This window comes from Micrasema longulum, unplaced genomic scaffold (genome assembly GCF_059751315.1).
Source record: "Micrasema longulum isolate JH-2025_06_02 unplaced genomic scaffold, ASM5975131v1 h1tg002313l, whole genome shotgun sequence".
NCBI lineage: Eukaryota > Metazoa > Arthropoda > Insecta > Trichoptera > Brachycentridae > Micrasema > Micrasema longulum.
Window position 1 is genome coordinate 91 of NW_028279465.1, and position 144,179 is coordinate 144,269.

The following is a 144,179-nucleotide window of genomic DNA, read 5'->3' on the forward strand; positions in this document are numbered from 1 at the left end:
ACAAAAATGTTTTCTTTCTTTTTAAAAATTAGAGCATTACATTTTATGGCAAAGTTTCTTAAGAATGTATGAAAAAAATTAAAATATATATTTTAATAAAAATGAACTACTTTGAGCGACCTCACTATAGTCCTTAAAATTTAGCTTGATTAAAATGACAGCTGTCAAACTCATGTCAATAGTGATGGAAAATTACTGATCACTGATCATGCACCGATCAAATAGATTTTATCAGTTTTTTCATGCAAATATGAAACTCTGTTTCCGAAAATTGATATTAAAACGCAAAAACAAGCATATTATAGTGTGTTAAATACAATTATTCACCAAAAAATAAGACTTTTTTCGTGAAAATTATCAAATGAATAATTTTTTTATTCAATCAAATTACATTGATCAATTTGTCCATCTCTAACGTTTTTGCAAAATGATGTAACCTTGTAAGAACGTCATTAATAATTAGGTTTATTTTAGTTTTTTCTTAGTTTTAATGCTGATTTTATATATTTTTTTTTGTATTTATATGTCAAGCATTGTATTAAAAAAATAAATTAACATTCCAAATACGAATGATTTTTCGTGTGTCAATATTAATCACTCCTTAGACGTTACTACAAAGTTATGTCATCACTTTTTCTGACAACTGTCATTCTACTCATGCTATATTTTAGTTCATATGAATTAACCATAAGAGGGTTGTGCAAGATTTCCAATTTACGGTAATCGAACGGACCGATCGGCAGAACGAACCGAGAAGTAACAAGAGAACTTGAGATGTCGCATGTGGAGTAATTTCAGTAAAACAAATCTTTAAAAAATCATAGCGCTGATAATACCATACATAAAAAAATTAAAAAAACATTTTTGGGTTAGTTTACAACTAAAAAAAAATAAAAAAACCACTGAGCTTCTTCATTGGCTAAGAATAAATAGCTTAAATAATACAGCGAATTGGAAGCACGTTAAAAACTTACTTCAAAATGTCCAGCAAAGTTAAGTGCACACTTTAATTAAAATGAAAAGCATCTTTATTTTTTTATTTCCTGATAACGATCTGGATATTTGGCGATCCGAATGACTGGAGTTCGGATAAACGGAGTTCTGCTGTATTTATATTTTATGTACATGCATCAGCATAATGCTGCTGGTGTATTTGATAATATTAATACATACTTATATTTAAACAAATATTTTTAGGCATTCGATAAGGATGAGTGCATGTCCCTGTTGGATAGTGAGAAAGCCGATATTACATCACTAGATTCTGGGGAAGTGTTTGTAGCTGGAAGATTTCACTCTCTCGTTCCAATTGTGCAAGTATGTAAACATTAATTTCTATTAATAAAATATGTAGTTCTTTCTACAGTCAAATAAGCTATGTTAAAACATGTATATAAATAAAGTATCTCTTTGAACTAGAGTTTTTCAGGATCATTTAGCTAGTAACTCATTATTGTTGCAATAATTTGTCACTTTTCCAATATACAACATTGTACATACCATGTAATTAGCTTATTTTTTTCTTGTTTATTGTATTGTAGTTTGTTCTAATGTAGTTTTGCCAATAAGCACCGTCTTATTACAACACTATAACTGAAATTGAACTATGTTATTCTAAATTATTGTATATTAATGTTTTTGTACATATTTCTTGATAAATAATATAGTATAAGTAATAATTTTAAAAAATAAAAATATGTGACACAGTACAGGTACATAACCTTAGAGTAATATATTTATTGTGTATGCAGATAATTGGTAAAATTCCTTTGGTAAGGTATCCAAAATAAAATTATTTTATTTTGAATACCTTACCAAATTTTGGAGTAATAACCTAATACCATAGAAATAAGAAGAAGTCCAGAAAGAGTGTAGAATCATATTTGAATACATCGGACTGTGTCCAATAATTCCCCCACTATGCTCTATCCGCGCGCATTCGTGAGGTCGCAGCGTAATGTTGCTTGATGGAAAAAAAAAATCATAACATAAATAAAAGGTAAAAAAAAAGCAATCTGTTAATTTCTCTAAAATTTTATTGTGCACCCGGAAATATTGATTGAAACAACAGAGTAGATAAGTAAAGGGTCATTTAATAGGAGTAATTGAATCAATGAACTTTAAACTTAAAATATAAAACAAATTTTATTTTACATAAAACGGATATTTTTATATCATGTTAAATAATATTTGATGTTTTGAAGATAATGTCAGTCAAATGTCCACCACAGAGTTGTTTAATCCGAGATCCAATTTTCATTAATTCTTTCATTAGATGAGCAAAGTAGGGTAAAAAAATTTACTACCCTGGCAACACTAACGAAATTTCCATTTTGTTTCTTCGACAATCTGACAGATGGAAAAATAATTCTATTTTTAAGTAATGCATTTGTTATATACACATTCATTTGCTAATTACACATGAAATGTGATTGCATCCTGTTTCTTTAAGATCCTAGCAGTATTTCTACACTTTAAAAGGACACAACACGGCAAAGCTGAATTCAAATCGGGAGTTGCGTACTGAGCGACGTCCACAAAGAAACTTATGGGTCAAAACGTAAACCTACTCATTTATGAGTAGTTGAGTCGCTTTATGCTTGATGTGCGTATGCGGTTTCTGGACTATTCTTAATTCTATGCCTAATACTGTCTTGGACTGGAGTAAACAGTTTAGTTACAGTATTTCTTGAACTTTATTTTATTCTTTTAAATTCCACTCATTTTTATAAGCTATGCACACACACCTGCTGCATAGCACTGAAGGGCTCCGTAGTCCATCTCACTGTTGTAGGTTCACCGGCTGTTGGTATTACATAAACCATAGAGAAATCTTTGCAGAGGTCTTGCAATGCTTTGATGCATATTTGTATTTTATTTTTGCAGGAGACACAGCTGGGAGGTTTGCGCCATGCGTATTCTGTGGCTGTAGTAAAAAAAGGTACCGATATCGGAAGTGAAGATGGAATACGGGGACTAAGAGGGAAAAAAGCTTGCTTCCCGGCTGTAGGAACATACGCGGGGTGGGTGCTGCCTGTGCATACGGTAATTACTTTATCTTTGTAATGATTGTTTTAATCAAAACTTAATTAAAGTTTGATTCCCACCAGCTGCAAAATAAAAACCAACAAAGATTTTTTCTCAATCAATCCGGCTGTTGTGGTGTATTATTCATAACTTCTTTCCATATCCTTTCTTTTCTATTATTATTATTATTATTATTATGGATAACTTAGATAGCGCCACTTTCGTAACATAATACCTCAAGGGCGCTTTACATAGTGATTCTATAATTAAATAAATTTAATCGAAGCTTTTAAATTTGTAATTTAATTAAAAGAATTTATTTTGGTGTCACATACTACGGATTTATTCAAATGATTTAGAGAACAAGTGGGTTTTAAGTTTTTTCCGAAACATCATTTCACTTTCACAGCCTCGCACCTCTGCTGGGAGAGCATTCCATGCCATAGGGCCTGCGACCGCAAATGCGTGTTCACTAAATTTAGTGCGCTGTTTGCGTAGAGGTATAATAACTTTTCCTCTCGCCGTAGACGTAGCTGATCTAAGCGTGAGACGCCTGTCAGCTAGTTCATCTGGAATGCCTAGTTCCCTTAAATATTCCGGAGCAGAGTTGTGCAGTGACTTATACATAAGCCAACAGAGTTTGTATTCGACCCTCTGTGGAAAACGTAGCCAGTGTAGTTCCCAAAGTAGTGGAGTGATATGACTGAACTTAGAGATTCCGAAAATAAGTCTCGCTGCAGCATTCAATACAGATCGTAGGCGAGTCATTTTCTTCATTGGTAGACCTGCATAGATACCATTACAATAACCGACTCTAGACACTACAAACGCATTTATTAATTGACGGGCGGCATCAACCGGCAAATTTTTGCGTATGCATCTAATTTGTCTCAGCTGGTAGAAGCATGAACTTATCGTTCTACTAATTTGAGCGTCAAGAGAAATGTCAGAATTGAGTAAAACCTGTCTTCCTGCTGACAAGCCTCTAAAATGGACTTAGCGGGTTATTCCTTTTAAAAAAAGAAGAAAAAATTCATTACTTATCTGTTATTTTTATATCTATAGTTTGGGGCCATTTTCGAAAGGTGCCAGAAAATGGAGTTCAAGTTGTGTCACTAATATATGCTTAAATTATACTTTATTTCTCATTGATAAATTTAATTTACTAGATTCTTTTGACATCAGTTAATTTTTTTATCCTAAAAATATGCTTTTATGTAATTTGCAATTCAAACATAGCGCCCAAAATTTTTATAAATAATTTAAACAACAAGCAAGCAATCTGTGTTTTGAAAAAGTGCAAATGTTTTTAAATTTAGACAGTTTATTTATTTTATTTCTCTGAATGTTAAGCACTATATAATATGTGCTTTTAATATTTCCTAGGGTAACTTACTGTTTGTGAGATGTTGCAATTTGAATGTATTTTGTCAGATAATATTTTGACATCATAATTCACAAGTTTTTTTTTTTACTTAATAATGATAGATATATCATTACATTCATTGCAGTATTTCCACACATGGATTATGCAAAACAGGGTATGGTTTAAGCTTATCAGAGTGGCATAGTTTAAATCTGCACTGTGTAATCAAGTTTCCTGCAATGCATCGGATCTTCCATTAAGTAAATTATATTTTGTTTACAGCTGATCAATCATGGAGGAATGGAGATTATTGATTGTAATAATCACGTTAAGTCTGTGATTAATTACTTTGGTCCGTCCTGTGCACCGAATGCCCTCATTGATAAATATAATCCCATTGGGGATAATTCTGACAAGTAAGTTACTTTTGTTTTAACTCGCAAAGTTTTAATAATAATGTCGTCTGGTACTGCACCGGTCATCAACTAATTTACTTTTTATGGCATATTATGTAATAAAAGTTATGTTTTATCACAAACATGTTATAAGTTATAAGCAATTCAATTTCCTAATCATAGTAAAATAAAGAGAAAGACTGTAAATTGTAATTTTCTGTATCATTATTAAAATGGAATGTTAAAAAATCAAATTGGCAGAGTAAATATATTGTATATGTTAACTCTGCTTTTTTCTGCGGACCAAGTCCCATAAGAATAAAGTTCTATGTTCAGTTTGGAGGAATAGAGTATTTAATTTTTATTTGTTTATTTTTCCATACATATATTATTTACATAGAAATATAATTACAAAAATACACTTTAGAAAAATACATCTCAAAATTAAGCTATAACATAAATTGGAAAAAATGCCCACAAAGACTTTAGCCTATAATCTATGTATATACCCAAATATTTCTAACTTTCCCCTGAACTTATTTTTTAGCACTTATTACAAATATCTACATTACATTTTAAATCATGGATTGTAATTGACAAATTCTCTGAAGGGCCACTTTTGTTTGAGATTTGAAAAGGCAAATACATGTTTTTTTCTTGATTAAAACTAAGTAAATTTGTTTCAAGCTAGTTATTAACTATCGTAATACTTTTTGTAGCGTCATTAAAGGTTGACTCCCATGTTTTATTATAAACAATAATAGCAGTGTCATCAGCATATGACAATATTTCTCCTTCTACTTTAAGAGCACATAGTTCATTTATATATATAAGAAATAATAGTGGAACCAGAATTAGCACAACACATTAAAAAATAAATATAATTGAGTCATAATATCATACATGTAGCATATTAATATGGAAAGAACAAAGAAATCAATCGGAAGGATATAATAATATTTTTTTATATTATATTTTAATAAAATATCAACTATGTCAGTTCAATAACGGGTATGAGCCAAAAAAATCTAATTACATTTTGTCACGTTTTCAATTGAATGGGACAAACCGCATTGATTGGTATATTTGAATGTTGAAATTGACCAATATATTGCTTGCGTTCGATGAAATCTAGTACCATAAACGTATCCTCCTTAGAAAGAAGCAAAGCAATACCATGTATATCCCTAAATCCAGTACAGCGGATGAGACATTCTCGATTTGCGTAAAGGTAATAAGGACATATCGCGAATAAGCCATACATAACTGCTACAGTTAACTTCGTACAGACTCATGCGATAGTAAAAATAGGTTTTCTAGTATAAATCAACAACACAAAATATATTGAACTTTAATTTATTTTTTTATCTTTTTTTTTTACAAAATCGCAAGGGATTTTGTCCCGCCTGAACATTTTGATGGTTCAAACGGTTCATTCGCAGTATGAAACTTACATAGACGATATTCCAAAAAGTTGTGAAATCATTTACAAATAAATCAAATCTAACTTTGTTATATTAAGTTTAATAAATTCAATTTGTGTATGAATTAAAGTGGCGTAATCAGTAAACTTGTTTCTTCCGATATCATTGTATTTTGGCAAAAGGCCTCATAAAGAAATAATTTAAAAGAAATAATGCTTTACTTGTTCCTTCCACATTAGAAATTGAATTTTGCTAACACAGTGTTGCATGCCAATGACTATACTATACAAAGGAAATAAAATGTTTGATTTTAGGCTATGTGAACTGTGCACGGGACGCACTGGAGTGCGTTGTTCCTTGGGAGACCCGTACGCGGGGTACACTGGAGCCATGCGTTGTCTCTTGGAAGCTGGAGATGTGGCTTTCCTGAAGCATACCACTGTACCGCATGTTCTGGCTACTCATCAAGAATTCAGTAAGTACAATAAAACTACTATTATTCAGATTCATGAATTCCAGACATTATCATTTATCCGGATGTGCTGAAATCCGGATAATTTAATTAACTTTTAAATTAAGGCAAGTTTCAAAAAAAAAAATGCCAAATTTACTCTATGATCACTATTTTTTTATTGGTTTTGAAATAATACAGAGAATTGGTATCACATTAACTAAGTTAATTGTTTCGAAAAAGAAACTGTTTAAGAGCCGTGAGGTTTTATTTCCTGATAATGATCTGGATATTTGGCGATCCGGATGACTGGAGTTCGGATAAGCGGAGTTCTACTGTAATATTATGTGTCGGATATACACCAAACCCCCTGCAAAAGGAACAAAAGAAATTAAACACAACATTTTAATATACAATACCAGATTTATTCAGAACCCACAAAATAATTTCTCGTATATAGAGAACTGGTTTTAATGTTTAATATCTTTTTGTTAGTGTTCTATAAAAGTTAAAACATTAAATAAGAAATGAGAATTAATTATAATCCCTTCATCTTAGAATAGGCTAAGACTAAATAGAGTTTACCAGAGAGTGCAGAAAATAAATGTAAAGCATAGATTTTCTATTGATAAAAGAAATAGATTTAAGAATGTCAGCTCTAAGCAACCCCTCTCACATTTTTTCCCTTTAAAATTTCCCTAGATTTTATTGTTATGTATTTTATTATTTACTTTTATTATTTGAATATCCCCTCCCCACTCCTGTTTTCTTCTCTGCAAAAGCAGGCAACCGTTTGTTTTTTTTCAATATTTTTTTGGTTGTGAAACGATCATCATGGTTTTGGATGTGACAGGGTTTAATTTACATACTGTATGTATTCATTTTTTATTAGCTATGCATTTTTATTACTGTAAGTATTTTATAAATATGGATAACTATACTGCCTTCATTAGCAAAAGGGCAGTGTTTTGTAAAAATCACAAAATGAGTTAAATATGTGGTAATGTTCTACAAGAAATTTTAAATCATTGAATATATAGCAGTAAAAAAAATATTTCAGTACGAAAATCGATATAATGATATTTAAGTTTTTTAAGCAAGAACACATATAGAGATCCATAAGCAAAAACTTAGTGTAGAAATGACACACAGGTTTTATGTTTTATAAACATTTGACATACTGTGATTTTACTTATGATTTTTTACATAAATGTGACTTTTGCAAATAACTGCCTTTTTGCTGATGACAGCAGTATAATTGGTTTTTATATTTTTAAAAGTATTTTTCTTAATGGTTTTCTCCTGAATAAAATAAGCAAATGATAGTAACAATATTTTGAGTTTGTCCAAATTTTTGTAGACAAAGACTGGATTCAACTCCCTGGGGATCTGTTTATATTAACATATTACAACAGAGATGAAGAACATTTAAGGGAAGGTAATATAGAAGTCTAGGGCTTATGACCTGTCAATGGCTGGTTTAAGTGGCCACTTTACACACTGTGTAACATTCACCATTCTGCCCATATTTGAACATCTATATTCCTTCAATTCTTTCATCTGTTGATGTTTGTGAAGGAAAAGAGCTGAAACCTTTATTTAGGAGTTGAATCCAGTCTTTGTCTACAAAAATTTGGACAAACTCAAAATATTGTTGATAAATTACCTGGTCCATGAAGAAGTATAGAAATTGAAAAAATAATATTTTCAGGCGTTGCCTAGTATGTAGGTGAAATAATTCAATTAGTTGAATCTCACCTGCATAAATAAAGGTTTCAGCTCTTTAACTTCACAAACATCAACAGATGAAAGAATTGCAGGAATATAGATGTTCAAATATAGGCAGAATGGTGAATGTTACACAGTGTGTAAAGTGGCCACTTAAACCAGCCATTGACAGGTCATAAGCCCTAGACTTCTATATTACCTTCTCTTAAATGTTCTTCATCTCTGTTGTAATATGTTAAATGTTAGTAAAATTATTTGAAGTGTACATCGGAAGATTGTTATTGTTTGTAGGTTCCCTTTCACCGGATAAATTTGAACTACTATGTAAGGATGGGAGCCGGAGACCAATCCATGATCACTTGTCGTGCCACTGGGGAAGGGCACCATCAAATGCTATTGTAACCTCCACAGCCAAAAATGAAATGCAAAGAAAAAGGTATGCAAAATTATAATTTATATCAATTTAAAACAAAATTAACTTTTCGTCGCATCCCCGAGTCCAAGTTACCAATAATAAACCGGATTATGGTCCTGTGGTAGTGTTGCAGATTCCAGATCAAAGGTCTGCAGTTTTGCTCCCCCCTCTTTCATAATTTCATTCTCATTTTCTAACACAGTTATTTACAAACTAAAAATAGAATTGCAAATATTTATTGAAAAATAAAATATATATTATCTAAAAAAGAATTTACAAGTGTCATATGAAGAAAAAATATTAAATTGACTGCAGTTCATATATAAAAAGATTTTTTTTAATAGCATTTAAAAATATATATATTTGTTTCATTTTCTCCTTTGAGACCTTGCATAACTGAGATAACCATTGGTAAAAGAATTCGAACAAGAATTGTATTTGAATTTTATTTTAATTGTACTTTTATATAAAAAAAATAAATTATTTTATTGTAATCAAATGGACTGAATGAGTCCATGAATAAATAAATATATTAATATATCTCTACCTTTTTTTTTAATTATAGGTACCAAAACTTCCTGCAAAAACTTCTTGAATTTTATTCCGATCCTGTGGTCCGAAGTAATTCCACAGATTACAACAACCGACCCCGAAATCCCGAAGGTTCCTACTCCCGGGAGAGAGATCAGTATGGCAACCCCACTGTAGAGAGAGACCAGTATGGCAACCCCATAGAAAGAGACCTGTATGGCAACCCTGTGCAAGGAAGGGACCAGTACGGTAATCCTATTGGACAAAGAGACCAATATGGCAACCCTATTGGAGTGCAATCAGATTTTGAATACGGGAATGATGCCAGGAATGAAAGTTTTTATAGCAGAAGGTAATTAAAATTCATGCATTTCTTCATGATCGTAGAACAACAAAGGATGTGTGAAAAATGCAACGTTGGCTTTCTTTCATATTTGATCTTAAAAATGTTATATATTCTAGGTTTGAAAAAATATATATAACTAACTCAAGTATCAGCAAGTTGTGACATAAAGTTTAATTTTTAAAAAAAACATTCTCATATAAAGTTGAAGAAAATCACATGCGTCATTGTTCTACAATCATGACGATTTTATTTATTTAAGGAGAGGCAGTAGGCTAGCGAGCATGCGTGATTTATCAAAAATAGCATAGGTAGATTTATCAAAAATACCCCAAGTGACACAACGACCATCTGGCCTGATGTTCATCTCAGATTAAATGTTTAAATACTAAGTTTGCATACGCCATAAAAATTTATATGAAAATCGCACACGGCAATATAAATTAAAATAAAGAATGTTTAAGTAAATGACAGAACAAATACTGTTTTTTATATTATAAGCTTTAGTATTAAGGAAAAAAAAAATAAAGTTAACATTCTTTAAGACTTTTAATTGTGCCTATGACGGTTAAGGTATTTTTTAGCGTTTTCGCTCATATTTAGGTATGATTATTTGTGTTCTGATGTTACATATTGAAATAATAGTAAACATTACTTCTTTTTCTTACTGTATGTATTTAAAAATATTTTAATACTTTATTGTATGCCAGTAGTTACAACCACAGTATATCTTGTTTGCCTATTTTATGTCCTTAAATGGAAATAAAGTACTTTTAATAGTTGAATACCAACAAATCTTAAATCATAAATCAAGGGCGTAAAAAACGACTTGATTAAGTCAAATTATTAAAAATTTAAAATGTATTGATATGTTATACACATATGTAAAATTCAGTTACATAAATAAATGAATAATTGCATATTTTAAAATATATATTTAATTGCCGTATCTCAAAATGCTCGGTATAGGAGAATATTTTTAATAGTTGCTTTTGGAATAATTACACTGAAAAATATTTTGTTTAAGAATTTACATTTTGAAATACCTTGTCTAGCATTATTTCAATGTACAAATGTAGTATTAATTATTATATTTCAAATTATTCCAACAGATTTGGTTCAAGTTCAAGTACAACGGAGAATTACTACAGTCCTGCTGGTCCCCGTCCGATAGAGAAATTCGACCTTTTCGAGTCCGCCCGTTACGGAGTTCGCTCAGATCTCCTGCTAGAGGTATGAATAAATTATTTACATCAAAAAAAAAAAAAATGATTTAACTGTTTTTTGGGAAAAGAGAATATTAAAAAAAAAAAAAAAGTTTGCTTATTTTTGGAGATTTGTTTTGTAATATATTTATTTATTTAAACGCTTTTTAGGCTTTTACATACATATATACGAATAAAGACAGACATGTATTTTACACAGAAGTAGCAAAAAAATATATAAATGGTTTTTAGAAGAAAAAGAAAAATATCAAAAATATCATCTTTACATATTAATATAAAAGTGGAAAGAACAGAAGTGCATTTTTAAATATGAAAACAGAAATGCATTTTACACAAAAAAAGGGGCAAAAAATAAAAATGAATTACGAAGAGAAAGAAAAATAAAAATCATTACATATTAGTAGAAAATATATATGTTGAATTTGTTTCAAATTTGTCGTGGTTTGATAGGAGAATGTGCTGCTGCGGTGGTTGGCGTGTGGTTCAGTGATTGTGCTGTAGGTGATTTTGCATGAACCCTTATCATCATAGCTTCTGGTTCCTCCCAAAATTTTAAATGTTTTGTTCTCTACAATCTTTTTCACAACTACCTTAGTTTTGTGATGAAAAATAAGTTTCAAGTGGACATATTTAGTTTAGAAATGTTGAAGTTAATATCAGGACATCCATGTATTATGATGTTTGTACTATTTTAAGACCGAATAAAAAAAAAATAGTTTGAGAAGTGGACATGGAATAGTTTGGCTATTTACAGGGTTTTATGACCTATCATTGGCTGGTTGAAGTTATCACTTTGCACACTATGCAACGTTTTACTATTCTGCCCATGTATAAACCTTCACGTTTCTTCAGTGCTTAGAAGATGTTGATATTTCAGATTTATGAAATTTCAAACAAATTCCATAATGACAAATGTAACTTATCCCTACTATTTAAGTGCTTTTACTCCCATACTTTCTTCTTTGGCGGCCTCCGTAGTTTAATGGCTAAGACGTTTGACTCACGCCCAGAAGGTTCCGGGCTCGATTCTCAGTGAGAGCACAAAAATTAAATGTGTTTTTTTTCAAACACATGTTGTGTTCTGTAATACACCACTGTAATTGGGCCCATCAATATGGTAATCAGTAAACTCAAACATTCGGAAAATCATTAGGGAGTTTCCTTAATTACTTACCGACAATGGTAATACATTATTGTTATTTAAGGATTCCACGCGAGGTCTGGTCAGTTTGGCAGAGGACAAGCAGCAGCTGGCCGGCTTCCTGGGGTCGGCAGAGGCCCCCGTGTTGGCTATCCGCGCCTGCCCTGTGCAGCGCCTCACGCTCTGTGTGACTTCAGAACCCGAGCAAGACAAGTGTGTCAAGATGAGGGTGAGTTTACTGTAACAATTAAATAATTGTTTTGTTTTTTCAATAACTTTACTGCTGACTTAATCTGGCTTATTGTACTGTGTGTCGTTAACAGTTTTTGACGACATTTCAGATCAACATTCCATTTTTAAAAATGCTCATAATTGAAAAATATTATATAAATTAATTTAACCAACAATTTTTATTTAAAAAAATATATATTCTAATTTTTTTTAATTAGTCATTTTCTACATAAATTGTATTTATTTTTTAGACTGCGATGAAAGCTCAGCTTTTAAAACCAGAATTAGTGTGCTACAAGGGACACTCACATATCAACTGTATGCAGGTAAAACACATGAATTTTTTAAACAAACTAAGCAATTAAATATAACTGAACTCTTTCAACTAGAATGATTAAAATTTATCCATAAATGAGTTACTGGTGTAATTGTAGGCAAAGCACTAAAACTTGTAAAACATTGTTGTAAACATGGACATAATACGAGAATATCAGAAAAATATCATAAACCACTTTCTAAAACAAGACAAGGATAGTCGAGACTAATAAACCTGGGACTGATATTATACAATAAACTACCAGACAAAACTAAACAAAAGACCCAGACAAACTTTTCAAAAGATGTAAAAAATATTACTTTGAACAACAGAGTATTAATAAAAAATTACATATTATTAACATACGATGTTTTTTTCTTTTTTATTATTTTTGTAAAATTAATGTAATAATTCATAAGGGTTAATAAATAAATTTTGAAATAAAAAATATGAAAAGATACAGTATTTATGTAAATAATTGGCTATGAAAAGTAAAATCAAGGGATTTTTTTTTTTAATATTTCTAATCTTGAAGTAGAGCAACGTAAACTGTAATACCGCGTAATCTGTTTTTTTTTTACGAAAATGCTTTACTGCAATTCGTTATAGGGACTAAGAGCCATTGTTTTTAATTATTTGCTATTTTTACTCTAAATAAATCGGGTTGTGGTCCTGTGGCTAGTGTCTCGGACGCACGGACCAAAGGTCCGTGGTTCGAATCCCACTCTACCCCAACTCGATTCTATTTTCTAATAATGAGTTATTTACAACTCGTTGAAAATGGCCCTCAAAATTAAATATTTGGGTAAAAATCATAAGAACGCAAATATTTAATTTCTTAAAAAAAAAAATTAAAAAAATAGTTTTTCTCATACTGATACTTTTGAATTATTAAAATCCTAAGTAATATATTAGCAAAACGCTTTTTAGGTTCCTCTGCCAAAAAATCTATTGATATTTATGCTGTATTGCAGTATCACTGACAAAATTCTTATTTGCTCTAATAACATTGTAAATATGTATATTCAATTTTTTAAGTTGTTTAACACCCTATGTTTGAATTTTGTTTTTGTTCATAAATGTTTTCAGATTTTAAGATAAAAAAAATATCCGCTTATGAATGACTATATTTTGCATGTAGATTACTTTCTATCTAATTAGTGTTAGAAAGAGGAAGGAATTTCAGCTTTGGGCATATATAGGAACTTCTCTGCAGAAGAGAAAACACTACATAAAAATCTTTCAAGAGATTATCTTTCTGATAATGATTTATTCCCCTCTCTAGGCTATACGTTCCGGTACAGCTGATGCAACAATGTTGGATGCAGCTGATGTTTGGGAAGGTGCGCGGCATTACTCTCTAGAGCCGTTCCTCTCCGAAGTGTACGGACTCGGGAATACACACTATTACGCTGTAGCAGTAGCCAAGGAGCAAGACGCCGACACTGAGCTCACATTCCTTAGGGGTAAGAACATCTGTATATAACATGAAACCTTCATCCCCTTGCTACGTTATTATTAAGAGACATTTCCTCCAGTCATGCTAATATTGTTTTCTTGGTTCTTACTTTGTCTTGTACATATTCATTTCAACATTGGACCAGTATTATTAACCTTGCTTATAGCGCACAAGATTTATATTTCACAACTGGATTTTGTTTCCTGGTTATGTATATCTGCATAGTATTGAAAAGGGGAAGGAAATTTGGCTTTAGACCTTAATAGGAACTTCTAACTTCTTCCGCATTTGCTTAATGAAGAGAAAAATGACTCGCCTACAATCTGTATTGAATGCTGCAGCGAGACTTATTTTCGAAATCTCTAAGTTCAGTCATATCACTCCACTACTTCGGGAACTACACTGGCTACGTTTTCCACAGAGGATCGAATACAAACTCTGTTGGCTTATGTATAAGTCACTGCACAACTCTGCTCCGGAATATCTAAGGGAACTAGGCATTCCAGATGAACTAGCTGACAGGCGTCTCACGCTTAGATCAGGTACGTCTATGGCGAGGAAAAGTTATTATACCTCTACGCAATTAGTGCACTAAATTTAGTGAATGTGCATTTGCGGTCGCAGGCCCTATGGCATGGAATGCTCTTCCAGCAAAGGTGCGAGGCGGCTGTGAAAGTGAAGTGATGTTTCGGAAAAAACTTAAAACCCACTTGTTCTCTAAATCATTTGAATAAATCCTTAGCATGTGACAACAAAATAGGTTGTTTTAATTGAATTGCAAATTTAGAAGCGTCAATTAATTTTTTTTAACAATATAATCACTATGTAAAGCGCCCTTGAGGTATTATATTACGAAAATGGCGCTATATAAGTTATCCATAATAATAATAATAAAAGAACTACAGAAAACTCATTTAAGAGAAGCTGGACTATTCAGAACTTCCTTTTCACTTCATCAAATCACGGCATTTTATTCTTGTTATTATTGATTATCCTCATTACCTGTACTATTCTAACCATGTATGTTAGTACTACGGATCGCGCCACATATCGTGCCACATATTACGCAACCTTCATTGTAACATGTGGTACAACCACTACCTCTTGTTATAAGTCATTGTGTCTTGTATATTGCTGCCCAATCGTCTTCTAGGTCTTCTTTTTTGCCATATTCCCCCGAGGACAGTGACATAACTCAATCTGTGTTACTTTGTGGGACCATTTAGATTTGTGTCCATTATCATTCCATGTCCGCTTTCTATTTGGGCTATATGGTGTCAAAAAAGAGTCTCTAAACCTCTGTCAACAGCTTACTACTGTGCGTCCTTCTGCGTCAGGTCTGCGTCTCGGCATAAACTGCTGACAAACTGCTAGCGCTGGACGTCCGGGATTAGAGAACCTGATGCCTTGTACAGTAGGCGAGCGCGGCTCTCGGAATCCTAAACCACGACCGCTTAGTGTAATTGGTGCGTTTTTTTTAAATGGATTCCATGAAAAATATTAACCCATTTTTAACTTTTTGCGGTGCAACTAGGAAATTACCAATTTTCAGATTGACCATTATCTTATTTTATACGGGTTATTTAGAGTTTTTGGCTCATATTCCCCTTAGTAAAATGTTTGCATTTATTCTCACCTATGTATGTGCAGAATATAGTACATGTCAATAATTTATATCTTTCGTTTAAAGGAAAAAATACCTGTCATTCAGGAATCAACACTGCGGCCGGATGGGTCTACCCTCTTGCTTATCTTATATCTAATGGTTGGATAAGGTTAGTACAATTATAAACAGTTAAATCTTGTTAAAATTACTACTTTAGGTAGCTGGGGGATGTAAATAAAATGAAAGATGAAAGAATCCTCAAAATATTTTATTTTTTTAACTTTTACAATCAATTTTATATCTGTTCTGTTTTGTGCCTCATGCCAACTTAATTTTTAAGGAAGAGAAAACATTTACATAAAAATGTAATTAAATTAATAAATATAAATATGTATTTATATATTATAAATAAAAATATTTACTAGTTTTGTTGAAATCGATATGTAAGGAATATTACTAACACATGTGTAAATATGTAAAAAAATAAAAACAAAACAAAAGTACTCGACACTGGCCAGAACATCCGAGTAGAGATGTGAAAAGGCCATGAAAAAACGAAGAAGAAGAAGATATGTAAGGATTGATTAAAATTAAATGAATAGAATTCATAGCATGATATTTTACCTAATAATCCAGGTTTACTTTCGCAAATTTCACAATATATTCGTGTTTCTTTTCTTCCACCCGGATTTTTTTCCTTTTATCATAAACTACTGATTTTTATACATATTTTCAGACTAAAAAAATCTCACAAACATTATTGAAATATTGCAGTGCAGTACGCATGAAATTATGATATTTCTCAGCGCAGTTAGATAATACGGTATTAAAATATAGGAAAGTACATGTGTCACCATTAGGCCTAATTTATCTCTGAACAAAAGATTGCACTATGTGTTGATATCTCACTTCCTCAAGTGTGATTGATCTTATGTATCACTAACCTATTATATTTGTGCAGGCCGTATGGGTGTGACGCAGCCAGGGCCGCGGCTGAGTGGTTCTCACGCTCTTGCGTGCCGGGAGCCGTGTCCCCCGAGTACAATGCGGGTGTCCCGCACGCTCCACTGTGCCGCCTCTGCCACGGCGCTTCCTTCCGCCACTGCAGAAGGGACGCCTCTGAGGCCTACTACGGCAACATGGGTCAGTATCCGTATAATGGTTCCTCTTTAATTAAAATTTCAAACAACAAATTTGATATTTTGCATAGCGATTAGATAGACATAACTTTCGCAGTTCCAACTTCTAATACTGTTTATTTTGTCGACAGGGGCTCTGCGCTGCCTGATCGAAGGGGGAGGAGACGTGGCGTTTGTGAGGCACTCCACTGTGGCCGAGACAGCCGGGGGCCGCAGGAGAGAGTGGTGGGCGAGGAACACGCTGAGAGACGACTTCCAGCTCCTGTGTCCCGACGGTAATAAGAAAACTTGAGAATTTGTTTTTTTTTAAATGTTTTTTGAACATGGCAACACAAACGTGTAATGAGGAAATTTTGTGTACTATCCTATGCATTCATTTATTATTTCTTTTCGGCCTAATACCAAGGTATGAGGTATGATCAAGATCATTTTTGTTAAACGAAGGTAAGATGATCAGTCTTATGCTGTCATCTGGTGAGTTTCCATCCTTATGGAAGATAAGTTATATAAGGCCTATTTTTAAATCAGGCGATAAATCTAATGTTAGCAATTATAGGCCTATTTCAACATTATCTTGTATCCCTAAAATGTTTGAAGCTATAATTGCTAGCAAAATCACGCCCATGTTTAAGAATATACTGATCGATGAACAGCATGGATTTAGATCTGCCAGATCAACCACCTCTAACCTGGTAGATTATACCCAGGTTATTGTCAAAGCACTCGAAAATGGTCAGCAGATTGATGTTCTTTATACAGATTTTTCTAAGGCATTTGACAAAGTAGATCATAAAATTCTCATGTATAAATTACATGCCTTGGGAATAAGAGATCCATTACTATCATTTATTAAATCGTATTTAACTAGTAGGACACAAAATGTTCGGATAAATAACTATTTATCAACCAGTATTGATGTTACATCGGGTGTACCTCAGGGTGCTCATTTGGCACCCCTGCTTTTCAATTTGTTTATTAATGATGTTGCTAAATCATTCTCTTACTCTCGTTTTTGGCTCTTCGCGGACGACAACAAAATTCTCAAAATAATTCAAACTTTACAAGACTGCTTTCTTCTTCAATCAGACATTAACTCTTTTAACCGATGGTGTAAAGTCAATAAATTAGAACTAAATATTAAAAAATGCAAAATAATGTCATTTCATAGAACAAAACAACCAATTTCCTTCGAGTACCTATTAGAAAACTCCAAAATTGATGTAGTCAAGTCCATCAGAGATTTAGGAGTTGTTTTGGACTATAAACTGACATACAACGAGCATATAGATAATACAGTAAATAAATCACTGAAATTACTTGGCTTCATTAACAGAATATCCTCTGATTTTACTAATGTCCGTACAATCAAAACTCTTTATTGCTCAACTGTTCGCCCTCTTCTTGAATATGCCTCAGTGGTCTGGTCTCCATTCTATGTCAATCGCATAAATCACATTGAATCAGTCCAACATCGCTTGCTTCGAAAAATAGCGTGGATGCTTGGACTAGAGAGAGATAATTATTCTTATGCTGAAATAGAGTCAATGTTAAATATTTCTAGTCTACAAAAACGTAGAACTAATATTGACTCCATATATATGTTCGGCATACTAAATGGTATAATCGATGTTCCATCATTACTGGGACAAGTAAAATTCAATATTCCGACTCGTAGATTGAGAAACAATGAAGTACTGTTCATCGATCAGCATAGAACAAACTATGGCCTAAATTCTCCAATGACCCGCCTTTGTCGTATTGTTAACTCAAGACAGGATCTGGACTTTTTTGGTTTAAGTTTACAACGATTTAAACGAGCACTAAATAAATAGTCCAGATCTTGTCTCGATGTCCCTTATGTTTGTCAATGCTTCTTTCTTTTTTCTTTAAATGTTTTAAACTACTCTTTTATTGTAATATTTAAACCTTATAAATTGTATACATGGACAATGTCCGTTAATAAATAAATGAATAAATAAATAAATAAATAAATAAATAAATAAATAAATAAATAAATAAAACTGGGAAATATTCTTGTGTAAAAATATTATTCAAATAAATATTCCATGTCGGGAATCACACCCGAGACCTCTTGCATAGTAGGCAAATGTGCTGACCATCACCACAACTCTTTTCAAATGTTTTTGGAAAGTATTATCAATGCAGAATGTCCGTGAAACAAGCATGCATTGGTTTGGACAGTTAAAGAACAACTAAAATACTGAAAATGATGTACATGCCAAAAGATTTTTTTTAAATTCTAAGATTTCCAAATTGACTAATTAAAAAAAAAAAATACTTTGAAAAAAAGAATAAAAATAACCAAATAAACAATATTACTTTTAGTCCACTCCTGTCTAGTTTCGAACGTATCCATGTCACATTGCTTATTTATTTATTAACGGACATTGTCCATTTATACAATTTATAGGCTTTAAATGTTACAATAAAAGAATAGTTAGAAAAAAATTTTAAAAAAGAAAAGAAGTATAGACAAACATAAGGGACATCAAGACAAGACCTGGACTATTTATTTAATGCTTGTTTAAATCGCTGTAAACTTAAACCAAAAGTCCAGATCTTGTCTTGAGTTAACAATACGACAAAGACGGGTCATTGGAGACTTAAGGCCATAGTTTGTTCTATGGTGATCGATAAACAGTACTTCGAAAATACGGGAACACGTTTGTATGAAAAAAAAGTCATAACGCGTTTCCTTGTATGATTAAAATTGAAATATTTGGGTAAATCATAAGCATTGTTTCTCAACCTACAAATCGGAATATTGAATTTTACTTGTCCCAGTAATGATGGAACATCGATTATACCATTTAGTATGCCGAACATACATATGGAATCAATATTATTTCTACGTTTTATTACCATGCTTTCAAGAATAAAATACTTGATTTATTAGTTTTATTGGCAGCATATATTGAGAGAATTCATTTGTTAAGTATACTTTCAGAAAAAAAGCTTGTTTAGCTTTGAAACCGGTCGGTGGAAAAAAATAGCGGTTAAAAACAAAGTTGTTTTATTTATTTAATTATAATGAATAACCACAAAGTTATAGTCCTTAAAATTTAGCTTGATTAAAATGACAGCTGCCAAACTAATGTCAATAGTGATGGGAAATTACTGATCACTGATCATGTACCGATTAAATCGATTTTATCAGTTTTTTCATGCAAACATGAAACTCTGTTTCCGAAAATTGATATTAAAACGCAAAAACAAGTCTATTATAGTGTGTTTAATACAATTATTCACCAAAAAATAAGACATTTATACTTTTTTCGCGAACATCATCAAATGAATTATTTTTTTATTCAATCAATTTACTTTGATCAATTTGTCCCATCTCTAACGTTTTTGCAAAATGATGTTACCTTGTAAGAGCTTCGTTAATAATTAGGTATATTTTAGTTTTAAAGCTGATTTTATATATTTATGTTGATTTATATGTCAAGCATTGTATTAAAAAAATAAATTAACATACCAATTACAAATGATTTTTCGTGTGTCAATATAAATCACTTCTAAGACGTTACTACAAAGTTATGTCGTCACTTTTTCTGACAACTTTCATTCTAATCAAGCTATATTTTAAGAGCTATAGTTATTGCTTCAAATATAAAATTGATATATTATGTATTTCCTTAGGTACTCGAGCATCTGTGAGTGATTTTAAGCGATGTAATTTAGGAACTATTCCCGCCAACGCCATGGTAACCCGAGGGGGCGATGGCCACAATGAAACTGAGATTAAGGCGTACACAAACCTCTTCCTTTATGCTCAACAGTTCTACGGAGCTACTGCTCCTGATGAGTTCAGGTAAGGACAATATTTTTTAGTAATTTCTTGATTTTGTAAAACATACAGAAAAACTTTTTTTAAATGTGTTATTTGTCCTCAGCTTCAGTATGTTCATCTCTCCGCCGCCGTATTCGGACCTGATTTTCTCCGATGCGGCCCGGCAGCTGCGCCCCCTGACGGGCCTGGACCGCAGCGCCTCCCACTACCTGGGCAGGGTCTTCATGAGGGCACACCGCCTCACGGACTGCTCACCCTCCACCTCACCGGCCCCCGCCCTCCGCCCGCACTCCCTCATCCTGCCTGCGCTCCTGCTGGCCGCGGCTAGTGCGCTGCTCTGAATAGGAAATATCAGAGCGAAGAAAGAATGAGGAGAAATATTATTTTTCTGATTAACCCTTTATAGGACAGTGGAAAATATTTATGTGACTATATAAGGCGCTGAGGGCCAGACGAATTCGAGCAACTTTTATTTTTTTAATATAAAATGACCAATACTATGGTTAATGTGAAGATTTTTTGTTAACATAAATGAAAAGGAAATAAATTATGTAAACTGACAGATCAGACAAATTTGGCAGTTTTTTAAATATTTATTTAGCTTCCAGATTTCATATTGGTGGTTAAGTTAGTGTGGCTTAAAACTTTTTTTAATGACTTTAAAAAAATAAACATTTAACTACATACTCAGATCAAATTGATGCCAAATGTCACTTAAGCTCCTCATATGGCTCTTAGCGCCTCTTGAGCGCGAAACTTGTCACGTGCGTTATGACAAAAACTTATAAAAACATGCATATTTGCCACTGACCAATTTACCTAAATATTAAAATTTTGATGACCATTTTCAACGAGTTGTAAATAACTCACTTTTAGAAAATGGAAATCAAGTTGGGGTAGAGTAGGGTTCGAGCCTCGGACCTCTGATCCTCGAGTCCGCAATACTACCCGATTCATATAAAATTCATTAAAGATAAATATTAACAAAGAAAATGACATTTATATGATATGGCATAAATATTTGCCACTGTCCTATAAAGATTGGGATTGGTTTGCAGCAAGCATTCGCATCTCCTTCTCCATGCATTCCGGTCCTCAGCGGCTCTTTTCAACTGGCCAAATGATGTGTAGTTCATACCACCACTCGGCGGGGTTGTCTTCTATGGTTTGTGCTCTCTACCGTTCCTTTCAAAAATAATATTAAGAGCTGTTTTTCATCAAGTCTTTATAAATTCACAATAAAATAGAGCCCGCACATTCTCATTCTCATTCACTTACGACCTTGCTTGCTACTCGCAGTTAGAACATTACTACATAAGAGTTAAAGTAGGCCAAGAGAAATATTTTTTATGTACATCATATTTCATCAGGTTATAATTTTTTATGAAATCATATCATAAAGAAATGATTGATACCTATGAGATTTATTTATTAACTTTAATTTTCTGTGTAAAATTTTAATAATTGTGTACAATTTCGAGGTATTGACAAAATTTTATACAAATATGTGAAAATTCAGATTGTCTGTATTGATAAATAATTTCATATTGTTTCTTTAAGACCAAGGTCATGATAATGTTTAAATTTAGGACTTTTCAATCCTAAATCCAAAAGAGATGCCAGTTTTTAAATAATCTAGTACAGATTTTTCAATACTAACATTCTGTCTGTCCTGCATTCTTACAAACTTGTAACTACTCTCGGAAATCTTTTTAAAAAAAAAAATACATTAATTATTTATTTTTCATGATAATTATGTACCTAATGCCTGTTTAAGGTTTCGTTCCGAAAAACACTTGCATGATTAGTAATATAATATTGTTATTCCTCCATTAATAAATTACTGAATTTAGGTAAACATTTTCTTCGGAATAAGTTTTTCAAACTTTACAAAATTTTATTTGTACCTAGAAATATTATTGACAAAGTGCCTTATACACCACTAAAACTTAATATCCGTCCTTTATGAATATTTGTTTTCAGAAAAATAAAATTTAATCTCTGAATTTTAAATCAAATTGTACATTAACTACATAGCTTATGTATAATGAGCGAGTATATAAGATTTTTTTTATATTTTAATATGTTCTGTTTTTATATTTTTAATCTAATTCTCTACTTCTCGATATAAGTCCGTCCATTTTGTATTATTTTTGTACTATTCTTAATATTAGGAAAATTATTTAAGTAATTTTAAGCGTACATCACCATTTTTTCATGACTAGACCAAGCATAAATGAAATAAAATACAAAAATAATCTTCTGTCATCGATCAATTATTAATGCAATTGTAGTCGAAATAAATATCTTCATGCGATTGTGCTTTTATAATGTGCCTTTTATATATTTAAATATCAAATACTTGTCCATTTTTGCACATTATAAGATACTGAAAAAAATATTCCACTTAGGGTACTGTACTATCTATTGAAGTAGTTAAAACTTAAACGAGTTGTGTTATACATATTAATGAATCTCATTTTTCATTGTCCGATTCCATTTTTTTATATTATCTTAAGTTATTTTTATATTATGAAATATAAAATGAATCTCATTTCATATTGTATGCGTGACAAATATTTCTTTGAAGAACAAAATTACATTTTGTAAAATGTAAATACATTCCACTTCTTTTTTTAAATTATTTGAAGATACAAATATTTTTTAAATATGTATATTGTTTTATATTTTTTCTATTCTTTACAATTCCAAATATACTGTAATGATGTAATTTTTAATAGATCGTATATTATGTAAAGATGAGTAAAGGAAGAAAGTAATTTAATCTAAAAGTACTTTCACATTTTATAAACTTTCACATAAAGCATGTAAAGGTAATTGAATTATACATTTGTTCAATTAAATATTGCTTTTTAAAATTTTGTTTTTACAATTAGTTCAATATTTTTGAACATTACGTAGTAAGATTGAATAATAGCACAAATATCGAATCATACTCGTAATTATTTTACCTACATATTTCTTTTATATATACATATCTACGTGTAGTTGGAATTTTATAGTCACTTTGTTAAGTCTATGTTAGAAAAGAACTGACACCATAAAACAAGTTCTTTTTAAATATTGTTTTGATTGGAAATAAATTTTATAAAATAAGATTTTTTGTTTGTTTTCTTGACACATAATTTCTCGCAATATTTTTCTCCCAATGTCCGTACCTTCATATGTGCATATACAATAATTTACTGCAAGTTAAAAATAATCTAAACTAATTGAAAATAGAAGCCCGGGCATCTACAGGGCTACCTGTCAATGGCTGGTTTAAGTGGCCACTTTACACACTGTGTAACATTCACCATTCTGCCCATATTGGAACATCTATATTCCTTCAATTCTTTCATCTGTTGATGTTTGTGAAGTTAAAGAGCTGAAACCTTTATTTATGCGGGTGAGATTTGTCTAAATTTCACCTACATACTAGGCAACGTCTGAAAATGATATTTTTACAATTTCTATACTTCTTCATGGACCAGGTGGATTTACCAACAATATTTTGAGTTTGTCCAAATTTTATTATATATATTACCTTCTCTTAAATGTTCTTCATCTCTGTTGTAATATGTTAATATAAACAGCTCCCCAGGAAGTTGAATCCAGTCCCTGTCTACAAAATTTTTGGACAAACTCAAAATATTGTTAATTGAAAATAATTTGATAATGATGGATGGGAAAAATCAATGCTTTTCCTTTCCTCCTGAAATAAATAATCTGAACTAATTAAAAGTAAAATGAATATTTGAAGCATTAATTTAGTGATTTTCCTTGTTAAATAATGTAACTAAGTATTTACTTTGTGTAAAATCGCTACATAAATTTAATCTGCCGACCGGTTTTAGAACAAGACCGTTCCTTTGTTAAGGCTTAAAAATAAATGAATGCTAAATATTTTCATTCTTACCCAAAACAAGTAGATGCCTAAAAATACATCATTTGTTAACATGTGTTCTGCGTTCACATTAGGCAAATAAAATTACATACATTATTAAAATTGGGTTATTACGGGTACCCGAAATGAATGTTGTTTATGTCATCCGTTTTAATGGTCAGTTGTGCTCCGACCGCGCTAGTGGTTAGTCAATTCGAACTGAGTGAAGAATTCATACGAAATTTGATGCTATGTAATTTTTTGAAGAAAGAGAAAGCAAAGGTTGCCATTAAAGACATTTGTTCATGTATTAGGGGATATTTTGGACGATCGCAAGTATCGGAGATGGTTTTTGAAATTTCGATTTGAAGAATATCTTTAGAAGTGGAAGACTAAAGTGGTTGAAGTTATACTGGCTACTGAAATTGAAAACAATCTAACTCATTATATTGAAAAAACTGCGAGAACCCTCGGATATTCACGGTCAAGTGTTCAACAGGTGTTGAAAAAATCAGCAAAGTTTGGAGGCACGGTAAATGGATACCACGAGCTAAGCGACGAGCACCTCGCCTGCTCACTCGCCCGCATAAGGCAAAAATCACAAAAGTCTCTGATTAAAAATTGTTAGACATCCACCATACTCTCAGACATTGCTCCTTTGGACAACCGCCTGTTTTGTTCGATGCAACATTTCTTGGAAGGAAAAAATTACACTAATATGTGAAAAAGAGCATAACTGAATATTTCGAGTCAAGCCCATGAATTTTTTTGAAAAATGCATTAAAATGTTACCAGAAAGATGAAAGGTCATAGAAAATATATATTGTAATTAAACTTGTAAAATAAGAATATTTGATTTTTTTATTTTAAAAACTACATTAATTTCGAGTAATATTTCAATAATTTGCAATTGAATATTTCATTTTTTTATGAACGTATTAGTAAAAGCTATTTAATAGTAAGGCTGAGATAAGCATTATTGACAAAATCGAGAACGGATTTCTGCAGGATAATTCTGTCACAATTTTGTTTCGCAAGTTCGTTCGTCATATATACATCTTACTCTAAAGCGATCAAAACCGTATTTAACTCTCGTTCCCTCTCATACAATACAAATTAGTTACGAAATAAAGCCACTGAATTGGTTTTGACATGTAGAGCGAAAGAACGGCTAAAAACATGTACAATGCAAACGTTGATGGATGCAGAAAACAAGTAAGACCGAGAAAGACATGGCATGACTATCCTCTGCCAACCTCAAGGGAGGAACTGCGAGATGGTTTGTTTGTTATTGTTTATTTGAAGTATTTCATAAATTCCTAGAGTACAAAACAAGAAATTATAACCTTAGTCACGTTGAAATAAATAAATATCATTATTCAGTCTTAATAGTACAACTTAAACAATGTTTTTCTTTCTATTTTATGTTTATTTTAACGATTTTTATCTTAGTCAGTCTTAAATAATGCTAAATTAACTATTAAACTCATGGTGAGTTTATGTGATATTATTCCAATCATCTTGTGGTAATCGGAAGGTATTGTTGTCACTGCGGATAACCTGAACTCCAGCTCCAAAGTACGGAATGATGTACGCAGAGCCATCTGCTGGTCCCACTACCTGAAATTTTATTGTTATATTAGTTAAAGGTAAGTTTTTATTCAACGAGACTAGGAAATAACTGAGGGAGAGGTGTGAACAGTTTTAAAATGGCAGTACTACGAATATACTTATTCTCAAAGCACCCTCTTGATTCCCATCCACAATTCCTTCTTCTGTAACTCATATAGTGTCTATGCGGCTCGACTGTAGAATCATTTCAAATCACACCCAAAGAAATATCTTTCTCCTTACTGTTCCTTAATCTCTCCCCGTTTCCATTCTCTTTATTCCTTTTCCCATAGAATATTAGTATAGACATTAATTAATTTATACACACATATTGCTAGTTATATTTATGGATACTTTTTTTTAAATCACGCATATGTTTTGAAACTTTAATTATACAAATAACTCCTTTTAATTTTATCTGTTTTCTGAGGTAAAAAATTGGAGTTAACTTTATTGATAGACACCTGGGCCCCGATTACAATGGGAAGTTAACAAAGTTATCTTCGACTGTTTATAAAGAAAAATCGATATTTGTGTACTAAAATGAGTATATTTTCATGAACGTTTAAAGTATCTTCATCGGTAACCTATAATTGAAAAAAAACTTACGCATATTCTGCTTTTCATACAGAAAACATAATTTTACTTTGTAGATAAATGTTAACTTCTTATTGTAATCCGGGCCTTGGAATTTATAGTTTTGAGTGAAAACTAAAAAAAATGTTATTCCTTTTTTTCTTTTCACTATTTAACTGAAGCTAGAAACGTCTACATTTAGAAAAGATTGCATATTATATTGTATTAAAAGTACTTAATGATATGTAAAGACTAAATAGTTCGAAAATAAATTACTAAAAAGAGGTACAAATGAATAATAAAAATATTAAGTTGTTGAAATTTGTAAGCTATACTTACTTGGGAAGCTATGAGAATGATGTCTAATAGTTGTCCTACAAACATAAAACCCATAGTGCAGAGCTTAGCGAGACCGAGGGCCGGGTAACCCAAGTAGAAACGGTCCAGACCAAACATTCCCAGAAACACAGACAGGAGGAGAGCTACTTCTAAGGAATATCCGTTCCTAAGGAGAGAAAACACAACAATTCAATACACATCGTGTTAGTATTCTTTCTTTTAAGAAAACCTTATTTTCTGAAAATGGTTAACGCATAAAAGAATTTTTGTAAATATATGTGAACAATGAAAAAAAAACAACACTGTACAGTCCTCCTTCATTCCTTATTCCCTTTCCGCACCTAATGGTGCATGGGGCACTGCATTGGTGCACCAATCGCAGCGTATCTTGATCATTTTTGTTACATGAAAGTAAGATGATCAGTCTTGACAAGCTTGTTTCGCGGTTTAGTGGGTTTCAATATTTTTCCTTTTATATTTTTCTGTTCATGTCTACCTTCTTAAATAAAATAAATACAAAGGTGCCAGTTCAGGTACTATGAAATATTCTATTGTGAAAACACCCTTTTAAATAAATATTTCATACCGACCATGTTGGGAATCGAACTCGAGACCTCTTGCATGGTAGGCAAACACGCTGACCATTAGTCAGCCAGACACAGAGACTACACTGTGAGGTAGACTCCTCCACTCGATTTTCTTATTCAGGATTTTTATCTGACGAGTGCTTTCGACTCAATATTAAAATTAATTAATCAAATAATAAAACTAAGTACAAAATAGCCCTTAAACTCGGAAATAAGCGATAATTGTAATAATAATGAGGCTTTAATGTTTGAAAATAAAATAAGAATATGTTGAGTTTTCAGTTCACTTTTCAGTTTCAACAAAAAGAAAATTAGTTTAATAATTACTGGTGCCACCAATACAATGTCTAGATATACCACAGATACAGCGTAAACAAATTTGGAAACAGGAATTTGAAAATGGTTAAAGAAGAGATGCTGGTAATAATTTAATACGGGCTATTGTACTTACGTCCATTTGCAAGGCATTTCTTTCTTGAAAGTATTATTTTTTGTCTGTTCACAAATAATTCCGTCTGCTGCTAAACACCAAACTAGAAAAGAAGTCATGAAAGCAGATTAAATTTAGGCTTATCGGCATCGTGTGTTGTAATATAATAAATAGCATATCTCTACCTTCTGCCTTGTTTTGTTTTGTGCATCCTGCCAATTGCTGAGTTTTAGGATCTATAAACGTTGTATTCGGATCCGGGCAGATATATTGTCCTAGTCTTAATGTATTACAATCTACTGTGTATTCTTCAGTGCCAGTTATACAAAATGACGCAAGGACTAGGAGGAAGTAGGATGACGAATGTGGCGATAACATTATTTCTACCCTTGCGAGAAACTTAATCAATACAAAATAATCATTGTCATTGAAATATAAAAATACACCAAGGTTGCAAAATAATTTTACGACACACAAACATGAGAATTATCTTATTAAAGTACCATTACACGGAACAAAATAATTATAAATTAAACAAAGCAAAAAAATCTGACAATATTTTTTTGACTTTTGACACTCATAAACGCAGTAACAAAATGTGAATGGAGGATTTGTCACGTATTTTTCTATGAAATATTGATTCTCTATGGTCATACTAATGCAACTAAAGTGATCTATACACACTTTGTCGTCAAAATGAATAGTTAGAAAATAATCTACACAGATGGATTTTGGTCAGATTTGTCAACCCACATGGGTGCGGCTATGTATTGTGAAGACGACGACTTTCAAAGATTTAACAAATTGCAAAAAATGTGTCTATATTTACAGCAGAATGTATCTCAATCCGAGAAGCTGTCAAATTTGCTTTGAGCTCATAATACAGCAAGTTTCTTATCCTGGGATTCCATGAGTGCCCTACAAAAGATCAAACCCCCCTCTATCCTCTTATCCCTAAGAAGAGCCCTGTGCGGACATTCGATGTCTTTTTTAGTCATCAGAGGCATCAAATAAAAACAATTGTTATGTCTTGGATCCTTATAACCATTGAGGAATTTTCAGTTACGATAAGGTGGACGCGTTACCAAAGGAGGCGGTCCATTCCGGGAACTCTGCCTATAGTAATTTACCATTAACTACCACTAGCTGATCTCCTCGTAATGTCGAAGAAGAAGATACTTCACACAAAACAATAATATTTTGAGTAGGTAGCTTCCTCCCAAAAGCCAAGGGAAGACATTTTCCCCAACTGAAACCAAATGCTACAGAAAGGTGGTTTTCCAATAAAAGTTTTTTTCCTTGGTTGTACAAAATGATTCTGAACAGGTTTGAGACATCTTTCATGTGCAAAGTACGCCTTGAGCACTGTTGTAATAGTTCTCACATATTCAGTATCCATGTCCAAGACTCTGCCCTGTGCGAATGTCAGTTTGAGGATCTAAATATAAATAAATATAAAGATCTAAAATACTTTTTTTGTTATGCCCCATAAATGATTGTTATCCTTAGTTCCTAACCGACTTCTCTGATATAAACATTTCATTTCCTACTCATATTCCAACTCTTTTGTCCCCACCCAATTAACATATATTTAACATTTTCTGTATCCATCTAGTTATAAACGGTTATTATTATATTGTAAATAAGTTATACGTAAAGTGTATTAAATACTAATACACTAACTTATATATAGTACTAACACATTTGTAAATACTTAATCTAATAAATAAATTTAAAATATAAAACTCGAAACTAATTAAAACACCCCAGTTAAAAAATCAAAACGCAAAATAAAAACTTAGATGAAAAAGTTTTATACACTCCTTTCAAATATAATTCTTAAATTAGTTTTGCTTCCATTTATATTAGCGTTTTAACGAAGAAAACATTTTGAATAACGTAGTAAATCCTACAAATTTACTTTATTTATATATTCATGCATTTAGGTCAGAGGAGTAAATAAATGTTGCGTGTATGCATACTTTATACGAATTTACATTTTTTGTGATGGTATCATTATTAAGAACAAGAGAACGGATAATCGGCAGCACGTAAACGTCATTGAAAAAATCTCCGGTTTGAGCATCGTGCTTGGGTTAGCTTTGTAGATTTTTTAATGAAAAATTATCGTTTTATACTAATAATTTGTAATATAAGATAGGATAAATAAATATATATCAAACATGCCAAAGGGTGAGTTGCTTTGCATTGAAAAACTATTTGTATGTGCAGATTTGTGCAATTTCTATTGTGCATTAAGCTGCGCACATTTTCATACAACCTGTGTGTTTTTTTAATTAATAATATTACATCTTCTTGACTATGATCGGGGTAGAGAAGTTAATTAGATTAATTTAAATTGCGTCGTAGTTTTTGTGTTTTGTTTGGCGTCCATTTATTTTGGCTTCGTCACGCCTATAATTGCGATTGTTTACAGGAAAGTTCCTGAACCACAAAGGACGTAATCGACGATTCACAAATCCCGAGGAATTAGAAGAACAACGAAAGGAAGAAGAGAAGAAACGCAGGTTCGTAAATTCATTAATTTGTATATTGTTCTTAGAGCCATTGTGCAATGCTTGAATGTCACATTCAAAAATAGATGTTTGAATACAATAATTTACTTCAAACCCTGTCGTAATTTCCATTAAGATTTGGAAATCTGTTACAAAGCGTTATTTAAATTAATATATCGCCTAATTTTAAAGTTAACATTGTTATTTTGAAAAACTCAACTTAAAGGGCCGAAATTGGCAAACAAGGTATGCTGTAGGCAATAAAATATTTAAAAAATATGTATCATAAGAAAATGAAGTAAAGTTTATTTAACAAACTACTACTTCTCTATGTAATATGTAAACACAGATAATCATACTTAAATTGAGCAGGAACACTAAAAATGCCTTTAGGCACAGTTATTATTATTATTATGGATAACTTATATAGCGCCATTTTCGTAATAAAATACCTCAAGGGCGCTTTACATAGTGATTATTTTAAATTTGTAATTTAATTAAAATAATTTATTTTGTTATCACATGCTATGGATTTATTAAAATGAGTTAAAAGTCTTTCAAGGATGTTAACTTCAAAATGTTTCTGAAAATAATTAATTCTGCTCGATATAATTAAGCCTATGAGAAACTATTTTTTCTAATATTTTTGATACGATGGGAAGATTTGAAATAGGGCGAAAATTGGAAAGATCTTCCACATCTAATTGGGAATTTTAAAGAGAGAAGTTACATTCGCTTTCTTTATGGCTTTTGGAACAATGCTGTGCTCCATGGAAGTATTGAATAAGTCTGTTAAAAATGGAGTTAATGCATTTTTTCAATAGCCATGTTGGAATCGGATCTAGTATACATTGTTTGTTGGGTAATGCTGCAACAATCCTTTTTACCTCATTTATAGATGTTGGTTCAAATTTACTTCATTTTTGGGAGGCGTTAGCTGAAAAAACCAGAAAGTCTAGGCATTTACAAGGCATTTATGACCTGTTATTGGCTGTGCGTAACATTCACCATTCTGCCTGTGTTTAAACATCTTATTGATTTTCAAACTATTTTTTTTTAATTTGAAAAATAAATATTTGCATTCTTATGATTTACCCAAATATTTAATTTTGAGGGCTATTTTCAACGAGTTGTAAATAACTCACTATTGGAAAATGGAATCAAGTTGGGGTCAAGGGGGATTCGAACCTTTGGTCCGTGAGTCCGAGACACTAGCCACAGGACCACAACCTGATTTAAGTTACATGGTAGTTTTTTTTTCCTTTTTTTTGATAGCATAAGCTGTGTATCGATATTATTTCTTACTGACTTGTGATTGTGGACAACATTTTTAAATATTTTATTTATTTAGGAGTTGCAGTATTATTATATTATTATAGTTGGATAATTTATAAAGCTCCATTTTTTTAAAAATCACCTCAAGGGCACTGTACAATAAATAAATAAATATTTCAGCACGTCTTGCAGCTACGGAGTTCTTGGAAGATTGGGATTCTAGTTCCCCGTTTCCATCTATTTCAATTAAAACAGATAGGATCTAGATTGCCATGCGTCTTGCAGCTACAGAGCGCATGGACGATAAAAAATCTAGCCCCCGTTTACATTATGTTTTAATTTGAGAGTGAAGTTCATGATGCTTAAATAAATAAAAAAATAAGCCACTTAAAACAGCCAATGATAGGTCATAAGCCCCTAAAATGCCTTGAATTCCATATTCCCCTTTCAAAAATGTTTTCCCTCTCTGCTGCAATAAATTTAGAATTTCCTTCTTCCTACCCAAACCATTCAATTTGAGAAAATCAGTGGTATTTGAAATATGAACATATAGTTGGCATATTATTATATTTTCATTATAAAACAAAACATTGATATATATATTGATACGCATATATGTACAAGTTCTATTTCCTATAGGTTTTGTTTTCTGTCTATCTTTATCCGAGTATTGTTGGGAAAAGGAGGGAATTTCGGCTATGAACCTCTGCGCATTTCAAAAATATTTTGAGTTTGTCTAAATGTTTGTAGACTAGGTTTTACCCCCTTGGGATTTATTACAACAGAGATGTAGAACATTTTAGGTAAGGAAATATGAAAGTCTAGGGCTTATGACCTGTTGTTTCCTTCTCTGAAATGTTTTCCATATCTCTGTTGTAATAGGTTACTCTTCATATTTGTTTAGTGCAGAAAAAAACACAGATTCATTCAAGAGAAGCCGGACTACATTAGTCAGTAGGCCTTCCATTTATTATCTTTACAACCTGTGCTATTCTAATTATGTAAAATACTACCTCTGATACGTCATTGTGACTTATTAAGGAATGGCCGTGTCTCAAATCTTCACAAACGCTTCTGCTTGTTATGTCTTTCGATGCTGAAAAGAGCATCATTGCAGCCGGGAGTCCGTAACTTATAGTTTTTTTAATGACTAAAGAATTTATTTATGATTGTTTTAGATGGCGGGCCGAGCACGGAGGAGAGAGTACCAGTGAAGAAGAGGATGCTGCGGCCAAGGGGAGCGGAGGGTCTGGCTCTGAAGAAGAATCTTCTGATGATGAAGACGTAAGTATATTTCTTACATTTATTGCCAAATAGCAGACTATATCGAATGCCTTATGAAAAACGGTGGTAAGTCATTCTTGGTAATTTTGTAGAGCTTATAGTAGAGTAGAGTTTACAGTATAGCAAAAACATCGAAGAATTGTTAAATATGTGTCTATTGAAATTGAAATACAATAGACACATGTTTGTTTCTTTCTTTCTTCTATTTCTACAGTATCTGATAGCTTCTTAAAAAAATATCAATCTTTGTTTTTGCTCTCCTGTAAACCTCGTAAAATGCAGATTCTATATTATATGTTGGGACCGTCGATATCCCTGTCGTTTGACTTATCTGTGGGTGTTTTGACCCATTAAATTTCCACCCAATTAACATAGAATGTGCGAAACATCCTAAACAATGTTCCGACCAAGAAAAACTGTGTCCTTTTTATGTTTTAACAAAGTTCATATCTATCGTGGTGAGTAGTTTATTTTCGTGATTGATTTTAAAGTTTATCGATTCAGACTGTGCTTGAACATTATTATATCTGTGTGTAACATTAAAATAAGCATTTGTAATATGTAATAAATCATTCTAATGCCTATCACGCCAAATGTGTAATTTCTATGTTTTATTTTATAACATATCTGAATACTTTCAACTGTAAAATATTTTATTAAAAAGCATAAACAAAACATAAAAGAGATTTTGCAGGAAAAATAAAATCGGCATTCCCAGCTCTACACTCTTGGCAGAGCGGCAGTCAATCTATTGTGTTAAACCAAAATGAAATTTCTCAGTTTTTAAGGTTTTTTTTTAATGTAGAGTATTTTAAAATATCAATATAATTTTAATGTATTATTGTAAATTTGCAGACTGGAAAGGCGAAAGGTGTATCTGGATTAATTGAAGTTGAAAATCCAAACAGGGTTGTGAAAAAAACTAAAAAATTAAGCACTCTTAATGAAGCAGTCGGTGATGCCCCTAAACCCGAGTTATCAAGGTATTTATCTGCATATCGAGGGCTTAATGTCAAACAACGTTATCTACAAAAAAGGTTTTTTTTTCTTTCCGGATAACGTTTTTTTACATTTTCGACTACATTATTGTCAAACAACGTTATCTCCATCTTTTCTAGATTCTTCTTAAAGCGTAATTAAAGTTTCACGTTAACTACATAATGTCCCCTTCAAATATCAAAAGATTGTATAAGCTGTTAGCGTTCTTGTCAGATGAAAAATCAATGTATCAAATAACGTCAGCGGCTCATAAAGTTCTTTGACACAAACAAAGTACGTATTTAATTGCAACGGTTTATTCTTATGAGCTTTTAGCGTTTTTTGATGCCAACATTGGTAAGATGAACTGTGCGTTGTTCATAGTGAAGCGGCCCTATCTACTATCTACATTCGTACTTCGTACATTCATCTGTCAGTTTTGGGTAATCAGGTGAAGTGGATGAGTAGTGATTTCGCTACCTCCAAAATGATGACCAACATATCTATTTTAAATATGACTATGATGATAATTTCAAAAAATTTAAAGTACAACGCCGAACCCCTTGCTCGGGAAGAGCTCATGATTTTATGCTCCAACCAAAGTACACTGGGGCATCAAAAATATTGCCGGAGAAATATGCAGATTTAAAAGAATTATGCCAAAAAAGCATTATTCCGGAGTACTACCACGCATTTTATAATTCTCTGGAAGAAGGCGCACCAACAATGATGGATGAGAAATATTAAGAAACGCTCGGAAGCCTTCTAAGCTCTAAAATATAAAATATTGTGTATTTTTGAGAGTATATTTAAATATCATTTAATAAAAAATATTGGGTTTTGCTTATTTTTAATGAAATTTTATACATCTGTTGATCGATTTATTACTTAAATTTATTGTTCAGCCGACACTAACTACTTTTATCTCCAGAGAGAATTCATAAACTTGTTAGTGTCAAAAGACTTTAACACCTGTTAGAGTTACTGTTTTCTAAGAATAGTCAAACTCAGTGTCAAAGAACACTAAGAGTAACCTTTCACATAAAACAATTTTTCATATTTTTTAAAAACCATACCTATAAATTTAAACATCACCACTAGAAAAATAAATGTGCAATGAGCAATAAATTATAAAATATAAACATAAGGTTTTAAAAGATCAGCTTTGTGGAGTTACAAGAAAATAAAAATAGTTTTTTTGCTCTCTTGTAAAGTTGCAGTTATGTCGATAGTGTTGTTTGATATTAAGCCCTTGATATATTGAATATTATTTTCAAAAACACACTGCTGTGTTGTCGTCTCGTCGTAGTGTCGCGGAATCTAACCATATATGAGGTGATCGGTGAATTTCTATAGTTGTAGTTACATCATAGTAATTAATCAGTTCTATTATTGAAATATAAAATAATTATTTTTAGTATTGCATAGTGTATGTTCTGAATCTATTTACCGTTTAATTGAATAGATGCGCTATTGTGGCCTTTTTTAATGCAGCTATGTTTCCAATGCTACTTATGTACGTAGATAGAGAATTGTACATTCTGGGGATAATAGCTCGTGTTGATCATTCCCCATAGTAATTGTTAAATTAGTTATTTTGGATTTCCAACTTGTGTCGAGTTACAAATGTTTTTTAACTCTTAAAAGACTCAGCTGAAAAAATCCTCTGTAAACTGTGCTGTAACATTATATAACATTAAGCAAAAGATAAAATATTTTGAAATACAGATATTTAAATACAAATATTTAGCACATTTGTAGATTTATGTGACATCATAGGCACACAAGAGTTTAAAATATACTCTAGAATAAAAATAACTGACCCTACCTTCTTGCAAATTTACATTTATTAAGTACAGAAACAGATCTTATAGTGATACTGGTAATTTTGAACTGTATTTTCTCAACATCTTTATTAAGGTTTGATAAAGGTTTCTCGGTTAACAAAATACCTGAACCTAACAACAAATTTGTAGGTAGTTCCTACACTATTTTAAGCTTCTAATGCACATGTTTTTTCAGGCGAGAGCGCGAAGAGATCGCGAGGCAGCGCGGCGCAGCTGCATACCAGAAGCTGCATGCGGCCGGGGCCACAGAGGAGGCGCGTGCGGACCTGGCGCGGCTCGCGCTCGTGCGGCAGCAGCGCGAGGAGGCTGCGCGGCGTCGCGAGCAAGACAAGCAGTCCAAGGAGAGCAAGGCCAAGCCCGCCGCTCGGTAGGCGACACCGCGCCGCACATACACACACATACACACACATCCGCCGCTCCCGACACCGTTTCCACAATGCAGATTTACGATTGAAAAGTGATTTTTCAAACAGTCCTAAGTCAAAATTTATGAATTTCTATGAATGTCATTGCAATCACGACTGTGACATTTAGATAAAGAGGTACATGTCACTAAAATAGAGAAAATGAGTAAAGTATGCAGTTTCACTCTGCAGAAGGTTGAGTGAAGAGATAATAATTAAGACAATTCAATATTTCAATGATAAAATTGGTCAATTTTGCATATTTCGCAAGTACTATTAGGTAAACAACTATATGTAACTTGCATTAATATTGCCTTTAACATGAAAAAAGCAAATATGAGAAGAAACAACATAAGTTGTGCCAATTTACCAATAACATCACCCAAAATTGTATGTCAAACTCAGAGCAATAATTCGCTCCCGCTTAAAGAGAAGTCCTTTAGCTCTATTGCATAGAACAAAAGCGTTCCAAATTTTTGGTTTGGTTTTTAGTTTAACAACAAACGCGTAACGGATGCTTTCGGTTTGCACTTGCAATTCTCGACCTGAGTACCTACAGCTCGCTCGGTGGATAGTCGTTGAATGGTTTTTGTCTGTATGGGCGACTCTATTTGCCGATGGCGTATTATTACTCGGCCCCAAAATGGAAATATTTGGGTAAATCGTAAGGACACAAATATTTCTTTTTGTAAAAAACAGACTTCTACCTCTTTACCTAAATGCCAGAGTTATAAGCTGCACAACCAGCAAAAAAAATTGTTTACTGTCACTAATTCTGATACTATAAAGCATTAAAAGTTCACATTTTTCCTCAAAATGCCTTCAAAAATCCTTATTTCAATAAGCGTTTTGATGGAAAATTACAAGATGTATTCGATTGATCTGATTGCATGACTCGAATCTAAAATCACTTTGACATGTCATAGTGAAAAAATCACTTCATTGTTTTTTAACTTAGGCTACTTTAAAAAATCACTTCAATTGATACCTATACAAGTCAAGTGAGGAGTTTCAGTGTTGATTGTTCCCCCTTCATTACTCTGCCGTCATAAGAAGGAGGTTGTTACTACATCAAAGTAAATTCTGGAGAAATTAGCGTTCTGTCAAAAGTCAAGATTTGAGCTAGACATAGCCTTATTTTGTAACACTAAAGAAAAATATAAATGGTTATCTTTTTATAGTTTATTGTAAACTTCAGTGAATTATATCAAAGTTTTTTTTGTACAAATATACAAGTTTTACATGCATATAGATTATTTGAAATCCTAACAGAAAATGCCAAAATATCATTTTTGACCATTAGTGGACATGCGAGTTTTTTAAGTCGAGGTGACGAAACATACAAATGTTTATCTTTTCTTTCTGATTCCAGATCCGTACTTAACAAATTCTTGACAAAAATCATAGTTATGGCCTTTCTCCATGTGACGGCAGTACTGCCTTTCACCGATAAAAATAGTACAAATAATTATTGAAATAAATTTTTAAAAATATTAAAAATCTACCCACTTTTCTCTGAATTCCATCCGCTAAAACTCCACAGGCGGATGAAGATTTTTAAAATCGCATGCAGACATCTGCAATATCCCTGCTTCAGACTGTGCTCTTTCTTGGTTTGCGAACCAGCTAACAGATTATTTAAAAAATATATATTTTACAACAAGCATAAAAAGATGCCCGTTCCAGGGAGCCTGCCTTGCAATTCTATAGAGCACGGCAAATTCTTTGATAGTGAATTATTTAGCAAATAGTTTGCTTGAACAAATGCAGACTAAGTTAGTTAACCAGACTTGAATTAGAAAATTTCTTATCATTAATTAGCAACTTTACCGGTTAATTTTAAAATTTTACTGAAAGTCCTCATTCAACAGTAAATAATAAAAACTCTATAATTGACACACATCTATCAAATCAAAAATTTTTTTTTCTTATCCGTGTACAAAATACATAAAATCAATTATGGTGAGTTTTAATTTACGTGGGTTCACTCATGTTTATTTTGACAAATCATAAAGATGTATTTCATTTTTCTACTATATTGAGAGAAATCCCATGTTATGGCATCACTGCGCCGAGACCAGATAGAAATATTAATTTATTGACATCCAAATGGAACTATAAAATTCACCCATAGTAATAATCAGTTTGATCATGTTTATAATCTTCATTGTCTTGCAACAATTTATTTAAAATTAAATTTTCAAGCTTATGTATAATTTTCTCTCCAAAAGAAGTGTTACTTAAATGTAGTATCATACCGATGCATATCATTCTTAAATTAATATGAAATAGCTTTGTGTGAATTTTGATGAAGAATGCTCAATCAAATGTTGCATTTCTAAAAATGTTCAGATAGCGAGTTTTTTTCTCTTGATATTAATATCCTGCTTTAAGATGATTTAGTCAATTTTATTTTGTAGTCATAATCAACAATTTATTAAGCATACAAAAATATGTTCAAAACAAAATACATAAGAAAAATCACTACATCAATGCAACAGTAGTAGTCCTATATCTTCAAAATTGCATTTCTGAAATACTAGCCGTTATGTTTTGGGTAGATAAAAAATATTTTTGAATACAGAAAGAAAATGATAACCTTGCAGTAGCGTGCACTTATCTTTGGTTATAATGAGTTATTTAATCATCTGGTTTTGGTACAGTGATCTAATAACTAATAAAAATTGATTGCATGACATTTTAGCATGTAAAATGCTAGAAAATCAAAATATTGCCACAAAAAGCCTATGATTTTTGTTTGTATGAAAAATGTATGAATATAATATGTACATCTACACAAATAAAACCTTTCATGCTGTTAATATTCTAAACAGCAGCGTATTTCATGTGTTCATATTTATAATGATTGTTTGATATATTTTTCTTAATAAGTTCACCCAAATCCCCCTTTAATTAATTAAGAATTATAATTTGATCACTAGTTTTTTAAAAATTAATTTTATTGTATTTGTTTCTTTCCAAAATTTGTCTGTTTTAATAGATTCTTGCAATAGTGATTCAAGAGTATCATTTTAATCCAATTTAATCACATTTTGATAAAATTTCACATTGATGGCAAAGGAAATCATAGATTATCAATAAGTTTAAAAAGACAAACCAATTTAAGCTCATTCTGTATTTTCTAACTTAACCTCGATCTATTTTAATTCCACACCAATATATATATATATTGTTTTAATCTTTCAGAAATAAATACATTTATTGTATTAACTATGTAATACATTTTTATTTGATTTGTTTATTTTATATCCTACATAAATAAGTAGTAAAAAGAAGGGTAAGTCTTGTTTTCAAGTTATTATTTAAATGAAAAATTGTGTTTTATATTTCTCATACATCTCCGGTTTTATTATCCAAAATTTTTTCATTGAAAGCATGACCAGCCATTTTAATCACTTTCTGATTTACGCAATAAATTCATTGCTAAGTATAACAAAATTAAAACACTCGCTGCCCTTTACTTACTCGGGTATCCATTTAAGGGGTTTGTGTCACCACAATATTGTAGAATTATTCAAACATAGCGCTTTTCATCCCAACATACATAGTTCAACATATTGCATAGTAACAGTTTTAAAAATATCATAGATAATTTATTGCATAACTTTGATCTAAATACATAGTTTTAAATTCTTCTTTTTAGTTAATTTAGAGTTAACTGCTTTACGAAACTAGTGACTTGAAAATAACACCATATAAAAATCTTAGGTTTTTGAAAGCGGTTCTATTTTTTTATTTCCCCGCAAAATGTATATTTATAAGTCTGCCGTAGGTTTAGAAAAAATAATCAATGTTCTAGTGGACTCAGTAAGTAGATCAATTTGTCAATTTTGTGTTCTGACTTCTGATTTAAATTGCCTAAGGTGATTGTATAAGCACTTGTCCATACAACATAAGCAGGGAACAGCTGTATAGTGATGTGACAACACTCTTGAAATAAAATATGATATTTAAAATAACTTTGTATTGAATTACACAATATTGTTGTAAAAATGAATATTAAAAATTGTTTTTAAATTAAATTAATTTTATTTATTACATGACTATTTTGGCTGCCTGGGGCTTTGGACATTTGGTTTTAGGCAGAGGACCAGAATGTGGTTATCTTCTCCAATTCTCCAATGATTGGTCTTCTTTGAATTTACAATTAATTCATCAGGTCAATTTGATTTATTTTAAATTGGTAAGTTGAAATAATGGGTAAGTTCAATGTTTTTTTTTTTTAAATGGACTATTAAACTAAGCCAAAAATTTTAAAAAAAATTATATGTATTGTATTATCAGCGCTATGATTTTTTGAGTTTTGTATTTCTGAAATTACTCCGCGTGTGACGTCTCAAGTTCTCTTCCGCTTCTTCTCGGAAAGTTCTGCCGCTTGGTCCGTTAACTTACCGTAAACCGGAAACCTTTCACAGCTCTCTTATCATTGATGAACTAGTGACTGCGTACAAAGTAGTTTGTTTTTATCATCTATTATTTTTTTTATGCATTTTCAAGAATCTTTGCTGTACAATTTAGTGCTCTAATTTTTACCGCGCGTAAGAAAATATTTTATGTATCCAATTTTCCATAGGGCTGAAGTTCCTCATTCCTCCATTTTTATTTTAATGATTAAAACACACTACTGAAAGAATTAATTCCTTTTTACTACTAGTTTTTATTCCGGTACAATTTCTAATTCATTCTAATGAAATTCTGCATTTTCCGTCTTATCCAAATGAATAGAAGGATTGGGGATGAATATTATTATTTCCACTTGAATGATTCATGTATACATAATTTGGAGCAAGATAAGGTGGAAAAAAGGTAGTGAATAAAAATTAAAACATTCTTAAATTTTTATAAATATATTTTGGTTCTATGAATTTCTTCAATAAAGACTATTCAGTAGATTTGTAACATTATTTACACAATATAAATTGGGGACATGAGTTTAAGCATGGCAGGGTAAGGTAAATAAAAATTATAGAAACTATTGTAAAGTACTTTTATGTTTTTTATAGTTTAAAGAAAACAAATTATATTATCAATCCTTACGAGACTGCCAATTATTTTTTTCATATAAAAAGTTCTTTGCACAAATACTGGTATTGTTTGGCCGTCACAGAAAAACTCTCGGATGGCATTTCATTGCGATTTGTTTCTAATTTATCATTATTAACAATATACTTGAATACCCGTAAATCAATTTTCAACAATAAATAATTAACTTCTCAAGATTCACAAATTTCAATGAAAAATATTCAACTGTGTTTTCGATTGAATTTCATCAGTTTATTTATTATATACATGTATGTAAAATATTGAAAGGGTTAACAATTTGGCGAGTAATCAATTTATAAATAATCAAATGAAATCTGGTTCTTTTCTTACCACACTTATTTATCAAACCCCAATTTGAACATTTCTTTCTACAGTGCCGTTTTATGTACTATCAAATTATTTTACACTATCATATACCTTAAAAGTAGGAGAAATAATTACTTACAAAAGAAAAACATTCAATGGTTTACACATTTAGAAACAAGATATGATGATATTTGCCAATCGAATATAAAAATATAATATGGCCAACAAACGCAGACTGCATTAGCACAGTATCAAACTTGAAGATAGAGTAATATAATGAACATACAATATTATAATCGTCCAACGTCCAGTAACTTGTATGATGTGGGACATGTGAAAAAATCTAATCTGTGACAATACATGATTATATTATTTTCATATCATCCCTGTTTAGACAAATTTTACTAATTCTTTAAGGTTGATTTCAAATTAAAACAATTTTAAAAATATACCACAACATCTAGTTGACAATGTTTAAATAAATGTATCCTTAAACAAATAAATAGACTGAATGCGAATAGATTTTAGTTTTAAATTACAAAGCTATGTTGTGTAGGTAAGGACTTAACGAATTATTTATTTCCACGGAAGAGAAATACTAATTTTGCCGGTACATTTTAGTGGAGAGATAAGTTATCAGATGCTTAAATAGACTGCAAAGAGGAAAGATTCTTCAAGCAAAGCAACTTTTAAAAAAGGGATAAAACAAAAACTACTTTGTTAAGCAGACACTGTTTTTCAATACATAGCTAAGTTGTTATTGTTTTTTTTTTTTAATGTTATGAAGTATTTAAAACTATTTTACTAGGAAATGGGAGGTGATTTTTAGATTCTCAACATAATTATTGTAAGTTGAAGAATTTCATAATTTATGTATTTCTTTAAGTGTATTCGCAAATATAACAATTATGTTTGGACTTTGGGCAAAAGATAAATTTATCTAGAAAAAAATAAATAATTGATACTTATTTGTATTGAATAAGTAAAGAATAAAATCTCCTATTTATAAGTCCGGTGGATGGATAGATTTGTAAACTCCACAAGCCTCGCAAATTGGGATTCAAAACTTTCGACTCTATTTGTTTTTTCAATAATAGTACACCCCCCTGTACAGCTAGCATTGGCGCAATAATGTATTTTTATGTTATGGAAAATACTTATCCAAGTATGCATTACTCTGAAATGTATTTTAAGTTCAAGAAAAGTTTATTTTTATACAATTTGTAAGTACATATAACAGAAAAAAGTTATATTGTTGAAGATGCAGAATTAATCTTGTTCCAAATGTCCAATAATCATAGATTTTTATTTTGCGCCGTATCTTAATGTGTCGTTTTAAACTTGTTTATGCTACATATTATTATTTTATCAAATGAATTCGCATTCACATTTTACGATAATTGAAATTTTCAATATGTACATTGATTAAGATCACAAATAAAGGCAGAGAAAATTATTTTAAGAAGAAAATATGAAAGTTTGTAGAAGGATTAGTGCTAGAAAGTGAGATAAATATTCATTATTACACTAACAGAAGAACTTTACAATATTGGGTTGAATAATAACAAAGATTCATATGGAGTTTCGGTAAAGCCTCGTACACAAGTCAGGTAAAGTTTAAGAATAATTATACATCTTTTGGCTTCCTTAATTCTACGTTAATATATTATAAAGCAAATATTACACATACAACTATACACGTCATAATTATAATCCATTCTTAATATTATTATAGCAGGCACATGTCCAGTTTGAATTAAAATTTTATGTAAGTAAAGCTTATCACACAAAACAATACACACTTAAATTTTATATGATACATTTTATATAAAGTTATGCACAAATCCGCACTGAACTACAGTCCAATAACCTAAATAATTTTCCTAATAATATGAAAATGAGAAGTTAAATTAGGTGTATCAACTTTTCTTTAAACATATGAGGATGACATTAAATCAGTTGGTGTAATATGACTACTAAATTTATTATTTGCATCAGTAATCAAATTTGATACAGCTAAGTTTTTGTTAAGTAAATAATTAAAGTTTACCAATAAAATATGACTTTCTAATCAATTACAAAAACTAAACAAAATGTACGATTCTAATAGAGTTTTAAAAAAGATTTTGAACTTTTGATAATGTTTAAATACTGCGGTATAAACTTGATCTCAATTTTTATCTAGTATTCATTTGCAAAACAAGAGATATTTACAAACAAAAATTAGAACCTGAGCATTATTATTTTACCAAAAAATGAATATTGAGTTAGATAATCACCTTACTAGGTGAAATATTATGTCATAAGTAGAATCATGAATTATGTAGTATTTCTGTATTAATAAGACGATACAAAATTTAAAGCAAATGTAACTTCGATCAGATAACCCAGTTTATGAAATCATCATGTTTGATGAAATTAGTTACATAATTATGTTCCACAAATAAGAAATGATTTACTAGCATTTATGTATCAAACTTGATAGCATGGTGATTGATTATTTCTTCAACTGAGATGTCCAACAGATGTCGATCAATGTATTTAAAAATAAATTTGATTATGGGAGTAATTTCCAATCATCGGCTCATATTAAACAAAACATCCAAACCACAATTGAAAATAAAACATTAATATAACAATATCTACAGTTCGTTGTTTCACAGATGCGCTAGGATATCTATTTCAGACAAATGCGTCTGATTGGTCCTTTCTTCCGGCATGGATCCGGACACTGTGACGATGACGGGGCTGGAGTCTTGAGTTTGTACAATGGTGACGAGGTTTCCTTCTCCCTGAAGTTCCTCCCCTTTGGAGTCCCCTAGCGGGGGCTCGGTTTCTGGCCCGTCGTCGTACTTTACATCGTCGTAGGGCTCCAGAGCGATGTTTTGGATGACTACGGCAGAGAGTGAAGGTGCCGGGGTGCGAGGCTCCGGCCTCCGCCGCCCTCTGGCGCCGCGACCTGTGTATGGAGGGCCCCCGCCTGCGATACCCCTAGAAAAAGAACAACATAATATATTTTGTATCTAAACTAAACACAATTTGTCTAATGGTAAAGTTTCTACGGGAAATTGGATATAGATTATGTTTTTTTACATGTAAAAATTGGAGCATTTAACTGTATGGCAAAGTTTCTCAAAAATGTATGAAAAAATTTACAAAAATGAACTACTTTGCAATGTCAATTTTTGATTTCAGTCATGTTTTTAGACATTAAGCGTGTTTCGACGTTGAGCGGGTACAAATAATTTGTTTTTATGATTGCCAGAAACTCTCACCACCCTGAACTTTTGACTTTGTGGGTGGTATGATTTCAAAGTTACAGTGAGGAATTTTAAAATTACAAAACTTCATAAATCAAAAATCATAGCACTGATAATGCGATACTTAAAAATATTATTTATATTTGGCTTAGCTTGATGGTCTATTAACAAATAAATAAAAACACCAAACTTCCTCATTGTTGTGGTGTCCTAAATGCCAAGCTGCAAACCCAAACACGTTAAATATTTGAACTTGCGAAAAACAATGTTTTGAAAAATATAGTAGTATAGTAGTCAGATTTTATTGTTTTTGAATTAATATAGATATTAAATGTTAGGTTAGTACCTAGGGCGAGGCCTGTAGGCTGGAGGGGGGCAGGCAACTGGGGGAGGGGAAGCAGCACGATCCAACAGAAGTAATCTGTAAATTTAAAGTAAGAAAAATGATAACACTCATCCGCACATATTGGCTACATTTGGTGTATTTTCATAATAGAAAATCTTGTGGTGCTGGATTTAAGCGTAGTGGAGAGAGATTTTGTAATGTTTTATACTCAACAGTCAAGATGTCAGATTAAGTGGTGAATAGGGTCTTATCACATTTTTTATTATTATTTTAATTTTTAAATAAGCAAATGAGCATCTTTTTTTCATACGAAGTCAGATAAATTTTCTACAAAGGTTATTTTAAGTATGCATATTTTGAATTACTTGAAAACGAGACGTTCTCAGTCGTGTGGGATAAACAACATGTATGACGTTTTGGCGCCAAACTTGTACACAATATTTATTAGAAGAGCAGTCGGCGATATTACGCGAGACGTCAAAATGACGTCATGTAAATTGCAAGGCGTTTTATATGTCCTCATTTTTGAACTCGAAAATTATAAATGAAAACTTGTTCTGAATACATTGATAGTTATATAATTAGAATCGTAAAAATCTGCTCTAAATAAATATTATATTTTTAACGTTATTCCCGATTTGTGAAAATATCCTATTACAGAACACCCAGGATTGAGAAAAACAGCAATAAATCATTGCAATTTCACCAAGAATAAACCCAGTATTCTTATGTGTAAAAGACAATATATAAAAAATAATGATTTTATTATTATAATTTACAGAAATTATCATAATTATTCCCTATACATACCTAGTGGTGCATAGAACACTGTATTGCTACTGCAATTGCAGCGAATATTAATTAATATGTGAAGGTAAGGTCTGTTTTACTCTTAAGATCCAGTCCAGAAACGAGAAACCATAAAATATTACAGTGAAATTACCTTCAAAATTAACATTTCATATCAGCCCTCCCGATGATATTGAGGCGTAGGTATCTCTACTCAATCGAGTGATCAAGAAATCTTCTTTATTTCCTAAGAGTACTCCGGTTTTCGGAGGATTTCAGTTCTATTTTCTCTGGAAGAACTGTATATTCTTGTTCTGGAAATTGGGAGTCAGAGCTATATAAATTTCTCATGTCACTGTGACCTGGGGGGCCGATATTTTTTTTCCTAATTTTGAAATGAAAAGGGTCTAAAAAGTTGCCTTTTGAATTACTCGGAATACAAAAATAATCAAAACAAATATTCGATACTACTTTTGGCCCCCAACCAGAGCTTGAAGTTTTCTAAAAAGTATTTTTTTTGTGCTAAACCGACTGTCATTTCGTATTAAAGTAAGAAAATCAGTCCAATTAAATTTTATAATGTGCATTAAACCTTATTTAATAAGTATCTACGGACGTGAGTTGCACTTTGTTTTGTAATAAATGGGTGGCATTGTTTTACTGAGCCATTGTTTTCATCAATATTAGCCAGGCGCTCAACGGAATCAGTTCCGCGGAGTGTAAACTTTTTGCATTTTGGTAGTTATAAAACGAATTTGTAATATGATTAAATTATATATTTATTAACAAAAAAATATTTTATTATTATAGATAATTAACAAAATGTTCAGACAGTGATAAACTTCAAACCTCGGTTGAGGGCCAAAAGTAGTATGGAATATTTTTTTAGATAATTTTTACGTTCAATGTGATTCAAAATGAAACTTTTTAGACCCCTTTCACTTTGATGTCTTAAAAAAAAAAAAAAACTTCATACATCATCGGCCCACTCTAGTGTACATCTATTGTGATGAGTTCCCACCCCATAAATAATAAGTTCTCGCCCTCCAAGCCCAGATCTTTAAAGAGCCCAGGCTCTTTACTAGCCAGCTACTGAGTAGAGGACGAGAGTTCTATCATTGCAAAATCTCCCTTCCAAGTCCAGATCCTTAAATAATTGGGTTTCAGGTAGGGGACGAGCGTTATAACATCCTCAGGTGAAACCAGTGGCCCCTCGAGGATGCGGATTAAAAAAAACATATAAAGCATCCCGTTCACATATAATACGTATGTTCTTTCATCATATGCACTGTAGAACCTACTTCTAGAAGTCTCAGAAATGTTTATTCTAGCAAGATGTTTATTCAACCTGCAGCGTCCTGTAACGACTTTAGCGATAAGTCTCACTTTGTTTAGCTCAAATGAAAACCTTTGAGAGTTTCCCTTTAGAGTTCCTTCGCATGGTGCTGACCAGATGCTTTTTGTTAGAACGTTATGCTCTCAAAAGAGCCCACAACCTAGGTTTATTACGAGGAGCACATTTGGGCAACCCACTGTACAGCTCTAGGCCTATTGGAGCGGTCTCAGCTCCCAGCGTCGCCAATTTATCAGCGACCTCGTTAATGTCGATATTTCAGTACCGTTTACCTCTCAGATTGCAAATTGGACCCAAGTTGTGGTAGAGTTCGAATCTTGTACTTCTAATCCGGAGTTTGCGAAGAATCATTATGGGGCCACCTAGTAAAAAAAAACAGTTTTACCTTAATCTGTATTCGTGCATGGACGCCTGGTAGGAGGGCGGCGGGGGGCGGCAGTGGAACTCTGGGTACAGCATGGCCGCGTAGGGGTGGTGCGCCCGCGCGCACGCCGCGCCCCCGCGTCGTCCCGGGCCGCCGGGGCCCAACGCAGCGGCGCGCGCGGCGCCCGCGCGTGCACGGCGCCGCCCCACGGCGCGCCACGCCACGCCACTAACTGTCACCAGCACTAAACCTACACCTGGAAACGAGAAATATAAGGTTTATTGGAATGTTTGGAGTAAAATACTTATTTATTTATTGTAAAACATATACTTAAGAATGTGATTTCATTTTAATGTTTTACAGAAAGAGTATAAAATAATTTTACATTTAAAATATAATAAAAAACATGAGCATTTGTGACAGAAAACCAATGTTCAAATACTTATTCATCAAAATTAACTGCCACTGCATATACTTTTAAGACTCGTAGTATTGTTATGAATAAAAACGGGTTTTTTTTATTGTGGGGTACCTAAGAAAAAACAAACGGGGTTGTGGTCCCGTGGCTAGTGCCGCTAGTGTTGCGGACTTATGGATCAGAGGTCCGAGGTTCAAAGCCCACTCCACCCAAACTTGATTCCCAATTTTTTAATATTATTTTATTGTTGTAAATACAACTCGTTGAAAATGGAGCCAAAATTAAAACATTAGGGTGAATCATAAGAATGCATATATATTTTTTTCCTTTACATGGGTCTTTTACTAAAACATGACAACATCGAAAAGTTATATTTAAGCAACAAAAACAGAACGGACAATGAATAACAAAATGCACACAAACATGAAAATAATGTGAATATACAAGAATAACAAAAAAATAATTATATTTGTAACTAGCGGACCCGACAGACGTTGTCCTGAGAGAACGTTGGCTTGCCTGCTTTTAGCTTGAAAAAATACTTTTCATTGATAAGTAGGTACCTAGGTACTTGTTGAATTCCAAAACATTAAATAAATATTTTTTCTCCGGTCTTTTCACCAACAGAGGGGTGTACTTATGTAGGAAAACGATTTATAAAAATATATTGAATTTAATATTTTTTTAGTATTACCAAAAATCAAGTAAAAAGAAATAAATGGGTAGAAATTATAAGGAATTTAAGGAAAGGGTCTGATTAATATCCACAAAAAACAAATGCTGTTTGTAAACATTCAAAAACGACATTTTTTATACACAAAAAACAACATCTTTCTATTTTTTTTACAAATGCATTCTCCTCGAAAGCAACCTTGGTAGATCGATAAATAAAAAATATATGCTCCTTACTTTTTTTTACATATTAGATTGAAGATTTTAATATCTACGAACACGCACAGCGCAAAGATCTTCATTTCTCTGAAAACCACACGTTAATCGGTTTAGCCGTTTAGGAGGAGTTCAGTGACATCACACGTACAGAGGAATTATATATATAAAGATAATATGATAGACGCCGTGCAACCTCCCCAGCCTACTATATACGATAGGTTGCCAGTGACTGTAAAACGATGTCATGAATGGTATTACTATGTCAATGATTTAAAAATAGAATCTGAGTAACAAAAAATGTTGCAAACATAAATATTTGTTTTACGGTAGGTACCGGTGTAGTTATCTATGTTTCGAATTAGTTTAGAAATCCCTCTCGGTAGCGATGGTATCAGCGTGGAATGTATGGCGCGCCACACGCCCCGCATTATTTATCAGGATTTCGCACTAAGCCCCCGAATCGGTGAACTGACAAAAAAGGCAAGGGTTCGGGGTTTGGAGCCGGAATCTGGGCTCTAGATTGTAACCAGATGTTTCTTGTTTTGCGGTGCGATTACAGCGGATTGAAAGCCGCAGGAACTCTTTTGACACGTTGGCGTACGTAATTTGAATAAGATGTTTAATGAACATAAAAGAATTTCTCAAAAATAATCACGTAAATAGTTAACTGGAAGGACTCACTGAACTTAATGAGGAATTTCAGTGGAGCGGAATTTTTTAAAAATTAAAAAAATAATATAGTTACACAAATGAAACATGTTTTTTTTCTAGTACAATTTACTTTCAGAATTTTTATAACTGTAAGTTTCCAAAAAAGAGAATAGCTCTTGTGCTTGAAGAGTGACTTACACTGTTATATTTATTTAGTAATTTGAAGTTATATAATTTCGAATATACACTAGAAAACAATTAAAATTATACGGAATAAAAAGAGAAACAGAGGAGCCTTCCGTGCGTGAGTCTAGGGTCTTAGCCATTACACCATGGAGGCCTCCACCGGGAGGAAAGAATAATTAAAAGGTGAGCCATTGTGTGAGTGGAAATATAGGACAGTGAAGTGAAGAGAGACTTGTCATGATCAGATATATTATATTAAAACCTTAAATTTGGTCTGATTTTATCTGGTTTATTTTAAAAGCCATGTCTCGGAAGTGCTTTCACGACGAGATAAAAATGTAAGATGCTAGGATTGTACGCCGGGATATAAGTGTGTGGTATTCCATCCTCTCTGATTACCCCCAGGAAAATGGCGTGATGTGAGCAGAAGTTTTAATAGCTGGTATTAATAAATGGCAATGGCAGACGTTAGCCGGAGCAAGTTTATGCTAAATTGAATTATTGAAATTCCGCTGGTATCCGAGTTTTGGTATTGCGAAACGGGGCAAGTTGTACATGGGCCATAATTTGACATCGAATAGGTACAATCGTTTAGATAAAACTATTGCAAGGCAACCTACATTGAGAATTTATGGTGTGGGTTTAGGGTCGTCCAATTCTGTAGTAAAAGCCTTACACTGCAGGAAAATTATCAGGATAGTAAAGCTTGGCAAATACAAGTTCAACTATTTCACCTTAATAACATAACGCCATATTTACTCATAGCAAAACCCCGAATTCCCCACATTGGTACCAAAAGTTATGTTATACTTTAGCGCGAATTTCGGATCTTCGAATCACATACAAAATGTATTTTGATAGCCGATAAAATCCGTTTTATTTTATTGTTTTCACATAAAATAAAGCCTTTAATAAAAGGTATAATATGCCAAATCATTTTTTATGGAATTTGCTGTCATAACTATAGAAATAGGCACGTGGCAATTATTTTTTATCTATGACAATCGACTATAACTTTTTACCGTCTGTCAAATCGTAAAACAAAATGAAATAATGCTAACCCGTAAAATAAAAATTCTGATAGTCTTTTGTAGAAAAACGCGTTTCACAATGTTGTAAAATGTTACGTAAAATCTCATTAATTAAAGACGAAATAAATATTTTAAGTATTTTCTTTAATATTTGGGATACATTAAAAATAATAGAAATTATTAAGCAGTGAATGTTAAATGCTTAAATTCAAACTGTAAAAGAAGACATTTTCAATAATGGCACACATGTCTCTTACAGCCTTACAAAAATGAGAAAAATCATTTAGCTTCTACATTAAGTAAATTAGTCAGAAAATACAATCCACTATTCACCATTAATTTTGTCAAATAAACATAATTAAATAACATCAATATGCGGTTTTGTAGGTATTTCTGCATAGTTATTACTGATTAATACTGATATGAAGTATTTTATTTTATTTGGTAAACCAACAGTTCTACATACATATTTATAGTAAACAAACAGATATAGTGTATAAACTCAGAACTAATAACAGATTTCCACAAAGTATACAAAGCTAGTAAAGAAAATATATTCCATATTAAATAAATACATATAAGTTTATACATACAAAAATGTTATTTTCATGTACTCTTAAATATTTTTAAATAATCAAATATTTTTATATTTTTTTTAAGAACAGTAAGTAAATTGGGCGGGATTAGGACAAGGATGCTTGAAGAGAGGATAAGGAGGGGAAGGGAGATGTACATATTTATTATTATAATGTCTACAAAGTTACATAATGCATTTTTAGTGTACATTTTAAATCTGACAGAGTGTGATGAGAGACAGATGTTTGTGTAATCTATGTCTTTAAATTTTGTATTGTACACTGAAAAAGTCCAACGAAAAAAAGCATTTTTAACATACGATGTTTTACTTATTGGTACATGAAACAGGTGGTATCGTCTACAAATCCTGGCTGGCACATGAATTGTTATTAAACTAAGTAGTTCCGTACCGTCAACTATTCCTGTCATAATTTTGTGAAGCAGTAGTTGGTCCGCACACACTCTGCGGTATTGTAGAGAAGTGATTCCATGGTAAGTGGAGGCAGTAAGAGTTGATACATAAGAAATACCGGTTTTGTATTTAATATTAATCAAATTATATGATTTGAGTTTAAAAAAATCAACAAGAGCATCAATTTTTTTTTCTTCATTAGGGCCTTCTACCAAAACATAATAACATCGGCCAAAAAACAGGTTACATGGATTTACAAATTATAATAAACATAATGACAGAAAGGAATAACAATATGAATACGAGCAACAGACAAAAAACAAATATGTACAAGAATAACATAAAATGATAATTGTCATAATAAAAATATGACGAAACTTACAGAATTCCAACATGAATTAAAATAGGCACTAATAGAAAAAAACCCACCAAAAACCTGATAGCGCCTATTTAACAGAAAAGAGATACAGTAAAATATATATATGCATATATGGGTAGATAAATCTTAATGACTAGTAAAATTACAATACACTTCATTGTAAAAAATAAATAAATAATTTAAACATATCCTTTCAATGGAACAAATATTACATATCATAACAAGGAACAGTTTGAACACAAAAAATATGAACAGAATTGATCAATAAGAACGAATTTGAGATACATGAATCGGAAAGGTTATTTATTTATTTTATTTATTCATTCATATAAAGATTCATGTAACAAAAAAAATAATAACGCATCCCTAACTCCACGAGGCTAAGAGCTTTGTGTTTAAAAAACATAAGTAAAATATCAAATAATTTTTGCCTCCCAGTTAATAAAGACTATAAAATAATGTTTAAAAAACGATTTTGAACATTTTAAACTTGATGGTTTATGCTCCCCTATGGCAACGGAGGTAGGTACCTAAAATAATGGTGGCTAAATAGAAAAATATCACATACAATGAATACCGATATTGTGGTAAAATGTGTTTATTCATAATTTAAAAAATAAAATGGTTAAAAAATACGCCTTAACGAAAACGAGCCATGATTGATCGTTCATTTCATTTCATTTTTTTGCACCACAACAGGCCAGGAGGCCCAATTACAGTGGTGAATTACATTACAGAACAACCAGGCTTGAGAAAAATCACATTTTTAAATTTTTGTGTTCTCACCGGGAATCGAACCCGGAACCTTCCGTGCGTGAGTCAAGCGTCTTGACCACTACGCCACGGAGGCCGCCAATCGTGATATTCATGACGTCAATATTCATGTTTGTCTACCATGTTTGGCGTTTTTTCTTACTATTTGTTCGGGCCATTATTGTCGCGTGTTTTTTTTTACGAAGGATCCGGGTACTATGCATTATTTATTACATTTTCTTCCAGACATAATACACAAAAAAATAGTTGTAAAATCACTAATATATGTAAATAAACGTGGATGAAATAATATACGACGGCCTCAACATTCAATGCGAATCGTGACGTATAAGGGAAGTGGCCAATGCAATGAAGCGTTTTCACGAGAATTCAAAATTATAAATTAAAAAAATATATTTACTTGAAAATATTTCATAGACCCTTATTAATCCAAAATGGCAAAAATAGTGATATTTACCAATAAGTACCAACATAATAATGCAGCACCGTTTTACATGATACATATATCATACAATAGCTTTAATTTTAAATAAAAAGTATATATTTATTATGCTAAAATAAAAATCAAATAATGTTACCATGTTTGTTTATAGCATAATAATGTTCATCCGTATTAAATTTTAATTACGCTAAACAGAACGTTTTGCCTATGGGATATATTTTATTGGAATGAAAAGGGTTTAATGGGGTTTTAAAACGGTAGGTAAGCAAGTTTTAATTGAATCGTTTAATGGGAAAGGTTCAAGGTAAAATAATTTCTTGGATGTCCTTTCTTTAATTAATTACAGTAGGATATAGTGTGCTTAAAGCGATTAGGTATACAAAGTTTCAAAATTGATGTATTTTGTTGATACCTAAGTGCAAAGGAACACTGTCTTGTGCTCCCGGCATTGCATATAAGATAATGGGTTAATTTAGAGATTTAAAACTAAACTTAATTTTAAAAAAAACTTTCTATATAATATAAAGCCTGTAACTGGGAGGGTGGATCATCGGTGGCAGAGCGATGGAGAACCTCAATGCCTATCGATTTAACTCCAATGTATGTTCAGCGATTTTCAATCGTTTAAAAGTCATGCAGATTTTTAAGAATTTTTAGTAAAAATCCGATTTTAGGCTGGATGTCCCAAGCGTAGCCAAACTATAAGGTCTACGATAGTATTATTTTTTTACAAGTAGCTTAATAGTAGGTCTTTAATCCTACTTTATTATGGATAACTTATACAGCGCCATTTTCGTAATAAAATACCTCAAGGGCGCTTTACATAGTGATTCTATTGTTAATACAGTTTTGAGTCGTTATTTGAATTAATTCCAAATAAAAAATAATCTTTTCCAAAAAATATGCAAACTTAATTTTTCAACTAACTTTTAAGGGCTATAAAAAATTTTCTTTTACATAAAAAGTTTTTCTACATCCTATTTTAAAAACTACTCTTGTTTATGGAAAAGTAACTCTGAAAATTTCACTTGGCTAGTGTTAAGGCATCATGTTAAAAAGTGAACTTGAATTGTACAAGTGCTAAAATAAATATATTAGCCAAATTCAATAAGCCGTGCGCGATTTTCGAATTCATAAGGAGTAAACCGAGCGAAAAATCAATTGTTCGAGGTAAGGTTTTCGAAATAGTTCGAGATGAGACCTGCAATTCTTGGTAACAAAGGTCTACGACGATTTCAAACAATAATGAAAGAAGGTTATTTATGTATGCATTTGCAGTAGAAATGTGATCTCTCAGGTGAACGTGTGGTAAAACGGTGCATGATAGGTGCACAAATGTCGAAATTCGTGCACTATGTCGAGATACTGCGACAAGAATTATCGTCAAAAAAGAAAGGGATGCTGCGTTAGTTAGGACATGTAGAGCGAATGGACAGCGAAAGAAATGCTAAAAAGATCTACGATGCGAATGTAGACGTATGCAGAAAACGAGGAAGACCAAGAAAGACATGGCACGGTCAGAATAATTGGCGTGCGTGCATGACAAGATGTATGAATGTAGAGGAGGCGAGTTCTGTATGCAAAGACAGAGTGATATAACGTTTTATTATCTCTGCCTACGGCGTGAGGGTTTGTTTGTTTGTTTGTTTGTTTGTTCGAGGTAAACATTGGACCCGAATGGACGTCGCGTCGCTTAAGGTATTGTTGAGACTTCAATCTAAGAAAAACGTGTTTTTGTGCATCGTATAAAATACCTAACTCACCCGTGCTCACTAGCCTACTTCCTCTCCTTAAATACAGATTATATAAACATCCTCAAAATATTAAAAAGATTACAACAATATTTACTCAATCCAGTTTATTCACCAATAGAACCAAAACCTGTAATTTACCCAACTGTAAAGATATTTATCTATGATACAGAAAATCGCAATCTCTTACAACATTTTAGGTAAAATGTGTAGCATATGAAATCGTTAACATCGGTAGGATAAATTTTAACCGCAATAAAAACCCCGAAAGGGTCTAGCAATAAGCTATATTCTTATTTATGGTCATGACTAGATATTATTATGTATTACACAGGTAGGCACTACATATCGATAAACTCTGCCTGGCTAGGAAAAGCCGAGATTAATCCAACAGCCTTTTTTCCGAAAAATAGTAGTTACCTACATAATCTACGCATTAAGAAAACGGGCAAAAGGAAATGGCGTACATTTTGTTCCGCGTAATTTATTTGTTTATTGTGGAATCATACAGCTTAAAACAGAAAATTTATAAGAAGGAATAAACATATTTCATTAAATAATAGAAAAGCTTGAAAGATTCCATATGAGATGATTTAATAAAAATTTGGTTATTAGATTTTATATTCCATAATATGATGATGTAAATACTATTAAAATGGTATATTATGCACTTGTACAGACATCGCTTTCCTATGGGATAATTGGATGGGGAGGAACTTACAACAACCATATTAAACCATTAGAAACTGTTCAAAAATGTATATTAAAAATAATGCGTCACAAAAGTCGCACCTTTCCCTCTTTCCAATTGTTCCAAGAAGATAAACTTTTAGACAATAAGACAAATATATTGTTTTCAATGTTTGAAATATGTATTTAAGAACCAAAATTTATTTACAGGTAATTCAAATAGATCAAGTCAAAGAAGGAATCGTGTGTTAGAAATACCACATTTTAAAACGAAGCTCGCACAGAGACATGCATAATTTTGAATTATTTTTTTACTGATAATATTTCATTGATTCCAAACTTTAAAAATTTTCCTTCTTTTAAAAAACACGCACTATCCTGGATTCAAACTAAAGATATGAACTCTTTTTTTCTATGATATATTTAGTTGCCCTTTAATAATAAGGAATATTAATATGAAGTTTTTTTAAAATATTTTTTATTTCCTTTTTTAATTACTATAAAAAAAAAACCAAATAATCTTTTACATAATATTTTATTTTCTCTTTCTTATGTTACACAAAAATATTATGACTACCTATTTATTATAAGGGCAAAAATTCATTACCATTTTCTTGTATACCCACGAACAGGCCATGCCTTAGTGGGATTTTTTGTTTACTATTTTTACTATTAATATGTATTTCATTGCTATGTAATTATCCTTTATTTTTTTAATACTCTGTTTTACCAAAAGGTACATAAGAATGTATATTGTAAAAAACAAAAAAAAATAATAAAAAATAAAAAAATGAAAATATTTTTTATGCTACTAATAATTAGATTTATTTTTTTTACTGGAGAGTGTTTCATAGACCTTTATCACATCAAAAATGTAAAAAAAGTGATATTTTCCTATTACCAACGCGATAAAAAAATATTATGGATATGTGTTGGGTAAGAACTTTTAATCGAAGTGCTGAACATATGTGATTGAGCACCAGAACCTCAAATGGCGGTCGGACGGAGTATCAATAATTCAATCAGAAATTAATTAAGTTATCAATAGTTAAGGAAATTAATTAAATCGTAAAGGAATCAATTAAAGCAAGATTATGAGGGCAGTTATAACTTTGGTGCTTCGTTACATTAGGGTTTGCAAATTTAATACACTTGAAAACTGTGTGGAGCCCGTCATGTGAGGATCTAAAATTTTAATGAATAATAAATTTTGATTGGCAGACGAAGAGGGGTCGAATAATTGAGGAATATTTTGATAGGGGTAACAGAAATCGGAACAAAGTTTGAAAGTTCGCATGTGATTTTTTAATTGAGTGCTTTAAGGGTATACATCTAAATGTATCAGGTACAAGACGAAACCTGAAACATTGGACGCAGTGAAGATTTAAATTTGTCTAAAATCCCCGTAACCAACAGATATTCCTGCTTATCGATGTTTTTATATTTATTTATATACACGGCACACACTGCGAAAATACTACTACTAAAATCACGCCATTTCCCCGTAGGGGTAGGCAGAGAGAGTGGACCGCCACACACGTCTATCCTGGTATACATTCCTAGCTTCTTCCACATTCGTAGATCTTGTCATAAATGCCCTTCGGTTCTGTCTGCTTTTGACGTGACCAGACTTAAGATTTTGATATATCTAATCATGCCACGTCTTCCTTGGTCGTTCTCGTCTCACGTTACCGTTCATTTTCACCATATATACTTGTTTTACCACTATTTCGTCGTCCATTCGTTCTACATGACGAAACCAGTTCAGAGACCCTTTCTTAATTTTATCAATTATACTCGACTCACATTTACACTCTCCATATTTTTGTAGACAAGGACTGGATTCAGCTCCCTGGGGAGCTGTTTATATTAACATATTACAACAGAGATGAAGAACATTTAAGAGAGGGTAATATAGAAGTCTAAGGCTTATGACCTGTCAATGGCTGGTTTAAGTGGCCACTTTACACACTGTGTAACATACACCATTCTGCCTATATTTGAACATCTATATTCCTTCAATTCTTTCATCTGTTGATGTTTGTGAAGTTAAAGAGCTGAAACCTTTATTTATGCGGGTGACATTCATCTAATTGAATTATTTCACCTACATACTAGGCAACGCCTGAAAATATCTATATTACCTTCTCTAAAATGTTCTTCATCTCTGTTGTAATATGTTAATATAAACAGCTCCCCAGGGAGTTGAATCCAGTCCTTGTCTACAAAAATTTGGACAAACTCAAAATATTGTTGTAAAAATATTTTGTTAAATGTGTGTAGCCCGTAAGGGTTTATTAATGAAATTTAAAATAAAAATAAAAATAAATACCTTTATAAAACATCGCATAATTTGTAAAGAATGTGAGCTTACCTATCATAAGTAAGAGCACCGTGAGATGCGCACGTCCAGACGCGCGCACGGCACCCAGCACGGTGCCCACGAGCACGCAGCATATTCCGGCGAGCGCGACCAGCACGATGAACCACTTGAGCCCGAGCACGCGCGCGCCCGCCGCCCCGCAGCACGTCTTGGGCGGCTCTGAATCTTCCCCGTACTGACATCTGTGGACAAAGACGAAACAGTTTATAAGTGAACAATATTATACTGAAAGATGAATCTTTGATGGACTGATTTAACAGTATAACTGTATTTTGATCATTTTACGATTAATGTGAGAAAATATTCCTTGTGTATATCTGCATAATTGGTATTGACAGAACACTTATACGACTTCTTAACCAAAACTACTACTACTACTACCATCACGCCATTTATCCGTAGGGGTAGGCAGAGAGGATGGACCGCCACACACGTTTTTCCTGGCATACATTCCTTGTTTCTTACACATTCCTTGTTATGCATCTCCTCCGGTTCTGCCTGCTATAGACATGACCAGACAAAAGATTTTGGTTTAGCCAATCATGCCACGTCTTCCTTGGCCGTCCTCGTCCCACGTTACCACTCAAAACATAAATAAACACCTTTGTGTCTATCAAACTTTGGTTTAAATAAAATAATGACGAGCATTTGTGTCATATTTTCAGTGACGAAAATAGAACATGATGGTCTCAGTAATATAAGTATGCTCATTTATATGAGCGGTACAAATAGTATAAGTTAGTTCTAGCAGTATAAGTAGACTCATCTCTGTCCCTCATTTTGATTCACGAAGTCTGGAATATTTCTGTTATTTATACAAATTACTAGAGTATGGTTGCACAGATGAAATGATTAGTAAATAATAACCCATTGCGTAAAATATGAGTAGGGTAGCTAAATAATTGAATTCATAATAACGTTTTTTTGCTCTCTTTAAAAGTTATACTCTCCTGTTTGCCCATCAAATTTTAATTGATTTTGTTGAATATATTAAAAATTCGATGATCAAACTATTAATTATATAAAAACTGTACTTTCGGCGATAAAATATTCTGATATCAATACAATGGAACCTCTTTTTACACGGGAGATACGATCCGCACACAACGGTGTAAAATAACTTTATTAAAAAAGGAGAAAAAAACGATGCAGAATAGATCAATTTATTGTAACTTATTTTTTTCCTTAAAATTAATTTTCATCAAAATACTTAATATATCGCAAAGTTTTTATCTTTTTTGTTAATCAAAATTGGTTTACGAAATAAGAATAAAATTACATATGGTATGTAGATACATAAATTATAATAATGTTTTTACCTCTCCAATAGAGTAAAAAGTCATGTTCAGAGAGGGAGTTCCTTTTAAGTTCATTTGTATTATCTAATCAAGTTGATGTTTTATTCTGAAGGAAACATAATTTTCTACTGTGTGGAGTTCAGAACAGGGCGAGTCTCGTGTGTTTTTTCAATTTTGAATGAAATGTTTTAGTATTTGGTATTGTACAAAAAAAAAAAAAATTTTTTCATTTCGGCAGGTACGGCAGTAAATAAATTTAAAATTTCGTGTATATTTGTAGAAGTAGTAGTAGTAGTAGAAGATTTTATTACTATTAAACGTGTTAGTATGTAAGAGATAGGCCCATTTTATGTATAGTCCTAATCCACAGGGCACGGTAAAATTAGGGCGAGTGAATACTTATTTATTATTATTATTTTTTTATTTTTATTTATTAATAAAACATATAAGACATGAATATTATGATATTATATTCCCAGGAGTTGTACGAGAAAACTCATTTGGGACGGTACATAAAAAAAATAGTACATTTCTTGTAACAATACATAGTATACATTTAAACAATAAAAATTTAAACAAATTTTAACAATCTATGAACTTAATATTAAAAAAGGAAAGAAAAATTTAAACAATCTGTGAACTTAATATTAAAGAAGAAAATAAAAACATTCAAACAATCTGTGAACTTAATATTAAAAAAGAAAAGAAAAACATTTAAACATTCCGTGAAATTAATATTAAAAAAGAAAATAAAAACATTTAAACATTCTGTGAACTTAATATTAAAAAAAGAAAAGAAAAACATTTAAACCTAAAACACAATATATAGACTATTCACAGAAACTGAGCTAAAAACTATCACTTTCAAAAAGATTCAAGAAATAGGTCTTCATTTCTGGTCTTTGAGATTTACCACTCGACATTTTATTTTCGTTTTGTTTATTTAGTTTCTACTCGCAGGTAAAAAAAAAACTGCAAAAGGAAATCGTGTGGAGATTAGTCAGCTTCATGGTGTACTGTGTGAGTATTTATTTGCCATTAAATAAATAAAGATTAAAAAACATATATATATATATATATATAATATGATATAAATCAATCCACCCTGTGTTATTTTATCGTGCTGGGTGGATTTTTACAAGATTTAAATATGTGGTGGTAGATTTTACACCCTCATCATGGGCACACTTAGAGTGGAAGTATATATTTTTGTATTAAAACTTTCAACAATAATTTAGCAAATACTATCAGATATCGGTATTCCTTTCGATAGAGTTTTTTTTATTTCAATGACTTCATTCAAAAAATGATAGGCAGTTATGTTTTTAAAATAAACAAAATATATTATACATTATTTATGATTGACGGCTGGTTGGTATGGATTTAAATGTGAAGGATTTCCTGATATAAATAACTAATACTTAAGCTTTGATTGAATTCAAATAGTTCGATTATCTAATTGTCTAATTTCAATAGAAATCTGAATTCTTAGATACGTTTTTATTGACAGGTAAAATAGGACCAAAGCGATGAACCTTCGAGGTACTGAAAGTCTTAAATAATCGGGTTGGCACGGAGGCCATTTGTAATTCCGAATAAGATTATTTTGTTGATGGCGAATGGTCCTATTATACTGGGGATCGTGATTAATTACAACAATTAATACTAAAGGTTTGGTATAAATTAACTTCCATTGTTAATCAATAAACTTACACTGAACTTAAATTCACAATACGTATTACGTTTTGAGGGGTCTGTCTTCAAACTATGTAAAAAATATTTTTTTACCTATTATTAGTTGAAATAGCAGATATAATAATTAGAAAATTAATTTACAAGAAAGGCGTTATTGTTTATGCACTAAAAGAAATATATAATAAGTAGGTGGCTATTACAGTCAACGTTCCTACAACGCGATTAATTCGTATCGTGTTATATCTATCCGCGTTATAAGAAATTCGAAATTAATACAAATCAGATAATTCGAACTAGTTATATACGAACCACGTTAAGCGAATTTTGGAAATCATAAAATTTTACATAAATCGGACTGATTTATTTTGCATGGCATACGTATATAAAAATTTCATTTTTAAAGTCCATGTTTTGAAGGATATGTTTGAAGGATACCATAAGTGATGTAATAACTTATATTTACATGTAAGTTATTAATTTTAAAAATACTTGGTACACTTCAACTTATTTATTTTGACTAATTAGCGCTTTCACCCTCTAATGGGCATCTTCAGACTGGTGAATATTATACAGTGTAAGGATAATTTATATAAAAGTAAATATTATCTTAAGTGTAGGTGAATTTAAAAAAAATAAGTTGAAAAAGATACAATACGCAATATTTCAATGGAACAGAGTGAGACAAATTATTGAAGCATGTGTTGGCGGTGTACTTCAAGAGAAGATTTTATTGTATGAAAAATATTTATTGTTTTATTACAATGTGCAGGGTCCAACTAAGGGGGCTAATAAGGGTGAATTTTTTAATTCTATCTGCTGATTTATTAAAATTCTATCGCAATTATTTTTTATCCTATTTATTTCTAAAATTTCCAATCTATCTAACTTTTGATCTTATGTCCTTTATGTAAAATTTGTATATTTTTTGATTTGTCAAAATTATGTTTTAATTTATTTAAATGTGATGCATAGTTTGATATATCGTTATTTAATCTATGTGAAGCTAAATGTTCTTTCAGTCTGTATTTAGTATTTGTAATTTTAAATATTTGATTGCAGGTTTATCAAATATCATACATAGTTCATATTATAAACACTAGCCATATGAAAAATTCATAATTTGTATTAGATTAATAAAAATTCAAAGTCTAAGATACTAGTTACATTACTTATGTCGGCATTCCAAAATGTTAAGAAAACCCATTATTCATAATAGTAATGGTTTTTACTTTTGAAAACATGAATTTGTCACCAGAATCTGTGAATGGGAAAAGACGGTTTTGAATGCGCCGCCATTTTGTCAAATCTGTCGCGCGCGGGAAATTGACCCTATATTTCGTTGCCGAATAACGGTGGTTTTGTAATTTGTCACGAGGTTCGCACCTGCAGCCGGCCATTTCAGTGAAAAATGGCGCCAGCTAATCCACGGAAATCGTCCGCTCACCCCGCTACCTGCGCGGGGACATTCGTACAGTTTGACAAACTTATCTGTGGAATTAACAAAAATTAAGCTAACAACGCCGATGTCAAAATGTATAAACATTGGGAGTGTTAACATAAGTTATGTCCGTTTTTCCAATTTTAAAAATGAGCACCAAAATTAAACAATTTTTTTTTTTTTAATTGAATCTGCATTCACTTCGTAACACTTCGTTATAAATTATTATGAAAATAAAACTTTGTTATTAGTGTTATACAATTTTATTCTTTTACAAGAACACAACTATATTTTTTGTAAAAGAATAAAATTGTGTAACACTAATAACAAAGTTTTATTTTCATAATAATTTAAAACAAAATCATTCGAAAGAAATTTTTCTGCTGCATTTTTGACATCGCCTTCTGTTCACGTTCAATCGTGGGAATAAATTTGCTAAAGCGGCTCGCGATATTTGCGCAGTGTAGGTATGATGAAGATGATATGAATTATTGACTAATTTGTTGATTTTTTTTTGTTGTTTCTTCTTGTTCTCTTCATTTGGAAAACATTGACACAACTCATCTCAACAATAATACTCTGTATATCTAATTCCACTTATTTATTTGTCCAATTAGGGCTATTACCCTTTAATGGGTATCTTCAGACTGGTAAATATTATGTAGTGTTAGAATTATTTATACAAAACTGAATATGAAACTGGGATTCCATCAAGAATTGTCTATAAATAACAAATCGAAGAAAGTAATTATTTGGCGTTTGAATTACAAGGTAGGTCATTGGTCATGTTCATGTATTGTCTTCTTGTATAAGAATATCAATATTAAAGCAATTAGTGTACCAATGCGGAGTGCCATGTACCATAAAGATTTTTGTTTTATTATTTTAAAATTCGGAAATCTGAGTCATTTTTAGATACGGCCTATCGACTGTGAACTCCTCAATTCTATGGATAAGGTTGTTTACCTGTAGCCAATTCTAAATTTCAAAAGAGAAAATTCTGCTACGTTCTAGAATAATTCTCGACGTTCCATTTGTCTATGACAGCTGTCACGTATTAAACGCGGGAAAACAATTTAAATTTAATTTCTCAGAAAGTTTCAAGGAATACTTTACAATAATTTTGTATTGCTTTATGATTAAGTTATTATTTATTTCGAAGTCAGCTTAATTTAATTATTAACTAACCGAATAATAAAAATAGGACACAAAATGCCAAACGCTGTCGTAATGTCTGTTGATGTCTGTCAATAGTCCGGCTTCTCCTGAATGAGTTTTTTGTGGTTTCCTCTTTATTTAACAAATGCGGATAAATAAAAGTGGAATAAAACTATAAAGTATTTTTATTATTATAATTAAAATGCGGAGAAGTTCCTTAAGAAGGCCACTATTCCGCCAGATCCTCACACAGTTATTAGAGCAGTTAAAAATAACATACATTTTGCAATAAATATAAGCAAAGCAAGAAATAAGCAACTCCCATAAAAAAAATACTGAATGTTTTTGGGCTAGTTAAATAAAATTGTATATTATGCAAGGACGTAGAATCTAAGAGAGCGTTCTCTAATGAGATGTCAATGAATTCCGGCGAGATATCTTTTCAAATGGGCGCTCTATAAAACTTGAGAAATTTTATCAATGTTAACTCTCGAGAAAAACAATAAAACGTAAAATAATATAGTTATTTCTAAAGTGGGCTTAGATAAATTATTGTCAAATGTAACCGGTTCAAATTATTCGATTATTCCAAAAACCGATTACTCGCATCACTAGTTGCCATAAACGAGCAAACGCTGAATATAAATCAGCAAGGCCCTTAATTACAAAGTAGGTGCCGATACTGTCTACGTACAAAAGAGAAATGTACCTAAAGGTTAAAATACTTGGTTGGTTTCACGGTTGGGTTTCATTAGTGTTCCACAAAGATTACTATTATTGCTTTTCCCTTGACTGAGCAGAATAATTGTATAATTATTATATTCCGTCACTTTTCAAGATGCTTTCGTCTGTGTCGCTCTCTCGTCACTGGGGATCGCTGTCAACATGGACGACTTCAACTGTCAGGTATACTCCTCGACGCAGCCAGGGGGATGGCTGCAGTCACCTAAGAGGTTGACTCTTCGTCTTCTTCCCCCAAACCATTAACCAGCAACAGCCTCACTAGGCTGTCGACCCCTCTTCTCCCAGTCCAAAACCTAAAGGTGGGCTTTAAATTAGTTTAGCTAAGATGATAATTTAAATGTAAAGCTTTAGCCTCAAGGTATATTATTCTTACTTTAGATTTGATGTTATAATTTTAACGTGATCAAAGAGAACTGGGAAATTGATGTTTGTTATTTTGTGATCATTTATTTAGTCCTAAAATAGTACAAACATAATTATTATGATTGTCCTCACATTAACTTTAATGTAACTATCATCAAAATGTATATCGACGCTCGAAAAGAAAAGTTACCAAGCGATATGTGGCAATTTTACGGAAGAGCCAAATAAATAGGTAGGAAGGTTTTCACGGTCACTGTTATCAATATGTTCCTTTTTTGGGTGATACCGTGTGTGTTGGATTTGTTTCAACGTTTCTCAGTTCACGTTTCCGATGGTATCACCCAAAAAAGAAACGTATTGAGCTAATTAAAGATTATTTTAAAAAAAGAAGAACCTCGTGTTTTTATTATTTTTATTTAAATTATGTAGGAATCACGCCGACATAATAAGTACGGACAAGATTTTTTTATAAATTGAAAAAAAAAACTTAAATTAGCTCTTCTGTAAAGTTGCTACATGCCGCTTGGTAAACAATACACTTTTTAAGATCTAACTTATCTGCTACGCGCATACTTTTTCAATATATATTTTTTTCTGCTCTTATTCTAATGGTATTTCATCATAATGTAAATGTACAGCTCAGTGTTTCAACGAGATCTGTGTTTGTATTGCATTTAAGCAAAAAAATAAACAGACGACTTCTTTTTTTTACAAAATAAAAAACGGGCCTTACTTATAAATCTGGTATAATATATCACCAAAGTACTTTTAAAACGACCCAAATCTTTACTGCACACGGAGCTATGAGAAGTTACTTATATAGGTTTAAATGAAGACTATTGTCCAAGCGCTGATATTTCTTCACAGAGTATCAAACGTCTGTTATTTCAGTACTTCATACTTATCTTATTTTTTTGTTTTGTATACTATTTTGTGAAAAGGACTTAAATTATATTGTTATGGTATTTATTACAGTCAATATGGTGTAAAGTTTCCGCAAACAAAGTTTTGTAAAATTTCCATTGAAAATAAACGTAAAAATTGAATTTTTAATAAAAAATGATATAGGCGCCATCTATGAATAATTTGTTCCATGTTTTCGTTTAGAATCAGCTGAAAATGTTTTGACAAAACTTTTAAATAAGCTTGGAAAAAGAACAGTTGCGTTGACAGGCATGTATGTGTAGAAACAATAATGTTTGAAGTGTTGTCATATGATTAATTTTTGCCAACTTGAAGGGAAAACTGTGTGTTAAACAAGTACGTATTTCTATACATTATAACATATTTATGTTACAAATTTTTAAAAACACAAATTTATAAACAGATTGTCTATTTTGCAAACTTTTGCAATAAACAGCCGTATGAATCTTACCCACATGATAAAGGTTTCAGCTCTTTTACTTCACAAAAGTAAACAGATAGTAGCGTTGAGGAAATGTGGATTTTTAAACATCGTCAGAATGGTGAATGTTAAACAGTGTGTAAAGTGGCCACTAAAACCAGCTAAGCCCTGTAAATGTCTAGACTTCCATATTCACTTCTCAAAAATGTTTACCTTAAATTAAGAGAATAAAACAAATTTAAGATCGCTCATTTGTGCATTAGAGAAAAGGCCAAGCTTTTCAAAAAAAATGTCTCATTCTATTATGTAAATTTATATTGAGGTAGAAAATAAGTACCTAATTAAAATTCATATGAAACCAATGCATGTAATTATCCGAGTTATGACGCAGAAGTAAATAATGACGTTAATACGCAAAATTGTCTGAATTATAAAGTTCATCGATCGGCATAATTTTGAAAGTAAATTAAATTGTAATTGGGTGAATTACCGCATGGTGGAGCTAGATGTCACGATGGAGTAGACATTATAATTGAATAACTAACTTGATAATATCTTGACAACGAAACCCTACAGAGAAAATTGCTTTTCTGGAATACTTGATCAAATTATTCCGTTTCAGGAAAACAGACTGAATATTTTATATTCGCCAAAGAAATATTAAGTTCATCATGACCTCCACAAAGCAAAAAGACTGTCGCGTCCCTGCCTATAGTTTGAAAAAGTGTAGTTGATTGTTGGCGAAGAGATTAGGATTTTAGTTTCATAATTTATTAAAGGAAGAGATGTTTTTAAAAAACTTTCTTTTAAATATAAGAGCAAAGATATGTATTTTTAATCTTTCTTTTCTTATAGTTTACACAAATATTTCAATTTTGGTTTCCATTAAGGACAATCATAATTTATTTTTTATCAGCATTCTCTTTACGCACCGAATGGTGCATAGGGCACTGCATTGGTACACGATCTTTGTTGCGTGAAGGTAAATGATCAGTCTTACGTTTCTGGTACCAGTCCAGAGATTTTTAAATATTCTAGTGCAGAAACACAATTTTAAATAAATATGTCATGTCAACCATGTCGGGAATCGAACCCGAGACCTCTTGCATGGAAGGCAGGCGTGCTGACCATTGCACCACGAGACGGAAAATGTTTTTTTATAAATTATGGAAAAGGAATTGTTTAACAAAATGTCTATGTTTGTTATTTCAAATGGCTGAACTTCAGAATATTCCGCCTTTTGTTCGAGAAAACACGATGTTACATCGCCGCGTGTTAAGGAATTGTTTAGCATAGCCTTATACGAGTTAAAATACCCGTGTGATACATCTTCCAGTCCTGCCTTGGCAATAAGTTTTTTGTTTTGTTTAAAATGTAATTGCGTATGCTCAAAGTAAAATGAGGGCACTTATTTAAATTTACAAATTAGAAATGAGTTTCGTTCTAAAGAACTTCGTGACCCATTGTGATGTAGGTGGGAGGGAGCACGAAGGTTCGCGCTAACTTCGTACTTTGTTATTAAGTCTTGTGTTGCAATAAACTAACTGGCACAAAAACGTTTAAAAATTAACCTTTACATAATGGTGTTATGAAAACATCTACTGGAAGGGTCAACGTGTCCATATTATTTCTAAATTAAATGAAATTTCCGAGCCCCTCAAAATTTCATTGGGAGTACCACAAGGATCGGTTCTCGGACCGGTTTTGTTTATTATATACATAAATGATATTGTCGAAACATTAAAATATTCAAAAATAAGACTCTTTGCAGACGATGCCTTAATATATATATCGGGAGAAAATTATAAAACAATTATGGACAGACTAAATCATGATCTTAATAGTGTATCACTGTGGCTAAAAATTAATAAATTAAAATTAAATGTTAACAAAACTAAATATATGAATATAGGAAACAAAAGAATAGAAATTACACCATCAATTGTAATAGAAAATGAAAAACTTAATGAAGTCACTGAAATTAAATATTTAGGTGTAATGTTGGATTCAAAACTTACATTTCACCAAAACGCTAAGATGGTAATAAATAAGATTGCAAAAAAAATATCAATTTTGGGAAGGATCAGAAGATTTATTGATAAGGACTCCTGCAAAACTATTTACAAAGCAATTATTGAACCACACGTTAACTACTGTAGTAGCATTTTATTTTTATCAAACAAAGAAAACAAACAAAATAAAGCCTTTAGAATCATTTTGAAAAAAAACAGATATACGAGGGTAAAGTCGATGGTAAATGAAATGAAATTATTAACATATAAACAAAGAATATTTTACAATACAATGATATTTGTTCATAAAATTATAAACTCTAAAAAAAAAACAGAATTTTGGAAAAAAATTGATCGGAACCAGCATGAACACGATCACAATACTAGAGAAAAGAACAAAATTAGACTTCCATTTAGGAAAAAGGCAAAGTCATAAAATTCAATTTTATTTAAAGCAATTAAAAAGTATTACGAAATGGAAAAAAATATTTATGAAGAAAAAAACATATAAAAATTTAAAATAATGGTCAAGACATATGTGATAAACAATTTATAAATTAAATATATTTGCAATGTTATTATTAGAACACACATAACAATATGTATGATATGTGTGCCCTACTTTAAGATTTAAATAAATAAATAAATAAATTATCTATCAATATGTATCTTTTTTGGATGATCCCAGTTGGTCCAACTTACACGGGATCACCTCGGTTCTGTTTGTTTTCGCCATGGCCAGACTTTTTATAATTTTATTTATTCACACAAACAAATAATAACGCATCCCTAGCTCTATGAGGCCAAGAGCCCTGTGTCGAGTGTTGTGTTTTTATAATTTTTTTTTTTAATCCAATCAACAGGCATATAAACACATTAAAATATCTTCTTACACATCTCTAGTTAGAAGCCAACTAGATTATAATTCTCCAATATGGTCGCCTTATCAAATCACTTTCTCAGATTCTATCGAGAGAATTCAGAATAAGTTTCTTAGATGTATTAATTTTAAGATGGGTTTTTCTACTAATTAATTAAATTATAACGAAATTTTAGACTCTCTTAAATTAACTAAATTGCAAGAACTAAGAACGTCGACCGATCTTACGACTTTATATAAAATAATAAAACCAATGTTTGATATCCCTGATCTACTGAAATTGATTTCATTCTATGTACCACCTAGGTTAAGCAGAACATCTACAATATTTTATTGTCAAAATTCTCGAACGGTAGCTCAATATAACTCACCTATTGTTAGATTACAGAATACCGGGAATGAATATGCATCATATTTTGATATATTTAGTTTATCTCTGCCTAACTTAAAAAATAAAGTGACCAACATATTTTTATTAAAAAGAGCAAATCATCTTCAGGAGATTGGGTTGGAATAGTTATAATTTGATTGATTAATGTATTTTGTTATTGTATAATTTCTTTAAAATATATATGTATGTCAAGTAATTCATAATGTGTACAGTACGAGTATATTAATATTGCATACTCGATTTTTTAAATATTTTTATTTTTAAGCACTCTTTATACCACATATATGTAAATGGCAGAAATGCCGTATATAAATAAATAAATATGCAAGCCTTAACAGATTGGGATTATTGACTATACATTGTACAATAACACTTAATCTAAACAACCTTAAAATCTATTTCAAAGAGTTGAGATACAAGATAATGGAAAGTGGAAGCATGGAATTAAGTTTGAAGAAGATTGCTTACTTTAAAATTATACACCAACTGTTAGAAATTTTTATTTATTTGACTTATGTACAGTACATAAAATGCATGTCGCCGCCAAATCGTTATATCAACCAATCAATTGTAGGGCTAGGCTGTTCATTAAGGCTGTAGTCTGGTAAAACGCGCGCAAAATTAGGAAATCATACGAGTTGTCATTTTAAAACGAATGTTTTTTTTAATGGCGCAATAATAAAAAATAAAAAAAAACATAAATTAGATAAAAACAATAATTTTTAAAGGTATTTCTATTAAAAAATATACTTAAATGTTTTATGTAATTAAAATATAATTACTTTTAAACCGGCAGATTACGCCATTTCAAATTTAGACTAAACTTAGGTAGGTATCTGGGATCTCAATAAAGACTAAGGATTGAACTAAAATTTGTTGTAATAATTTGAAGATAATAAATTCAACATGAAAGTGGCCGGAGCAAAATCTTAGTTTTTTGTTTTTGAAAAGAAATACAAGGATTTTAAATCACATACATTTTTGGGAAATTTTCCTTTATTTCTACGATATTTATTTTCTATTTATTGAAATAATTTAGTTGAAACCTTTTTTTATAGAATTGTATATTTTTTTAAAAGAGGATAATTCTGGCTGTAATATTCAATTTATAGCAACATCTTATAGACGTTTTTATGACCTTCATACCTGCCCTTACCGCTTCCAATAATTGACCAACAGACTACAGCAAAGAAAGAAAAAAATAAATATATTACATAAATTTAAATAAACATCTGGACAACACGCTTAATAGTATATAAATCTATGGTATGCCTCGCAGCAGTCTCCAGCGATGGTCTCTTCCCTTAGACAAAATCCGAATCACATCTAAAAATTTAATTCATTTCGGAGAACTTAATGTGTTCATCCAGAACATTGAACACTCTTGGGGCCACAGAAGAGAAATTTCTCTGAGCAAGAGCCGTACGTGTTTGTGTTATTAAATAATTCCAATCACAGGAAAACCTCGTACGACCATACTGCTGGGATCTCCTCTTGTAACCGCATGACCATAAATGTGTCAGTGAGTCTTTAAAAAAAATGTCTAATGTCCAGTACCTTCATAAATTGAAACAATGTCCAAGATGTTATTAAGTGAGGATAATACATGAGACAGCTTTCTTCTCTTCTTTCTTAATCTGGAAACCAGCGATTGTACCTGCACCTTCCATCTTAGATTTCTGTCAATAATTATTCCCAGATATTTGGTCAACTGGTTTTCAAATATGGTACGAACGATCAGATTTTATTTCCAGATTAAGATGGGATTTAGGTGATGACCTGTTACCCATACTAAACGTGATATATTTGGTTTTATCCACTTAAAATATCCCAGCACGTCTTGCAGTTACATAGCGCATGGACGGTTGAGATTCTAGTTCCTCGTTTCCAATTATGATATAATGTAATAACAGAAAGGAGCTAGATTACAGCACGTCTTGCAGCTACAGAGCGCAAGAACGGTATAAAATCTTGCCCCCATTTACATCATTTACAAATTGAATTTGGTATTAAAGTGTTGCTTAAAATTTTAATTAAAAAAAAAAAAAAAGATTTTTTATAAAAGAAAAGAGGTCACAAAACAAATTGGAAAAAATGATTCAAAAATGTATTTTCCTTATTTGTTTTCGCCTTTATTCCCTTGAACTCGGACAGGAGGCGGTGTTAAAAATACTTAGTATCGTCTACTGGACCTTCAATTTTGGATAACGTATGTATGTAGCTCAAAAGCAAACACAATATCTTGCACAGCAGAAATTTTCTTTGGAATGACCTTTGCCATTTTGTTTTAATTTTAGTGTCCACCTTAAAATTTGAACAAAAAGGACTTATGTGAACACCGATACATTGTATATGGCTTGTTGTTCTGTTTTAGTTCATTTTAATATTAAATAAATAAATATATTTTTAACAATGCGATCCACCGAGATTACTGGAGCAAACAGGAGCCAAATCATGATGATTTAAATTAAGCTGAGGTGAGTTAGTCACATCTTTGATGGTTACATAATTAACGAGTGTCAAACAGAGATTCATATGCCAGTGCTAATTGAGTCAAACTTGTTACATTATACCTCGAACAACGCAACCGTTGCTCTGTATGCGGGGGTTGTTTTAAATTTTAATTTCCCCTGACTACGATTGACCCTCTCCCGCGCCCGCTCCTGTTCCCACGCCCCCCCAGTGACGTGTGACGTGTGACCGTAAGGGGCGCGTTAGGGGTTAACGTTTGCCAAATAATCGGGAAAGTCGGGAAATAAACCCCCGGATACATACTGTGGGATTTAATTTTTCGCCATAGTATGTCATTGAGACACACAAACACACCCTTTTACATATATACATATACGCACGCAGACATTAAAAAATGTATCATAATTTAATACATACAGGGTGTTCTTTAAACCCTGTCACATCCGAAACCACGATGATCAGTATGGGCAAGAAGACATATTAGCATATTTAAAAAAATATTTATTATATATTTATTTTAAATATTTTTTTTAAAAGAAAATATTTAAAAAAACAAATGGTTGTGTCCTTCTGCAGAGGAGAAGCGAGGGGGGCGCCGCCGCGCAGTTGACGGTATATAAGACTCCCCTCTCTCCCCACCTCATTTCTACCCTGCAGAAGTAAGCAACCATTAGTTTTTGAAATATTTTATTTTTGTAAATTTTATTCGTTCTAAAAATTTATTTTAATGTGCCAATATGTCTTCTTGCTCATACTGATCATCGTGGTTTCGGATGTGACAGGGTTTAAAGAACACCCTGTATATGATTTTTCAACAATGTTTTAAGTATGTCCAAATGTTTGCTGACAGGCTGGATTTTCTTTTCACCATTCTGCCTACGTTAAAACATCCGCATTTCCTCAAACTTCCATCTGATGAGTTTTGTGAAGTTAAATAGCTGAAACCTTTATCATTATCATGTGGGTGAGACAGACAAGGGGCGATAATTCTAGGCGTCCGAGAACTAAATCAACCAAGGCCCGAAGAGTTGATGAAGCGAGGCCTGCAGGGCCGAGCCCGGAGGGCGATTACACAAGGCCCGAAGTGCCGTGTTTTCTAGCATGCAACAGTCGGCGACAGCAGACTGTTACTTACTCGCACATGCTAGTTAGTTATATTTAAAGTACATTTTTCAAAATTTAGACAGCTAACAGCTAGTGTCGTTTCAATAGTAACTATAGTAGGGCCAATTTAATAGGTCACATTTGACATTTGTCGGTTTTAGCTTCATAGTGAGGTAACCTGCTTAAAAACATAGATTAAAGTGAATGAATCGATTCGGACTTCAAACATAATATATGTCAATTGAATTCAGTTGCTATGAAAAAGTACTTATAGGTACAGTAATTTTATTTTCAAAATCATAAGTCGAATCCCTGTCCCATTATTATTTTCTATCTTAAATTTAAGGAACAAAATAAGATATGTACATAATTTAACAAAACTATCAACATTCGATTTTTCTGGGTAACATCCCTAGTGTTTAAAAAGAAAAAGGGTTCACTGATGCAACATTGGAACGACGTTTAGAACAGAATAAGTTTATTATGCTTAGAATGGTTTATTAGTGAAAGTAAATCGTAAAATTACCTTATTTTGTCATCATTACAATAAATATGTAATCGTAATTGAAAAAAGTTAAGCAATTATGCAGTTCTAAATTGGAAAAAATAAATAATATTTTACTACCGCCCTTACAAGGTTATGTTGTTGAATTTTGATGAAGTGTCAAATGTGACCTATTCAATTGGCCCTACTATAGGTGCACTGAAATAAACATAAACTAAGGAAATACATAGGTATATCTCATTCTTACATGAACGATTGCATGTGTGTGGCGATTTGCTATCTTTTTTTTCAAATTGATGAGGGTACCGCAATATTTGTCTACTTAGTTGTAGCTGGTATACGAATAACAGGTTTATTTATCATACGCCAGTGTTTGTAACTCCTTTCAATATGTTTCAATGATCTAAGAATAGAATTGTCTGTTACTAAGCTAAGCCTACCCAGTACGGGAAGTAGGTTGAATCCTGCATCTGACATTTCGTGAGTATTATCTATCTATACTAGAGACTGAATCCAAACTTTTGTGTTACCTTGCAGTTATACTGGTACACATTGTAGTAGATATTATAATTATACCAGTACAGGTACACATGGCGATTCTGCATTTGAAAGTGAATGCGGCGTAGGCGTGCATTGAAATTCGCATTATAATTTAAACGAATCACTACGTCAAAACCTTCCGCGGCTTTCATAAAACTCATTAGATCAACAATTGCTTGTGTACAATATAATAAAGATCTACCGACGGCATTTATAGCTTTGACAGAAACGCGATGTAAATGTTCCCCACTTTTTATGAATAACTTCGTATTACGAGTATATGGAAATTGTGCGAAGGACGAATACACCAAAACACAATTTCAAAATGCGAGATTTTTACCCTTGGAAAAGATACACCGTCTTTTTAAATGCTGTACTCGAGTTAAAGATTCTAAAAACCGTATTGACTTGTTTGTAATAAAAAAATCTATTTAAATAACGCAAATATATTTTTTAAAGATTACCCTTTTCACCGACGCCGATGCGACGGGTGATAATTATTTTTTTATTGGTACATAATTTTTTTTTATTGAAAGATCTCACATTCACAATTTCATACACTGTAACGATTATTTTCATCCTGCCCCATTTAAGCAGCGCACGGGTTAAAATAATATTTTTGGTACGTCAAAATTCAAGTGTCGCAATACCACGTCAGACCGTGCATTTTGAAAAGCAAAGACCGCCCGTGACAAGAGAAATTTGTGAATAAACGTGTGACTTAACAAAAGCTAAGACGTAGTCTTTTTCTATGAATCATATAATATAATTGACGTTCAATTTTTTTTTGTAAATCTTTGAAATCCGTTGATACATTGAGTATTGACATTCTCTTATTGTAACAAAATTTGTCATTTTTTACACTCCTCACAAAGGGACGTTACAACACCTACTTAAATTCAAATTAAATTCGATCGCTGTTTTTTTTGCAGAGATTTATCTCTAAATCTTTAGCAACACAAAAATAATTTTAAACAAAACGGTAAACCTTTTTTCAAATACTGGAATTAAAATTGAAGAAAAAACATATTCCAGCAGAGATGAAGAACATTTAAGAGAAGGTACTGTAGAAGTCTAGGCATCTAGGCATAAATCCACCTGGTCCATGAAGAAGTATAGAAATTGAAAAAATAACATTTTCAGGCGTTGCCTAGTATGCAGGTGAAATAATTGAATTAGATGAATCTCACCCGCATAAATAAAGGTTTCAGCTCTTTAACTTCACAAACATCAACAGATGAAAGAGTTGAAGGAAAATAGATGTTCAAATATGGACAGAATGGTGAATGTTACACAATGTGTAAAGTGGCCACTTAAACGAGCCATTGACAGGTCATAAGCCTTAGACTTCTATATTACCCTCTCTTAAATGTTCTTCATCTCTGTTGTAATATGTTAATATAAACAGCTCCCCAGGGAGCTGAATCCAGTCCTTGTCTACAAAAATTTGGACAAACTCAAAATATTGTTGAAGAAAAAAGTTTTCAAAATAGCTTTTGTTCATTTTTATTAATTTTCCTTTTATCCTTTAGCGGGCAGTCTAAACTAATGTTACACAGAGTGTAATGATGTGGCCACGTAAACCCGCCAATGACAGGGTATAAGCCCTGGAAAATTTCTGTCTATTCTCTAAAATTATCTGCATCTCTGTTGTAATATCTCAATAAAGGTTTCATCTATCTATATGCTCTAAGCATATGCATTCATCCAAATGAATAATCTAGGACTCTCCAAAGAGTCCCAGATTATTATTTAATGCATAAGCTTTTCGCGAACATCGCTCCGGCGTTATATTTATCTCGATGTGGAACTGTGACAGCAGGTGTGATAAATCTTCATTTCGGATACGTTTCAATCAAACATAAATCCGCGGAGAGCCGTTAAACAAACGAAAAACGATAAAAAAGTGAAACATGCGACAAACTGACCTTTGTCAAAACAAAACCGGGCGTAATAAACCGTAGCCGGAGGCTTAAATAGAATTTATGAAGGAAAATATATTTACAGAGAGAAGCAGGTGCTCCCAAAGGGGTAGTAGAATTATTGTGTTCTATAATAAAAAAAACATAAAAAACAAACGAGGTTTGATAATACTGTTTGAATTACCTATATTTAAACATTATGTGGTCAAATATTTCAAATAAATGTGAATAAACGTCGGCAAAAACTCCCACTACACCAATTTGCTAACAACGCTCACACGATAGCAAAATTCACTAAAAATCATACACCCACCATTATTAGAACTAAAGTGAAAACAAATAAATATAATTATAGGACTTGTTGATAGTTAGCATTGCTTTTTTGATATATTAGGTATTTAAATTATAAATTAATAACCCCGGGTGAAATATTTGTATATTTTGGATAGACATGGCTAGAGGAGTGTTGGAAGGCCTCAAACACTTGCCTAGATGGTTAGATGTGCTGTAGGTGCCTGTCATTGTGGAGAAATGTTTTCATATATAATTTTAAAAAGAAAATATAAAAAAATATGTCACTTGAAAAACGCGACATGTAGTTGTGACATCAAGATTCGTGACGATGTTCTAAAAAAACTTGAATGGTTTGGAACAAAGTTGAAAATGAACATGAATCGTGACGTATAGGGACGTGGCCAGTGCAATGACCGCTTTTGCGGGAATCCAAAATCACAAATTGAAAAATATTTTTTATGCTACTAAGAAGTAGCAAAATTTATTTTTTTACTGGACAGTATTTCATGGACCCTAATTACTTTAAAAATGTTTAAAAAACCGTGATATTTCCCTATTGCTTACATAAAATGCAGAGCCTTTTTCTGGTATTAACCGTTAACGCAAAAAAAACTGAGAGAAAATGTTTGATTCATATGTTTAGTTAGCGTCACAGCTTGTCACAATTTTTTCACCGAAAATAGCTTGATGTAAACTATTATGGTACGTATAATATATCACAATATAGAAACCCCCATTTACTTTGCCGGGTAATGTTTTTTTTAACGAAATGCGTTTTTAAAAATATGAACATAACTTAGCTCTTCTGCATAAATATTCTGTGGGGAGTAAGGGTAGGTAGTGTGTATTGTACATGGTACCTCGCAAGATCATAAGCCCTGGTTTATAGTGAATTAGGGTCGTGGTACCGGCTGCAGGGGTGTCACCTGGGACTCATTCCGCGGTGAGACAAGCCTTTTCCATCCCCCAACTCCGCGGCCTTGTGGTTCGGATAATTCGACTTCGTTAAGCCGAATTTTTGTTAACAGGATGTAGAAGTGTATTGTAAAAATATTACAAGTCAATAATTTATTACGGATATTTAAAAAAAATACATATCAACGCTAGACGTCCACGCAGGTGTGGTCGCTCATTCTTCGACTAAACGCATTAATTTATATTGTAAGTTTGATATTAACAGACGTTATTAATAGTTTACTAATAAATTGTAATCAAACATGATTCTATTCGAGTTCGCTAAAATATAGTTACGGTTAAAATGTCTAATTATTTTCAGGATCCATAAATCACAACGTATCCATATAAGTATTTCACTGTCATGTTTGAGGTTAACCTTTCCGGCGAGTATAAAAAAAATCTATGTGTTTATGAATGGTTATGTTCGTTGCTTTTGTTGTGTTTTTAAAATACACTTTATTGAATGAAACTTTGTAAATAATGAAAAATAATCAGATTACCTTGAAATATTGCTCTTGCCTGTTAAATATAAAGTCTGTCTCTGTGGGAACGGTAAAATTATAAAGTTAGAAAAAATAGTATAGCAATATGGCAACACTATTAGCATGTTGATTTTTCACTTCGCGACGACGGATGATCTCTCCTGTAGCGGTAGCTTTTGACAGCAAAAAAAATGGCGCGCTCTTTGCCCCGCATAAAGAAACGCAAACATACAAAATGGCAGTGTTTCTGTTGCCCTTTTTCTTCTAGATGTTTCTGAATGAAAAGCCGTTTTTTTAATGCTTTCAGTCAATTAGGATCGTGGGGCAGGCGACAACGGGCACGTAGGTCGTCATTTGACGGCGTGACAGAATATCTTTTCACAAGTTCATTTGCATGTATGGAGTTTGTGTCACGTTCGCGGTAAACGCGAGGTTTTTCGAACAGAGATAAAGAAATAGAAGCATATGATAGTTGATTGAAACAAACCGGCATTTTGTGAAGATGCGTCGATTATTCATTATAAATCACGCGTGAAGTGTAACAATGGATGCATAAAATAAATAGTTTAAGCCTCGTAACGGTCGGTAAACAAATACTGAAGAGGCCATTAAACATTAATTGCAGATGATATTATATTATTAATCCATTCATGTTCGATCGAATTATGTTGACGAAGAGTTATAAGAAACAATGGAATAGTTTTTATACGGTTCAATGCCAATTCTCACAACTCCACAGACTTATCTATTGTGGATACGAAAATAAATGTACGCGTACATACATGAGATTATGCTTCGCTACTTCGAGCATAGATGCGTTAGGTTATAATTTTGTGCATTCCAAATAAGTTTGAAAACGTTTCATAGTTTTTTTCGGGTTGTATTTAATATGAAATATTGGCAATTTAATATAATACTTTTCATTGATGTAATTACATTTATATTGCTTCTTGATAAATGAGAGAGTTTTACTAAAATAAAGCATTTTAGTGACAGTTTCCGGGAAGCAAGTTAATTTGCATTGCAGAGTGACTCTCAATATCTTAAGTAATCAATCATTGTTCGCCTAAGTTTCTAAAACAATATTATTAATGTAATTAAGGAACAGCAAAACAATCTAACAACGCCATTTAAGAAATCAACTGAAGTCAATTTCTAGCTAGCTTTGCCTAAATTTACAAAATTACAATAATTTATTTAAATACCAGTTTCTCAAAGCACTAGAATGGTTATTGGCGTATTTTCAGCTGACTGTAAGCACTTAAAAACATATGTATGCTTGCAGTAATTAATTTCGAACTACGCGTTAAACCTTCGCACTCCTATTTCAAAATATCGACAAGCATTCACGTATAATACAAAGACATGTCCTATAGAGTAAAATATTTTAAAAAGCAGTGACACGAAAACGTTCCCATAGTTACTAAGAATTGTTTGTTTACACTACCAAAATTAACCTACCAAAAATTAAAGGATACTCATTTTTGGTACAAAAAAGTTTGTATTTTAACATTAACAATCAACATTTGTTTTTGGCGGATCCTAATCAGGTTCTTTCCTTAAAGTCCTTATACTTTCGACCCACTTGTTTCTTTCCATTGTATTTTTAGGAACGAAAAGATAATATTATAGTCCTTAAAATATAGCTTGATTAAAGTGAAAGCTATCAAATTAATTTCATTAGCGATGGGAAATTACTGATCACTGATCAAATCGATTTTATCAATTTTTTCATGCAATCATGAAACTCTGTTTCCGAAAATTGATATAAAAGCGCAAAAACAAGCCTATTATAGTATGTTTAACACAATTATTCACCAAAAAATCAAATGATCAACATCAAATGATTTTTTTTTATTCGATCAATTTACATTGATCAATTTGTCCCATCTCTAACGTTTTTGCAAAATGATGTAACCTAGTAAGAACGTCGTTTATAATTAGGTTTATTTTAGTTTTTTTTAGTTTTAAAGCTGATTTTATATATTTATGTTGATTTATGTGTCAAGCATTGTATTGAAAAAATAAATTAACACGCCAGATACGAATGATTTTTCGTGTGTCAATACAAATAACTCCTTAGACGTTACTACAAAATTATGGCGTCACTTTTTCTGACAAATGTCATTCTAATCAAGCTATATTTTAAGGACTACGTTTATTATATTTTGAAAACGTATCCCTATCAGTGCATCACTGTAATTAAAAGCTTCGCAATTGTGCCGCTAGGCGTAGTTTGACGTTTACAAAAAATAATATTTGTATTTGAATATGAATTGTTTTAAGCCTTGTTAATTACTCATGAACAAATATTTACTAGTGAAAAGTTTCAAAATCTTTTTACAATGTTTATCCGAAAGGTTTTTACACGTTTTCATGACACAAGTAGGCATTATTGTTTCAATTATAAACGTCACGTCTAGCTCGCGGTCGAAGAACGACTAAATACGCGTTGGGCATGATTGAGCGTTTGAACATGAGTTAAATGTCATAATTTTTGAGGGCTCAAGGCATGTCTTTGTATTGTAATAATAATAAAATGAATGTGATAAATAAAATATAAAACAAAGGTTAAATGGCGGACTTATTGCAACTAGCAATTTCATACAGCCTGACTAAAAACAAATAAATAATAAAAAAAAATAAAAAAAATACTAATGAACAAATAAATAAAAAAGTAAAGAAAATACAAACCGTTAAAACATTATATAAAATTAAGGTGTCTTTTTCTTACATTAATCACATTCGATGCAATTTAATTTATTCAATTGCATCACATACATCGATTTCTACGAGTAACTTCATGTTACAGCACTGCTTTGCAAAGGTTTATTTTAGCACAGGCCCTAAAAATTATGATTAATTTAATTAATTTGAATTATTACCATGATTATAGAAAATTAATATATTTAATTTCCATAGCAAGATAAAAAAGTAGGAGGATAATAAGATTATAAGGGATAATTATAGTATTGGATTTACCAGGAGTTCAGAAAACGTGAGGGAAAAGTTAATTATGTTCTCAGTAAAGTGAGCGCACAGCGGAATGGCTTTCTGGAAGTAAATTGCATCATGACAGAAAACAAGAAAATGCGATTCGGGGTCACTGAGCGAATATCTGGAATGGATATGTCAGAAAAACAGGAGAATAGGAAAAAAATATATATATACCTTTCCTATTTCCTGTTTTTCTGACATATCCATTTCAGATATTCAGTTTATATACTCGTATATATATATATGTCTATATATATATACTGAATATTTTAGTACAGATGAAAAAAGCCACTTTCATAAAATCGAAAATCATTGGCGAAACAATCATTAATACAAAGAGGGCCCATATGCATGGCAGTAAAAATTTATAACAAGCTTCCCAAAAAAAATAAGGAAACAAATTAAGTAAAGTAAATTAGTTAATTAAGATAAGAGACGGAATTTAAGACAGTGAAAGAGCATATGAAAAGGCTCGAGAAGCTACTCTCAAGAAAACAGCTCCCGATTTTGTCGAATTTCCTTTAAGTTTTTCCAAAAGGAAAATAAGAAGCAGAACTCTTAAGCTCTGGAACGACTGGTATTTAAGTGAAACTACTGGACAGGTAACTAAAATATTTTTGCCAACAATTTTTCATGCCTTTGGTTTCAGAAAAACGTAGCAAGTTGGCTACGAACTTACTCAAATTCTCACCGGCCATGGTGGTTTTATGAGCTGTCTTCTCCATTTTAAGCTCTCAGAAATCAATGGCTGTCTATGTGATAATGAGACACCCCAAGGTTTCCCTCATTTTTTTATGCTTTGTCCTATTTTCAGCTTAAAGCGAATGCAGCCAGAGGCGCTATGTAGAAGTCTGGATGTTCGCGTAATAGACTTTTTTATCTGTCAACTGTATAATTCATCCTACTGGACACAGAGAAATATAAATTTCATATTTGAAGAACTAACTTTGTGATTATACATTATAATAAACTTGGATATCTTAGAAATTAAAAAAGCGATTCATAATAATAATAAAAAAATAATAACCAAAGAAAAAATATTTCTTTTTGTTCACTCCTGTCTAGCTTCGAAAGTATTCATCTCAAATTACCACCTTTTTAGGGCAAACAATACTTGATTTAGTAGCTCCACGTGTAGTATTTAGTAAACATGGGTAAAATGAAATAGGAAATAATTTATTGGTTACGTAAACCTTGACGAAGAAGCTTGTTCGTTTTGAAACCGGTAGGTGGTAAAAAAAATGTTTATTTTTATTACAGAGAAGTATGTTTATACCCATATTTTTCAGTTAATGGGAAATTTTACTGGATTAAAAAAAAATTGTTTACAGACTACATAACTAAGCCAAAAACAATCAAAACATATTTATCGTATTATCTTTTTTAAACGTTTTGAAATTAGAAATTACTCCTCCGTGACGTCACTAGTTGCCGTCGGTAAGCTTTCGTGACTGTTGAGTTGGCTTCCCGGAAACCGGATATCTATCACAACACAACAACGCTGTAATTAATTGGTTGATTCTCAAAAATGTGTGACGCAGTTCATTTTTATTAATTTTTTCGCACATTTTCAAGAAAGTTCGAAATACAATTAAATGCCCTAATTTTAACCGCGTGTAAGAAAACGAACTTACAGATATTATCCGAACAAAGAACTTCCTCATTTGGTTATGGAACAGATTCGTTTGATTATGATTTTTATTGTACAAAAATATACGCTGTCAAAGTGGTTTATATGGGATATGAATTTCAGTTTCGCTGAATAGGAAGTTAGCAAATAAATTACTGTGTAGACAGAGAGAAACCGATTTTAGGGTATATCCTGATCCTGATTGTTACGCGAACCTTTAACAGGATAATATAACAATACAAACAGGTATAACCAACTAGGATATCCTGCGTCCCGCCAACAGACCGTGACTGTGTTCCTTCCTCACTAGATGTACTGTGAAAATAATATAGGGACGCGAGGATACAACGCGACTCTACAAAATTTATGTCTAAGTTTGAAGAAGATTGCTTACTTTAAAATTATACACCAATTGTTGAAAATCTTGATTTATTTGACTTATGTACAGTACATAAAATGCATGTCGCCGCCAAATCGTTATATCAACCAATCAATTGTAGGGCTATTATTATTATTATTATGGATAACTTATATAGCGCCATTTTCGTAATAAAATACCTCAAGGGCGGTTTACATGGTGATTCTATTGTTAAATTAATTTAATTGAAGCTTTTAAATTTGTAATTTAATTAAAACAATTTATTTTGTTGTCACGTGCTACGGATTTATTCAAATGATGTAGAGAACAAGTGGGTTTTAAGTTTTTTCCGAAACATCACTTGGCTAGGCTGTTTATTAAGGCTGTAGTCTGGTAAAACGAACGCAAAATCAGGAAATCATACGATTTTGCCATTTAAAAACGAATGTTTTTTTTTGATCGCGCAATAATAAAAAAATACAAAAACAAAAGTTAGATAGAAACAATATTTTTTAAAGGTATTTCTGTTAAAAAATATACTTAAAAGTTTTATTTAACTAAAATATCTTTACTTTTAGACCGGCAGATTACGTCATTTCAAATTAAGACTAAGCTTAGGTATCTGGGATCTCAATAAAGACTAATACCCGTATGCAGAGACAAAACTTAAGGTGAGGAAAGTACATTCTCATTTCAAATGCAGAGAATAACCCGAAGGTGAAGACAATAGAATGTACTTTCCTCACCTTAAGGTTTGTCTCTGCATACGGGTATAAGTATTAAACAAAAATTTGTCGCAATAATTTAAAGATAATAAATTGAACGGGAAAGTGTTTTAAATCACATACATTTTTGTGACATTTTTCTTTATTTCTACGTAGTATTATGCCTTCGGTAATACTTAAAAAAAATTGAAATATTTTAGTTGAAACCTCTTTTGATAGAATTACATTATTTTTTTTTATTTTTAAAAAGATAATTCTGGTTGTAACATTTAATTTAAAACAACATCTTATTTACGTTCTTATGACCTTCATACCTGCCCTTACTGAAAACGATAGCCATTGATACCGAAAACAATAACGATAAACAACGATAAACACCAGCGCCTGTTTCAAACTAATATAGCGCCTGTTTTGTGAAAATCAACTAAACAGCTACGTACAATGAGTATGCATCTACATGTCATGCATCTACACGTGACGCATCTACAAAGTTTACGACCGACTTGGATTCTAGTCCTCGTTTCCAAATTCAACATAATTTAATAACAGGTAAGAGCCACGTGTATATTAAATATTTATTTATTAATACCTCGTGTTACCTGACACTTATTTACACCTAATGATGTATAAGACGCTGCGTTGGATTATTGCGTGTATTTTACTCAAAGCATTCCAATAAAAAAATGCAAAGTTTTATGACACGTACTCTTTAAAGGTTTATATTAGGAGGAAATGGAGAAATTAATGAAAAGGGTTAAGCAAGTAAGAAAGAAGAGCAACGGGAAGGGAGTGTGTGAGAATGTTTAATGAGGCGTGGAATGACAGGGTTAGGTAATTGACCTAGGCCCCGATTACAATGGGAAGTTAACAGAGATATCTTCAATTATCTATAAAATAATATTGAATTTCCTGTACGAAAATGTGTGTATCAGACAGCTAATGCTGACAACAGCCATCTACAAGAATACGTTGATTTTAAAGACAACCTGTGTAACATATATTCTGTTCTACGGGTGCGAATGACAGCAAAATATAATATTCTATCATCACGATATTTATTTTATTTTATTTATTGGGGGGATATCAACAGTAATACATTTAACAAAAATACAACAAATAAAATATACAGAGAATAAAACCAATGACAGATATCCACAGAAATACATTAAATACACGTACAATACATACTAGTGTGTTTGTGTGAGTGTAAGTAAGTGAGAGGGTGGGTGTTATATTGGAATGAGGGTGGACATGTGTGTAAATATTGCACAAGTGTCAAGTGTCGAAAATATAAATATATTTAAAATATTACGAATTAGAGATAAAATATAATAAAATAAAATAAAATAAGATAAAATAAGACTTTATTATTGAAACTAAGTATAAGACAAAAAAGTATGTTTTAAGACGCGCATTTTAAATGTTATTTTTTTTACAATCAAATGGATCAATAAGGGGAAAGTTCAAATTATATTCACTAACAAAACGTATGAGTGGAGAGTTCTGGGCATAGTTCGTACGAACTGCTGGCAGATGAAATAGAGAGCTCGACGTGTGACGGGTGCGGTAGCTGGGGACATTTAATGATAACTCCGACAAAAGAGCCGGACTATCAAGGCGTCCACTAAGTATGTCATGAAGCACCCCCATGTCCAACAGTAGACGGCGATCTTCTAAAGTAATTCATAAGGACTTGTCAAGAGAGATAACATAAAAGGTATCAATGATAGCAGGACACCAAATGCCGAACAAGTTAATAGAAACATCTTTTGACGAGCGACAAACAGTCCGCCTTCTTCTAACGAGTTTTCTGTGGTTTTCTCGTAATTAGAGCAAATAAGAAGAAAGTCAACAGACTACAGCCGAAACGTCTCATCCGATCCTCACATCACATTAAAAACATTACAACTTTATTAAGTTTTTCTTTAAAGTAAATTTAAGTAAATTAATAAATAATTATCCCCTTGAAGTAAATACAAACCATGTACATTATAAGCAAGGTAAAAAACATATTAAAAAAACATTAATATTTTTATCATCAAACCCTTATCCGCACATTATTGATACTCTAAATGCACTGTATCTCGTTAATATGTAGTATAAAAATGTACTCAATAAAATTCTAAAATAATCAATGGTATAAATCAATATTGTATAACTGTATAATAAATTAACTAGCAGGTAGTCATTTTATTGTTTATTTAGCATAAAAATGTCTGCCTTAAAACAGGTTGTACCTAGTTAGGCAGACTAGACAAAATCCAGAGAAATCTATTACCTAAGTATGTATGTAGTAGATATAGAAATTGTATTTTTTTGTTGATAAACCATGATCATTATATTAATATTATAAAGGCAAGGTGGTCAGTTTTTCGCTTCAGGTGCTAGCCAGGAGCAGTGAAATATTGCAAAATAAAACATCCTTTCAATGAAATATTTCGTGTTGATCTTGCCGGATTCAACCGGATTCTCAGGGATGATAGGCGAACAAGCCAATCATTTCACTGTGAGGCGGATTTATCTTCACCCGATTTTCTTTATCATAATTTTCCGTTTTCTAATAGTGAGTTATTTACAACTCGAGAAAATATTTTTGATTCAACATACTGCTTTATAAATTAAAAAGTGTTTTCAGGCGTTGCCTAGTGGGTGAAATGATTCAGCCAGACAAGTCTCACTTACATCGATCTAGGTTTAAGCTCTTTTACTTCAAAAAAATTAACAAATGGGAAGGTCAAGAAAATATGTATGTTAATGATGGGTCAAAACCTCTATCAAGCAATCATTTTTCCTGGAAAATGTTATCCGTCTCTGTTGCAAACATTTAAAATTTACAATTCGTTTAAAATGGCCCTTAAAATTCAAATTATGGGTAGTACACAAGAATTCGAATAATTATTTTCCAAAAACACTCCAGAACTCGGGTTATATTTTACACAGAGAACTTTTTTTACATCCGACCCGAGACAAAGAAAAAACAGTTTTAAAAAAGTAATATTTGATGTCAGGTTTAATTTTTTTGGTATCCGCTCGTATACCCTTAAAGGCTGTCTCATATCGATATTGATTGGTTAGTATTTTCAGATACATACAGGGTGACTGGAAATGTATAAATGAGTTTTAAGATTTGTTTGGAAATTATCACTTGTTACAAAAACAAATCGCGCTCGCAATGCTAGACTTTTACAACTTCAAAAATGCAGTTTCGAGTCAATAATATAAAAAGGTTTAATAAATGAATATTTACCAGTGAATAAAAGTCTAAAAAACATTGTTTTGAATAATAATTATTTATTTATTCATACAATGATACACATTACAAAAGGATAACGTATCTCTAACTCTAAGAGTCCAAGAGCCTTGTATTGAGTTGGGATGCAACATATTGGAAAATGAATGCGTGCATGTTTTTAAGGAATACCAAAAATCAAAATTATTACATAAACGTAAATTTTAATAAACATCTGGAAAACACGATTAATAATATATAAATCTATGCAATTTCTCGCAGCAGTCTCCTGCAATGGTCTTTTCCCTTAGACAAAATTGAAACTTATACACTTCTCCTTAAAAAATGGCTTTTGTTTTGGAGAACTCAATATTTTCATCCAGGGCATTTAATACTCTTGGGGCTACAAGAGTGCAATTTCTTTGAGTGGAAGTCGTACGCGTTTTGGGTATTAAATAATTTGAATTAAAGGGAAACCTCGTACGAGCAGATAGTAAAGTCATTGAAGATAATATAAGACTATACTAAGTTGTAATAGTCTTGTATTAGGAAACGTTTCAAAGCATTTTATTACTATGCCTAAAATGAAATATATTATTACAGTCATACGTTTAGCAAAAAATACAATTATTTTGAAAGTTATTATAGTAAATTAATCAAGCGATCTTTTACAGTTAGTACCGTAATGCAAATATAAAAGAATATATTCAATGCATAATGACACAATATGCAGCATAGTTTTACCAGAGTTGGCTGTTTACTGCAAAATGCACATCTTAGGTTGTGTGGTCAGCTAGACTTTAAAAATCATTAAAACTGGTCAAATACGTAATTAAATTCATTTCTGTATTGTAAAAAAAACAATTATATAAATTATTTATCATTTATCAAAGTAAAAAACGTTCCAACTGTTGTGTAGATTTGATTACTCATTCGTTTCACAAAGGTGCTATTATCTCAGTTTCACTTTCCTAAGGCTGGCTGCTTTCTGCATAACTACGTTCAATTGTAATGTTTGCTGTTTGCACGGGAAGAAAACGTAGACAAATGTGCATTATCTTTGAAAGGATTCGGCAGAAAAACATTTTAATAATTTTAAAAACTTGAAGAAAACAAACAATATGACTTCTCGTATATTAACACCCTTTAAAAGGAATAGGTTAAATTTCCAGTCACCCTGTATAATTCACTCTCGTACTGACCGCTGGCAGCAATGGGTCAATGTTTGACTTTCATCCTCCGAGTAAGGGTTGCGTTTTCTGTTTACCTACCCCCGTCTGGTCTCGGGGGTAGGCAGAGAGCCAGCCTACCGAGCACCGACCCGACTACCCGGAGGCCGTCTGCTGACGCGTGAACGGGCGAAAGCAATCACGGACTGATTGCCAAAGTCAGGCTCAGTGGAACGGAACCGGACGATATGTGAAATAATATCGGGGCGGGATCAAACAGGGTTTGAAAACGTTATAATATTTATTTGATTCTTTACACAGCAAACAATATGTACTATGAGAGTAAAGAGGTTATGCGGTGCCAGGCAATTTTAATGAATAGGTATTTGAGAATTTTTAAATTTTATTTGAAATTGATTTATTAATCCTTACGGATTATTACATTCATTTTACAAAAATAATAAATCTTTTTTTTTCATACTGCCGTGGGCAATAATATTTTTTACACCTTTTGAAAAGTTTGTCTGAGTCTTTTGTTTAGTTTTGTCTGGTAGTTTATTTTATACTTTCAGTCCCTGATTTATTAGTCTCGATTGTCCTTGTCTCGTTTTGGAATGTTGTGTGCGGTATTGTTATGATATTACGTCCATGTTTATTACATTTATTTTCAAGTTTTAGTTCTTTATCTACAATGATATCAGTGGCCAACTTTTGAATAAATTTTAAAGATTCTAGTTGAAAAAAATCATTAATATTATTTTTAAAAGTTTTTTAAAGAGTTCTTTAGGTGGTTTTAGTAAGGGAGGTCATATACTGGCTTCAATATTTTATTTCCCCGTCGTAGTCTGTCTGTGTCATTTTGGTTTCCTGTTCCCCATAGTTGTTGAAAATAATATATTTTATATTTGACATAAGCTTCATACGTAACATTTTTTTTTCCGCTTTCGGAGCAAAGTTTTTGATTTTTGAAAAAGACTCGATAATGTTGCTATTTTGCTAGTTAAATTATTGATGAGAGTTGTTCATATTAATTGTCTGTCTATTGTTAGTCCTAAATATCAAACATGTTCAATTTCAATTAGTCGTTCTTCATTTATGTGAGCATCTACTCTTATGTCATTTTTTTCTAAATTCAAAATTAATAAAATTACATTTTTTATCATTATTTGAAAGTAAGTTTGTGTTTGTCCATTTAATCAACATATTTAGGTCATTGTTTATGTCTTTGTTAGTAAATGCGTCAGTTTAATTTTTGTGAAATAAACGTATGTCCTCCGCAAACATAATTATTTTTCATTCAAAATTATAAAATGAAAGGTCATGTATACATAATATATATAACAGTGGACCCAAGATTGATCCTTGTGGTACACTAAAACCCACTTTTTGTATTTGGCTTTCTGTCACTCTCTCCCAAATGCATTAAACGAAAATACGAATTAAACGAAAAAGACAACTGCCCATCGGACCGATTATGCCTAATAAAAATCGACAAAATTTACATTTAGTTATACCGTTTTCCGTACCTCAAAACTGAACCGATTTCGTTGTTTTTTTTTAGAAAGAGTATCAGAATGAAAAAAACGACAAGAGTGGAGGAAACTCTTGGATACAGTCAAGGTCCTCTCAGAGCTGTCGAGCTTGTGATAATGACCTGTAACTAATTGTTAATAATATTAATTGATCAATTAACTACATTCGTTTTTAGTTCTGGCATTCTGTCTGGTTTGTTTTTTGTTTTGGAAAGGATTCCTGACATTTAAGGTAAGTTTATTTAGTTTAATAATTTTGTAAATTCACTATGGTCTCAAACAAATTGTTCAATAAAAATTAACCTCTTACAATTTTTAAAGCATAAATATATTATATAAAAAAGAAACCTTCTTCGGCAACTTTTAAGAAATGCCTGAAACATTATTATTATTCATATTAAATCTTTAGAAACAAACTTCCGTTCATTTTTATGTTTGTAGTTTAAAATACAACATACGAGTATTTTAAATCCCTTTTTTTTTTTTTTTTAATTTATTTGGAAGTTCAACAAGAATACATACAATACATACATTTTTTAAGTGAGCATAACTAACGTTCTTTACATATATTCTCAATTATAGAACTTCAACATCTTTCATAAATTATATAAAATAAGAGTGTAAATTCAATTTAAGTAATGGTAAAGATTAAGTTTAGTGTTTTGTTTAGCTTTCTGTCAATAAATAATTACAATATTACTGAAAGTTTATTTCGTTTTGCGGCTATGACATTAGAATAGAGTTGATCAAATATAAGAAAGACTTTACTCTCATTTCTGTAATACAAAATATCAAAGACTCGCCATTTTGTTCATCGTAATCCGGTTTGCTATATGGAGCAAGTCAACCATCGACACACGTAGCAAATATTTTCCCAACAAACATCTATGAATTTTCCATATTTGTCAATTTATAAATTTAAAAAAATATTGTATTGCATTAATTGATTTTGAGTTGCACCAAAACAATTATTTAATTTGAAACCTGTTTTATAATATTCTTGTAATTGGGGGACAGTCTCAAACACGCTCCTGACGTCACCGCTACTTGTAGTGTAGATCTATTGTGACGTGTCCAGTACATTGATTCTTGCCCTTTAAGTTTATACCCGTATGCAGAGACAAACCTTAAGGTGAGGAAAGTACATTCTAATTTCAAATGCAGAGAATAACCCGAAAGTGAAGACAATAGAATGTACTTTCCTCACCTTAAGGTTTGTCTCTGCATACGGGTATAAGTCTTTGAAGTTCGGGCTACTGAATGGAGAGCAAGCGCTTTCATTTCTCACTGAACGATTAAATTAGCCGATCACCTCAGCTTATTGCTCCATAAAAAAAGTACACTATATTTTACATCTTTAACCCAGCTGTGGTTTGTTCGTACAAAAACAAACTTGCACATTACTAATACTATTCAAAGATTCTATGTTTGGAAACTAGTATTTTGAACATTATTTCCGAAGGATTATTTTTATTTGATGTGATACCGTTGACATAATATTATGTATCACATAGGACATGCGGCGTTCAAAGTGGGCGTTTTGGCATTATTATTTTTTAAGGAATCGGCCAGTGCTCAGTGTTGACATTAAAATCATAATTAAAATATCGGCTAAATATCATTGTGGAATTTTTAATAAACTTTTATGCAAGAACTGTATTAAAAAGTGTAGAATAAAGCTACGTATATCATCATCATCATTCTCTTTCCTCACCTAATGGTGCATAGGGCATTGTATCGGTATACCGATCGTTGCGTATCTTGATCATTTTTGTTACATGAAGGTAAGCTGCTCAGTCTTACGTTTCAGTTACCAGTCTAGGGACTGTAAAATATTTTAGTTTAAAAACAAAACACTCTTTTTAAATAATATTTCATATCAACCATGTCGGGAATCGAACCCGAGACCTCTTGCACGGTAGGCAAATGCGCTGACCATTACACCACGAGGCCGACGTATCAAGTCGGTCCCTCAATGGTGAGGATCGTGATCACCGTGAACACTTCTGATAAGTCTGTTCCACTCCAGTCTGTCCTCAGCCCGACGTACTGACTCATCAAATTTTAGCCCCGTAGCCAACTTTATTTAATCAGTCCATCTATATGGAATTCTACCCCGGCTTCTCCTACCTTCAACTCGGCCAGACATTATTGCCTTTTCTAGATTGTCTGGCTCACGTCTAGCAATATGTCCAAAGAAAGACAGCATCCTTCTTAAACACACCACTGATGGACGAGTTGTGATATGGAGCTCTTCCAGTATCGATGCATTCGTCCTTTTGGCTGGCCGACGTATATCGCGTAGTTAATAATAATTGTTGTTTAAGTTAATTTTCACAGAATCATAGAAAAAACAGCTATTTGTAATTAAATTATTTACTTATATGGTACAGATCAATGAACATTTTTTGTAGATTACCTATAAAAAAATACACCGCTCGCCACTGCCTGTAACGCAGTTGATCAAAATAAACAGCATTTTCTGCACCATCGGGTCCGGATAGCGGTGTGATAATGACGACGGCGAAAATTACTACGAGAATTGACTTGTGTTGGGAAAAGTTTAATTTGAACAAATCTGTCGTTTGATTCTTTCGTTCCGGATTCGAATGCCAATGGTTGTCGGCAGGTGCTTTATATAGTAACTTTCCCGGGCAGTTTAGTTGAGGAAGAACCGTTAGAGATCGCGGATCTGCTATATGTAGTATGGACCACTTAGCTCCGATAACACACAGTCGCAGTTGGAGAAAAACACACTGAACGGCGGACTCCAAACACCAATACCGTCATCTCAAAATCACCTTACACCAATAATAGATGTTGGAATTAGTTCATCGATAGATCAAGTGATATATGATGACATTTTTTAATGTTTTTATTCATTATTGTTGTGCAATTTATTTTTGCTTTAAATTACTGGAATTATTGTTTGTTATTATTTTATATCCTATCTTTTTATGTATCATTTGAAAATGGTTTTGCTGATTACATATATTATATGGAACTTTATTTTGTTTTAAACTAGTACTGAAAAAAATACTTCATCATTTGATTCGCATTTTTCCTTACAAATATTATTGATAATTTTGTTTCGATATAAAAACTTATGTTTACATATAAGTTATTAATTTAAAAATACTTTTTTAACTTATATGTAAGTTATTACATCATTACAATGGAATTCCATCAAGAATTGTCAATAAATAATTTTGTTTCTCTTTTCATCATAACATAGTCTATCTTGTATTAAATTACTATTAGTATTTAAAAATAAATATTAAAAATATCATTACTTTTTGTTTCTTAATTTTGCGTTATCGTTGTTATTAATATTTGTTCGTATTTTTCTTATGTTAATTGTATAATTTTTATCAACAATTTATTTAAAGAAAAAAAATGTTTTTTTTTTGTATAAAAATATGTATGTTTTATAAACTAAGCAACACTAAAATATATATTTATTGTATTGTAATCCTAAGTGTCAAATTTAGTATTGTGTCATACTTAAATTTTGTAAAACATTTCAACTCATCACAGATTTTAGCCTAAAGAGCTGAAATAATACAACCAAATGTAACTCAATTCCTGTATTTAAGAATAACTATATAAAATTAATAAATATTGTAAGAAACATATTGAAATTTCTGTAACATATAACTACATAATTTTTCATTTTTATATTTATTCGTGGACCTGGGCCCTAGGGCTCGGGAAGTAAGCAATTATCTTTAATTGTATCATCAAAGTAAAATTAAGTTTTCTGGATAAAAATAGAATATGCGTACATTTTTTTTTCAAACATGTTCAATTTCAGGTTACCGACGAAGATGTTTTAAATTTTCATACAAATATACACATTTTCACAAATTAATTTTGATTTTACTTTGTAGATAGTCGAAGATAACTTTGTAACTTTCCATTGTAATTGGGGCCCAGTTAGTTCTATTAATAATATTTGGAGTTTTTCCAAGTGTTTGCAGACCAAGACTGGATTTCGCCCCCTAGGGAGTTGTTAAGATTATACAACAATATTACAGCAAAAATGTTTTCAGGCGTTGCCTATTAGGTGAATTAATTCAGTTATCACCCAAATCAACAACGTTTCAGCTCTTTACCTCACAAAAATCAACAGATAGAAGGATTGAAGAAACATGGATATTTAAACATAGGCAAAGAGGGGCAGCATGTTACATGGTCAAGTTAGTGCAGCGCATTGGTAAAATAAACCAAAGTAGGGCATAAAATGCCGAACACTTCCTGTGGAACGGAAGGCCTGTTGATGACTGTCAACAGGCTGGCTTCTACTGAAGAGTTTCAAGTGGTTTCCTCTTCACTATAGTAAATGATAAGAAGTTCCTGATTGGCCCACTGTATAATATCCCTTCTGATCCCAACACTCGAAGTTAAATACAAGCTTATTAAAAAGCAGAAAAATCCACTTTTATTAAATATATACCATATACGTAATAAGCATAGTAAATAATAATGCTTCTCATCTATAAAAAAAAATGTTGAATGTAACACGGTGTGTGAAGTGACCACTTAAACAAGCCAATGACAGGTCATAAGCCCTGTAAATGTGTAGAGGTGTGTAGAGAGTTGAAGAACTCTGTTATGCTGGAGATGGTTCAGAAGAAATTTCTGTAGTACCCGTCAGACTTCACACTGGGTCTGCTTAGCAAAAGTAGTTAGGAAAAAAGAAGCTTATGTATTTTTTCCTATTAATCCGTGGTATTCCAATCAACTTAGGTGTAATGGAGATTCTTTTTCTTTATGTTCCTAATAACTACCTTAGATATAGGCAGATAAGCTGTTTTATCTTCCTACTTGCAGAACCAGGGCCGCGATTATGAACGGCTTCTTCATCGGTATATACTGAGACGGAAAACTACTATCGATATTTATGTACGAAAGTGTATATATTTGTATGAAAATTCAAAGTATCTTCGTCGGTAACCGGTAATTAAACATGTTTAGAAAAAAAGATGGAAACATATTCTATTTTTCATACTGAAAACTGAATTTTACTTTGTAGATAAAATTGAAGATAAATTTTAACTTCCCATCACAATACGTACCCAGCCTGTCAATGGAAATGCCAGTAGAAAGAGCAATGTCTTTACTCAGCCGTATCTCTTCGGATATCGACATCTTTCGTGTTACCGAAAGAAAGTTCAGAGAGGATAGCTTCCTTTTATTCTAAAAATTATAAAACTATTTTTTCTCTTGTTACGTTTGCCTTGAATACATTTTTGTAATGTACATAAGCATATTAAATAAATAAATTGAAATATCCTTCTCTAAAATGTTCTCCGTCTCTACGTTTAGCTGTGTAAATACCTAGATTTCTATATTGCCATGCAAAAAAGAGCAAAAAATGGCAGATTTTGCTGTGGCGTCTCGGAGACGCCAAGCCAAAGTGACAGGAGGTAATAATGATGATCTCAACGACCTTGGGACCGGTTGTGGTCCACTGGGTCACTCTCACATTCAGCCCAATCTCGGCCTGCAACCTGCGACCATATCTGGCGGTTCGTTTCCAAAAGCGGATCAACGCGCAGCGAATCTTAGGACGGACAGATTCCATACGTTTACGAGATTTAGAGTTTCTTATTTCTAAGTACTTATGGGCAGGGTCTGATCTAAGGTTTGAGCCGTCCCTAGGCTAATAATGGAAGTTTTTTGTCGTTATTGAACTTTTGATTGGTTTCATGTCAAACTAATGATAGTTTTTTTACATTTCTTCTCTGTAACAATACTTAAATCAATAATGGAACAGTTTTGGTAAGGGCAATGACGTATCATAGACACGTCATTCCTATACTAACTACATCTCCCATAAAATCTAATTTTCCTTTCACTAGTAACGTATCGACTTGAATATATAGTGCATCATTGTGTAATAATTATTTACCAATTCCTTTTCTGTTTACGGTGCTAGACTTTGGAATAAGCTACCTCTTCATATAAAAAATGCACATTCTCTGGCCACCTCCAAGAAACACCCAAACATTACTATATTTTCTAAAAACCCCAACCTCCGTTATTTTATTGTTTTTATAAAATATATTTTATTCATTTTCTTTCCTGGTTCCTATTTCTTTCTCCTTTCAAACTCACCTGATTCCACATTCCTCACCCTTTTATATACTTTACATAATGTACTTTTATTTAAGTTTATATATGCAAGCCTTATCTCCCTATTGAAAAACAGATGTTATTTTGAATTAATTAGGTTTTTTCATGTATGTATCTTTTGAAATAAATAATTTGGTTTTCGATACACATTTTTAAATAGTCTGTTTTTGGTTGGCTGGAAGATATTGCTTTTAGCATAAAGTCTGCCAAATTACTAATTATTTGTACTTGAATATTAAAAAAATCAAATAATAGTATTATTGTTATGAGTCATAAGGTAGAATTACAATATCCGACTTAAGCCTTTCATACAAATTGTTAAGGTCAAAGCGAATTTTTAAATTTATATTTATTTATTCTTTGAATTAAAAAAATCTCTGTACTCACCAGGAGTTACAATAAACTAATTTTGTGTCAAAAACTAAGTACATAAAGGTAGGTATAGTAATAACACATATAAACTGAAATAATATAATAAATTAAGTATACAATGCATTAAAATATTTGCAAATTAAATAATTAACATTTATATATCGTGGGGTTACTGCCAAAAGCTGGTAGGTCTATAAAACATGTTATGGAGTTATCGCAATTTTAAAGATAAAAGTGATAACACAATGTTTTGGCAGTAATGATACATGCCAATTTTGGGTTGTTCATTGCCTAAGTAAATATTGTTAGTGTTTTTACAAACTTCTTCCTGTTTGATAATAGAAAAAGCTGGTCTTACGATATTTTCTTTTAAAAAAAGTTATAAAACGGCTTTACTGAGCTCGAAGGAGCTAGAAACTTTTTCCAGGCATAGATATTCACGTAAAGACACACAATTCATCGCTAACTCCATATACCTAAAATGTGGACTTACCAACTTTCGGTAGTAACCCATCGATATTGAAAAATACATCAGAAGTAAGACTAACACTTACAATAAAATTTCGCCTTCCACACGCTGCAAATTGGCAATTAAAGCAGTATGGTTAGGTTGAATTAAAATCGCGGTTTATAAAACTGAAATTTTAAAAAGTTACACGATTTTGCGACAAAGGAAAATTTTTGGCGAGTGATACCGAAGCCGACAGGAAGACTTTTGGGTGCGAAGGAGTGTTTTCCCCATTGTTTGTACCAGTGGGGTTTTAACTTGTGTATGCATATGATTATTAAATGTCGCTACTCAATCGCACACAACAAGCTGGAAAGACTAGTCTCCTAAAAACGAAAGTGGACCGTTTTCATGGCGCCATTCCAGTGAAATCAGTCCGGAAGCAATCAAATCTGCGTTTACATTTTACACTCCTCTTCCGACACAAGACACCACTGGACGCTGAACAAAGGTATCGAGGGCATATCGATTATGGCTCAAGGCTATCATTTAATATGGCTGCTCTGTGTTGTATTATTTGTGTTTCACTTCAGCTAAGACTATGCGTAATTGATAAGATCTCCAGAAAATCGTTGGGCTGAAGCGATATTGTAAATAATTCGACTTTCACAAGTAAATTGATAGTTTTAAGAAGACTAGCAAGCGAAGTTGTTCCGCCGATGTATGCGAACCGGAAATCTAGTACGAACAAAGCTGCCGGGGTGCTATTCTGAACCGCTCTCGCGGCATGAGAAAACAGTTTTTCTCGTGTATTTTGTTCGGAAATACGCGAGATAATACGGCCGCGAGAGCGTCTGGAATACCACCCCAGGAAAGGTTGTCGGTTCCCAATGAGGAAGTTCAGTGTTGTTTAAATATTTTTATGTAGTATTATCGGCGCTATGATTTTTTAAAGTTTTGTATTTCTGAAATAACTCCGCGTGTGACGTCAGAGGTTCTTCTCTGTCAGTTCTCCCGATTGATTCGTTTACGGTAAGCAAACTGGGTACCTAAATTTATTTCAACAGAGAGGGAAAACATTTTTAAGAAGGGAATATGGAAGTCTAGGCATTTATAGGGATTATGACTTATCATTGGCTGGTTTAAGTGGCCATTTTGCACACCGTGTAACATTTACCATTCTGTCCATGTTTGAACTTCCACATTTCCTCAACTCTTCCATCTGTTGACTTTTGTGAAGTAAATGTGAGAAGGTGTATTAATGTAGCGCCCTATGCACTATTATGTGCGGAAAGGGAATGATGATGAAGATGGATTTGTTGTGTATGTAGATGATTGGTAAAAATCCATTTTAAAATTTGGTAAGGTTTCCAAATAAAACACTTTTATTGGATTTAGTCCTATTTTTATTTTTTTAATATATGTGATGCGTTTCGTCTTTTAGGACATTAAGTTGATAATATCCTCAAAAGACAAAAAAATTGAAGAAGAATTGTATCTAATAAATTTATTTAGGGTTTTATTTTAGATACCGTACCAAATTATAGTTACAGTCGGACATGTGGCTAACAGGCTGCTCGCTGATTCCTGGAATATGGTCTGCACATAACATGTGCAGTTATCGACGGATGGTGCGATAGATACATATGTATCTCAATGACCACAGAAAACAAACCCGCATAAATAAAGATTTCAGCTCTTTAACTTCATAAACTTTAACAGATTAAAGAATCGAAGGAATATAGATGTTCAAATATGGGCGAAATGGTGAATGTTACACAGTGTGTAAAGTGGCCACTTAAATCAGCCAACGAAAGGTCATAAGCCCTGTAGATGCCTAGACTTATATATTACCTTTTCTAAAGTGTCCTTCATCTCTGTTGTAATATGCTATTGTTAAACAGTATTGAATATCAGTTCACTCTCCGGCCTTCGGATTTATTTGTAAATTTGAATTTGACTTATAATAAAAATTTTAGAAAAAAATCAAATTAAGTATTTATTGGTTGTTGAACTATACGTTTATTATAAATACATAAATTATAAAATATCGCATCTTCCAGCTACAGAGTCCTCTCTGCCTTCCTTTTTACGTTGACATTTATTATAGTATAAGTTAATTTACAGACAGGAACTTGATTTTCACACATCTTGTAGCTACAGAGCACATAATTAAAATGAAATAAATGATAAATTTTCTCATAGTATATTGCAGAACCTAATAAAATAACAGAAAAAAAACACAATACCTTAATAAATTTAACTAAAATTTCATCGATTATATTAAATACATAATTTAATCTTTCTAGGTAAGAAAAATACTACAAAATTTGTGTGATTTTTAATACTTGTAGGTATTTAAAACTTTTCTGTTCAATATACATAATATTATTTTTAAATCATTGAAACAATTTTTACTTTAATATTTTGTTTTTATGCGTACAAATGTATAACAGTTTAGTCTCTATTTCAAAAGGCGTAATGTGTCAGTCGATAATTTATGTCAATAAAAAAATGTTAGAATAAAATCCAGAAAGTTTAAAATGGTATGTAGGACATTCTTTAAAAGTACTACGTTCCTCAATTTAGGTTTCTTTATTTTCAATGTCCCTGTAAACCGCGCTAGATTCAACATAGTCCATAAACTGGGGCGAAATATTACAAAACTGAGAGAGGAGTGTCGATTGTGCGCGGGAGTGAAAATTGTAATCTTCTTCAAAAGAATTTTATTCATAAAAGCATTTTCCCTCCGGATTCGGGTGACCTAAATACGAAAGCGAACTTAAAATAAAAACACTAGTGTTTGAGAGTGGCGCTGAAAGTAGAAGGCGTTCAGGGCGTTAGCGTTAGTCCAAACGTTATCGCCATTTTATCGCTATTTAGACATTTTCGTTTTGCACATTTCTACAACCAGTGATGTTATTTATTATTATTTTATATTTTATTTAACAAGCAGACCTGACAGATATTATCCTGCCCGAACGTTGGCTTGCCTGCTATTGGCTTGGAAAAAGACTTATAATTAATGAGTAGGTACCACGTAGGCGATCTCTTAGACGAATGTTTTGGATATCAAAGTATGACAGGGTTACCCATGATGAAATCAAGCGAAAAAGAAACTCTGAGTTAGGTATAATTGATCAGATTAAGAAAGGGTCTCTGCGATGGTTTGGTCATGAAGAACGAATGGATGACGAAATAATGGTAAAACTAGTGTATGTAGCGAAAATGAACTGTAACGTGAGACGAGGACGACCAAGGAAGACGTGGCATTATCAGATAAACCAACATCTTAAGTATGGTCATGTCAAAAGCAGGCAGAACCGAAGGGCATGTATGACAAGATGTATGCCAGGATAGACGTAAGTGGCGGTCGATTATCTGAAGTCCTACCCCTGAAGTCTAGGCATTTACAGGGCCTATGACCTGTCATTGACTGGTTAAAGTAGCCACTTTACACACTGTGTAACATGCACTATTCTGCCGATGTTTAAACATCCACATTTCGTCAACTCTTCCATCTGTTGACTTTTGTGAAGTAAAAGAGCTAAAACCTTTATCATGTAGATGAGATTAAATTTATATATTTTTTTTATAGTTTTAGTGCTACAGAACAACATTTGATATTTTAAAATACAAATTACAATTTGTTACCCATTAAATCTAAACACTTTTCGGTAGGAACTTAATTTTGTAAACGCGCATTTACAGCGTTAGACCGCATGGCATTGGATAATTTCCATCAGAAAGTTAAAAATAATTTTACAAAAATAGTTTAGAGTAATCTGTAATAATATTTTTAGCCAATCGAGTGGAAACGACGCTAAATTTGTTTTAGTTTTATATTCAATACACTTTCTTTTTCTTCAGTTGACAGAATAATTATTTAACGCATTTAGACAGAACGTCCGAGTCATTCCATTCTCATTAACTTTCTTTTGTTTAATCTACATTTTTAACTATTGAACATATAAAAAAAATGCAAAAAAAGGTAGATACTGACCATGCGTATCAACTGATTACGAATTTATTAAATAGCAGTTAGAGGTACGGTGAATTTTGAATACAGTTTCATTGTATTTGCGGTTTGATTAAAAATATTTTTATAACAGCGAATGTGAGTCTGGTCCTAGTGAATTATTATCTGTCTGAAATAGAACTAGAATCTATTTATTTATTTAACACTTTATATACATATACATTTTATATAAATATAGGGGAGTGCATATATCCTAAAGGCAATTTCTTCCTACCCAATCCGTTCAGTTTGAGAAATATTCTTGAATATTATAATTTTATACAAAATTAAAAACAAAAATAAAATAAAAATCTACACTATACTATGAAGAGAGAAGGGGCGTGGGAAGAAAAAAAGGAGGAGAAATATTTAGATGGTAACATTTTAATCTTGATTTGAATGTTAATAAAGAAGGGGTCTCTGACGTTTGTAGGTAGATTATTACACAATTAAGCAGCCTCTGGGCACTGTGAACAAGGAGTTAAAAAATAACAAAGCGGTGAATAGGTATTAAAAGAGTTCTCGGGTAAACAGAATCCTGGGGTGGTATTCCAAACGCTCTCGCGGTGATATTATCCCGTGTATTTACATACAAAATACACGAGAAAACCTGTTTTCTCGTGCCGCGAGTGTGGTTCAGAATAGCACCCTGGATGTGCTTTCGATACAGCATTTTCTGAGTCAAAATCTGATTAGTTTCTGGCCAGTTTTCTAAACCGTATGGTACAGTTTTCATAGATAATAGTACAATTAGATGGAACATGGAACGAACAAGTGCGGAACAATGGTGAATGGTGGTTCGTTAGGGCCGAAATTTAGCCACATACGCCAAAGACAAACTGCGCGCTAAATTATTACATCGGCCATTTTGAAAGCACCGCGCCAGTTTATTAATTAAAACTGTTTCAATGGAGCATGAGGATTTTGACGTCATATTTAATATCAGGCGATTGCCTACAGGACAGCGAAATTTTATAAATTGTCAGAAAATAAATGGGAAACTCATTCAACCTCAACAATAAATAATGAAAACGAGTTTGTTGGTTCTATCATAATTCAAAAACTCTTGTTTTGTTCGATTCGAAATTCGAATAATTCAAAAATAGCGTTTTATCGAATTTAGCAGCAATAAATCATATTTAGGTAATAACGTTATGTAATGTTATGTATTTTATTTAGATACTAGCGGACCCGACAGACGTTGTCCTGCCCGAACGTTGGCAAAATACTTTTCATTGATAAATAGGTACTTCCAAAACTAAAAATAGTTAATATTCAAATATTAAATTTAAGTAGGTACCTAGGTACTTGTTTATAGTTGAATTTCAAAACATAAAATAAATCTTTTTCAAATATGGCATTGTTTTTGCAAAAGTCAAACTCCGGTCTTCTAACCAACAGAGGGGTATACTTATGTAGAAATAGGATTTTAAAAGATGTATTGAATTTAATACTATTTTTGTATTACCAAAAATAATTAAATGGGTAGAAATCATAAGGAATTTAAGAAAAAAATACGATTGAAATCCACAAAAAACAAATGCCGTTTGTAAACATTCAAAAACAATCTTTTTTATACACAAAAAAACAACATCTTGCCATTTTTTTGTAAACGCATTTTCCTCAAATGCAACACGCACAGCGCAAAGATCTATATTTCTCTGAAAACCACACATAAATCGGTTAAGCTGTTTAGGAGGAGTTCAGTGACATCACACGTACAGAGGAATTATATATATATAAATATTTGTAAAATATAAATTTTAACAACAAATATACATTATTAAAAAGAATTACAATGTTAATTATTTAGACGCTCTCTGATGCTAGTCTTTCTACTTAATACTGGAGACAAATCTTTTTACTTATTGACTGATTGGCACTTTTACCCTCTTACGGGCGTCTTCAGTCTGCTAATTATTTATACGCGTATCCGTAATGTCATAACCATTTGACGAATTTTTTTCATGACTTGTTTTTTATAAATACACCAATTGTAGTTGGCTGCATACGATTATTGATGTTTATGGACAAATATAATAAATAATTGTGTAAACCAAAAAACTAATTTGTCTCTTCGTTATGACACAAATTATACTTAACATTCAAATCCCTCTTTACATAAAAAAAAACGTTAAAAAAATGGTAATTAACTGTTTATTAAAGCTCAAAATTTGTTTTTGCAATGTGAAAATCTGAAAAGTGGCCACTCAACCTGTAATACGGATCCAGTAAAGTAAAGGGGGATTTAATCGTATTTTTTTGTGAAGTTTAAGAGCTTAGCTATCAAAACACTTTCCTAAAAAATCTCCTGAAGACGAAGCTGTGACGTCATCTTATATCAAGAAAAATGTAACATGTTTTGAAACGGAGATTCAACACATACGCAATATATGAATGTACTGTTTGATAATCTAATTTATATTGTCTGTAAAAATAATCATATAATTTAGGCCTGTTACAGCAAAATACGACTTCATTATTAAAAAAAATAAGAGACATATCAAGTCTGGTATTTTATGTAGACTCAAGTGACATCAAGGGTTAAACGTTAGCCTTATTTTACTACAAAAAATCCATATATATCAATAAACTAGCTTTTACCTGTAGCTTCGCTTGCGCGGTATAAGAGATAAATTAGTTAGGCAATTAATTGGTTTTGTCGTTTATCAGCAAGAATTTTCCCGAAGGAGTAATATAATTTTTTGAGATGAAAAGTAGCTTGTATCGATCGCCGGTCACCAACTTTCACGATGACAAAAATATAACGATCCGTTGGTCTTTGGCAATGTTACATCGTTATTCTGTTAAAAAATCTAAAACAAAAAGCAAACCAAACTAACCATAGATAAATCAAATCAATTATACGAATTGAGATAATTAATTTCAAATTGATTATTTTTGACATCCCACGTTACCGCCTACTCATTTTCAAATAACGTTGCTCTTTGTTCATGTTTTTTTTTTTAATTGAACTTTTTTTTTATTCGGTTGAAACATAAGTATCCTATTTTACTTCTCACCTCTTCGGCTATTCCCATACAAAAAATTATGTCAATCGGTTGCTCCGTTAAGACGTGAAGGAAACACAAACAAGCAAGCAAACATACGTTCACATCTATACTATTATTTATATACTCGTATATATATGTTTGAATAATTTATATACCGCCATTTTCGTGAAAATCACCTCAAGGACGCTGTATAGCAAATAAATATCCCAGCACGTCTTTCAGCTACCGAGCGCATGGACGGTTAGGATTCTAGTTGCTCGTCTCCAATTATGATATATAGAAGCTAGATAACAGCACGTTTTGCAGCTACAGAGTGCATGGACAGTAAAAAATCTAGCCCCTATTTACATTTTTTTTATTTGACAGTGAAGTTTAGAGTTTAAGTGATATTTCAAAAAACAAAATAAAAAGCCAATTTATAAAAATAGAAGTCAGATAACAACAAGTCATGCAGCAGAAATTCTAGACCCCATTTACTAAATTTAGATATGTATTTGATAGTTGATAACATTTACATAATATGATAGATAACATCACAAAAAGCCCCGCTGCTTCAAAACGCATTGGCGAGTGGAATTTCAACAACATAAGAATGTTTTTAAAAAGTGAACAATAAAAAATAATAATTGGTATAGATCAAGTTAGATTAGATCCATAAAAGAAAAACACAAATATTTTATTTTTTTAAATATGGTAGCTGCTGCTACATCCTGTAGAAAAAATATCAGTAAAGGTTTACTGAATCAGCGCCCCTACAAAATAGTTTAGCGAACTGTTTCAGAACTACTCCAGCGCCAATTTGTGCCGAGCTCCAGTCTGTAGTGCTTGCAGCCGGGTTGGAATTAAATTGACGTAAGCACATTTGGCCTTTTATTGTTCTCTGAATCAATTTGCGCCCACCCGCTGCATGTAGGTAGGATGTGCACTTAAAGGATTTTGTAAAAGAGTTAAGTATGAATTTTAATGTTTTGCGCAACCTTAACTATTTTAAAAACACTTTTCGGACACAAGTCATGGTCAAAATTGTTTTGTTCTTAAAGGAATAAAAAATTACAATAATCTCCTCAATGAACTAAAAATCATTAAAACGAATACATCAGTAAATAACTTCAGAGTAAATTTTTTGAACCCGACTAAAAACAGCATTCTATTTTAATTATTATTAGTATTATTTTCTGTTTTACTTTTAATTTTTTTTTCTCATGTATGTTAGAAATTATGTAACTTCAAATTACTATAACTACGAGTATAACAGTATAAGTCACTCTCCAAGCACAATAGTTTGTCTTTTTTTTTTGAAAGTTACAGTTACAATAAACTAAATATACAAAAGTAGACTGTAAAAAAAATTATTTTAAAAACATGTATCATTTAGTTGTATTTTATACCTTTTGTCATCTTAATTCTGTCTTTTGTATTAAATATTTTACGTTACATTGCATATTTCATTTGTACAAAATATTCCCAATCAGCAAAAGTGCTGGTATGAGGGGATATAATATATCATGACACTAATAAAAGTCGATAAAATAACATCACATATCACTTGCCACATGGGCTGTTTTTTAAGTGCGTATAGATAAGTTAGTTCTTAGAAAGTGTATTGTGGTAAGATAATATAATATGATATGATATAAATATTCCGGTGTAAAAACGCCCTTTTTAAATAAACATTTCGTATCAACCATGTCGGGAATCGAACCCGAGACCTCTTGCATGGTAGTCAAACGCGATGACCATTGCACCACGAGGCCGTGTATAGTTTAGTAATATTAATATATATTTTTAAAATTTGAAGCACTTTGTGGAATATTATTATCCAATATATTACAATGAAATTAGTTTGCTTTATATAATTTAATAACCAACTAGTTTCGGCCCATTATACACTCAACTGAGTAAATTTTACATTATGTAAAGTTGTAATTACAACTAAAGAAGGTACAGTGTTTTGCCGAAACTGGTTGGTTATTTAATTATTGAAAATTAAGTGGTACATACAAAAAAACAAAGTTGTATTTCATTGTTATATATTGGAATAAATGATAATTAGATTCAAGTAAATATTAGGGCCATAGAATTAAGAATAGTCCAGAAACCGCATACGCACATCAAACAGAAGGCGACAAAACTACTCGTAAACGAGTAGGTTTATGTTTTGACCCATTAGTTTCTTTGTAGACGTCGCTCAGTACCCAACTCCTGATTTGAATTCAACTATGCCGTGTTGTGTCCTTTTAAAGTGTAGAAATATTACTAGGATCTTAAAGAAACAGGATGGAATCACATTTCATGTGTAATTAGCAAACGAATGTTTAAGTAGCAAATGCATTACTTAAAAATTAAATTATAATTCCATCTGTCAGATTGTCGAAGAAACAAAATGGAAATTTGGTTAGTATTGCCAGGGTAGTAAATTTGTTTACCCTACTTTGCTCATCTAATAAGATAAATAATGAAAATTGGACCTCGGATTAAACAACTCTGTGGTGGACATTTGAGCGACATTCTTCAAAACATCAAATATTATTTAACATGATATAAAAATACTTGTTTTACGTAAAATAAAATTTGTTTTATATTTTAAGTTTAAAGTTCATTAATTCAATTACTCTTATTAAATCACACTTTACTTATCTACTCTGTTGTGTCAATAGATATTTGCGCGTGCACAATAAAATTTTAGAGAAATTAACAGATCGCTTTTTTTTAACCTTAAATTTGTGTTATGATTTTTTTCCCCATCGTGCAACATTACGCGGCGACTTCACGAATGCGCGCGGCGAAAGTGGGGGGATTATTGGACACAATCCGATGTATTTAAATATGATTCTACGCTTCGCTCCTTCTGGACTATTCTTAATTCTATGATTAGGGCATTCATGAGTATGTTTGTACTGTTTGAAGATCGAATAAATAAATAAAATTTATTGTATGCGCACTATTCTAAATTTGATCGGATGGGCGACTGATTCGTCATATAAAAATGAACAAAAAGTGTAACAAAATTACTGAAGATGCAGACTACTTGGAACTGAGTTACAAACGAGGAAATACAAAAGTTCAAAAGTCATGCCGAGCCGTCACGAGCGCCGCCATTGTTTTTTTGTCGTGAACTAAATTCAGAGAATGGAAATAAAGAAAGTATAATCACTTCACTAATTGTGGCGGCATAATTTTATTTCCAACAACTTATTTTACGCTGAATTAAAATTCTCACCGCTTATTATTCATTCCACACAGTCATTACTTACCGACGAATAATTAATATTAGTGATGTATATTCCGCGATGAAGAATAAGTTCTATGAGTGAAATATAACCTGAAACCTTGACGACTGATCGACTCGATGGCTTTCTCAGGTAAAAGTAAATTGAGTAGAGATGCTATGCCCACTATGCTTTACATTCTGACTAGATCAAACATTTGTTTTTAATAATATGTGATTTTTACATCGAGTCAAAAGCACTCGTCCATTAACAATGCTTCATTAACGCCCAAAAGGCATTTAAAAACAAAAAAAAATAAATACGTAATAACATACTTAGAAAGGATATAATAAAAAGTTTGACAAAGTAAAAAAAACAGTAATAAAAAAGGTATCCAAGAAAAAACAGTAAGCATATAAACGAAAAATGCAAAGACATAAGCTTATGAAATAAATTCTGTATGGCAAACACAGTAAATAAAGTGTTTCGGTAAGCAAGAAAGACAAATTTAAGTTAAATAAATAAACAAGCAAGCATATATATCACTAGATCCTCAACACATAAACAACTTAAACAAATACAATACAATACAATACAAACTAAAACCACTTTCGGACAAAGGGATATTGAGTATTATTCAATTAAAATCTATAACCTACTTCCACTATCTATAAAAACAATTAGTAACAAGAAAATGTTTAAAAAGGCTATAAAAAAATGGATAGTGGAGCTAGGTAGAAGTAAAATGGATTGTCTCATTCGCCCATATCAATATTGAACCAACTGCTCTACAAGTTTATGTTAGGTTTTTGTTATTTTCAGTGTGTGTTTTGTAATATAAATAATATAGATACCTTATTTTTAACACTGTCTGAATATTTGTTAATTATCTTCGTTTTTTTAAGTTAGTCTTCTTTGTTTATTCTCAAAGTATATTGTTAAGTGTTCCCGGCACGGGAAATCCCAGTGAGGTCACATTATTTTTATTGTTAACTATAGTTTGTAAGCAAAAAATATTAATAAATAAATAAATATTATCGCGAAAAAATAAGGAATAAAAATATGCATACATGAAATGCGTATTTGCCAATACTACAATGCAATTTGATATAATAGTAAAAAATAAAAAACAAGTATAAGGTAATAAAAATAAACAAAAGATTTATAACGTGGCATTGGCTGGTTTAAGAGACCCTTTACGCACTGCGTAACAAATAGGTATACATTGACCAATGACTCGCCTACAATCTGTATTGAATGCCGCAGCGAGACTTATTTTCGGAATCTCTAAGTTCAGTCATATCACTCCACTACTTCGGGAACTACACTGGCTACGTTTTCCACAGAGGGTCGAATACAAACTCTGTTGGCTTATGAATAAGTCACTGCACAACTCGGCTCCGGAATATCTAAGGGAACCATGCATTCCAGATGAACTAGCTGACAGGCGTCTCACGCTTAGATCAGCTGCGTCTACGGCGAGAGGAAAAGTTATTATACCTCTACGCAAACAGCGCACTAAATTTAGTGAACGCGCATTTGCGGTCGCAGGCCCTATGGCATGGAATGCTCTCCCAGCAGAGGTGCGAGGCTGTGAAAGTGAAGTGATGTTTCGGAAAAAACTTAAAACCCACTTGTTCTCTAAATCATTTGAATAAATCCGCAGCACGTGACAACAAAATAAATTATTTTAATTAAATTACAAATTTAAAAGCTTCAATTAAATTAACTTAACAATAGAATCACCATGTAAAGCGCCCTTGAGGTATTTTATTACGAAAATGGCGCTATATAAGTTATCCATAATAAATCAAAAATTTGGAAAACCTCGAAATATTATTAATTTAAACCAGTTGGTCGAAGAAAATGTATAAAAATGGAAATTGTCTAGCAGGGAAAACAATTCAGCCAGATAATTATTATCACCTTAAAAATCATTGTTCTGTGTTCAAAACGTATGGGGCTCTTCGCAAAACCACGAATTTACGTGACAAGTTCGGCGACAACATTATTTTCAAAAATGGTCCTGTTAATTAGCCTGCACGATCCTGTTATTTGACGCCTTTGGATTATTTACTATAGGGCGTATAGGGCTACGTACTCGACGCCAATATAACACGCATCATTTCGCCGGATTTGTTAAGCTAGGGTTTCCTAGGAAAGCGGTGCCCGTATCTTTACGGCCGTAGTGAACGGTGATGCGGTGGACAGCTGTCGTAGAGGTGGCTAGAGAGTGGTTTTATTTTTTAACTGTGTTATTAACACCATTTGACACCGTTTCCTTAGGAAACTACTCTCTAGACGACGTTACGACGTCTTCCCACCGCATCACCGTTCACTACGGCCGTTAAGATACGGGCACCGCTGTCCTAGGAAACCCTAGCTTTAGAAAAAGTGGTCAAAAATTGGGTCGACTGAATGCGCTACATAACTGCTGGTCTCGGAGAACATTAGTACGATATTATGTTTAACAAATAAATGTTTATTAACATATAGCAACAGATATGAAGAACATTTAAGAGATGATAATATAGAAGTCTAGGCATCTACAGGGCTTATGACCTGTCATTGGCTTGTTTAAGTGGCCATTTTACACACTGTGTAACATTCACCATCTGCCCATATTTGAAAAACTATATTTCTGCAATTCTTTCATCTGTTGATGTTTGATGGATAATGTTTTTAGGGTTTGAAGTATAGATAAGTTCCAGAACCTCAGTTGAATGGAACACAAGACGGATGCTTAGTGCTGCATCTAGTATAAAAATTTATATCAATGGGTTTTTTGTGTATGCAGACAATTGGTAGAATTCCATATTAAATTTAGTAATGTATCCAAAATAAAACACGTTTATTGGATTTTAATTTTACTTTATTTTTTTAATGTACAAGAGGGTATATTGTGAACCGTTTTGTCTTGTTAGGACATTTCCAAACTCACTTAAATATTTACAAAGTTTTCTTATATACTAAAAATAATTGCTGTTTACTGATTGGGGATTTTTATATAAGCCGAGATAAGTTTTTTTTTTTTTTTTTTTAAAGGAATAACCCGCTAAGCCTCTATTTTGAGGCTTGTCAGCAGGTGGGATAGAGGGAATATGGAAGAAGGTAATGAAAAATACACCACAACACCCAGACCAATTGAGAAAAAAATCTTTCTTGGATTTTTTTTCTTGCAACTGGCGGGAATCGAACCCGCGACGCCAGTTTTACAGATAGCCGTCTAATCAACTGCGCCACGGCGCCTGTCAATTCAGTAAAGTAATTAAAAATCAATTAGGGTTTACAGAGTATATTTTATGAGGGACATTATGGGTATATTGAGGAAAGCCGTCTACTCGTATTATTAAAAAATATTTGTAAGGGTATGACTTTAAAATTAATATAATTGTTATAATAGTTTGATGTTAATATTAATTTCATTTATACAGGTTATTTTGAAAAAAAAAAGAAGAAAAAAAAGAGAGAGTTTTAACTATATTTTTTTAATAAGAAAACTCTGTAAATATTTAAGTTAGTTTGGAAATGTCCTAACAAGACGAAACCCGTTACAATGTACATTAAAAAAATAAAGTAGAATAAAAATCCAATAAACGTGTTTTATTTTTGATACATTACCAAATTTAAAAATTATTTCTTTGTTTTTCTGTAAATAAAGTTACCGTAAAACATTATCATGTATAATCAAATACAATGGTAAGCTGCGCATAATCGCTTCTATACGCGATTCACCCTGCTACCTACATAACTTTTGAACAAAGCTTGCGCATTAGATCACAATCTATGGAATAGTACTAAAAAGTAGACAAAACGTGGCAAAAAGTGGTACAGAGCATCCATTTTGGGCACGAATAGAACATAAGAAAAAGCTATTTAGATTATCAATTCCATAGTACGCATGTTAACACCGATTAATGTCTTTTGTTAAACTAGAACAAAACAGTACAACCCACTATTGAGTAGGTAGGCCTTTTACGTACGCTTACTATTTTGTTCCGAATTGATTATCACATACGTTATTTTTTAAAACACGGTACCTTGTAAGAAAAATACAGATAGTTTCGCACCCCATCGCAAAAGTAATACTTTTGAAGAACTTGATTTTGTTTTTTTTTATCGTTTATTCAGAAAAAATATATACGTCGTTTTCAACTTTTTATTTTATTTATGAATGTTTTATACATAAAAACATGCTCAAAAAAATACGTAAAGGCGAAAAGTACAAATAAATAAAAACAAAACGAAATATTATATTTATTCATATTTTATCGTTTCCCATTAAAACACTATAACGACTTATCTTACTACTTGAAAACTTTTACTGGCGACAAATTTGAAATCAATCTGAAAAAGCACATGATGACTGAACTAACTAGACTAGACGAGACATAAAATGACTAGACAATATAAAATTTCTAATGTAACCCTGACGGGTTTTTTAAAATTGTAAATAAATAAAAAAAAAAGAAAAAAGAGAAGAGCCATTCTTGTGTACATGATGGAGAGAGGCGTTTACAATTTTTATTTTTTTTCTATTTTTGCTTCATAAATATTTCCATAATTACAAAATATGTAGTGTTTTCAATGAGCGCCATTTACAAAATAATTATGAATATAATTTTTGACTTCTTTCTTAAATATTTTGCATTCCTGACTGTTCTTTTAATTTTCTTAATTTATTTCAAAAAATAAAAATGTTCCTCTGTAAGTATAACAATATTGTCCTGTTGTTTTTGATTTTGGAATTAAGATGTTACCAATAATTATTCTAGATCTCATAGGTAATTTCGTGACAGAAATATTTTTATGCGTCGTATATGTTGTCCTTACGGATTTGAAGTAAACAATTATTATTCTTTATAAATAAAGATTTTATATCTAAAACCTTGAATTTCTTATACAATTGAGCACTGAGAAAAGTAGACGCCTTTTTAAATATAACTTTTATGATTAATTTGTGTATTTTAACTATTACTTTTGACTTTGAACTAATGGTCAAGTAACCCGGCCTTAGTCCTTAATCACCTAAATATAAACCATAAAATTAAAAAATAGGACATTAACCATAAGATTGAAGTTTTTTTAAGGTATGACCCGCTAAGAGAAGAAAAAAATATAATTTTATTTCAATATAGGTTAAAAAATGTCGAACGAAAAAAATGATGAATATAAAAGAAAGTGATATATTTATTATGAGTGCTGCGGACCTGAATGACGCAGTCAGCTAATGATTGTGATGATTGTGATGATTCTGAAGCAGGGAATAAGTAAAAGTGGGTTGGCAATCATGTCAGAGTGTTGGATAAAACATTAAACTTTCAAAGTTCACAAGGTCAACAGTATTTTCAACTGCAAAAAAATTAGCCAGAAACCATTAGCAAAAACGCAAGGTCGTTTGGAAGACCTGCTAATGTCAAATATAAAATGCAAAATACCTAATGGAATGTTTTATTTTGACAGATATTAATTGACAAACGAACTTTCTAGTTGACGCAAAACAGTCGAAATGGGAATATTTTTTAAAGCGCACGTCAAAAATATAATCGCTTATGATTTTTCACATTTTTTAAATGGCACTTTACAGAAGTTCAGTGGTTTAAAAAAAGTTAATTCATCCATACTAATATTATAAATGCGAAAGAGTGTTCGTCATCGTATGTGTGTTTCCTTCACGTCGCAACAGAGCCACAGATCAATGTAATTTTTTGCATACTTTTTATCCCGAAAAGATATTTTTTTCTTTCTAGTGATTTTTTTTATTTACTTAACTTTTTGTACATAACATTAATTGTACATTAGCGAGCTTATTGCCAAACAACATTTTCTACCAACCAAGCAATAAAATAAAAGTTTTTTTTTTTTATGTCAAGTTACATTTACATTACAATAACATTTTTAATAGAAAAAAGCTAAAGATACGTATATAAAAATAGAAAAAAAAATATTTATGAAAAATGATCTTAAATCAATACCATGACTCAATGGGAAAAGGAAAAAAGAGAAAACAGGAAAGAAGGAGAGATTAAGGAAGAGAAAGGAGATGTTCCTTCAGACGTGATTTAAACAGAGATACAGTTAAATTTCTCGGTGGAAAAATGAATTTTTCTTTCACGTCGCAACAGAGCGACTGAATGATGTGATTTTCCAAATAAGGATAGCCAAAGAGCTAACAAGTGTACACGATAAATTTTATCTCTCTCGGGAAAATTCTAAGTGGAAAAATCAATTAATTTATTATAACCAAACAACGATGGTAGGTTGCCAAAGACTGACAGATTGTAGTTTTTCTTTTTTTTAAAGCGATAGCGGGAGGGCCGGCAATTGATCGGGCTAATTTTTATCTCGAAAAATTATCTTTCCAACGGGAAAATTATTTTTGTTAAACGACAAAACAATTAATTAAGTCATTTCTCCACGCGAGCAAAGTGGCGGAAAAAGCTTGAAATACATAATTATAAAACATTTGGCGCAAGACACAAAATGAGACAACGAACGATTCAACCGGCAGTTTACTTTCCTAGTTTTATTTTTGTGTCGTGCTCATAGTGGTTTTTACTTTCACGTCTTTTTTATGGCGTCATCAGTCACAAGCGCGAAACGATAATGTTCCCAAAACAGAAGAAGCATGACGCGTTCAATACCATATAATATAATAAATAAAAACTATTAAGGTCAACGAGGATTTTTATTATAATGTGTTGGATATATCGTTTGTTCGTTTTTGTCGAACAGACCATTTTTAAAGAAATTGAGTTAAGTGCACAAGAGTTTTAAGAAAGCCTTTATTTATAAAATTAAAATGAAAAAAAATTAATTTAAAATTGTTTAAGGGGTTTTTTAACGAATTCTGTCTTAAGTTGTGGTCATTATTTACGCCTATCTCGTAAAAAAACTCTTAAAGCTCTATTTCTGCGGATTTGTGTTTTGGTCTGTTGGACAAAAACGAACTGAAGCGACGATATGTAGTTAAAAAAAAAAGTATTATATACATGCAGGTCTACCAATAAACAAAATGACTCGCCTAAAGTAAAGAAAGCGAGTTCGGCTTAAACCAACGTGCTGAACCATATACAATACAATATATTGCAATAGACAGATTTCTCAACTGAGATTAAGAAACAGTGGATATTTTCGCAAGGAACGGTTAGGTTTATAAGGCGAAGAACATGTGTGGATGTATTCAATGCCGCAGCGAGACTTATTTTTGGAATCTCTAAGATCAGTCATATCACTCCACTACTTCGGGAATTACACTGGCTACGTTTTCCACAGAGGTTTTCCAGTTCTAGTTCTAGTTTTCCACACATACAAACTCTGTTGGCTTATTTTTTTTATTTTTTATTTTATTTCATTGGAAAGCCAACAGACATTTATACATTTATAAGAATCAATTATACCATAAATACATATCATAAAGTCCAATTAGAGGCTTCCAAATAATATTGTTATTGTAAATGTTGTCACATAAAAATTATACATAACATAAAATAACTAATCATACAAAACTTATAATATTACTAGAAATGTAAATGAATATTGGTCACACAGATGCACATTATAATAAATAATACAACTATAGTTGACCATACAGTGTGCATTTATGATGTGCCTACATACAGAACTGCACATAACCTGCATAATATGGGCTGCGGATTCAAGGCGCAACATCATAACTTCAATTATTTTTGGAAATTTCACTTTTAAAGGAAGTTAAAGATATGTTATTAATATCAATACAATTTAATTTCTGATTACACATATTATTATGAATCATTAGATTATGTACACCGCAAGACAAAAAAATTTACGAGTTTACCTGCTACCGCGCCCCTTGACTTTACTGAACCCTTTTTCTAAGAAATCCTTTATCGATACCTCTTTCTTTTGTTTAATAAATTAAGGACACTATGTGTCACCTTTCTACAATATTTACATTTTAAAATGTCTCAACAGTCTTGTTTTACCCGCGTTTGAGTGAACATAACACAATAATCATGGAAAGTGCAAAGCAAATGTCGATTGCGATAAAATCCAAAATAATCACATTGTCGCAAGAAAACATATCTAATTGTGAAATATCTCGTCGAGTTGGGTATTCAGAAGGTGCAGTGAGGTGTTTATTAAAAAAAATCCAAGAAACTGGATCCATAGAACGGAAAAAAGGAAGCGGACGGGGGCGCGTGACATCTGCCCGAGATGATCGCTTAATAAAAAAAATTGTTATGCGCGATCGATTTTTAACGGCACCTGAAATACACGCAGAGGTGCAGTCTACCAGCACATCAACATTTTCAGTAAAAACAGTGTCCAGGCGGCTGTTGGAGCATGGTTTCCAAGCACGGAGTCCCGCAAAGAAACCATTACTCACGGACAAAATGAAGAAGGCTAGACTGGATTGGGCGAAAGAGCACCAGAATTGGACCTTGGAGGATTGGAAAAATGTTGTTTTCTCTGATGAATCAAAATTCAACCTTTTTGGTCCAGACGGCAGAAAGATAGTTCGACGAAAACGTGGGGAAAGATATCATCCGTCGTGCGTCACTCGAACCGTTAAACATTCACCCTACGTGATGATTTGGGGGTGCATGACAGCATACGGTTTAGGACCTTTAAATTTTGTACAGGGTACGATGAATGCCATTCAGTACAAAAAAGTGTTAAAAAAACATATTATTCCAACAATCGAGGACATTACGCAGTATACCGCGGACCCAATTTTTCAGGACGATTCTGCGCCGTGCCATAGAGCCCGCACTGTGAGTACAAATATATATATTTTTAAATGCATTTTGTGACCACATGATAAATAATTTATTGTTTTTTTATAGATCAATGAATTCAAGGAGAAAATTGGCTTAAAATCGTTGACGTGGCCCGGGAATAGCCCTGATTTGAACCCGATAGAAAATTTATGGGCGATTATGAAAAAAAAAGTCGGGAAAAAAAAATCAAAAAACATTGAGGAATTAAAAAAAAACTTAATTCAAGTTTGGGAAGAAGAAATAACATCAGAAATTTTAGATTCGCTTTACGCTTCTCTAAATAATAGAATTTTACATGTTATAAAAAATAAAGGTGAATTCACTAAGTACTAAATATTTTTAAATGTTATAAATATGTTTAAATGTAAAATACTTTAATTTAAAATAAAGCGATAAGAACCTACTTCTTAAATATGAATTAAAAAATAACATGTCTTTTATTATTCCATCACAAACACTCGACCATAAATGAACCGTTATGGGTCTCTAAGGTTCGGGTAATCTGATACCTGATATATAATGGCAATTTCTAAGTACAATTCATGAGTAAGATTTTTTATTTTAACCTTGAAATAACGAGTAGTCATCACATATGTCAAACAATATAAAAAAAACTAATTAAATATCAAGAATAATTCATTATAAGTCAATTTTAGTTTTTTTTGAGAACTCGTAAATTTATTTGTCTTGCGGTGTATAAGTCACTGCACAACTCTGCTCCGGAATATCTAAGGGAAAATTCGCATTCCAGATGAACTAGCTGACAAGCGTCTTACGCTTAGATCAGCTACGTCTACGGCGAGAGGAAAAGTTATTATACCTCTACGCAAACAGCGCACTAAATTCAGTGAACGCGCATTTGCATGGAACGCTTTCCCAGCAGAGGTGCGAGGCTGTGAGAGTGAAGTGATGTTTCAGAAAAAACTTAAAACCCACTTGTTCTCTAAATCATTTGAGTAAATCCGTAGCATGCGATAACAAAATAAATTGTTTTAATTAAATTACAAATTTAAAAGCTTCAATTAAATTTATTTAACTATAGAATCACTATGTAAAGCGCCCTTGAGGTATTATATTACGAAAAAGACGCTAAATAAGTTATCCATTATAATAATAATAATAGTATATTAAAACACTAATTTTTACTTATTAGTATGACACTTTTAGATTTCACTGGTAATAATCTTGAGTAAGGAAATCGAGAGGAGATAGGTCCGCTTCGTTGACGCATTCGTCAACTATTATTTAGGTCCTGGGTTCAATTTCTGGCAAGGTGGACGAGAAATATTGATTTTTAAAGACTTGTTCAATTGCGATATTTCATTGTTCCTGGACTGGCACCTGAAGCGCAAGACTGATCACCTTACCCTTATGAAACATATGATCAAACTATGCTACATTTGGTTAACCAGTACTAAATTTTGATAACGCTTAATACTTATAATTCATTAAGCGTAATGCTAGGAAACATGCTGCATTTTAAAATGATTCATTTTATTATTTTTCATTTTTAAATTTAAGAGTGGACTTTTAAAGTAAACAAATTGAATGAAAACATAATGGCTGATTTGTAAACATTTCGAAACTCCAGGCTTTATAAAGTCTGAATAATCCACGTACAATAAAATCCTGAAGTGGAACGTGCATCCAAAACAAATCCCTTTCATGTAATTTTATTACAACATTGGATGGAAATAATGGATCCACACGGATTGATTTCATCAGCGAAAGGGAATGGAATCGATAATAGAGAGCATAGTTGCTCAATCTTTTTGTATTGTTTGGAACAAAAAGTGACTTAAGAACGGTAATTTAATTAATTATAAAATTATTTAATACAAACGTCAAAACCCTTACTAGTAAGCAAAATAGTTTTGGTCGGTTTTTGACATTCCTTCTCATGTCTTTATCGAAATAAATAATCAGTAAAACTGATTTTTAACAAAATTAAAAATTAATTTAAAAATAATTTTAAACCGAATGTTGTTCCCTTTGCTAGTGTCGTGGTCTCACTCACCCACTCTAACACAATTTGATTTCTATTATATTCTACTTAAAAGCATTTTTTTTTTTTGTATAAAAGAAATAATAAAATGAATCGTTTATGCCTAAGGAATTATTAGTATTAGGCGTTATCAAAATTTAGTACTGGTTAACCAAATATACTTTTATACATCTAGGAAATGTTATAACTGTAACTCTCCAAAAAAAGAGACTAACTCTTGTGGTTGAAGAGTGACTTACACTGTTTTAGTTGTTATTTATTTATAAGATATATAATATATAATTTTGAATATACGAGTAATAAATAAAGTAAAACAGAAAATAAATACATTCATATTAATCAAAATTAAATGCCGTTTTAACACTTGTTCAAAAAATTTCTTTAGATTTACTTTGAATTTATTTATAGATATATTAGATTTAATAATTTTTAGTTCATTAGGGAGATTATTGTATTTTTTGACACCTTTAAAGACAAAGTATTTAAGGATATTTGTTAATGTTGCAATAAACCAGTATAACTCTTCAATAACATACAGATTTAACAAACGTCTTGCGACGAGGATAATTTGGATGTATTTGAGAAGAAAAATTAGAAAAAAAGAAATTCCACTGAATTTAGTCTGATTGGAGTATTGTCGTTTGCCGACCTAACCGGCCACGTCACAATTTTTTATTTGATTTGCGAAGAGCTGGGGTGAAAGCTGAGAAGCTAAGGATTCGCGTTCGATTGTACCAGAGGAGGAAATCCGGAAATACGAGGATATTATTTCAACCCGAAGAACCTATTTTCATTTGAAGTTCCACCGGATTATACAGCCCGCTGCTCCAATACGTGAAATTGGTGTTTTTCAACCGTGTTATGAATTCTTAACGTTTTCACGACTCCTAGCTTGAGAAACGATAATATAGAGGAAGGCAATGTTTACAAACATCTCTACTCGCCGAGGTATTCAAATAGACCCCACTATTAATGCACTGGTGTTCCGAGTGCACTGGATCCCTATAGTCATATTTGCAGCTAAACCGGTTGGGCTCACAGCACGGAAAGACGATGCATAAACAACGACAAATTCAATCGAAAATCCGAACTTTATTAATCACAACATAATTATACTTATATAAGGCCTAGGAATAACATAAAAAAACATGTCAATATTCCTACCTTTTTATTATGGATAACTTATATAGGGCCATTTTCCTCTACGCAAACAACGCACTAAATTTAGTGAACGCGCATTTGCGGTCGCAGGCCCTATGGCATGGAATGCTCTCCCAGCAGAGGTGCGAGGCTGTGAAAGTGAAGTGATGTTTCGGAAAAAACTTAAAACCCACTTGTTCTCTAAATCATTTGAATAAATTCGTAGCACGTGACAACAAAATAAATTATTTTAATTAAATTACAAATTTAAAAGTTTCAATTAAATTAACTTAACAATAGAATCACCATGTAAAGCGCCCTTGAGGTATTTTATTACGAAAATGGCGCTATATAAGTTATCCATAATAAATAAATAAAGACTATAAGACATAGTGCCTATCTGAAAGAGACAAGCAGAGGCTAGAGGAATTTCTCGAAAAGACGGTAAGGTATCTGCTTAAGACTATCTCCCACAGACATGTCAGATGGATTGAACACAGAGCGTCAGGAGGGTCTCCTTTAAGGGGTAATAGAGGAGATGTCTGAGGTGACAAACTACAGGGGGCGTCCTTGCTGAGAATACCTTGAGGATTAATGCGAAGATATGAGCTGTAGATCATTTATAGAGCTAAAGAGGGCCGTACAAGACAGACTGTACAGACTTGTGGAGATGGACAGTTTTGCTGCAAACCAATCTATCTTTGAGGATTGGAAAGATAGATTATGTTTACGCTATGTCTCTCCATAAAAAGGTAGGCTCTTGCGCTTGGAGGACTTTCACGGTTATATTATAAATATTAGAGCTTATATCACTTCTACTACTACTACTCTTCTTCTCTGTCGTTCCTCAGTTCTGAGGGTCGTGATCATTGATACTCTCATCAGCCATTCCATTGACAAAGCGTCTCCACTCTTCACGGCTATGCGCCCTCTCCACAGCTCCATATAGGGTCGCCCGTGAGGTTGTTTTCACCTGGTCGATCTATCGAGCTGCAGCTCTGCCTCTGCTTCTTCGTCCTGGCACACTGCCCGTGATTATTATTTTCTCCAGATTTACTACTACTACTATAATCACGCCATTTCCCCGTAGGGGTAGGCAGAGAGAATGGACCGCCACACACGTCTATCCTGGCATACATTCCAAGCTTCTTCCACATTCATACATCTTGTCATACATGCCTTTCGGTTCTGTCTGCTTTTGACATGACCAGACTTAATACTTAATACTCGACAGACCTGGAATAATCGACGTGCGTGCATGAGAAGATGTATGAATGTGAAGGAAGCAAAGGAAGTGTGCCAGGACAGAGTGATGTGGCGTTCTATCCTCTCTGCCTACCCCTCCGGGGAAATGGCGTGATGGTTAGTTAGTTAGTTAGTTAGTTAGTTAGTTAGACTTAAGATTTTGGTCTAACTGATCATGCCACGTCTTCCTTGGTCGTCCTCGTCTTACGTTTCCGTTTATTTTTGCCATATATGCATGTTTCTTTTTTCTTTAATGATATTTATTTATTTGTACATCAACGGTTCAAAGAACTTTTTACAAAAAAATAATAATTTACAGAAATATTCACAGCAGTGCACAATAATCATGTAGTACATAGTATGAAATAAAAGAATAATTACAATTTATATTTATTTATTGTACAGCGTCCTTGAGGTGATTTTCACAAAAATGGCGCTATATAAATTATCCAATCATTATTATTATTATTAAAACTAAACAATTTAGTAAACATATATTGCAAAAAGTTAAAAAGAAACATAAAATTTCTAAATAAAGATAGCAATAACCATGAGAAAATCTTATGTACTAAATATAAATATGACACAGTAAAGTCGAGAATAACTAGATAATAATAATAAAAATAATACAACATTAGTACTTAAAAACTATTCTTTCATCGTCCATTCGTTCTACGTGACCAAACTATCCCAGAGACCCTTTCTTAATCATATCAATTATACTTGACTCAGATTTATATAATTTAAAATGTCTTTATCCTCCTGTCGTTTATTTTGTTATCAGTGTGATACGGCTATTGTATATAAAGCTTACTGCGAGTCCTTGATACTCTTGATAGTAGGTACTCCTGGTTCGTACACGTCACGGAGTGGGTTGTTAGTAGGTAATACTGTAAACACGTGACGATGGACTTGCGGCTCTTCTGCCTCACCCACACAGCTGCACACGTCCACCACCTGTATATGTATATCTCACACCCCCCTATCGCCACTGTCGAGTGCATTAATCCGATTGCTCTTGACAGATTCGCGAAATACGAACGATTTATTTTAATTATTGCATCGGCGGTGACTAACCCGATCCTGTTCAATTAAAACAACGTTGTGGGTGAGCAAAATAAATACAGTATGTAATGAAATATAAAAATTTACGATAACATTAAGGTGATCTTGTAATCAACCGATATATTTCCAGCCAAACGTAATAATAATATAATAATATTTGGCTGATTTATATAGCGCCATTTTTGTAAAAAAAATCACCTAAAGGGCGCTTAACAATTGTATATCTAAACTTACAAGTAGAGGAATTTTTGTATCTGGGAAGTATGTTCACTAGGGATGGAATGACTGATAAAGATATTGAAAGGACGGTGAGTGCCGGGAATAGAGTGAACGGTGCACTTAAATCCACCTTCGCAAATAAATGTTTATCACAAGAGGCAAAATTGGCAGTTCGCAACGGAGTCCTGGTCCCGTCCCTGATGTATGGGAGCGAAGTATGGACTTGGAAAAACAGGGATGAAAGTAGGCTGAATGCCGTCGAAATGCGATCTCTCAGGCGAATGTGTGGTAAAATTATGTACGGATAGATGCACAAATGTTGAGATCCGTACATTATGTAAGGCTGAGACAAGCATTATCGACAAAATCAAGAAAGAAGTTCTGCGCTGGTTTGGACATGTAGAACGAATGGACAGCGAAAGAACGGCTAAGAATATTTACAATGCGAATGTTGATTGATGCAGAAATAGAGGAAGACCGAGAAAGACATGGCATGACCAAATCCAACAAATACTTAAAAATGGACATGTAAAAAGTCGGAATAATCGGCGCGCGTGCATGAGAAGATGTATGAATGTAGAGGAAGCGAGATATGTATGCAAAGTGTTGTGGCATTCTATCCTCTCTGCCTACCCTTACGGGGAAACGGCGTGATGGTTTGTATGTTGTTGTGTGTATACCTTAACTTACATTCTAACTAAACTAAAGTGATATATTATATTTCCAGATTTAAAATTGAGGGTATGATAGTCTAAAGAAGTGGGATTTTAGTTGGGATCTGAACTGACTGGGACTGTCGATGATTCGTAAGTTTGAAGGCAATTGGTTCCAGGCAAAGGGGCCAGGCAAAGGCAAAGGGGCCGATCTCCAAATCTAGTGTTTGGGGAGCGCCGGATTTCGACAAGTTTTCCTCTTCCTGAATCAAATGCTGACCTAAGAGTAGATTTTCAATGACATGTATTTTCCCTAATACAAAGGTCCGTGCTGAACCACAACCGTGCTGAAAATATGAAAATAAATACGTAGGTAACATTAAAAGGTGCCGAGGCACTAACAAACAAACAAATCGTAATTAGAACATGGGAATTAAGTTGGGGTAGAATAAGGTTCGAACCTCGGACGTCTGATTCGTGAGTCAGCAACACTAGCAATAGGACTAGCTATTGGCCCCCGTCAATATTTGCGTCGTAAATTTTTTGCCATTCTTTAGTTCTACACGTTCTACTCGTAAATTATAATCCACTGTTTGTGTAGGTATGTATAAAAAGTGTAAAGTAAATCAATAATGTTTTGTGAATGTGTAGGGGTCAAAGTCCACAGATCGATGACGCACACATGCATCAAACAATTTTATCTGAAATCTATAGCAACGACTTAAGAAGGAACTCAGCATTTTCTATTGAATACAATACATTATATTCGGCAAGACCAAGAGGATTGCATACAGGACGTTAACTCAATAATGACATCGGATGATATATCAAGTTGAACGTCCCGGAGTACATTAACCGTATTCCCGCCATGGAGACATGAAGAACAAAAAAAACGGCCTATGAAAGGAGTATAGGGCGTGGTAATATCAGTCAGTCAGTTCCAGCATGTAGCCCAAGTGCAGTCAGTTCATCTCATCATCGCCGTTACTCTCGCGCATAATAACAAAGTAGTGTATCTTATTCGTTATGTAATAATACCCATACGAACACTCAACCTAGTTTCTTCTGTCCATCTCCAACTGGAGTAGGAGCTCCGAATCCTAACAACCAGCAAATCCTAGACTTGTAACGTGTTAAGGTTTCAAATGAGCATAATATTGTTGTTTTCGCGTGTTTAAAGCCCGCGGAATGCCCTGGAAATCAGAAAAGGGAGAATATCCTCAAAGGACGCCGCTTCACAATCGAAAATCCATCCAAGCAGGGATGCGTAGCAAGTAATGTGATAATAAGCATTAGCATCATAAAATCATAATTAATATTTAATAGTAATGGCGAATACTAAGCACAGGTATACCGACCACGGCTTCAATTATGAACGCTATCTCGATATGTACAAAAGATGTACATATAGAGACGGTATACTAACTTCTGTATCTACGTCGGAATGTTCTACCCACTTCTCATCTCGACATCATATAATTGAAATCAACCAATAAACGACCCCAAAGATTTAGTCCGCGTTTATTACTTCGTTAAAATTTAAAATAGTTTTAATTTATATTTTAAATAGGCTTCTGTGATAATGGCCACTTCTAAGCAATTATAAACTCCAATAAATCCTAATTCAAGCAAAAAATGCTAGCTTGACTATGATGTTATTATGACTTTTGACAATTACCAAGACGGTATACTTAACGATCGTCTGTATTTATCTACTACGTGATTACAAAGCCGGCCCTCGAAACGTAAACTCAGAAACACGTGGAAAATATATAATAACTAAATTATTATTCTACAGTGGTAACATTTTATGGCTAGGTGCTGTTGTATGTTAATAGGGCAGCATCTAGCCAGTCTAGCCACTGCATCTAGCCGTTCGTTTTTAAACTGACAGTTATGTCTGAATTTAATTCGACTTCAAAATTTACTTATTTCTATTTCATATTTTTAACAGGCTTTTAATACAAATAAAATCGGGGCCCTGGTCCTCGATTACAATGGGACATTAACGGAGTTTTCTTTGACTGTGTATAAAGAAAAACCGATATTTGTGTGCGAAAATGAGTATATTTGCATAAACATCTTCGTCGGTAACCGACAATTGAACATATTTAGAAGAAAAAATCGTATGTTTGTGAATACAAACGCTATCCTTATCGGTACATATCGAGACGGTATAAAGTAACATCGATATTTATGTACGAAAATGTGTATATTTGTATTAGAATTCGTATCTTTGTCGATAACCTGAAATTAAAAACGTTTTTTTTTAAACAGAAAATTTATTAGAATACGGGCACTTGGGTGCTATTCTAAATCTTCTGTACCCCCTGTACAGTGGTTAATTTGAGGATTTTTATTTTTTGGGTGCGACTACACTTTACTTCATATATGGCCACACTGATGATAAACCATAAAATGATCTATAAAAAAACTAATACGGTTTGCTCAATTCTTATTTTTATTTTATTTTATTTATTCTTCACTACAACAGGCCAGGAGGCCCAATTACAGTGGTGAATTACATCACAGAACACCCAGGCTTGAGAAAATACACATTTTAATTTTTGTGTTCTCACCGGGAATCGAACCCGGAACCTTTCGTGTGTGAGTCAAGCGTCTTGACCACTACACCACGGAGGCTGCTCAACCTAATTGAATGTTTTGGGTAATGTTTGAGGCCGCAATGATGTTCTAAATGGAAATTATGATCGTGTTTGTTGCCTACTAAACGTCGGGTTATGTCGACTGCCTAGTAGGTTCCACATAAATTGCTAAATATTTATCCGCGTTGATATCGTTCCGTAAAAATCGTCTCGTGAGAACGTTTTTCACTTCACGATCGATCTGGATAAATCTTCAGACTAACATGGTATGTGTAATGCACAGATAGAGTAAAAGATTGTACTTACAGTTTTATCAATACAAAATATACAATAGATAAACTTAACTAAACTTAATATAATAGAGAGAGGAAATTCTTAATAATAACTTAAGGAATCTAATTTCTAAAACGTAAAATAAAGCAGTTAAGAAAAAGTATGAAATCGTAACAATTAAAATTAAATCAAGTTTTTGTCTAAAGAACGTGTGTCACCGAACACAATCCAAACGCTTTCGTCCTGTCTGTCGCTCGGACCTGGCGCGCGACGTCGCGTGTGACGTCTATAGTGTTGCCAAACAATCATAATGTTTTGTTTCGTGTGTTCGTATTTATTTGACATTGAAAGTGTAGTCGCACGCAAAAAATTTACAAATTAACCACTCTACAGGAGGCAGAGACGATTTAGAATACCCCTGAGTACCTACGGCCCATTATTTTGCTGTAAACTGTCGCTAACATCGTGATTGGTAATCCTAGAATTGTTTTTGTCCGTACGGGCGGCTCTATGAGCGGTATTAATACTCCGAGGATTGGATTCATTCATTGTCCACAATATTGCTAATCAAACTTCCTTCGCATGCTATTAGCATAGGGGTAAATAAAAATTAGCAATAATTCATTTGTTTGCTAGTAACGAAAACGAAGTGGAAGAATGTTCGAGATCCGCGCCAAACGATTCCGCCTTGCTCTACTAAGTTGTTTACAACCACAACCGCGTCACTTGAAGTTCAATGCGCGGCGAACTTGTCAAACTGGCTTACGGGTAGGTCAAGTGGAGGAAAGCGGTCTGACGGGAGTAAAAATTAGCAAGATCGAAGCCTCTAGCATGCGAGATATCGTTATCGCTCGAGCGCCCGATCTTTTCGTTATTTATTTGAAATTAATATTTTTTTTAAAATTATTTACCTTTTTGTACGTAACGTAAATTAAACATTAGCGGGCTTTTTGGCAAATGCCATTTTCTTCCAAGCAACTAATAAAATAAAAGTTTTATTTATATGACTAGATTTACAAAGCATAATCAATAGAAAATAAAAAAATTGCTACATATATGTAAGTCAACCATAATCGATAACGCACACGTGCTAAAACGTTTAATCTGAAATAGTGTTATGACCGAAGAAAGCAATATCATTATTTTCTATAGAATCCAATATCACATTTAATGCAACTTTATCAGACATAGAAGATACATTCTCATTCTATCACTTCTTTATAATATTTTTAATAATCCCTTTTCGCCTGTTTATCTGAGAGAGATCTTCCAACCTCTATCACAACAAGGACTATCTCTTCGTTCTACTAACGAGAGAACTCTTTGAATACCCTTTCATCGCTCTAATTTTCTTGCCTCTTCTTTCACAGTAGTAGCTGCTCGATTGTGGAATAATCTACATATTAATTAGAGACGCTTTTTCTTTATTTACAAGCCAAGATTGAAATGTCACTATCTAAATATTTAAGTTTTTTCTTTATCATTATTCTTTCCTTCCCATCCCCTCTCCTCTCTTCAGGGTATAATGTTAATTTAAAAAAAAATTTAAGTGTGTTAATCTTTCTTTTTAATTTTGAATAGAATCAGAAAAACCAATATGTCCATGTAATTTTCTCAAACTGAACGGTTTTGGCAGGTAAGAAGAAATTGCCTTAAGTCAATATGCCCGCCCTTATATGTATTGAAATTGTATATGTATATAAAGTGTTAAATAAATATCGAAATATAGAAATCGGGATCATCATTTGCAGTATATTCACATCGTCCCCACCATAAAGAAATGAACGATAAAGAAACGTCGCCTATAAAGAGACGACAGAACGCAGTCAAAGTCAGTCAGCCCAACAAGTTTAGTTCAGTCTGTCAGTCCAGCTCGACGAAGTCACTCATTTCCAGCATGTTGTTCAAGTGTAGTCTCTTAAACCCATCATTGACGTAACACTCGCGCAACACAATTCATTATTTATTCGCCATTTAATAAATAAACATCAAACAGCAACCTCGCGTCTTTTCTGTCAATCTCTAACTGGGGTAGGAGCTCCTACCCTCAGCAACCTAAATCCTACAGATATACAAAAATAGAAATAACTGTATTTTTACTACCGACGCTCTATCTTCAAGTTTTGAGGTAGGTACGTTGGTATGTAACATAATACGTTGGCTTTCGTTATACGTTGAGTAAATGACATACCTATTTACTTTAAAACCATAGAATTAAGAATAGGCCAGAAAGAGCGTAGAATTATATTTGAATACATCAAACTGTTTCCAAAAATCCCATTACTTTGCCCCACTTTTTCCGCGCGCATTCGTGAAGTCGCCGCGTAATGTTACCAGATGGGGAAAAATATAATCATAACACAAATTTACGGTAAAAGAAAGCAATTTGTTAATTTCTCTAAAATTTTATTGTGCACGCGGAAACATTGATTGACATAACAGAGTAGATAAGTAAAGGCTCATTTAATAAGAATAGTTGAATTAATGAACTTTGAACATAAAATATAAAACAAATTTTATTTTACATAAAACGAATATTTTTATATCAAATTAAAAAATATTTGATTTTTTAAAGATAATGTCGGTCAAACGTCCACCAAGGCGTTGTTTAATCCGAGATCCAATTTTCATTAGTTCTCTAATTAGATGAGCTAAGTAGGGTAAAAAAATGTACTACCTTGGCAACACTAACGAAATGTCCATTTTGTTTTCTTTGACAATCTGACATATGGAAAAATAATTCAATTTTCAAGTAATGCATTTGCTAATTAAACATGAAATGTGATCTCATTCTGTTTTTTAAAGATCCCAGCAGTATTTGTAAACTTTAAAACGACACAACACGGCATAGTTGAATTAAAATCTGTAGTTGCGTACTAAGTGACGTCAACAAAGAAACGAACGGGTCAAAACGTAAAACAACTCTTTTAAGAGTAGTTTAGTCGCCTTCTTTTTGATGCGCGCATGCGGTTTCTGGACTATTCTTAATTTTATGTTTGAAACATTTAGTTAAATAATAATGCAAAATACGGTAGAGATTAGACAATAGGGTGGTTTGACGATTTTGTACATGCCAAAGGTCCAGCTACAAACCCAAGACAAGAAAATTAAAAATATGGAAATTTGGTATACGTATAAGATAAACACGTATGTTGGATAGCAAATTTAATTTAATTGATTCATAATGTAAACAAAACACACCCACTACGAGATTTTTACAAATTAAATACAAGGAAAGCTACATACATAATGATGTAATTATTAAATGTCGTTTTTCTAATTACTTTAATTAATGTATTTGGTTTTAAAAATAATTGAACTTATTTAATAATGTTTTGAGTATGTCCAAATGTTTGCAGACAGCCTGAATTTCTTCCCTAGGGAGTTATTCAGATCTAAATTTGATGATGTAATATCTTATATTTACATAAAAGTTATTAATTAAAAAATACTTGGTACACTTCACCTTATTTGTTTGACCAATATTGGTGCTATTGGTCAAACAAATAAGTGGAAGTTTACCGAGTGTTTTTAAATTAATAACTTTTATGTGAATATAAGTTATTACATCATTACAATGGAATTACATCAAGAATTGTAAATAAATAATTTAAATAAAAAAAATAACAAAATTTGTTGCAATAGACAGGGAAAACATTTTTGAGAAGAGAATATGGAAGACTATGCATTTAAAGGGATTATGACTGTCATTGGCTGGTTTAAGTGGCCACTTTACACACTGTGTAACATTCACCATTCTGCCTATGCTGAATCAACTACCTGGTAAAAGAAGAAGTATAAAAATTAGAAAATTGTTTTCAGGCGTTGTCTATTGGTGAATTGGTTCAGCCGGATGAGTCTTACTCACATAATGGTTTCAGATCTTTTATTTTACAAAAGTCAACAGATGGAAGAGATGAGGAAATGAGGATGTTTAAACATAGGCAGAATGGCGAATGTTACACAGTGTGTGAAGTGGCCAATGACAGGTCGTAAGCCCTGTAGTTGCCTAGACTTCCATATTCTCTTCTCAAAAATGTTTTCCTTTTCTGTTGCAACAAATTTAGAATTAAACTTATATTTTGATTCAAAATCTTTATGGAATTTCATTATAATCGAAGTGATTTTTGTATATTTTATTTATTTGGTTTATTGGGTAAACAAATAGTACATCGACAATTTCTTTGTATATTATGAATAATAATATGAAAAGTATGAAGTACTGAAACAACAGATGTTTGATACTCTGGGAAGAAATATCATCGCATGGACGATAGTCATCATTCCTTCATTTAATGTATATAGGTAACTTCTCATAGCTCAGGATAGATTTGGATCGTTTGAAAAGTGCTTTGGTGATATTATATTATATTATACCAGATTTTTAAGTAAGACACCCGTAAAAAAAATTTGAGCATTTTTCAAAACATATTTCTAACTCGTTCCATAATCTAACGACTAACGGAAAATGGCAAAAAATTTAAATATTGCGATAAATCGCAAAAACGGCAATAATTATTTTTAAGTGATTGAATCTAATGATTTATTTTGTATTGAGTATGAGTAACTGGAACCTACATTTCAAATGTATTATTTGTTTGACAGAGTCAATATTTTACATTTGATTTTGTAAATTGTTAATAAAGATATTGAATGCTCCTTGGAAGGTGTGCGATGTGAGAACCTACCCGGATTTGGTTTTACACAATCGTACCAGTATACACAACGCACCTTCTTTTCATACGAAAATAGGGCCGAATTAGTAAGACATTTGAAATAAAATCAAGCACCTAATTAGAGAGGCACATAAAAAAAAAACGAGATTTGTGGAAGGTTATCGATTTTTCGACCGTGGTTATTTCATCGTACCTACCGTGTGGATTTTTGCCATGGTGTTAAATGAATTTAGTATACTACAAGGATAGACATAGGCTCATTTTACACCATAGTAAAAATCCACATGGCGCGATAAAATTATACAGGGTAGATTTATATTTATTGTTTTATTTAAAAAAATAAAAAATATTTATTTAATGGCAGGCTAACGCACTAACCAATACACCATGAGGCCGAGAGCAAAAACTATGGTGAAGGTGTATAGTGGGTTTTGCATGTTGGTTTGCATGTTGGTTTAGTTGGTGTCCTGACGAAGAGACGGGTACGTCTCGAAACCGGTAGACATAAAAAAGTCGGTAAGCGGTTATTTATTTATTTATTTTTACATAAACGGCATAAATTGCCTTAAACATATATTGAACATATATATGAAAAAAAAATTCACATATAAAAAATAATAAAATTGCATAACTATAACAATAGTAACAAGTAGGTAAATACACATAAGCAACCAAAAGTATTAACGAAATAAATACATAAATATGAAAAAACAAAAAAAGGAAAAACATTTTTAAATATAAAGAAAAGTTTAAGAATAATATTGCGAGAGAAAAAAAGAAATCAGCCTCGTTTTATAACTATCAAGTCCAGAACCAAATGTTTATTTGTTTATATTTATTACCTTATACTTGTTTTTTATTTTTTACTATTATATCAAATTGCATTGTGGTATTGGCAAATACACATTTCATAGATACAAATTTTTATTGATTATTTTTTCGTGATAATATATGCTTGCTTGTTAATTCATTTAACTTTAAAATGTCTTTCTTGCTTACCGTAACACTTTATTTATTATTTGCTTTACATAATTTATTTCATAAGCTTATATCTTTGCATTTTTTGTTTATATGCTTACTGTTTTTTCTTGCATACCTTTGTTATTACGAGTATTGTTTTTTTTTTTTTTACTTTGTAAAACTTTTTATTATATCCTTTTTAACTAATTTCACATTTTTTTTCTGTATATTCTGTGTTTATTATTTAGTATGTTAGCATGTATTTCATTTTTATTTTTTGTAAATGCCTTTTGGGCGTTAATGAACACAATAAATTAATAAATAAATATCAGCCTTGTCCCCATACTGATTGTCATACCTATGGAGCCTAGGGATAGGCGAGTGCATGTGATAGTTGCTCCTAGAACTTGCAGAGCAAAAAGGAGATCTGTGGCGGGTATGTCGACCAGGTACACGGAAACACACAAATATTTAATAATATTATTTACAAATATTTAATAACATTTAGTAAAATAAAGTTAGATACGCCCCTCCTCCGTGCCCAGCTGGCCCTGTCTTCCTCGCTCTACTTTTTGTTCATATGAAGTTAATGTGTTTACTAATTACATAACAACATTCCTGTTAGCATTGGCAGTGATTCATATTTACAAACATTACAAAATGAAAGACAACGCCGCACCGAACGGCCCGTGTTATTCATTCTTTTGCGTCAGCGATGGAGCTGTACAGAATTGACAACTTTAGTAGCTGGACAAATATGTATAACGATAATAATAATAATTATTACTATTATGGATAACCTATAAAGCGCCATTTTCGTAATATAATACCTCTAGGGCGCTTTACAAAATGATTATATAAAGATATAAATTTAACAACATTATTTTTTGGTATGTGTATTTTTGTACATACACAAATCTGGATTTCTCCCGAGGGGGAGTAGGTATATATTTTTTATTAATATCCCTACAGAGATGAGGTAGAACTTTTTCAAATTAAGGACTATGGATATTCGAGCGTTTACAGGGCTTATGACCTGTCATTGGCTGGGTTAAGTGGCCACTTTACGTTTTACAACATTCCCCATTCCGCTTACTAGCGAATATCGACACAGGTAACATTTTTGATTTTTGTATATATCTTATTAAATGAGAAACCATTCACTAGCGTGTTGGAGCGCCATCTAAAATAAAGTAATATGCTAATTAAAAATACTTAACTTCAATATCAATACATAGATGGCGCTCCAACACGCTAGTGAATGGTTTCTCATTTAATAAGATATATACAAAAATCAAAAATGTTACCTGTGTCGATATTCGCTAATAAGCGGAATGGGGAATGTTGTAAAACGTAAAGTGGCCACTTAACCCAGCCAATGACAGGTCATAAGCCCATTAAACGCTCGAATATCCATAATCCTGAATTTGAAAAAATTCTACCTCATCTCTGTAGGGATATGAATAAAAATATAAATTTAATTTTAACTTTTTGATTTAAGAAAAATAAAGTACTTTGTCACTACATGCTAAGAATTTATTTCAATGATTTAGAGAACCAGTGGGTTTTAAGTTTCTTCCGAAACATCACTTATCACTTCACTCTCACAGTTTCGGACCTCTGCTGGGAGAGCATTCCATGCCGTAGGGCCTGCGATCGCAGATGCGCGTTCGCCAAATTTAGTGCGCTGTTTGCGTAGAGCTATAATAACTTTTCTTTTCGACGTTGATGTAGCTGATTTAAGCGTAAGACGTCTGTCAGCTAGTTCATCTGGAGTGCAGAGTTCCCTTAGATATTCTGGTGCAGAGTTGTGCAGTGACTTATACATAAGCGAACAGAGTTTGTATTCCACCCTCTGTGGTAAACGTAGCCAACGTAATTCCGGAAGATATTTTTTTTCTGAATCCAATATGTATATATATATTTGGATAATTTATATAGCGCCATTTTTGTAAAAATCACCTCAAGGGCGCCGTACAATTAATAAATATCCCATCACGTCTTGCAGCTACAGAGCGCATGGACGATTGGGATTCTAGTTCCTCGTCTCTAATTATGATATAAAACAATTCTGATATATAGGAACTAGATTACAACACGTCTTGCAGCTACAGAGTGCATGGACATGAAGTAATCTTGCCCCTATTTGCATTTTTTATTTTTATTTTATGTGACAATGAAGTTTATAGTTTAAGAGATATTTAAAAAACGAAATAAAAAACAAATTTATTAAAATAGAAGTTAGATTACAACAAGTCTTGCAGCTACTGAGCGCATGGACGGTTGGAATTCTAGACCCCATTTACTAAATTTAGATATTTAATAGTTAATAACATTCACCTATTGAAGCAGCTACTATTATTGTATATAATGTATATAGCGCCATTTTTGTGAAAATCACCTAAGTTGAGGTAGAGAAAAATCGACGCTGGGGTACCTGAAGGGCTATTTTAAAATTATTTTAATAACCGATTTTTAAGTGCTAAGTAATTTCAAGAAAATTTTTGTTATATGTGCATATTTTTTATTTCACATTGAATTATTTTTGTAAAATATTTATGAGTTCTTCATTATATTTATTATATACAACAATAAAACAATACTCTATGTATAAAGTTTATATTTGAAGCACTAACTTTGTGGTTATTTATTATAATAAAATAAATAAAACCACTTTGTTCTTAACCACTAATTTTTTATTATTTTTTTTTTCCCACCGACCGGTTTCAAAGCAAACAATCTTTTTCGTCAAGGTTTACGTAGCTAATGAATTAATTCCTATTTTATTTTTATCGTGTTTACTAAATACTACACGTGGACCCAATAAATCAAGTGGTTTTTTCCTTGACGAAGAAGCTGGTTTGCTTTGAAACCGGTAGGTGGAAAAAAAAAACGTAAATTTGAAATAAATAACTTAAAAGCATTTGAACACGGAGTGTACTCTGGCTATGTTAGTCTCCATCTAACATGGCTCAGCCTTTTCCAAGACGGAGATGTATATTCTATGTATTACAGTAGAACTCCGTTTATCCAAACTCCAGTCGTCCGGATTTCCAAATATCAGGATCAATATCAGGAAAAAAAGGTGTTTTAATCATAAACAAAAAAACTTTGCTGGATATATATCTACCATCAAATTGACCCAATCTTAACCAAACTGCCTTAGCGAAATCCCGCTTCAGCAATCGCTTATTAAAATTAAACCAGAAAAATTCATTAATACTTTGTATCAAAATAAAAATACATAAAAAGGTAGTTGATGGGATGACCAAATATAAGAATAATTGATGGGATAATCAGCAACAAAAATAACAAACCATCACGCCGTTTACCCTTAAGGGTAGGCGGAGAATATAGAACGCGACATCACTCTATCTTTGCATACATATCTCACTCCCTCTACATTCATACATCTTCTCATGCACGCGCGCCGATTATTCCGACCTTTGACATGTCCATCTTCTAGTATTTGTTGGATTTAATCATGCCATGTCTTTCTCAGCCTTCCTCTATTTCTGCATCCATCAACATTCGCATTGAAAATATTCTTAGCCGTTCTTTCGCTGTCCATTCGCTCTACATGTCCAAACCAGCGCAGAGCTCCTTTCTTGATTTTGTCCATAATGCTTGACTCAGCCTTACATAATGTACGGATCTCAACATTTGTGCATGTCTCGTACATAGTTTTACCGCACATTCGCCCGAGAGATCGCATTTTTATTCGAAAGAAAAATCGGGAAAAAACTAAACTGAAAAGTCAGGTAGACAAAAATACGGTATCTAACGATTTTCGGATAATTTTTTTTATTATGTTGGAATTTTTTTAACTTGCATATTCTCTAACCGAAAGTATGGAATGTAAGTTAGCATTTAACGCGCTACGCTCTTTTGGTTAGCATGTTAATTAAAACAAAAAAAAACATTAAGCTTACTAATGTAAATCGTGGACCGCCATTTTGTATTTCCGTCCATAATGGAGGCGCATTGGGAAATTATGTACGGGTAGGTAATGTCGTTTGATGTTGCTGATTGCTCCGTTATCCATTTGTTACGAAATTACACAATGGCGTATTTATGATTGTCAAATATTAGGCTAATGATCACCATTTATGTAAATCATGTGAATTATGGATGTTGATATTTGGCGATATTGGGTTTCTTCGTAAATACGAATTTATTTAACTGACATTTTTCGTTTCGTCATTTTATCAAGTCAGAAATAAATTATAAATCCCTGATGACTAATTTAAATTTACCATTACTGTCAAACAGGAGGACAATAAATGACCCCTTGTTTATTTATAAATTATTTAATAATAAAATAAATTGCCCAGAACTGTTAACTTTAATAAACTTTCGTATTCCACATAGACTAACAAGACAATTTTTTTTTATTTTACAGTCATCTTCACGGTACTAATTATTCGTTGAATTCACCAATTATTCGCATGCAGCGACTTGCAAATCAATACGGTGATGATAAAGTCCTGTGTTTTGAAAAATAATTAACAATAAAAAATTCAAATGATGATTAGTTCTTGACGTTTGTTTTAAGTATTTACTGTTGTGTGTACAATCATTTTTAAATTTTATTATTGTTTAGTATAAACCATGAAGTAAACTTTTTAACTTTCCTTTTAAAGCACTTTCTTTTTCTTTTTTTCTCTTTCTTCTTCTTCTTTAATTTACCTTTCTTTTATAAGGGTAAACATTTACATTTGTTACAGATGTAAGAATTCTTTTTTTATGTATAAAAACTGTTTACCATTTTACCACTTTTCTCGATGTTTTTGTTCTTTTTTGATATTTTTGTTGTATTTTTTTCACTGGTTTTATTTTAATTATGTAAAAGGTTAAATAATAAATAAATAAAGTCGTATTGATGACCATATAATATTTGTAGCATTAACCCAAAATGTATGAATTCATGTTTTTTTTCGAACATTTATAAAATAAATTAATGCAACGATATTGACGCATGTCCAAATTTAAATCTTTATGGAAAAGCAAATTATTAATAACTGAGTTTTATTAAGAAACACTGAAGTGAGAAAACATTGATATTATAGTTCGATAATAACCATCTCATATTTTTTATCAAACTCGGCAAATGTTGGAAAAAGAAATTTTTATATGAAAGACAGTGCCTTAGGCTAGTAAGGGCGAATCGTCCGTATTAGCGATTTTGCGCAGCTTACCATTATATTTAACTATCGATAATAATATTTTATAGTTATTGTTAGTCTGCCTTAGTACGGGTCTTCTCCTACTAGGCATTAGTTTTTAATATTAAAAAAAAAATAGTAGTTATATTTATAGGAAAACAATTGTTTTTTTTTTTTTTAAGTTTAATTAACTTCTCCTAAACGGCTTAACCGATTTACGCGCGGTTTTCAGTGAAATGTAGATCTTTGCGCTATGCGTCTTCGTAGATATTGAATATCAATTGAATCTGTGAAAAAAAAGTTACAAGCATAATTCTTTTTTTCATATAACTACCAGGGTTGCATTTGACGAGAATGCATTCACAAAAAAGGAAGGATGTTTTTTGAAGTGAATGCCGATTCAATTAAGAATATTGTTTTTGAATGTTTACAAACAACATTAACTTTTTATGGATCCCAATCAGATTTTTTCTTTACAATCCTTAAAATTTCTTCATTTATTTCTTTTTACTGGATTTTTGGCGATACGAAAATAATATTAACTGACATTAAATACATTTTTGAAAATAGCATTCATGAATAAACTGTGCCCCCGTTGGTGAGAATAACCGAGTTTGAAATTTGCAAAAAGAATTCTATATTTGAAATTGATTTATTTTAGTTACCCAGGTACTTACTTAAATTCAATATTTGAATACTGATATTTTTTAGTTTGGGAATTCAATCATAAACAAGTACCGAGGTACCTACTTATTAATGAAATATCTTTTTCCAAAGTAATAGTTGGCAAGCTTACGTTCGGGCAGGACAACGTCTGTCGGGTCCGCTAGTTACTTATAATATGTTATAATATGATATTCACAAAATAATTAAATAAATATTTATATTGATCACTCTGCCACTTGGCAATTATACGAAAGTATAATGTACAGAGAATATTTCTTTGCTGGTTATTATTTTCATTACAATTATGATTGCGTGATGTTGAGTTATGGGAAATGTTTATAAATACCGTGTCATGTTATAACAATAGATTATTTCCTTTTTTTAACTTATGTATATTTGTGTATAGTACGTATATATCTAAAATATAACGTATATGCGTTCATAATACATTAATCTTTGTAGGAACAACATGTAATGTTGGGTATGAACATTTTTTTCTGATGAAGTGGTCCAACCAAAACATTAAATCATTAAAAAGATCAATTTATTTAATGCGTAGGAACTGGGAACCTTATGAGAATCGTGTTTTATTTCATTTACGATTTAAAATACTTATTTTTTTCTAATAAGGTAATTAATAACTATCAAACGCCCAACGCCAATTGAGCGTAGTTATGCAGAAAGCAGCCAGCCATAGAAAAGTAAAACTGAGATAATAGCACTTTTGAGAAAAGAGTGAATAATTAAATCGACATAACAGTTGGAATGTATTTTATTTTGACAAATGATAAAAATGAATACATTCGTTATTTAAATAATACAAAAAAAAAATATGTATAAGACCAGTATTAATGATGTTTAAACATGTCCAAATTTTCAATTCAATTCAATTCATTTATTTTAATAAAACATATACATTACCAACATACATTCAATACGTAGGTACATATTTTCAAAAATAAAAAATACACGAAAGAGACTCATGTCAAAGTAGTAGGAGAATCCTGCTCCGGAAAACCACTTCGGATACATGCAACAGATCAATATACAGAGCGATGTTGTTCGGCATAGCGGTAGCCCTTCAAACAGGCATAACCATCGGCAGGTTGGTCCTGTATATCGGAATACGAAACAACCTATGCTGACGTTTGCAGACAGGCTTGATTCCTCCTTAGGGAGTTATTTAGAAAACGTTTTTGAGAAGAGAATATGAAAGTCTAGGCATTTACAGGGCTTATGACTTATCATTGGCTGGTTTAAGTGGCCACTTTGGAACATTCATAATTCTGCCCATGTTTAAACATCCATCTCACGTGGGTAAGATTCATCCGGCTGAACCATTTCACCTACTAGGCAACGCCTGAAAACGGTTTTTCATTCTTTTTACTTCTTCTTATACCGGTTAGTTTAATCAACAATGTTTTGAGTACGTCCAAATGTTTGTAGACAGGCTGGATTTTCTCCCAAGAAAGTTGTTTAGGTCTAAATTTGTTGCAACAGAGAGGGAAATCATTTTTGAGAAAGAAAACTTGTTTTCTCTGCCTGTTGAAACAAATTTAGATCTAAATAACTCTCTAGGGAGGAAATGCAACTTGTCTACAAACATTTGGACATTCTTAAAACATTACTGATTCACTGTAAGATGTAACATTCACCATTCTTCCTCTGTTGATTTTTGTGGGCGTTACCCATTATGTCGGTGAAATAATTCAGCCAGATAAATCTCACCCGTATTAATGAAGGTTTTAGCTCTTTATCTTCACAAACGTAAACGTGTGGAAGAATTCAAGGCATACGGTTTTAAAACATAAGCAGAATGGTAAACGTTACTCAGTCTGTAAAGTGGCCATTTAAACCAGCCGTTGGCAGGTCGTAAGCCCTGTAAATGCCTTGATTTCCATAAATCCTTCGCTCAAAGTATACTCCATCTCGGTTGTAATAAGTTAATAATGAAATCGGGTTGTGGTCCCGTGGCTAGTGTCTCGGACTGACGGCTCAAAGATCCGTGGTTAGAATCCCACTCTACCCCAACTTGATTCCCATTTTCTAATAGTGAGTTATTTACAACTCATTGAAAATGGCCCTCAAAGTTAAATATTTGGGTAAATTATAAGAACGCAAATATTTCTTTTTAAAAAAATAAAAATAATATCTCTCTATGGGGTGAAATTTAGTCTTTGTGTACATTTTTTTTTTTCATATTGAAACCATGTTTGATTTTAATAAAATTTTCTTAAAACTGTATTTTTTTGTACCAAAAAAGACCATGAGGACCAATAACAGTAGTAAATTACAGCACAGAACTCCCAGGCTGCAGAAAAACCACTTTAAATTTTTTGTGTTCTCACCGGGAATATAACCCGGAACCTTCGTGCGTAAGCTAAGCGTCTTAACCACTACCACGACAGAGGCCGCCATAGTGAGGAAGTTCAACCCTACGGGTATTCGGATACAAAAATGTTTTCTTACGCACGACAAAAATTAGAGCATTAAATTGTTTGTCAAAGTTTCATGAAAATGTATGAAAAAAAACGAACTATTTTGAACGACGTCACTAGTTCATATTAATTAACCAATGATAAGAGAGTTGTGAAAGGTTTCCGGTACGTCAATGGACCAATCGGCAGAACTGATCGATAAAAACCGGAAGAGAACTTGAGACGTCACACGCGGAGTAATTTCAGAAATTCAAAACTTTAAAAACTCATAGGTCTGATAAAATACGCAATTTTATTTTTTATTTGAATGCATGTTGACCCACTTAAGAGAATGAATCATTATTATTAATTAATACCCCTTCCACATCCAGTGGTGCATAGGGCACTGCATTAGTGGTGTAGTGGTCAAGACGCTTGACTCACGCACGGAAGGTTCCGGGTTCGATTCCCGGTGAGAACACAAAAATTAAAAATGTGATTTTTCTCAAGCCTGGGTGCTCTGTGATGTAATTCACCACTGTAATTAGGCTTCCTGGCCTGTTGTGGTGCAAAAAAAAAAAAAATGTAAAAAAAAAATACATAACAATTTTAATATTTTTTTAAATAATGTAAGGGCCCCCGTAAAGTATAGGGGCTACAAAAATTGCACTCGCCCCTACGAAGGGGGTGGGCGCGGGTTAGTTAATTTGGTGCCAGCATCAGTGACCTCACTTTACGATCCTTGATCACTATGCTCCCCAAGACAAGGAAGGCCGGCTAACGGAATTAAATTGTATATACGTTCAGCCAATACCATTTCATGAGCGCGCTGCGAACGAGAGTGCTGCCATCTTGCGGCAGAATTTAAAAAAACAATGGATTGATTTAAAAATCAATATGTTTTAAGCATAATACTTACCTAATTACTGAGAATCGAATGTGGTAATGGTGAAACTTAGTGTACTGTGCGCTGTGTGTTGAAGTTGGCCCGAACGCCTACTTTAAGCAGGTCCAGGGTTCAATTCCTGGGAAATTGGATGTAAAATTTTACACGGCAGTGCGTTCGAATGTTTTATGGCCTATATTAATTAATGTACGAGTGCCTGTCGGTGAGACAAGTTTCTTTTTATTGATCAATACGGTTACATAAAACGGTATTTAAATTTTTTTTTTTTTTTTTTTTCTAATATACGATCTTCTTTTATAAAAAAAGAAACTTGCTCTGGTGCGTGCTAGTTTTTTAGTGAGTTTGAAGTTATATATATATTAAAAAAAGTATTACACATGTTATTAGATATTACAAATAAGCATACATGTATATTTATTTATTTGTATATACGCCCAATGGGCGTTTTAAAGGACATATTTATACATAGAAAATTATTATAAAAGAAAATAGAAAGACACAATGGTCTATAGTAGACTTGGTGAGAGTGGAAGCGGGAGAGAAGTGTTTATAATTGAATTTGATTCAGTGATCGTATGGAAGAAGACAACCTGTTATCAAAGAAATCAAGACTGGTATGTTTGTTGGCAGACCTAAAAAATCTGGGCATAGGGTAATGAAAACCATAGTTAGTTCTATGGTTATCGGTATGAAAGAGTAAGTTTTGTCTGAGGTTTCTATTTGGGATATTTAATTTTATTGAGCTTAGTAGTTCAGGCGCATCAAAGAGTGAGTTGAGAATTTTAAACTTTAAATTTTAAACTAGAATGTCGGATTTATTTCAACGGTCTTGAAGAGAAGATATATTAAAGCTAGTTTCTAACTCGTTATACGTATATTGGTTTCTGGATAAGCCCAACCTCTAGCCTTTCTTTCTTTCTAGATCTTTCTTAAAACGCGATGTTGAACTGATTCAATATTTTTGATGTGAAAATCATAATATGGAGACCAGATAATAGAGGAATACTTAAGGTGCGGGCAACTAGGAAACAGAAGAGAGTTTTAAGGGTATATACTAGCATATGTACTATGCACACATAACTACATCAATATTGAATCACCTGCTCCACAAACGTATAGTTTATGTTATGTTTTTGTTATTTTATGGTGCGTTTTATACAACAACAACAAACCATTACGCCGTTTCTCCGTAAGGGTAGGCAGAAATGATAGAACGCCACAACACTCTATCTTTGCATACAGATCTCGCTTCCTCTACCGACTTTCCGACTTTTGACATGTCCATCTTCAAGTATTTGTTGGATTTGGTCATGCCGTGTCTCTCTCAGTCTTCCTCTATTTTTGCATCCATCAACATTCGCATTGTAAATATTCTTAGCCGTTCTTTCGCTGTCCATTCGTTCTACGTGTCCAAACCTGCGCAGAGCTCCTTTCTTGATTTTGTCGGTAATGCTTGTCTCGGCCTTACATAATGTACGGATCTCAACATTTGTGCATCTACCGTACATAGTTTTACCACACATTCGCCTGAAAGTTCGCATTTCGACAGCATTTAGTCTTCTTTCATCCCTGTTTTTCCAAGTCCATACTTCGCTCCCATACATCAGGGTCAGGACAGGGACTCCGTTGTGAACTGCTAATTTGGCCTCTTATGAGAAACATTTTATAATAAAGATATATAGAAATTAAATTTTAACCTAAATACGTAGTAAAAATAAATTAAAAACAACTTTGTTTTAAGCCCCTTTTTTTTCTACCGACCGCTTTTAAAGCTACAAAAGAATCTTGTGTAAGAGAAGAAAAAGTAGCTAAAATCAAAGTTGTTTTATACTGATTTTATTGTAATGAATAACTACAAAGTGCATCAAATTTGATTTTTAATTTTTAAAATATATATATATATATATATATATATATATATATATATATATAAATACGTAGTGTTTAAAACTGTCTCAGAATTTTGTAATTTCTCTCTGAATATTGAATATTCTTAATATATATATAGTTAATATGTAAATTTAAAAAATACATAAATACAGCGTAGCTATTTGGAAATGAACAATCGTAAATAAATCAGCTTTAACTCAATATAAATATAGTACGCAAAAAAATTAAATAAATATTATTTTATAATTTTATATTCTCTCGCATACGTTTTGGAACTTACATGATATTGGCATTTTAAATCAAGCCCACCAAAGTACAAGAGGCACGAGAATTCCTTCTTTTCCTTTCCACTATCTCCTTGTTTTGTCCATATTTATCTTATTTTAATATCTGGTATATTTATTATTTATATAGTTTAAACTTCAAGCCGTCGTCGCTTTATTACAGTAGTATTTAGTGAATACATATAATTGGATGGCAGGCCCTACTATGTATACATTTTATATAATTTTTTTTTTTTTTAAATATTCATTTAACCTGTACATCTGTTTGTATTCGAAATAAATAAAATAAAAAAAAAATAAAATAAAAAAAAAAAAAAAAAAAATATATAAATATATTTTTGGAAGTGCTCGGCTGCGGCGCGTACGAAGATGTTTACAACAAATTATTTTCTCGGGGAATCTAATTTTGATTTTTGTAGGCTGTTAAATATAATAAAATCCGATCTATAAAAGAATTCTGTCCCCGAATCTTTTGATAGCACGTCTTTTGAGCATAGTTGCCCCAGGTATAGGATCATTGTGTTTAGTACAATTGAGATCTTATTTTTTAAACCATTCAACTCCCATCAATAGATTGTTAGGTCCTTGAAATATCGTTGTACAAGTGCCTAATCTATGTCAGTACAAGAAAAAAAAATACGTATGACTATAATAAGACAATTTTAAAAAGTTAAAAAACATAATGTATACCTATGTATTTAATGTTTGAGAGCGCATAAATAATGATCCTTATAGTTATATATATATAGAAAACGAGGAACTAGAATCCCAACCGTCCATGCGCTCTGTAGCTGCAAGACGTACTGGGATATTTATTAATTGTACAGCGCCCTTGAGGTGGTTTTTACAAAAATCACCCTATATAAATTATCCAACTATATATATATATATATATGTCCGAATAGATAACCCTAAAATTGGCACACGTTACTTTTCGTATTTAGCGTAATTAATGAAATCAATAAAAAATATTTATTGTTATTAAATTAAGGTTGATATTTTACAATGTGACAATTTTTTAAACATGTTTTTACATTTTGATGAATTTCATTTAAGTTTTAGCGAGAAATTTAAACTCTTTCTCCCTTATAGACATTGTTTCCGTAGGACTGAAAGAGACGGTACTACACTGAATGATTTAAGACGTCAGACAATTTCGTCCAAGCTTTAGACGACAGATTTTATCAGACGAAAATGAGTCTGAATTACTTAAATGCTAATTTCTTATCCGCCAATTTAGTCAATTGTTTAACATGGCACAGCATCATGCAATAACATAGGGTGGATTCATTAATAATTTTTGAAAAAAATATTTCATTTATTAATACGTAGGTAGGTAAACACATAAACAGTACACCATGAGGCCAACTAATCTAATATTGATTTCATTTAGCAAATTTTTCACCCGCTAGTAGAAACTAAATAAAAAACGAAAATAATAAATAAGTATCCCCTCTCCGTAATTTTACCGGACCAAGTGGATTGGCGTGATACGTGTGAAACGGGCCCGTACATGACAAACACAATGAATCAGTTTAAGACTATTGATATTATAGTTTAAAGACATAAGTGGATGAAGGCGTTATGTCGTAAATTAAAAAAAAAAACTTTTTCAAAACATAAATGAAGATTTTATGTATAGCCCTTTCAATTAAAGCCAATTACAGCATCAAAAAGTAGCAGAAAACTGATTTTGAGAGCGAATTTGAAATCCGTAAATTAAGTAAGGCTTTAAAAAAATATTTTTTCTATGAGAGTTGCATTTACTATTTATCTTGCTTTAAAAGTACAAGGTTTGTTATTCGTAAATGAGAATTTTTCTGCTTTTAATAAGATTTAATTTTATCTTTAAGTGTTGGGATCAGGAATAATATTTCATAGTGAGTCAATCAGGAACTTCTTTAGCATTTGCTCTAGTGAAGAGGGAACCACTTAAAGCTCTTTAGAAAAAGCCGACCAGTTGATAGTCATCGATAGGCCAAATGTTCGGCATTTTAAGACCTACTTTAGGTATTTTACCAATGCCCAGCACTAAATCGACCATGTACGATTATGTAAGGCTGAGATAATCATTAAAGACAAAATCAAGAAAGGAGTTCTGCGTTGGTGCGGACATGTAGAACGAAAGGACAGCGAAAGAACGACTAAAAAGATTTATGATGCGAATATTGATGGACGCAGAAATAGAGAAAGTCCGAGAAAGATACGGTACGACCAAATCCAACAAATACTTGAAGATGGACATGTCAAAAGTCGGAATAATCGGCGCGCGAGCATGAGATGTATTTAAAGATATAGTGATATGGTGTTCTATCCTCTCTGCCTACCCTTACGGGGAAACGGCGTGAGGATTTGTTGTTGTTGTTGGTGTTGTAATGAAATATCTGTGCTT

At 32.2% G+C, this 144,179-nt stretch overlaps 4 protein-coding genes and 1 non-coding gene across 5 annotated transcripts; 2 read left to right on the top strand and 3 right to left on the bottom strand.

Moving 5' to 3' along the window:
* Positions 1–1,197: 1,197 nt before the first annotated feature.
* On the top strand, positions 1,198–21,807 carry Tsf2 (transferrin 2; the record flags this gene model as incomplete). Its single annotated transcript, XM_088239960.1, has 15 exons — positions 1,198–1,317; positions 2,887–3,045; positions 4,676–4,809; positions 6,527–6,687; positions 8,683–8,827; positions 9,372–9,689; positions 10,793–10,913; positions 12,112–12,276; positions 12,530–12,604; positions 13,880–14,060; positions 15,744–15,828; positions 16,621–16,802; positions 16,930–17,073; positions 20,462–20,633; positions 20,716–21,807. Coding segments are annotated over 15 exons (2,400 nt in total), but the record flags the coding sequence as incomplete, so codon positions are not given.
* Positions 21,808–25,906: 4,099 nt separating this feature from the next.
* bisc (TM2 domain-containing protein 1 biscotti) lies at positions 25,907–28,707 on the bottom strand. The gene is made up of 4 exons (XM_088239963.1): positions 28,227–28,707; positions 28,063–28,144; positions 27,025–27,190; positions 25,907–26,118 (listed from the first exon to the last, which is right to left on the bottom strand). The coding sequence occupies exons 1-4, from the start codon at positions 28,417–28,419 to the stop codon at positions 25,996–25,998; spliced, it is 564 nt and encodes a 187-aa protein (XP_088096089.1). The 5' UTR covers positions 28,420–28,707; the 3' UTR covers positions 25,907–25,995.
* Positions 28,708–30,047: 1,340 nt separating this feature from the next.
* Positions 30,048–39,186, top strand: LOC148272502 (28 kDa heat- and acid-stable phosphoprotein-like). Its single transcript, XM_088239962.1, has 5 exons — positions 30,048–30,234; positions 30,479–30,569; positions 33,011–33,116; positions 33,972–34,099; positions 36,117–39,186. Exons 1-5 carry the CDS (start codon positions 30,225–30,227, stop codon positions 36,310–36,312), a joined length of 531 nt encoding a protein of 176 aa, XP_088096088.1. The 5' UTR covers positions 30,048–30,224; the 3' UTR covers positions 36,313–39,186.
* A 3,831-nt stretch (positions 39,187–43,017) lies between these two features.
* On the bottom strand, positions 43,018–62,802 carry LOC148272503 (uncharacterized). Its single transcript, XM_088239961.1, has 5 exons — positions 62,789–62,802; positions 58,404–58,594; positions 47,850–48,084; positions 45,322–45,396; positions 43,018–44,706 (listed from the first exon to the last, which is right to left on the bottom strand). Exons 1-5 carry the CDS (start codon positions 62,800–62,802, stop codon positions 44,373–44,375), a joined length of 849 nt encoding a protein of 282 aa, XP_088096087.1. The 3' UTR covers positions 43,018–44,372.
* A 76,557-nt stretch (positions 62,803–139,359) lies between these two features.
* Positions 139,360–139,480, bottom strand: LOC148272504 (U4atac minor spliceosomal RNA). Its single transcript, XR_015824825.1, has one exon. It is a non-coding gene; the product is annotated as a U4atac minor spliceosomal RNA (small nuclear RNA).
* Between the last annotated feature and the right edge of the window lie 4,699 nt (positions 139,481–144,179).

Coding starts and splice junctions, on each gene's coding strand:
- LOC148272503 (XM_088239961.1), bottom strand. Junction 48,085..58,403: donor GGTGCTCTTACTTATGATAG/GTAAGCTCACAT, acceptor TCTCGTTTCCAG/GTGTAGGTTTAGTGCTGGTG. Junction 44,707..45,321: donor GCCTACAGGCCTCGCCCTAG/GTACTAACCTAA, acceptor TTCTTTTTCTAG/GGGTATCGCAGGCGGGGGCC.
- bisc (XM_088239963.1), bottom strand. CDS start 28,419: ATGTTATCGCCACATTCGTCATCCTACTTCCTCCTAGTCCTTGCGTCA. Junction 27,191..28,062: donor GAAATGCCTTGCAAATGGAC/GTAAGTACAATA, acceptor TTCTCTCCTTAG/GAACGGATATTCCTTAGAAG. Junction 26,119..27,024: donor TCATTCTCATAGCTTCCCAA/GTAAGTATAGCT, acceptor ATAAAATTTCAG/GTAGTGGGACCAGCAGATGG.
- LOC148272502 (XM_088239962.1), top strand. Junction 30,570..33,010: donor GAAGAAGAGAAGAAACGCAG/GTTCGTAAATTC, acceptor TGATTGTTTTAG/ATGGCGGGCCGAGCACGGAG. Junction 34,100..36,116: donor CCTAAACCCGAGTTATCAAG/GTATTTATCTGC, acceptor ATGTTTTTTCAG/GCGAGAGCGCGAAGAGATCG.